This window comes from Cylas formicarius, unplaced genomic scaffold (assembly GCF_029955315.1).
Source record: "Cylas formicarius isolate icCylForm1 unplaced genomic scaffold, icCylForm1.1 PGA_scaffold_3__17_contigs__length_32017465, whole genome shotgun sequence".
In the NCBI taxonomy this organism is placed as follows: Eukaryota; Metazoa; Arthropoda; class Insecta; order Coleoptera; family Brentidae; genus Cylas; species Cylas formicarius.
In genome coordinates this window covers 12,218,302-12,362,480 of record NW_026844326.1, presented here as the reverse complement: position 1 = coordinate 12,362,480, position 144,179 = coordinate 12,218,302, and the positions used below count along the sequence as shown (strand labels likewise).

Here is a 144,179-nt window from a genome sequence, read left to right as displayed (position 1 = left end):
ATTACAGGCGGTGGTCTTGATCCAAAATCGCATCAGGCAACTGCGGCAGCTTTTGGCAAAGCAAATAAACACGCAATTCGTTGGGCAAACACGTCACTACTTTACGAGTTGGCTTCGAAGGAAATATTAAACGCCTTGGGGTGCGCAAACAAGAAAGTTGGTATCAAGTGAACTGTTTTCACAGTCAACCTTTCATTCTTAGGCACACAAGAAGACCAGAAATTTTATCTGAACTAAAAAACATAGACGTATCTGATCTGCTTCCCGCTACCAAATACGCAACAGACTCGAACTGTCGCGACTCGGGGCCATGCGATGCTTCTTCGCCATATAGAACTCAAACCGGATATTGTAACAATCTTGACCAACCTGACTTGGGAACTAGTTTGTCTAATTTTAGACGATTAATGCCGAGTGCTTACGACGACGGTAAGGCTTATAGATATCAATTTTTATTGCCTAACTGAATGATTATTGTTTCATGCAGGCATTTCCGCGCCTAGAATAACCGCAGCAAGTGGAAATCCACTACCAAACCCCGACCTATTTCTACAACTGTCCACCCCGACGTTTCCCATTTGAGTAACAATTATACGATGTTGATTATGCAGTTTGCTCAGTTTTTGGACCACGATATTACCTTAACGCCCCTAAATCAAGGATTTGAGAAATTTATTCCATCCTGTAGACCCTGCGACAGCAAGCAAACCGTGCATCCTGAATGTAACCCGTTTCAAATACCTCCAGATGATGACTTTTTCCATCAATTCAATAGTACCACCGGTGAACAAGCATGCTTCCCGTCTATGAGAACTTTACAGGGGCAAAGTACACTCGGCTCTAGGGAACAAGTCAATCAAAATACTCCGTATTTGGATGGATCAGCGATATACGGCGAGAATAACTGCGTACTTCAAATGGTTAAAGGGGAGAATGGAAGATTAAACGCGTCAGATCTCGGTGATGGATTTAAAGATTATTTACCCAGAACTACCACTAATGTGGAATGCAAATCTGCATCAGGATTATGTTTCTATGGCGGAGATGGTAGGGCTTCGGAACAGGCAGGTTTGTCGATGATGCACACGATTTTCTTGAGAGAACACAATAGAATAAATGATGCCTTGCAAACGTTAAACCCATCCTGGAGCGCAGATAAGCGATTTAATGAAACTAGAAGGATAGTTGTTGCCATCTTACAACACATCACTTATAACGAATTTTTACCGAGGATTCTCGGAGACGGTCAGCTGGACGATTATGGGCTTAGACTATTAGATGACGGATTCAATGTGAATTATGATCAGAATTGCAGTGCGGACACATATACAGAGTTTGCAGCAGCTGCTTATAGAATTGGTCACTCGCTTCTACGGGCTCGAGTTCCAATGTTAGACAATAATTTCACAAATGTGGATCCTCCACTACTATTAAGAGATTCGTTCTTCCAAACCGACCGACTTTCTGCTGTAAGTAGTTTGTTGAAGTTAAATAATTCGTATTGATGTTTGCATTGCTTCTAGCCAAACATCATCGATGACATAGCCCGTGGCATCAGTTCGACGCCAATGGAAGATCTAGATCGATTTGTTACGAACGAAGTTACAAATCATTTGTTTGAAAATACAAGAGTAAACTTCACTGGTGTCGACTTAGTTGCTTTAAATATTCAGAGGGCCAGGGATCACGGTATTCCTCCCTACAACGACTATCGAGCATACTGTCTTAACTCTCGTGCTGACACCTTCGATGATTTATCAGACACAACGGCTGCGGATGCCATAGAACAATTACAACAAGCTTTAGAGAGCGTGGACGACATTGATTTCTTCCCCGGTGGATTGACCGAAAATCAGTTACCTGGTGGCCTGGTGGGGCCCACTTTTGGTTGCATTATTGGTCTGCAGTTTGCTCGCCTAAAACAATGCGATCGATTTTGATATATAGCCGTTAATACAATTATATTTGTAGTTTACGTCAAATGCAAATGTATTTTAGGTACGAAACTCAAGATCGTGTGGTAGGATTTTCAGAGCAACAACTGGCTGAGATAAGAAAAATTACGTTTTCCAAATTGATATGCGATAATATCGACGGTAATAATGACATACACGCCATTGCTTTTAATATACCGTCAGATTCATCAAATCCAAGAGTGCCGTGTGATTCGCTTCCGGCACCGGATCTTTCGGCATGGCAGGAATAGATATTTATTTTACGCCATATTAGTTTTTATTGATTCTTTGAATTAGAAATAAATAGTCATTTATATGTATAATTAATTAATAATCATGCACATACCTATCCGAACTTCCGCTCAACAAAATTTATACTCTGCTTACCAACGGTTTGGTGTCGAAACGCCAACTATATAATTTAAATTATCTTGTCCTGGGTACATATCTTCGTTTCGAACTTTGTTCTTTCGCGTAGTATTATCAGAATTGTTGCATCATAATTACGCAAAATCATTATCGAAAGTATGGTATAAAAATAAAACACTATAAATTGTGTATTGTAATATATATCGGGTTGTCCAAGAAAAAAAAACGCAAAATATATATTAAAATACGTAATATACAAAATTATACAGCTCTAAGAAAGAGTTTTAGTCGAATACATGAGTACGTAACGGAAATCTGCATGGCTTTATTGAAAATACAAAGAAATCAAAGAATAATATAAATAATACAAAGAACACTTATTATTTTAAATTCATTAAGTGTATCTTTTAGGTCAAGTTACTTTTGAACTCATAACCTGAATTTAAAACGAAACTTTAAAAAAGGGTATATTTCAACTCCGCGTTATTAATAGTATATTATGCAACAAGTGCGGTAAACGGCCTTTGACTCACGAGCTTATTTGATATGCGCGGAGCGCACCGGAGCGAGTGTTTAATAAACAAGTGACCTAAAAAATTTACGAGAAGTGTTGCTTACTATACTTTTTCTACCATCGTCAGTTTTTGGATTCATTTTTACAGAACAACTCGAATATATTCGCTGACATGACTGTCAGAATTGACAAACGTCACAATTCAAGGCGTAGGAAATATCTCCGAAAACATCCGATTGCTCCCAAACCCGTGCGAAAAAATCACGGAAATGTCCGAAGTGGCTCAAATCCGTGGGAAACGAAACTGAGGTGGTAAAGTGACGCTTCCCGCACGCTAGATCGGTGTGTAATTAGGTATTTTACAGACGGGAGTAGAAAAAACTGTTACAAAACCTATACGAGCTTTAAAAATATTGCATCTTACAAAGCAAAATACGGCAAAATTAGTAATGACATTTTTTTGGCACATACAACACAAAAACGGTCAATACGAACAACTCCATTCAACGTTCAGAAATACATAGTTTGCCAGAATCGTTCAAAAAGTCAAAGGCTAGGCCCAGTCATGAACACTAATAGAGAAAACAAAATTAAAACTATATATTTTTTTATTTTTGTTCAAGAGTAGGCGAACTTGATTTAATCGCATCCGAAATTAAATATTATGTTTCATACTATTTGATAGAAACACGTAAAACAATAAATAAACATGTACATCGGGATTTTTGGTTAAAAAAGTTAAAGACAGGTTTGGGGATCGAATTAGCGAATTCCTCAAGAAGGAACCTAGAAGCTAGAAGAACCTAGTATTATTTTTGAAACAGTTTTCTAAGGAGCAAACTATTAAACCAGTAGTGCGTCACAGTCAAACGAAAGCGTCCAACTATTTATCCTTTGGTCCGTCAGGAATGACGACGATTTGCCAAAATATTAAAATGGAAATAAATGGCTTACCAAGTAATGTAGAATTTAAAAATTATGTTACGATTACAAAAAGCATATTCCAAATAATTTTTATTTTTTAATAAGTCTTCTTGTCTCCAGCGAAACATGTAATGCCAGGAAAGAAACAGAAATACTTAATATTTGTCAAGACATCATCTTTGCGAGTTCAAATGGAAAAAAGTATACCCCTAAACACTGTTAGCCCATCAGTAGACCAGGTCAAAAAACTCGTTGAAACCATCCACGTTTATAGTCACTCAATATCCATCATGGATACTCTAAGCGTCGCTCAAGAAGAAATCCAACTTTATTTAGAAAGCGATTACGCAATTATCCCAATACAATTGGTATCCGATAGATTTGTAGAGTTTGCTGCAGATACTATAGATATATTAAAAGAAACTTTGGAGAAACACACGAAACACAAATGGTAGCATTTCAATAAATGACACTATACCTGGAAACTCTAAACTTTTGCCATATAATGTAAAATTGACGATTCCTCAGAATAATGAATTCCATTCAAATACAAAAATATTCTATAACAAGTCTAAAAAAGTGGTACAAGCTGAGGAAAATCGAGGCATTTTTATAGAAAAAGATCAAAATCTTAGTTACGACATTACATATCAAAACAGAGCTTGGTGAATAAGCAAGATGAGCGACTCTGATAATGAAGAGATGAGTTTTCCACAATGGTCAAGATTTCATAAATTAATCCCGGACCAGCACTAAATATCTCTAATTTATCAGACACTGAAACAAATTCAGGTTGAATGAAGAGTAAAAAACGTAATATCAATTATCTTAATAAATCAATAACCTATTATTTTCGTCAATATCGGATTGGAATGAGAAGAAGGATTTTTTAGATAAACTTTTTACTTCTACTTAATTTTAGTGTTCTCATCGATATAATTTTTGTTTTTATTCTAGATTCTATGTATTCTTATGTATTATTAGTTTAATATGAACTGTTGCCAATAAAATATAATACTATATTCCTATGTAACAACTAATTAATTAAAAGATTCAACTATGAGGGCAAATACGTGTCATATTTGCCGTGAAAGCGGGTCTACAAGCAAAAACGACCCTAAGCGCACGCCGGAACCGCTAAGTCGTTTATTGCCTGACTTTCCTCGCAAATCTGACCCTTTCTTTGCTAATAAAAAAAGACATCCATGAAAATGGGGTTTTTGAAAAAGTAACGGATTCGTTGATCTTCAATGCATATGGTATATAGAACATACTTTGCTGATAAACCAAGAATTTATTACATGAAAGAATTTTAGTTGTATAGAATAATCGAATAAAATTTGATGTTCGGTTTCGTGATTGTGTTCATCAACTTGTCTTAAGGTTCTTTTACATTCTTTGAGCCTAGTTGTTATTTTTTGTCCGATCTCTCCAATGTGTTCTTTGCGGTATAAAGTCTTGGTATCTCAAACGGAATTTTCTCTTTTACGGATTGAAGATGAAGAATTTTAGGAAAGTGGTAAATCTGTTTTTCAAGTTATGTTTGTTGTAAATGTTATTAGGCTTTATGGTCAAGAATCCTTCCGAGATTTTCTTTGCCAATTTAACTATATACACCCAAACATACGTTTTACCGATACCTCAATGCATTGTCACATCACTAGCCTCAACCAGGCTCAAAGGACATGAAAGAAGCTCAAGATTAAGACAAATAAACGCATTAGCAGTTGCCGAACACAATCACGAAACCGGACATAAAATTTAATTCGATAAAACTAAAATTCTTCAATGTAATAAATTCTTTTACCAACGAAAAACCTTCTATAGAAATGTATAAGCAACCAAACAATCTTAACCGCCACTCAGGTCAGTCAGGACTTTAAGTGCCCCCAAAGAAGAAGTCCATCGGACTTAGGTCTGGTGAGCGAGGCGGCCAAGGTAAAGGCCCGCCGAACCTATCAATTGATGTTAAATATAAATGTAAAATGGGGGGAGCGCCATCTTACATTAACCACATGTTTTGTCTCCGCTCCAAGGGTACCTCTTCCGGCAAAGGTAGTAGTTCCTCCTAAAGAAATTGCAAATACATTTCCCCATTAAGCGATCCTTAAAAAAATAGGTTCCTATAAGATTATTTCCTATAATCTCCGTCCATACATTGAAAGAAAACCGGCACTGATCTTTTCCTTCAATTTTTGCATGTAGGTTTTCAATATTCCATGCATATTCAAACTTCGAAAATTTGCAATGCCATCACGACTGAATGCAGTCTCGTCAGAAAAAAAATGACATTTCCGAATTAAGGGAAATTTTTTAATTTTTCCTAAAATTTAATTGCTCAAAATTACTCTAAATTGCTAAAGCCGTCGCGCTTGATCTGCATTCTCATTTGCTTTTCCGTAGCAAAAACGCATATCCTCGATACTCGTTATTGGAATATTTTTGATATACCAGCTTATTCCGTTGAGAATTAATCACACTGCGTTAAAAATAGAATTTAAAAAAATGAAATTTGACCAGCTATAACCCGGAAAATATTACGATTTCGAATTTTTGTTACATGACTTACTATCATTATTTTATCACGTTGAATCTTTCCTCGAAGTTTCCGAACTCAATTTCCGAACACCCTGTATAGATGGATAACTTGTTGTATATTTATATGGTGAACGGTACCTCGAAGACCCACACAATGATTTTTTAATTTAGAAATATGTCTAGTGAGGCTGCAGTTTCTGGATGTTCAGGTTGGCAGAAACCTGGGACAGCTGCTTTTGCATTGTGATTAGGACTTACTTCTTGTGTTTTTCTTAATGTCCTTAGAACTAGAACTACATATTATGCTAATACTAAGCAATCTCATACGCAATAAGCAAAAAGAGATTTTACCTCATAAAGAAGAATGATTTGACTGATAGCGGGTTTGGCTTTTAGAGAGGACTCTAATGACGCTTTTCGCTCACACTAAATACTTACCTAGACAAGAAGATCAATTTTACTTGAGCAAAGATATAAGCAACTATAACACAAGGATTAGGGATGATGTTAACATTGCTCACATTAAGCTAAAACGATGATAGGTTGTGCCAAAATATCTGAATGAAAAACTGTTCAACCAAATTTCAATAGTTGTTATTTCACTATCAAAGAAAGGAAAAGTGAGAAATTTTCTAACAGAGGGGACTTTCTATTCAATAGAGGAATTTTTCGATATATTAATGATTTGTTTTTATGTTAATCATATGTTCCTTGTATTTTACTTTTAGATTTATTTTAATGAACAGTGAATATCGATAATCGATAATCGGTAATTATAATTTAAATGTTGGTGCTCAATTTTTATTTTGTCTTATCTTACTGTGTATTGATTTGTGTAAACGTTTACGCGTATTAGCATCAATCAATTACTATTATTATTATTAACGTATGTTGCTGTTGCATTGCCTCTGTTACTCAAATAGTTTACACGGATTTAAATTTTTACTTACATTATAATATATAGTGTAGTGATGAATTAAACTCCGTTAATTGATGTACATGTTTTAAGTTTGTTATTCAAAACGATATGAATGTTATCTACAACTGAAGTTTAAAACACGAAAATATATGTGCAGATATATATCTCGCTTTTATATAAAAGCGATTAAAATCAAGCCGGAAAATACAATACTACAAGAACATTAAAAAATATTCTGATTATAATTGATAAACCCATAGGATATTACGTTTTCCATAGTCCAAAATTGATCAAAGAGTATTGTGGTGATATATCTATGATCCGACATAGAGTCCTCCACACAGACACACCACTCAGTTATTTTAGGGAGCAGAGCCCTGGTACAGAGTGTCAAGTCTGAAACCCAGCTCCGACCTGTCGTGAAAAATGTGGGTCTCTGTTGGCCACCTGCAGCCTTGCCGAGGCCATGAACTCCACTAGATCTCCCTTCTACGATTAGTCGCCGCGTTGCCTCCCAAAACGTGGTGAGCATTGCTATCGCAGCCCATCAAAAGAGAAAGATTCGCCTCCTCACAGTAGGAGACCAAGTCCCTGATCTCCACCCAAGGACAGCTGCGGTCGCCTGGAAAATACGCAGAGACGACCACTACTTCACGCCGTCGCGAGTGGGGGATCTGACCAGAAATGGAATCAGATCCCTGGAAGCCTTGTCCCTTAAGAAAAAGGCCTCCAGCCCCATGGTTAGTATGCAGGCCCTGGAATCGCCCCCTGAGGAGTCGACACCCCCTAACCCTTGATTTTACAATCCAGGGCTCTAGAATCAGTACAATGGATGTACCGTCCTCCGAAATTTTCCTGCACCAGTTTAGGTCCCTTGCCGCAGCTTGCGCATAATACTGAACCCCCCTGTCATAGCCATCCGCGACGGCTCGCCTTTCCCGGGCCCAGCATTCACCGGACAACGTGTCGGCCGCCGACCCCCGGCAGGTGCCCGGAACTGTGTCTGGGGCGGTGTGTTTTGACCAGGTGGTCTTCCCGGTTTGTATCGAGCCCTCCACCCCGCTCGCGACCTGGGGATCCTCCTCAGATCGCCCTTATAGGGACCTTCCTGAGAACGCCCCTGTTTGCTAGAGCCCTCCTGGGGCCCGTTCTCTCCTTCTTCCTTCTTTATTTTTTGTTTTTCTGTTTCCATATCGGTCCCACGAGCAGCTAGGGAAAAAACGGTCCGCCTGTGCAGAGCCCCGTATGCAGAAATAAGGCTTTCTTCCCCGAATTGCGCCCGGTGCCTCGAGGTTGGGATCCATAGAGGCTGATCTTCTATCCAGCCATGCATCCCCTAGACCCGACTCCCCACCTTATGATTTAGGATTATTATTGAGGTTTACTCTTTTTGGTCCAAGTGGTTAAGCTCTGACCCCCCGCGTCGCGTTCCTACCCGTACAGCCGGCACCCGACACAGTGAGGGCGCTCTGTTTCCTTTCCAGTATAAACCTGACAGTCGCTCAGAGCATAAGTGACGATCTCCTCAAGGACGCAGTTTCAAAAGTCAAAGATACTCATTTGGAAAGGATGAAAATGCAATATCGCGTTTGGGCAGCAGGTTAGCTACATTTTCTGATGCTCACGAGCATATTTCCGACGGTAAAATTACAGGCGGTGATCTTGACCCAAAATAGCATCAGCAACGGTCGCAGCTTTTGGCAATGCGAATAAGGAAGTATTAAACGTGAGGGGTGAACAAACAAGAGTGTTGGTATGAATTGTTTTGAATTGTTTTCACAAGAAGACCAGAAATTTTATCTGAAATAAAAAATATAGACGTATCTGATCTGCTTCCGGCTACCAAATACGCAATAGACTCAAATTGTAGCGACTCGGGGCCATGCGATGCATCTTTGCCATATTGAACTCAAACCGGATATTGTAACAATCTGGGCCAACCTGACTTGGGAACTAGTTTGCCCACTTTTTGACGATTGATACCGAGTGCTCACGACGACGGTAAGGCTTATAGATATCAATTTTTATTGCTTAACTGAATGATTATTGTTTCATGCAGGCATTTCCGCGCCTAGAATAACTGCAGCTAGTGGAAATCCGCTACCAAATTCCAGATCTATTTCTACGACGATACGATGTTGATTATAGAGTTTGCATAGTTTTTGGATCACGATATTACCTTAACATCCCAAAATCAAAGATTTGATGACTCTATTCCATCTTGCAGACCCTGCGACAGCAAACAAACCGTACACCCCGAATGTAGCCGGTTCCAAATACCTCCAGATCATGACTCTTGTCCCCATTCAATAGTACCACCGGCGAACAAGCATGCTCCCCGTCTATGAGAACTTTGCAGGGACAAAGTACACTTGGCTCCAGGGAACAAGTCAATCATAGGGAGAGAATAACTGCGTACTTCAAATGGTTAAAGGGGAGAATTGAAGATTAAATGCGTCAGATCTCGGAGATGGATCGAATGACTATTTGCCCAGAACTACTACTAATGTGGAATGCAAATCTACATCAAAATTATGATTCTGTGGAACCTGCTTCGGAACAAGCAGGTTTGATGATGATGCACACGATTTTCTTGAGGGGACACAATAGAATAAATGACGTCTTGAAAACTTTCAATCCATCCTGGAGAGCAGATAAGCGATTTAATGAAACTAGAAGGATAGTTGTTGCCATTCTACAGCACATCACTTACAACGAATTTTTACCGGCATGCTGTCTTATACTCTCCTTACCAACCGTTTTTGTTTTTAAAAACTATTCCTTTAGAACATAACACAAATTTAAAACACTACTTTATATAAACTAAAAAATTACAGAATAATAACCAACTCCAAAATCTCAAATCCCAAATCCGTTGTTCCTGCGGCGTGCCAGGTAGCTGGACCGTGGGCGTCGAAGAGTTCTAGAACGTTGAGGAATCACTCGCTTCTTAGTCAGCATTACTCAGCAGACAATGTAATACAATACTAATGACTTTGAGGTTCAATAATAAGGTTAGATTGTTGTAAACAGATTGAATTACTCCATATAACAACTCCCCTTTTCAAAAAAAAATTGTTATTTTAATTTTTAAAACAAAATAATTATACTAAATTTTTGATTGGAGTCAGAGCGATATCTCCTTCATCTTCTTCTATTGCTTCTCCAACTCTAATGCTTGGTCTTCTTTTTACGAGAATTCTTGGTAATCTTCGTAAAATGTTTTCTTCATTCTTTGGAGGTTGTAGTGGCGATGGTTGGTTTAAACTTCCAATAGCTAACTGTCTTTTACGATTTTTACATTTAAAGTAACAAAATAAAATAATTAAGCAAATGATTAATAGAATTGATAAATAAGTAAGCCATGGTGGAAATTTTTCAATATAAGGTTCATTTATTATATGGTCTAGAATTTTCGAATATTGATCAAGTTTATGTTTTGTAATTTCAAATTCATCAAAATTAATGTTACTTAACTTTAAAGGTCGTAAGTTAGGCAATTTTATTTTTTCTGGTAAATCTTTACAACAATCATACGGAATGATTACCGCCTGTGTTTCATAGGATATATTTGACAATTTGATTAAATCTGCTTGTACTTTTGTATTTCCAATAAAAGAACTACAGTAAGGATACAAAGTTAGAATTGTATTTTCTATAATACCTTCAGAACATGGTTCATGATGTGGGCATTTAATAGTAATTGGTAATTGTTCTGATACACTTATTAACTATTTGTTTGTTTTTAATTTTTGAATATTATATAACAAAACAATTTGACAAGTATTTGGAAGAGACAATTTACTTTTAAATGATTGAGTTTCGCATTGGGCATTTGTATCAATTGGATAATGAAATATATTTTGACATAATAATGCGTAATATGCGTTTTTACAATTTTCTATACTTTCAATAGGATTGTACATTTCTGAATCATAACCTTTCGCGATGTATTTTTGTGAAACAGATAAAATGTGATGTAATCCTGTTCGATTATCAAGAACCGGAATTTGAAATATCTTATACAACATATAATGTTCAGGTTCTAATCCATCTTCAGTTTGAAAAGCTTTAAATTCAATAATGCTTAAACAAGAGTTATGTCAAATGGCAAACTATTTCTTCTCAAGTTTTGCAACATGGTTTTTAAAGACATGGTTAAATATTTTGGAGTAATAATTGAAGTATGAATAACCTTTAATTTTGAGAATGTAATTGCGTTTAAAATATCATTCGTTATCTTCAATGAAGAGAAAAGATTCCATTAATTGTTCGCATATGTCTAAAATTTGTACCTTTGATTCGATAAATTTTAAATTATCCGATATATCATAAATTGATTCCTCAATTTCTTCAATATCCTTGGTGAAAGTCTCTTCGTCAATTTGTAATTTTCTTATAGTTTCATTAAAATCCTTAATAACTGATGTCGTTACTGGTATTTATTTTTTCGTTAACTCTTCAAATTGATGTTCATCCTTTTCGATTTTATTAATGCATTCATTATAATATTCTCCATCAGAAGCGTCTAAATTCCCCGTTATAAATTTCCACACAGATCCAAAAGCATTTATTAAACCACGTTTGTTTCTTATATGTGACTCATATCTCATAGAAACATCAAATTCTATTTCTGAAAACCTAGTTTCTAACGTATTTGATTATTGGGTTAGTAATGATAAATGTGTTTGCACTTCATCTTTGAAGGCATACATTCGATTATTTGAAGCTGTTACTAAACTAAGTAAGCTGTTTAATATTTTATTATTATTTTCAAATGAGTTCTTTAATTGTTTAGTATCCTTATATACAAAAAGCGTCCATTTATCGTTGGAAACGATAAGGCGATTAATGGGTTCATAGTAAACTCCTAAGGCATTTTTTATTTGTTGTAATTTATATTGTGCTTCTATTGATGTAATAACGATAAATAATCTGAAAAGAGAGAAAAGTTTCAATCAGTATCAATTTCTTGCATAGAAATATCATATTTATCTTCTTTTTCATAAAAAGATTTTAATCTGTCGAAATTGACTTGTTTTTACACCTGTTATTAAATTAAGAGCAATAGCTGAATTTTCAAAGATTTCTGTTAATTCAAATGGACCATTAAATTTATTAGCATATTTTCCTTTTATTTGCGATTCTTTGATATAAACTTTATCTCCTACTTGAAATTGATGTCGTTTAGAAACATGTCTATTAAATCTTTCCTTTGACCTTTGTTTTTGTTGTTCATTTTTTTCTCTTGCTTTATCATAATAATACTTAATTCGAGTATTTAGATCTCTTACATATTTTGTAACTAATTCTTTTTCATTATAGACTGTCTCCGGTGGTCTATTTGACGTATGGCCAAATATTAATTACCATGGGGTAAAACCATGTGTTTTATTAACAGAATTATTATAGGAAATTACTGCATAAGGTAATACACTAAACGGATGTTCATTTGGATTTTCCATTTTTGAAATTCGAAGCATTTCTAATAAGGTTGCATGAAATCTTCCGAAAGAACCGTTTGATTCTGGATGATCTACAGTTGAAAATATTAGTAAAATAGTACTTGCTATCGATTTTGAACTTTTATCAGATATTGGATAAGCTTGAGTGAATTTTGTTAATTCGTCTCGAATTGTTAAAATTTAATTAAGTAGTTACTAATGGTTCTCTTAAATTTTTGCTATTAATTTTAGTTTTTTGGCACATTTCGCACCCTTCAATAAAGTCTTCAACATCTTTAGTCATTCCTTGCAATGTATATTTTTCTTTATTTCGTCTAATTGTTTCATTTATTCCGCGGTGAAGATTACTTTTTCCACAATGTTTTTGATAAATAATTATTGGTGTCTGATCTTTGTTCTCAATGTCCGTAACTACATTTTGACAAACGATTAGTTTTTAATCTTTATCGGCGAAAATAAAAGATATCATTTCGCGAATAGACAAGTTGATATTGTTTTCGACATAATACGTTTTGTTTTCACTAAGATCAGTGTTACAAAGTATTTTAAATAATTCTGGTACTGCAATTCCCTTATCAAACGAGACAACAATAATATAATAGTCACGTTTTTTTACCGTTTTAGAAGATATATTTATTTTGTTGTGTTAAGTTCACTTTGTTGAAAAATAGTAATAATGTTTTTATGTTCTTTATTTAATAATTGTTCGTTTGAAAATTATATTTTTGAATAATCCATTAGTGATTTTGTTTGATATAATTCGATAAATCTGTCACAATCATTTTGAATTTCATTAGGACTCATTGGACAAGTTGTCTCTTTTTGGATTTCAGTTTTATTTGATAAGTTTCGTTCTTTATCTTTGGATGTACCAGTTTCATTTAATAATTTTTAGTTAAAGTTGTTAATTTTTTGTATTTGGTTTATTTTAATTCATGATAATTCATCGTTTTTAATTATTTTTCCAGGTACTACAGCTGGTAATTCTTTTTCAACTGTTGAATAATTGATTTCGGCTGAGACTAATTTTCTTGAAGCATAAGCTATTGGTAAATCTCTATCTATTTGACCTTGTGCTAATACAGATCCTATAGCATGAACTTGCATTTGTCGTAAGAATAAATGGTTCGTCAAAATTAGAATATTGTAAAATTGGAGGGTTAGTTAAAGCTTTTTTAAAATTGTTAAAAGCTTGATAAAAATTAAATGGTATTTCCTTTTGTCATTAACAATTTAAAGGTTCTGATATTTTTGCAAAATAAGGGATAAATCTTCGATAATATCCTGCCGATCCTAAGAATGATTTTATTTCTTTTGTATTTTTTGGAACTGGAAAGTCAATGACTCCCTGAACTTTATCTGGGTTGGGTTTGTAATTAAGGGACCAAAATATGCAAGTTCCTTTCTCAAAAATTCGCATTTGTTAGGTTTTATTTTGAAATTTGAGTTTCGTAATCGTTTGAAAACTTCTTTAAGACGATAAATGTGTTCGTGTATTGTTGGTGATAATAAAAATAAGTTTAAACTTAAAACTACAACAGCGTCTCGGTGATTGCACTGGAAATCAAACGCACTTATTTTCAAAATGTAAGTTTTTAACATTTGAAGAAAATTATTTTGGTTGAGGTAAAAAGTATATCATTATTTTCTTTTTGCTTCATGGTTGCGTGTCATTCACCCAAACTTAGCTTTAACAATGTTGAAAATTATATGCAATAAAAAAAAGAACAAAATTAAGAACGCTTTGACAAACATGACTGTTTTGAATTGATAACATTCCGAAATATTTCGCACGTTTTGAAGATTACCGCAATAGGATTAGACATACAATATAATCCAAATTTTCTAGCATTTTTAAATTTAGTTGACCGAGGTAATTTTCGAGATATTATGAACAAGTAAGAAATTATTATCTGCACTTGAATGTATATATTCACAAATATTTTGTTCTTCTACAATGTCATTTACTTTCTTGTATTATGTGTAACATAATAATAAATATTTTTGAAGCTAATGGAAAATAAGTGAGAATGTCATCTCCAAATTTTTTCAAACGGAATAAGTATAACGAGAGTCAACGGACATAATATTGAAAGGAGGCCTTATAATTTGTATATATGTAAACTCCTGGATACTTAAGAAAAAGCGTCAATTCGTGTGACGTGTACTTAGTCAAAGGAATATTATAAGCATTTCAATTTTTCTGGGGCACATTTGAATCTTTTGCTATTTGTTACTTATTATTTCACCATAGGTATAGCTGTTTAAAATGATTTTGTTTTGGGCATTTTTAAAGAGGAAAAAATTAATTTAAACTGAACGCAAAATATTATAAAGTTTTAAGGCAATCTTATAGTATATTTAGTAGAGGAACATATGTCTTTGCATAGCAATTTTCACATTTTGCCGCAAGGTATCAACCTCTGAGCACAAGCACCTATCCGTCTGCGAATTATCTGTTGTTTTGATCTATATCCCTATCCATAATCTTGGAGATAGACATAAAGCACAATTTTAAATTAAATTTTTATATATAAATATCCACAAACCTATTTTCCCGTTAAACTTGCTAGATTGAAAGATTCGACTAAACTACTCGAATGCATTCCTAAAAATAAATTGCCGCATCTCATCTATTATGGTATTAAAGATTTTTTCTACTCCCGTCTGTAAAATACCTAATTACCTACCGATCTAGCTTGGTGAATAAGCAAGATGAGCGACTCTGATAATGAAGAGATGAGTTTTTCACAATGGCCAAGATTTCATAAATTAATCCCGGACCAGCACTAAATATCTGTAAATATCTGTAATTTATCAGATACTGAAACAAATTCAGGTTGAATGAAGAGCAAAAAACGTAATGTCAATTATCTTAATAAATCAATAACCTATTATTTTCGCCAATATCGGATTGGAATGAGAATAAGGATTTTTTAGATAAACTTTTTACTTCTACTTAATTTTAGTGTTATGATCGATATAATTTTTGTTTTTATTCTAGATTCTATGTATTCTTATGTATTATTAGTTTAATATGAACTGTTGCCAATAAAATATTTTTCTCTTTTACGGATTGAAGATGAAGAATTTTAGGAAAGTGGTAAATCTGTTTTTCAAGTTATGTTTGTTGTAAATGTTATTAGGCTTTATGGTCAAGAATCCTTCCGAGATTTTCTTTGCCAATTTAACTGTATACACCCAAACATACGTTTTACCGATACCTCAATGCATTGTCACATCACTAGCCTCAACCACGCTCAAAGGACATGAAAGAAGCTTAAGATTAAGACAAATAAACCCATTAGCAGTTGCCGAACACAATCCCGAAACCGGACATAAAATTTAATTCGATAAAACTAAAATTCTTCAATGTAATAAATTCTTTTACCAACGAAAAACCCGAAATTCTATAGAAATGTATAAGCAACCAAACAATCTTAACCGCCACTCAGGTCTTTCACCTTTCACGAGTATGGGAATCAATCATCCGATATCTGTTATAGGTGTTTCATGCACTAAAGACTTTAAGTGCCCGCAAAGAAGAAGTCCATCGGACTTAGGTCTGGTGAGCGAGGCGGCCAAGGTAAAGGCCCGCCGAACCTATTTCCGGCAAAGGTAGTAGTTCCTCCTAAAGAAATTGCAAATACAATTCCCCATTAAGCGATCCTTAAAAAAATAGGTTCCTATAAGATTATTTCCTATAATCTCCGTCCATACATTGAAAGAAAACCGGCACTGATATTTTCCTTCAATTTTTGCATGTAGGTTTTCAATATCACGACTGAATGCAGTCTCGTCAGAAAGAAAATGACATTTCCGAATTAAGGGTAATTTTTTAATTTTTCCTAAAATTTAATTGCTCAAAATTACTCTAAATTGCTAAAGCCGTCGTGCTTGATCTGCATTGACCAGCTTATTCCGTTGAGAATTAATCACACTGCGTTAAAAATAGAATTTAAAAAAATGAAATTTTTGTTACATGACTTACTATCATTATTTCGCCATAAGCAAAAAGAGAGTTTAACCTCACAAAAAAGAATGATTTGACTGATAGCGGGTTTGGCTTTTAGAGAGGACTCTAATGACGCTTTTCGCTCACACTAAATACTTACCTAGACAAGAAGATCAATTTTACTTGAGCAAAGATATAAGCAACTATAACACAAGGATTAGGGATGATGTTAACATTGCTCACATTAAGCTAAAACGATGATAGGTTGTGCCAAAATATCTAAATGAAAAACTGTTCAACCAAATTTCAATAGTTGTTATTTCACTATCAAAGAAAGGAAAAGTGAGAAATTTTATAACAGAGGGGACTTTCTATTCAATAGAGGAATTTTTCGATATATTTATGATTTGTTTGTATGTTAATCCTATGTTCCTTGTATTTTACTTTTAGATTTATTTTAATGAACAGTGAATATCGATAATCGATAATCGGTAATTATAATTTAAATGTTGGTGCTCAATTTTTATTTTGTCTTATCTTAGTGTGTATTGATTTGTGTAAACGTTTACGCGTATTAGCATCAATCAATTACTATTATTATTATTAACGTATGTTGCTGTTGCATTGCCTCTGTTACTCAAATAGTTTACACGGATTTAAATTTTTGCTTACGTTATAATATATAGTGTAGTGATGAATTAAACTCCGTTAATTGATGTACATGTTTTAATCCTGGTACAGTTTCGGACACTTCAAAACGATATGAATGTTATCTACGACTGAAGTTTAAAACACGAAAATATATGTGCAGTTATATATCTCGCTTTTATATAAAAGCGATTAAAATCAAGCCGGAAAATACAATACTACAAGAACATTAAAAAATATTCTGATTATAATTGATAAACCAATAGGACATTACGTTTTCCATAGTCCAAAATCGATTAAAATGCAACCCAAAATACGAAACAAAGCGACCTGTTCTATCACAATCACAAACAATTAATTCCCTCACAAGTGAACAAAAAACAATACATTACAATGTTTTCACCGAAATATGGGAAGATAAGACCATTTATTCAATATAGAGATTTCTTCAGTCACTGCTAAACAGATACGATATGTCTGTTTTCTTAACTCAGATTTAATGGTATGTTATCCAACAATTTTCATAAGTGTCATTTTAGTCTCGGGATCCTGATCTGGATTTATGAAGATGTTACATAAAGTATTTTGGTACCCTGGTGCAGAGCATAAATTGAATCCTCTCTTAAACCCTTGGAAAGATATTAAAATTATAATTGATTTATTTTACTAGTGTATATAGTATATTAATTAATAGTAATCTTTACACTATCGGAAATTAAATTGTTTCCAGAGAGTGTGTGTGTTTTATTTTTGAATAAAAGGGAATAATCGGAAGGAATTAATAATTCATTGGGCATCTACTTGCCAAATACGTGTATAACGACACGTAATGTGAATGCACAAAGTTATGATCAGAAATCCCGGTTCAAACTGGTTGATAGTTGATAGCTGGGATTACACTTGCGCTTACGTTTCTTAGTGGATTTAGCTGAATTAATTATTTTGAACTAAAGTTAAATGTCCTCAATTTAACCCTAACTTGTAAGGAGCACTACGTGCATATCTTGAATCAGTATCAAAGGTTCATTATAAACACCTAAGTTTTTCCGCTTTTGAGATGCTTCAGTTTGTTATTTGCAAAAAATGAAAGATAGGATAATTCTAGACGACGAGACTGTAACCTAAGGCAATTAATTTAAGTCTAAATAAATAAATACATCTAAAAATCCAAATTATATTATTGCAATGCGTGGATACCAAGAAAACGTAGAAGACGAAACGGACCATTAAATACTATACGGACATTCAAACATTCGGTGGCTATAGCTGCATGTTGCTCAAGTTAAACGCACCTAGATACCAACATGACACGCGCCACTTGTGACTATTCAGCTCATTAGAGAGACCGTTTCATTTTTTTTTTGTTTCAATGATTTTATCTGGATGAGATTAGAAATTTGCAATATATAAGGCCAGTTTTCGGCTACCATTTCTAAGTTTAGTCGACGACACATTTGGAGAAATAAAGCAATCATGAGGAGGTAAGAAATTATTAATCAGTATTAATATATTAGGATTCAGAACCTTGTAGGTACTAGTATATTCAAACTGTTTTGTAAAAATCTACTCAGAAGCCACTTATTAAGTGTAGCAAATAAAACTTGTACAATAATTTTCTGTTTTAGTATAGAGGACCGTAATTTTTTTCATAATTATCAAACTCGATGCAATATACAACTATATTCAATTTCCTACACATTTCACTACGCATTTCAAAGTAAATATAGAACAATAATCATACTGCCTACATGTCAATGATCCGTAAAAATACTCCTTAAAGTGAGACACGTTCAATAAATGTGGCGGCAAATGTTAAATGCCCGAAATTAGTGCCACATCATTTTCGAAGTAAAGAAATCGAGTTCACTAGTAATTTGAGCCTAATTTCCACAGGGCACTTTCATTTTTTATGATCAATTTTTTTTTAAAATATTGACAATTTGAAATTGAGACTAAATCTCACCGCAAAGTGCATCACAAAATTATAGATTTTGAATTTTTTGACAGTCTGGATGGCGAAATCTTGCTTCGGTGAGCAAAAACGTAATTATTATTTATAGGTTTAGCGGCCCCTTAGTCTGGGCGCTCAGTATCCTTTCCATTATAAACCTGACCATTGCTCAGGGCAAGAGCAGTCTTATAAGTGACGATCTCCTCAAGGATGCGATTTCCAAAGCCAAAGAAACTCATTTAGAAAGGATGAAAATGCAGTATCGTGTTTGGGCAGCAGGTTAGCAACATTTTTCGGTTCTTACGAAAATATTTTCCTACGATAGAATTACAGGTGGTGGTCTTGATCCAAAATCGCATCAGGCGACGGCCGCAGCTTTTGGAAAAGCGAATAAACACGCAATTCGTTGGGCAAACACGTCGCTACTTTACGAGTTGGCTTCAAAGGAGATATTAAACGCCTTGGGGTGAGCAAACATGAAAGTGGGTATGAACTGAATTGTTTTCACAGCCATCATTTCATTCCTAGGCACACAAAAAGACCGGAAATTTTATCTGAACTAAAAAATATAGACGTGTCTGATCTGCTTCCCGCTACCAAATACGCAACAGACACAAACTGTAGCGACTCAGGGCCATGCGATGCAACTTCGCCATATAGAACCCTCACCGGATACTGTAACAATTTGGCCCAACCTGACTTGGGAACTAGTTTGTCTAACTTTAGACGACTATTATCTAGTGCTTACGACGACGGTAGGGCTAATCGACATCAATTTTTATTGCTTACCTGGACAATTATTGTTTCACGCAGGCATTTCGGCGCCGAGGATAACGGCAGCTAGTGGCAATCCACTACCAAATCCCAGATCAATTTCTACAACTGTCCACCCGGATGTTTCTCATTTGAGTAACAATTATACGATGTTGATTATGCAGTTTGCTCAGTTTTTGGACCACGATATTACCTTAACACCCCTGAATCAAGGATTTCAGGAATCTATCCCATCCTGTAGACCCTGCGACAGTAAGCAAACCGTGCATCCTGAATGTAACCCGTTCCAAATACCTCCAGATGATGACTTTTTCCCTCAATTCAATAGTACCACTGGCGAACAAGCATGCTTTCCGTCTATGAGAACTTTACAGGGGCAAAGTACACTCGGCTCTAGGGAACAAGTCAATCAAAATACTCCGTATTTGGATGGATCAGTGATATACGGCGAGAATAACTGCGTACTTCAAATGGTTAAAGGAGAGAATGGAAGATTAAACGCGTCAGATCTCGGTGATGGATCGAAAGATTATTTGCCCAGAACTACTACTAACGTGGAATGCAAATCTGCATCAGGATTATGTTTCTATGGCGGAGATGGTAGGGCTTCGGAACAGGCAGGTTTGTCGATGATGCACACGATTTTCTTGAGAGAACACAATAGAATAAATGATGCCTTGCAAACGTTAAACCCATCCTGGAGCGCAGATAAGCGATTTAATGAAACCAGAAGGATAGTTGTTGCCATTCTACAGCACATCACTTACAACGAATTTTTACCGAGGATTTTGGGTGACGGTCAGTTGGACGATTATGGACTTAGACTATTAGATGACGGATTCTACGTGAATTATGATCCGAATTGTAGTCCGGACACATATACTGAGTTTGCCGCAGCTGCCTATAGAATTGGTCACTCGCTTCTACGAGCTCGAGTTCCAATGTTAGACAACAATTTCACAAATGTGGATCCTCCACTTTTATTAAGAGATTCGTTCTTCCAAACCGACCGACTGTTCGCTGTAAGTAGTTTGTTGAAGTTAAATTATTCGTATTAATATTGCATTGATTTCAGCCGAATATAATCGATGATATAGCCCGTGGTATCAGTTCGACGCCAATGGAAGATCTAGATCGATTTGTTACGAACGAAGTTACAAATCATTTGTTTGAAAATACAAGAGTAAACTTCACTGGTGTCGACTTAGTTGCTTTAAATATTCAGAGGGCCAGGGATCACGGTATTCCTCCCTACAACGACTATCGCGCATACTGTCTTAACTCTCGTGCGGACACCTTCGATGATTTATCAGACACAACGGCTGCGGATGCCATAGAGCAATTACAACAAGCTTATGAGAGTGTGGACGACATCGATCTCTTCCCTGGTGGATTGACCGAAAATCAGTTACCTGGTGGTCTGGTTGGGCCCACTTTTGGTTGCATTATTGGTCTTCAATTTGCTCGCTTAAAACAATGCGATCGATTTTGGTACGTCACCGTTATTACAAATATATTGATAGTTTAATTCAGATACCAAATATGTATTTTAGGTACGAAACCCAAGATCGTACGGTAGGATTTTCGGAGCAACAACTGGCTGAGATAAGAAAAATTACATTTTCCAAATTGATATGTGATAATATTGATGGTAATAACAACATACACGCCATTGCTTTCAATATACCGTCGGATTCATCAAATCCAAGAGTGCCGTGTGATTCACTTCCAGCACCGGATCTTACGGCTTGGCAAGAATAGTTGCTTGTTTTGTAATTATTGATTTTGCACTGATATTTTTCAATAAACTCTCACACACCGTTATGTAATGTGTATTCATTAACTATTTCGAAATAAGTGGATATTTCAAGCTTCGTAAAATAAAAGTATTATATGAGCGTTTAGCTTAAGGTTGCATTTTTGTATTCCTTGAAATAGATACTAAAGTTTTATATTTGTTGACCGTGTGACTTCTGCAGTGTTACAAACAGCCTCAAAATCTTTTTGTCTTTTATAGTAACAATGTTGCCATTGCTGCAGAAAAGCTGCATTAATTCTAAATTTTCTACAAATCCGCCATCAATTGCTGGTAATTTTTGTATAATAGGTAATATGTAATTATTATATTTTTTTGTTCAAAACATTTTTTAATCTTTAATAACATTAATCTTTATAACGTTAACTATCCCTGGAAGACAATTTAATACGGTATACAAATATATTAAGCATTTCAAAATAAAAGCAGGTTCCTGTAAAGTTGGCATATTTGCCTTAATTTAATAAATTCGATTGCACATTTCGAAAATTTGACAGTTAATGGATTGTTATTAATGCCTGTGTTGTAACTATCCAAACATTTTAGCCAAACAAAGTATTGATGAATTTGTTTCTTTTTCATGAAAAATATGGTTAAATTATAGTGAAACGTCAATTATGTATTAAAATTTAAACCGAAACCAGATTTACTGAAACTTGTAACGTCTGATGGAGACAGGGTAATATATGTCAGAGATCGTAAAATAAATAATAAAAATAGGACGGGGACGGGAGCTGATGGTGAGGGAGGAGACATGGATTTGGACTTTTTGTACATATCTAATCACTTAATTAATTATTAAAGGCAATAGAACGATCCGCGAATAGCAAGATGAACCACCGATGGTAATCAAAAATACACTATATATAAATAGTTACTCAAAATCTGACCTAACCATTGCTTCTATAAAGTCAGACTATCTCGTAGTGTTCTATTCACTTCGGCAAAATACCAAAGTTAGTTCCCACGAGTCCACAATATTACGACTGACAGATCGTTGATTAATATGTCTTAGCATTTCAGCGTGCTCTACATGAGGTTCAACAAATAAAAGCAAGATAACAGATTCTAAAAGAAACTGAATATATATTCTGTAATAATAAACAAAATTAATGAACAAATATTTGCCAACCGACTGAACTGTTAACTATAATTGAATATGATTTCTAACTCCAGCTTTCACACTTGTTTTTAAGCCGAGCCGACAAATCTTATAAGATAGTATTACAATATAATAATATCACTTTCGAAGCAAACACTTTGCTTTTCGATTAATCAGAGCAATTCAAGCTGAAAACTATTCAAAATCCTAAAATACAAAGTAGATCCCTGTATAGTTAAGTTATGATAATCTTTAACTGTATAAATGTGTGCAAAATGAAAAAGAAATATTTATCGAGTTCTAGTGCCGAGAGAGAACGATAGTTGTGGGTATACCCCAGAGTTCAATATTAGTTGTCATTTATATAAATCAACTCCCATTAGTGAACCCGCAATTGCAATTTTTGTGCGGGGACGAAGTAGAGGCGCTTTTTTTCACACAAAATACTCACCTTTCAGTCAGTCTATATCTTTAAGACTCTGCTCTGTATAAAAGCTCAAGAAGATCGATATTGGTTAGAGAGGGAGAAGGGATGGTATACTTATTGTAGGCTAAAGCGATGCCAGGCTATTATCAACGAATAGGTTTAAAAATCGAGTGGAGATTTCTAATATATCCTAATGTATTCTATTCAATAGAGCAATTTTGACCAGCACTATGTAAACAATTTCTCTGGATTTTAGTTTTAGATTTATTTTAATGTTATGTGTCTCTAAACAATGTTCGTGTTAAGGTATGCAGCTGGTTTCAGGAAGAAATGACGTTGCCTCTGTTACTTAAAACGGATATTTAAATTACTTTCAAATTATTTTTCAAATTATTATCTAGGTTTGCACCGATAACACTTTCGTAATATAAATCCATTATTTGGACTACTTAAGTACTTGTGTTATTTTTGTTGTTAGCATAACAAAAAATCAAACGTCAGGTGAACTCTGGGACAATTTAAAACGATATGAATGACTGACGATTAAAATACACGTGTAAAAGAATATGTAAATATATGCAACGGAAAATCTAATATTACAAGGGCGTTCAAAAATTTTGATATTTTATTTGGAACACCCATTGGACATTACGCACTCCACAGTTCAAAAGTGATTAAAATTCAACTCAAAATAAAGTGACCTATTCCGTGACAAGTCACCACAGACAATTCCTTCACAAGTGAACAACAGAAAGTACAATGCAATATTGCACTTGAATATGGCGAGACAGGACTCCTTAATCTCCCCACTTTTACCTCAAGAAAATTAAAATTTTTGATAAATGAAGGTTTTACAAATAATGCCGACTCTAAGATTTTGATCCACCGACGACTTACTTGTTTTCTGGAATTTTCATTATCTCCAGAAGAGAAGGGAGACGTTGTTGATCCTTAATGCATATTTATACTGATTTGTTATTCCATCACATTGGCTTTGAATGATGTAACATTCTGGGAGCGAAACCTTCTGAAATTTAATGCTATTTTCATAAAGGGTTTCCGAAGTTTTAGTGCAGAAAAGTAAGACGTTCTTATATGTCATAGAATGCCCTTGAAAATTGTTTCGGCCTGTGGCATATTGGGAGTCAGTGGGCAAGTGGCAGCTGTGCAGTCCACAACATATCCACCTAGAATTTATTTATTTACCATTATTATAACATAGATTGTCAAAATAGTATTTGCTCTTGGTAACCAGTATTTTGGATTCGTTAATCGGTAATGGGTAAACAATATTTTTAATTTAATTTAAGTGCTGGGTTTAAAGATTTTTATTTTTAAAGCGAGAATTGCCATATCCGATAAAATCATTAGACCTGTTCTGAAAATTGATCAATCTTAAACATTGCCAGATTTTTTCTGCTTGTTGCGTTATATAAATTACAAAAGAGATAGTGCTTAACATTTATTCCCAATACCGATTAAGGTTAGTTATTTCGAAGTAGAGGTTCTGCAATAGAAACAACGAATTTATTTCAGTTTTCATTTCCGTGAATTTACAAAGAATCTTATCTGCATTTAAATTTAAAACATTTATGTTTTCGTTAAATTTATGTTCAATATTTCGTGCCAATCAACTTAGGTCGTTAATATTCCGCAGCGATTTAGGCTGATTCTCCGTCACTAATTGTTTCTAGATTAATATTGTCTAGATTGCCGGTAATAAATTTGTTACCAGTTCCTATGAAGTTGATTAAACCTCGTTTTTTACGATTGACGTTGTATATTTCACAATCATTCAACGTTGCATGCGTTGCACAGGTGTCGCGTAATTGAGGTTGATCAAGAATAAATTATTATTTTGTGAATATACTATAGGACCAACAGTTAAAAAATTACTACACAGCTTAGTCAACGTAAATTGAATATTACCTAAACTGAAGTGAATATATTATGACATATATGTTTATGATAGGGATGGCGTGACGTCTTCTTCATAATATCCATTATCCGGTAGCTTCTTGGAGAGAAGTGCTTGGGTTCGGTTGGTCATGTTGGGCCAAGATCAGGAAGCTAGAAAGAAGGTTTCTTTCTAAGTCGTTTGATTTATCTAGTGCGCACAGTTTGTGCGCTTTAATTCTGGTGATTTTGCAGACACTTCGATGGAAGCGAATTAATTTACTTCTTCGTTTCTCGCTCATTGTCGTTCGTTTAAATAGGGATCGTAGGGTATAGAAAAAGGAGAATAACCGGTTGTGGAACCAATACGCGAAAGTAATTAAATTTTCCGGCGTTTCATCTGTGTGGTTAGAAGGGGTAGTGTGATGAATTTCGAGACAGAATAATTGACAAAATTCTTTGAATAAATTATTTTCAAATTCTGGTCCTTGATCAAAGAGTATTGTGGTGATATATCTATGATCCGACATAGAGTCCTCCACACAGACACACCACTCAGTTATTTTAGGGAGCAGAGCCCTGGTACAGAGTGTCAAGTCTGAAACCCAGCTCCGACCTGTCGTGAAAAATGTGGGTCTCTGTTGGCCACCTGCAGCCCTGCCGAGGCCATGAACTCCACTAGATCTCCCTTCTACGATTGGTCGCCGCGTTGCCTCCCAAAACGTGGTGAGCATTGCTATCGCAGCCCATCAAAAGAGAAAGATTCGCCTCCTCACAGTAGGAGACCAAGTCCCTGATCTCCACCCGAGGACAGCTGCGGTCGCCTGGAAAATACGCAGAGACGACCACTACTTCACGCCGTCGCGAGTGTTGGATCTGACCAGAATTGGAATCAGATCCCTGGAAGCCTTGTCCCTTAAGAAAAAGGCCTCCAGCCCCATGGTTAGTATGCAGGCCCTGGAATCGTCTCCTGAGGAGTCGACACTATGCAGCGTCGACCCTCTCAGAGATAACCCCCTAACCCTTGATTTTACAATCCAGGGCTCTAGGATCAGTACAATGGATGTACCGTCCTCCGAAATTTTCCTGCATAAGCGAGTCCTTGTAGGCCTGCTGTGTTGCAGGTTAATTTGTAGTATCGCCGTGAAGGTGTTGTTATGGGAATACTACTGGTGGACCCTGGTGGGAATCCCGGTCCACCTCCAACCGAGATTCCTCCTCGGTTCTCTCTTCCTCGGAGGGCCCTTCGGAGGTCTCCTCCAAGGAAACCGCGAGCGCTGCCTCCGCGACGGGCCCATCAACCTCCATGGACGAGCACCCGACACAGTGAGGGCGCTCTGTTTCCTTTCCTGTATAAACCTGACAGTCGCTCAGAGCATAAGTGACGATCTCCTCAAGGACGCAGTTTCAAAAGTCAAAGAAACTCATTTGGAAAGGATGAAAATGCAATATCGCGTTTGGGCAGCAGGTTAGCTACATTTTCTGATGCTCACGAGCATATTTCCGACGGTAAAATTACAGGCGGTGATCTTGACCCAAAATAGCATCAGCAACGGTCGCAGCTTTTGGCAATGCGAATAAGGAAGTATTAAACGTGAGGGGTGAACAAACAAGAGTGTTGGTATGAATTGTTTTGAATTGTTTTCACAAGAAGACCAGAAATTTTATCTGAAATAAAAAATATAGACGTATCTGATCTGCTTCCGGCTACCAAATACGCAATAGACTCAAATTGTAGCGACTCGGGGCCATGCGATGCATCTTTGCCATATTGAACTCAAACCGGATATTGTAACAATCTGGGCCAACCTGACTTGGGAACTAGTTTGCCCACTTTTTGACGATTGATACCGAGTGCTCACGACGACGGTAAGGCTTATAGATATCAATTTTTATTGCTTAACTGAATGATTATTGTTTCATGCAGGCATTTCCGCGCCTAGAATAACTGCAGCTAGTGGAAATCCGCTACCAAATTCCAGATCTATTTCTACGACGATACGATGTTGATTATAGAGTTTGCATAGTTTTTGGATCACGATATTACCTTAACATCCCAAAATCAAAGATTTGATGACTCTATTCCATCTTGCAGACCCTGCGACAGCAAACAAACCGTACACCCCGAATGTAGCCGGTTCCAAATACCTCCAGATCATGACTCTTGTCCCCATTCAATAGTACCACCGGCGAACAAGCATGCTCCCCGTCTATGAGAACTTTGCAGGGACAAAGTACACTTGGCTCCAGGGAACAAGTCAATCATAGGGAGAGAATAACTGCGTACTTCAAATGGTTAAAGGGGAGAATTGAAGATTAAATGCGTCAGATCTCGGAGATGGATCGAATGACTATTTGCCCAGAACTACTACTAATGTGGAACGCAAATCTACATCAAAATTATGATTCTGTGGAACCTGCTTCGGAACAAGCAGGTTTGATGATGATGCACACGATTTTCTTGAGGGAACACAATAGAATAAATGACGTCTTGAAAACTTTCAATCCATCCTGGAGAGCAGATAAGCGATTTAATGAAACTAGAAGGATAGTTGTTGCCATTCTACAGCACATCACTTACAACGAATTTTTACCGGCATGCTGTCTTATACTCTCCTTACCAACCGTTTTTGTTTTTAAAAACTATTCCTTTAGAACATAACACAAATTTAAAACACTACTTTATTTAAACTAAAAAATTACAGAATAATAACCAACTCCAAAATCTCAAATCCCAAATCCGTTGTTCCTGCGGCGTGCCAGGTAGCTGGACCGTGGGCGTCGAAGAGTTCTAGAACGTTGAGGAATCACTCGCTTCTTAGTCAGCATTACTCAGCAGACAATGTAATACAATACTAATGACTTTGAGGTTCAATAATAAGGTTAGATTGTTGTAAACAGATTGAATTACTCCATATAACAACTCCCCTTTTCAAAAAAAAATTGTTATTTTAATTTTTAAAACAAAATAATTATACTAAATTTTTGATTGGAGTCAGAGCGATATCTCCTTCATCTTCTTCTATTGCTTCTCCAACTCTAATGCTTGGTCTTCTTTTTACGAGAATTCTTGGTAATCTTCGTAAAATGTTTTCTTCATTCTTTGGAGGTTGTAGTGGCGATGGTTGGTTTAAACTTCCAATAGCTAACTGTCTTTTACGATTTTTACATTTAAAGTAACAAAATAAAATAATTAAGCAAATGATTAATAGAATTGATAAATAAGTAAGCCATGGTGGAAATTTTTCAATATAAGGTTCATTTATTATATGGTCTAGAATTTTCGAATATTGATCAAGTTTATGTTTTGTAATTTCTAATTCATCAAAATTAATGTTACTTAACTTTAAAGGTCGTAAGTTAGGCAATTTTATTTTTTCTGGTAAATCTTTACAACAATCATACGGAATGATTACCGCCTGTGTTTCATAGGATATATTTGACAATTTGATTAAATCTGCTTGTACTTTTGTATTTCCAATAAAAGAACTACAGTAAGGATACAAAGTTAGAATTGTATTTTCTATAATACCTTCAGAACATGGTTCATGATGTGGGCATTTAATAGTAATTGGTAATTGTTCTGATACACTTATTAACTATTTGTTTGTTTTTAATTTTTGAATATTATATAACAAAACAATTTGACAAGTATTTGGAAGAGACAATTTACTTTTAAATGATTGAGTTTCGCATTGGGCATTTGTATCAATTGGATAATGAAATATATTTTGACATAATAATGCGTAATATGCGTTTTTACAATTTTCTATACTTTCAATAGGATTGTACATTTCTGAATCATAACCTTTCGCGATGTATTTTTGTGAAACAGATAAAATGTGATGTAATCCTGTTCGATTATCAAGAACCGGAATTTGAAATATCTTATACAACATATAATGTTCAGGTTCTAATCCATCTTCAGTTTGAAAAGCTTTAAATTCAATAATGCTTAAACAAGAGTTATGTCAAATGGCAAACTATTTCTTCTCAAGTTTTGCAACATGGTTTTTAAAGACATGGTTAAATATTTTGGAGTAATAATTGAAGTATGAATAACCTTAAATTTTGAGAATGTAATTGCGTTTAAAATATCATTCGTTATCTTCAATGAAGAGAAAAGATTCCATTAATTGTTCGCATATGTCTAAAATTTGTACCTTTGATTCGATAAATTTTAAATTATCCGATATATCATAAATTGATTCCTCAATTTCTTCAATATCCTTGGTGAAAGTCTCTTCGTCAATTTGTAATTTTCTTATAGTTTCATTAAAATCCTTAATAACTGATGTCGTTACTGGTATTTATTTTTTCGTTAACTCTTCAAATTGATGTTCATCCTTTTCGATTTTATTAATGCATTCATTATAATATTCTCCATCAGAAGCGTCTAAATTCCCCGTTATAAATTTCCACACAGATCCAAAAGCATTTATTAAACCACGTTTGTTTCTTATATGTGACTCATATCTCATAGAAACATCAAATTCTATTTCTGAAAACCTAGTTTCTAACGTATTTGATTATTGGGTTAGTAATGATAAATGTGTTTGCACTTCATCTTTGAAGGCATACATTCGATTATTTGAAGCTGTTACTAAACTAAGTAAGCTGTTTAATATTTTATTATTATTTTCAAATGAGTTCTTTAATTGTTTAGTATCCTTATATACAAAAAGCGTCCATTTATCGTTGGAAACGATAAGGCGATTAATGGGTTCATAGTAAACTCCTAAGGCATTTTTTATTTGTTGTAATTTATATTGTGCTTCTATTGATGTAATAACGATAAATAATCTGAAAAGAGAGAAAAGTTTCAATCAGTATCAATTTCTTGCATAGAAATATCATATTTATCTTCTTTTTCATAAAAAGATTTTAATCTGTCGAAATTGACTTGTTTTTACACCTGTTATTAAATTAAGAGCAATAGCTGAATTTTCAAAGATTTCTGTTAATTCAAATGGACCATTAAATTTATTAGCATATTTTCCTTTTATTTGCGATTCTTTGATATAAACTTTATCTCCTACTTGAAATTGATGTCGTTTAGAAACATGTCTATTAAATCTTTCCTTTGACCTTTGTTTTTGTTGTTCATTTTTTTCTCTTGCTTTATCATAATAATACTTAATTCGAGTATTTAGATCTCTTACATATTTTGTAACTAATTCTTTTTCATTATAGACTGTCTCCGGTGGTCTATTTGACGTATGGCCAAATATTAATTACCATGGGGTAAAACCATGTGTTTTATTAACAGAATTATTATAGGAAATTACTGCATAAGGTAATACACTAAACGGATGTTCATTTGGATTTTCCATTTTTGAAATTCGAAGCATTTCTAATAAGGTTGCATGAAATCTTCCGAAAGAACCGTTTGATTCTGGATGATCTACAGTTGAAAATATTAGTAAAATAGTACTTGCTATCGATTTTGAACTTTTATCAGATATTGGATAAGCTTGAGTGAATTTTGTTAATTCGTCTCGAATTGTTAAAATTTAATTAAGTAGTTACTAATGGTTCTCTTAAATTTTTGCTATTAATTTTAGTTTTTTGGCAGATTTCGCACCCTTCAATAAAGTCTTCAACATCTTTAGTCATTCCTTGCAATGTATATTTTTCTTTATTTCGTCTAATTGTTTCATTTATTCCGCGGTGAAGATTACTTTTTCCACAATGTTTTTGATAAATAATTATTGGTGTCTGATCTTTGTTCTCAATGTCCGTAACTACATTTTGACAAACGATTAGTTTTTAATCTTTATCGGCGAAAATAAAAGATATCATTTCGCGAATAGACAAGTTGATATTGTTTTCGACATAATACGTTTTGTTTTCACTAAGATCAGTGTTACAAAGTATTTTAAATAATTCTGGTACTGCAATTCCCTTATCAAACGAGACAACAATAATATAATAGTCACGTTTTTTTACCGTTTTAGAAGATATATTTATTTTGTTGTGTTAAGTTCACTTTGTTGAAAAATAGTAATAATGTTTTTATGTTCTTTATTTAATAATTGTTCGTTTGAAAATTATATTTTTGAATAATCCATTAGTGATTTTGTTTGATATAATTCGATAAATCTGTCACAATCATTTTGAATTTCATTAGGACTCATTGGACAAGTTGTCTCTTTTTGGATTTCAGTTTTATTTGATAAGTTTCGTTCTTTATCTTTGGATGTACCAGTTTCATTTAATAATTTTTAGTTAAAGTTGTTAATTTTTTGTATTTGGTTTATTTTAATTCATGATAATTCATCGTTTTTAATTATTTTTCCAGGTACTACAGCTGGTAATTCTTTTTCAACTGTTGAATAATTGATTTCGGCTGAGACTAATTTTCTTGAAGCATAAGCTATTGGTAAATCTCTATCTATTTGACCTTGTGCTAATACAGATCCTATAGCATGAACTTGCATTTGTCGTAAGAATAAATGGTTCGTCAAAATTAGAATATTGTAAAATTGGAGGGTTAGTTAAAGCTTTTTTAAAATTGTTAAAAGCTTGATAAAAATTAAATGGTATTTCCTTTTGTCATTAACAATTTAAAGGTTCTGATATTTTTGCAAAATAAGGGATAAATCTTCGATAATATCCTGCCGATCCTAAGAATGATTTTATTTCTTTTGTATTTTTTGGAACTGGAAAGTCAATGACTCCCTGAACTTTATCTGGGTTGGGTTTGTAATTAAGGGACCAAAATATGCAAGTTCCTTTCTCAAAAATTCGCATTTGTTAGGTTTTATTTTGAAATTTGAGTTTCGTAATCGTTGAAAACTTCTTTAAGACGATAAATGTGTTCGTGTATTGTTGGTGATAATAAAAATAAGTTTAAACTTAAAACTACAACAGCGTCTCGGTGATTGCACTGGAAATCAAACGCACTTATTTTCAAAATGTAAGTTTTTAACATTTGAAGAAAATTATTTTGGTTGAGGTAAAAAGTATATCATTATTTTCTTTTTGCTTCATGGTTGCGTGTCATTCACCCAAACTTAGCTTTAACAATGTTGAAAATTATATGCAATAAAAAAAAGAACAAAATTAAGAACGCTTTGACAAACATGACTGTTTTGAATTGATAACATTCCGAAATATTTCGCACGTTTTGAAGATTACCGCAATAGGATTAGACATACAATATAATCCAAATTTTCTAGCATTTTTAAATTTAGTTGACCGAGGTAATTTTCGAGATATTATGAACAAGTAAGAAATTATTATCTGCACTTGAATGTATATATTCACAAATATTTAGTTCTTCTACAATGTCATTTACTTTCTTGTATTATGTGTAACATAATAATAAATATTTTTGAAGCTAATGGAAAATAAGTGAGAATGTCATCTCCAAATTTTTTCAAACGGAATAAGTATAACGAGAGTCGACCGACATAATATTGAAAGGAGGCCTTATAATTTGTATGTATGTAAACTCCTGGATACTTAAGAAAAAGCGTCAATTCGTGTGACGTGTACTTAGTCAAAGGAATATTATAAGCATTTCAATTTTTCTGGGGCACATTTGAATCTTTTGCTATTTGTTACTTATTATTTCACCATAGGTATAGCTGTTTAAAATGATTTTGTTTTGGGCATTTTTAAAGAGGAAAAAATTAATTTAAACTGAACGCAAAATATTATAAAGTTTTAAGGCAATCTTATAGTATATTTAGTAGAGGAACATATGTCTTTGCATAGCAATTTTCACATTTTGCCGCAAGGTATCAACCTCTGAGCACAAGCACCTATCCGTCTGCGAATTATCTGTTATTTTGATCTATATCCCTATCCATAATCTTGGAGATAGACATAAAGCACAATTTTAAATTAAATTTTTATATATAAATATCCACAAACCTATTTTCCCGTTAAACTTGCTAGATTGAAAGATTCGACTAAACTACTCGAATGCATTCCTAAAAATAAATTGCCGCATCTCATCTATTATGGTATTAAAGATTTTTTCTACTCCCGTCTGTAAAATACCTAATTACCTACCGATCTAGCTTGGTGAATAAGCAAGATGAGCGACTCTGATAATGAAGAGATGAGTTTTTCACAATGGCCAAGATTTCATAAATTAATCCCGGACCAGCACTAAATATCTGTAAATATCTGTAATTTATCAGATACTGAAACAAATTCAGGTTGAATGAAGAGCAAAAAACGTAATGTCAATTATCTTAATAAATCAATAACCTATTATTTTCGCCAATATCGGATTGGAATGAGAATAAGGATTTTTTAGATAAACTTTTTACTTCTACTTAATTTTAGTGTTATGATCGATATAATTTTTGTTTTTATTCTAGATTCTATGTATTCTTATGTATTATTAGTTTAATATGAACTGTTGCCAATAAAATATTTTTCTCTTTTACGGATTGAAGATGAAGAATTTTAGGAAAGTGGTAAATCTGTTTTTCAAGTTATGTTTGTTGTAAATGTTATTAGGCTTTATGGTCAAGAATCCTTCCGAGATTTTCTTTGCCAATTTAACTGTATACACCCAAACATACGTTTTACCGATACCTCAATGCATTGTCACATCACTAGCCTCAACCACGCTCAAAGGACATGAAAGAAGCTTAAGATTAAGACAAATAAACCCATTAGCAGTTGCCGAACACAATCCCGAAACCGGACATAAAATTTAATTCGATAAAACTAAAATTCTTCAATGTAATAAATTCTTTTACCAACGAAAAACCCGAAATTCTATAGAAATGTATAAGCAACCAAACAATCTTAACCGCCACTCAGGTCTTTCACCTTTCACGAGTATGGGAATCAATCATCCGATATCTGTTATAGGTGTTTCATGCACTAAAGACTTTAAGTGCCCGCAAAGAAGAAGTCCATCGGACTTAGGTCTGGTGAGCGAGGCGGCCAAGGTAAAGGCCCGCCGAACCTATTTCCGGCAAAGGTAGTAGTTCCTCCTAAAGAAATTGCAAATACAATTCCCCATTAAGCGATCCTTAAAAAAATAGGTTCCTATAAGATTATTTCCTATAATCTCCGTCCATACATTGAAAGAAAACCGGCACTGATATTTTCCTTCAATTTTTGCATGTAGGTTTTCAATATCACGACTGAATGCAGTCTCGTCAGAAAGAAAATGACATTTCCGAATTAAGGGTAATTTTTTAATTTTTCCTAAAATTTAATTGCTCAAAATTACTCTAAATTGCTAAAGCCTTCGTGCTTGATCTGCATTGACCAGCTTATTCCGTTAAGAATTAATCACACTGCGTTAAAAATAGAATTTAAAAAAATGAAATTTTTGTTACATGACTTACTATCATTATTTCGCCATAAGCAAAAAGAGATTTTACCTCACAAAGAAGAATGATTTGACTGATAGCGGGTTTGGCTTTTAGAGAGGACTCTAATGACGCTTTTCGCTCACACTAAATACTTACCTAGACAAGAAGATCAATTTTACTTGAGCAAAGATATAAGCAACTATAACATAAGGATTAGGGATGATGTTAACATTGCTCACATTAAGCTAAAACGATGATAGGTTGTGCCAAAATATCTAAATGAAAAACTGTTCAACCAAATTTCAATAGTTGTTATTTCACTATCAAAGAAAGGAAAAGTGAGAAATTTTATAACAGAGGGGACTTTCTATTCAATAGAGGAATTTTTCGATATATTTATGATTTGTTTGTATGTTAATCCTATGTTCCTTGTATTTTACTTTTAGATTTATTTTAATGAACAGTGAATATCGATAATCGATAATCGGTAGTTATAATTTAAATGTTGGTGCTCAATTTTTATTTTGTCTTATCTTAGTGTGTATTGATTTGTGTAAACGTTTACGCGTATTAGCATCAATCAATTACTATTATTATTATTAACGTATGTTGCTGTTGCATTGCCTCTGTTACTCAAATAGTTTACACGGATTTAAATTTTTACTTACGTTATAATATATAGTGTAGTGATGAATTAAACTCCGTTAATTGATGTACATGTTTTAAGCCTGGTACAGTTTCGGACACTTCAAAACGATATGAATGTTATCTACGACTGAAGTTTAAAACACGAAAATATATGTGCAGTTATATATCTCGCTTTTATATAAAAGCGATTAAAATCAAGCCGGAAAATACAATACTACAAGAACATTAAAAAATATTCTGATTATAATTGATAAACCAATAGGACATTACGTTTTCCATAGTCCAAAATCGATTAAAATGCAACCCAAAATACGAAACAAAGCGACCTGTTCTATCACAATCACAAACAATTAATTCCCTCACAAGTGAACAAAAAACAATACATTACAATGTTTTCACCGAAATATGGGAAGATAAGACCATTTATTCAATATAGAGATTTCTTCAGTCACTGCTAAACAGATACGATATGTCTGTTTTCTTAACTCAGATTTAATGGTATGTTATCCAACAATTTTCATAAGTGTCATTTTAGTCTCGGGATCCTGATCTGGATTTATGAAGATGTTACATAAAGTATTTTGGTACCCTGGTGCAGAGCATAAATTGAATCCTCTCTTAAACCCTTGGAAAGATATTAAAATTATAATTGATTTATTTTACTAGTGTATATAGTATATTAATTAATAGTAATCTTTACACTATCGGAAATTAAATTGTTTCCAGAGAGTGTGTGTGTTTTATTTTTGAATAAAAGGGAATAATCGGAAGGAATTAATAATTCATTGGGCATCTACTTGCCAAATACGTGTATAACGACACGTAATGTGAATGCACAAAGTTATGATCAGAAATCCCGGTTCAAACTGGTTGATAGTTGATAGCTGGGATTACACTTGCGCTTACGTTTCTTAGTGGATTTAGCTGAATTAATTATTTTGAACTAAAGTTAAATGTCCTCAATTTAACCCTAACTTGTAAGCAGCACTACGTGCATATCTTGAATCAGTATCAAAGGTTCATTATAAACACCTAAGTTTTTCCGCTTTTGAGATGCTTCAGTTTGTTATTTGCAAAAAATGAAAGATAGGATATTTCTAGACGACGAGACTGTAACCTAAGGCAATTAATTTAAGTCTAAATAAATAAATACATCTAAAAATCCAAATTATATTATTGCAATGCGTGGATACCAAGAAAACGTAGAAGACGAAACGGACCATTAAATACTATACGGACATTCAAACATTCGGTGGCTATAGCTGCATGTTGCTCAAGTTAAACGCACCTAGATACCAACATGACACGCGCCACTTGTGACTATTCAGCTCATTAGAGAGACCGTTTCATTTTTTTTTTTTGTTTCAATGATTTTATCTGGATGAGATTAGAAATTTGCAATATATAAGGCCAGTTTTCGGCTACCATTTCTAAGTTTAGTCGACGACACATTTGGAGAAATAAAGCAATCATGAGGAGGTAAGAAATTATTAATCAGTATTAATATATTAGGATTCAGAACCTTGTAGGTACTAGTATATTCAAACTGTTTTGTAAAAATCTACTCAGAAGCCACTTATTAAGTGTAGCAAATAAAACTTGTACAATAATTTTCTGTTTTAGTATAGAGGACCGTAATTTTTTTCATAATTATCAAACTCGATGCAATATACAACTATATTCAATTTCCTACACATTTCACTACGCATTTCAAAATAAATATAGAACAATAATCATACTGCCTACATGTCAATGATCCGTAAAAATACTCCTTAAAGTGAGACACGTTCAATAAATGTGGCGGCAAATGTTAAATGCCCGAAATTAGTGCCACATCATTTTCGAAGTAAAGAAATCGAGTTCACTAGTAATTTGAGCCTAATTTCCACAGGGCACTTTCATTTTTTATGATCAATTTTTTTTTAAAATATTGACAATTTGAAATTGAGACTAAATCTCACCGCAAAGTGCATCACAAAATTATAGATTTTGAATTTTTTGACAGTCTGGATGGCGAAATCTTGCTTCGGTGAGCAAAAACGTAATTATTATTTATAGGTTTAGCGGCCCCTTAGTCTGGGCGCTCAGTATCCTTTCCATTATAAACCTGACCATTGCTCAGGGCAAGAGCAGTCTTATAAGTGACGATCTCCTCAAGGATGCGATTTCCAAAGCCAAAGAAACTCATTTAGAAAGGATGAAAATGCAGTATCGTGTTTGGGCAGCAGGTTAGCAACATTTTTCGGTTCTTACGAAAATATTTTCCTACGATAGTATTACAGGTGGTGGTCTTGATCCAAAATCGCATCAGGCGACGGCCGCAGCTTTTGGAAAAGCGAATAAACACGCAATTCGTTGGGCAAACACGTCGCTACTTTACGAGTTGGCTTCAAAGGAGATATTAAACGCCTTGGGGTGAGCAAACATGAAAGTGGGTATGAACTGAATTGTTTTCACAGCCATCATTTCATTCCTAGGCACACAAAAAGACCGGAAATTTTATCTGAACTAAAAAATATAGACGTGTCTGATCTGCTTCCCGCTACCAAATACGCAACAGACACAAACTGTAGCGACTCAGGGCCATGCGATGCAACTTCGCCATATAGAACCCTCACCGGATACTGTAACAATTTGGCCCAACCTGACTTGGGAACTAGTTTGTCTAACTTTAGACGACTATTATCTAGTGCTTACGACGACGGTAGGGCTAATCGACATCAATTTTTATTGCTTACCTGGACAATTATTGTTTCACGCAGGCATTTCGGCGCCGAGGATAACGGCAGCTAGTGGCAATCCACTACCAAATCCCAGATCAATTTCTACAACTGTCCACCCGGATGTTTCTCATTTGAGTAACAATTATACGATGTTGATTATGCAGTTTGCTCAGTTTTTGGACCACGATATTACCTTAACACCCCTGAATCAAGGATTTCAGGAATCTATCCCATCCTGTAGACCCTGCGACAGTAAGCAAACCGTGCATCCTGAATGTAACCCGTTCCAAATACCTCCAGATGATGACTTTTTCCCTCAATTCAATAGTACCACTGGCGAACAAGCATGCTTTCCGTCTATGAGAACTTTACAGGGGCAAAGTACACTCGGCTCTAGGGAACAAGTCAATCAAAATACTCCGTATTTGGATGGATCAGTGATATACGGCGAGAATAACTGCGTACTTCAAATGGTTAAAGGAGAGAATGGAAGATTAAACGCGTCAGATCTCGGTGATGGATCGAAAGATTATTTGCCCAGAACTACTACTAACGTGGAATGCAAATCTGCATCAGGATTATGTTTCTATGGCGGAGATGGTAGGGCTTCGGAACAGGCAGGTTTGTCGATGATGCACACGATTTTCTTGAGAGAACACAATAGAATAAATGATGCCTTGCAAACGTTAAACCCATCCTGGAGCGCAGATAAGCGATTTAATGAAACCAGAAGGATAGTTGTTGCCATTCTACAGCACATCACTTACAACGAATTTTTACCGAGGATTTTGGGTGACGGTCAGTTGGACGATTATGGGCTTAGACTATTAGATGACGGATTCTACGTGAATTATGATCCGAATTGTAGTCCGGACACATATACTGAGTTTGCCGCAGCTGCCTATAGAATTGGTCACTCGCTTCTACGAGCTCGAGTTCCAATGTTAGACAACAATTTCACAAATGTGGATCCTCCACTTTTATTAAGAGATTCGTTCTTCCAAACCGACCGACTGTTCGCTGTAAGTAGTTTGTTGAAGTTAAATTATTCGTATTAATATTGCATTGATTTCAGCCGAATATAATCGATGATATAGCCCGTGGTATCAGTTCGACGCCAATGGAAGATCTAGATCGATTTGTTACGAACGAAGTTACAAATCATTTGTTTGAAAATACAAGAGTAAACTTCACTGGTGTCGACTTAGTTGCTTTAAATATTCAGAGGGCCAGGGATCACGGTATTCCTCCCTACAACGACTATCGCGCATACTGTCTTAACTCTCGTGCGGACACCTTCGATGATTTATCAGACACAACGGCTGCGGATGCCATAGAGCAATTACAACAAGCTTATGAGAGTGTGGACGACATCGATCTCTTCCCTGGTGGATTGACCGAAAATCAGTTACCTGGTGGTCTGGTTGGGCCCACTTTTGGTTGCATTATTGGTCTTCAATTTGCTCGCTTAAAACAATGCGATCGATTTTGGTACGTCACCGTTATTACAAATATATTGATAGTTTAATTCAGATACCAAATATGTATTTTAGGTACGAAACCCAAGATCGTACGGTAGGATTTTCGGAGCAACAACTGGCTGAGATAAGAAAAATTACATTTTCCAAATTGATATGTGATAATATTGATGGTAATAACAACATACACGCCATTGCTTTCAATATACCGTCGGATTCATCAAATCCAAGAGTGCCGTGTGATTCACTTCCAGCACCGGATCTTACGGCTTGGCAAGAATAGTTGCTTGTTTTGTAATTATTGATTTTGCACTGATATTTTTCAATAAACTCTCACACACCGTTATGTGTATTAACTATTTCGAAATAAGTGGATATTTCAAGCTTCGTAAAATAAAAGTATTATATGAGCGTTTAGCTTAAGGTTGCATTTTTGTATTCCTTGAAATAGATACTAAAGTTTTATATTTGTTGACCGTGTGACTTCTGCAGTGTTACAAACAGCCTCAAAATCTTTTTGTCTTTTATAGTAACAATGTTGCCATTCTACAAATCCGCCATCAATTGCTGGTAATTTTTGTATAATAGGTAATATGTAATTATTATATTTTTTTGTTCAAAACATTTTTTAATCTTTAATAACATTAATCTTTATAACGTTAACTATCCCTGGAAGACAATTTAATACGGTATACAAATATATTAAGCATTTCAAAATAAAAGCAGGTTCCTGTAAAGTTGGCATATTTGCCTTAATTTAATAAATTCGATTGCACATTTCGAAAATTTGACAGTTAATGGATTGTTATTAATGCCTGTGTTGTAACTATCCAAACATTTTAGCCAAACAAAGTATTGATGAATTTGTTTCTTTTTCATGAAAAATATGGTTAAATTATAGTGAAACGTCAATTATGTATTAAAATTTAAACCGAAACCAGATTTACTGAAACTTGTAACGTCTGATGGAGACAGGGTAATATATGTCAGAGATCGTAAAATAAATAATAAAAATAGGACGGGGACGGGAGCTGATGGTGAGGGAGGAGACATGGATTTGGACTTTTTGTACATATCTAATCACTTAATTGATTATTAAAGGCAATAGAACGATCCGCGAATAGCAAGATGAACCACCGATGGTAATCAAAAATACACTATATATAAATAGTTACTCAAAATCTGACCTAACCATTGCTTCTATAAAGTCAGACTATCTCGTAGTGTTCTATTCACTTCGGCAAAATACCAAAGTTAGTTCCCACGAGTCCACAATATTACGACTGACAGATCGTTGATTAATATGTCTTAGCATTTCAGCGTGCTCTACATGAGGTTCAACAAATAAAAGCAAGATAACAGATTCTAAAAGAAACTGAATATATATTCTGTAATAATAAACAAAATTAATGAACAAATATTTGCCAACCGACTGAACTGTTAACTATAATTGAATATGATTTCTAACTCCAGCTTTCACACTTGTTTTTAAGCCGAGCCGACAAATCTTATAAGATAGTATTACAATATAATAATATCACTTTCGAAGCAAACACTTTGCTTTTCGATTAATCAGAGCAATTCAAGCTGAAAACTATTCAAAATCCTAAAATACAAAGTAGATCCCTGTATAGTTAAGTTATGATAATCTTTAACTGTATAAATGTGTGCAAAATGAAAAAGAAATATTTATCGAGTTCTAGTGCCGAGAGAGAACGATAGTTGTGGGTATACCCCAGAGTTCAATATTAGTTGTCATTTATATAAATCAACTCCCATTAGTGAACCCGCAATTGCAATTTTTGTGCGGGGACGAAGTAGAGGCGCTTTTTTTCACACAAAATACTCACCTTTCAGTCAGTCTATATCTTTAAGACTCTGCTCTGTATAAAAGCTCAAGAAGATCGATATTGGTTAGAGAGGGAGAAGGGATGGTATACTTATTGTAGGCTAAAGCGATGCCAGGCTATTATCAACGAATAGGTTTAAAAATCGAGTGGAGATTTCTAATATATCCTAATGTATTCTATTCAATAGAGCAATTTTGACCAGCACTATGTAAACAATTTCTCTGGATTTTAGTTTTAGATTTATTTTAATGTTATGTGTCTCTAAACAATGTTCGTGTTAAGGTATGCAGCTGGTTTCAGGAAGAAATGACGTTGCCTCTGTTACTTAAAACGGATATTTAAATTACTTTCAAATTATTTTTCAAATTATTATCTAGGTTTGCACCGATAACACTTTCGTAATATAAATCCATTATTTGGACTACTAAAGTACTTGTGTTATTTTTGTTGTTAGCATAACAAAAAATCAAACGTCAGGTGAACTCTGGGACAATTTAAAACGATATGAATGACTGACGATTAAAATACACGTGTAAAAGAATATGTAAATATATGCAACGGAAAATCTAATATTACAAGGGCGTTCAAAAATTTGGATATTTTATTTGGAACACCCATTGGACATTACGCACTCCACAGTTCAAAAGTGATTAAAATTCAACTCAAAATAAAGTGACCTATTCCGTGACAAGTCACCACAGACAATTCCTTCACAAGTGAACAACAGAAAGTACAATGCAATATTGCACTTGAATATGGCGAGACAGGACTCCTTAATCTCCCCACTTTTACCTCAAGAAAATTAAAATTTTTGATAAATGAAGGTTTTACAAATAATGCCGACTCTAAGATTTTGATCCACCGACGACTTACTTTTTTTCTGGAATTTTCATTATCACCAGAAGAGAAGGAAGACGTTGTTGATCCTTAATGCATATTTATAGTGATTTGTTATTCCATCACATTGGCTTTGAATGATGTAACATTCTGGGAGCGAAACCTTCTGAAATTTAATGCTATTTTCATAAAGGGTTTCCGAAGTTTTAGTGCAGAAAAGTAAGACGTTCTTATATGTCATAGAATGCCCTTGAAAGCTGTTTCGGGCTGTGGCATATTGGGAGTCAGTGGGCAAGTGGCAGCTGTGCAGTCCACAACATATCCACCTAGAATTTATTTATTTACCATTATTATAACATAGATTGTCAAAATAGTATTTGCTCTTGGTAACCAGTATTTTGGATTCGTTAATCGGTAATGGGTAAACAATATTTTTAATTTAATTTAAGTGCTGGGTTTAAAGATTTTTATTTTTAAAGCGAGAATTGCCATATCCGATAAAATCATAAGACCTGTTCTGAAAATTGATCAATCTTAAACATTGCCAGATTTTTTCTGCTTGTTGCGTTATATAAATTACAAAAGAGATAGTGCTTAACATTTATTCCCAATACCGATTAAGGTTAGTTATTTCGAAATAGAGGTTCTGCAATAGAAACAACGAATTTATTTCAGTTTTCATTTCCGTGAATTTACAAAGAATCTTATCTGCATTTAAATTTAAAACATTTATGTTTTCGTTAAATTTATGTTCAATATTTCCTGCCAATCAACTTAGGTCGTTAATATTCCGCAGCGATTTAGGCTGATTCTCCGTCACTAATTGTTTCTAGATTAATATTGTCTAGATTGCCGGTAATAAATTTGTTACCAGTTCCTATGAAGTTGATTAAACCTCGTTTTTTACGATTGACGTTGTATATTTCACAATCATTCAACGTTGCATGCGTTGCACAGGTGTCGCGTAATTGAGGTTGATCAAGAATAAATTATTATTTTGTGAATATACTATAGGACCAACAGTTAAAAAATTACTACACAGCTTAGTCAACGTAAATTGAATATTACCTAAACTGAAGTGAATATATTATGACATATATGTTTATGATAGGGATGGCGTGACGTCTTCTTCATAATATCCATTATCCGGTAGCTTCTTGGAGAGAAGTGCTTGGGTTCGGTTGGTCATGTTGGGCCAAGATCAGGAAGCTAGAAAGAAGGTTTCTTTCTAAGTCGTTTGATTTATCTAGTGCGCACAGTTTGTGCGCTTTAATTCTGGTGATTTTGCAGACACTTCGATGGAAGCGAATTAATTTACTTCTTCGTTTCTCGCTCATTGTCGTTCGTTTAAATAGGGATCGTAGGGTATAGAAAAAGGAGAATAACCGGTTGTGGAACCAATACGCGAAAGTAATTAAATTTTCCGGCGTTTCATCTGTGTGGTTAGAAGGGGTAGTGTGATGAATTTCGAGACAGAATAATTGACAAAATTCTTTGAATAAATTATTTTCAAATTCTGGTCCTTGATCAAAGAGTATTGTGGTGATATATCTATGATCCGACATAGAGTCCTCCACACAGACACACCACTCAGTTATTTTAGGGAGCAGAGCCCTGGTACAGAGTGTCAAGTCTGAAACCCAGCTCCGACCTGTCGTGAAAAATGTGGGTCTCTGTTGGCCACCTGCAGCCCTGCCGAGGCCATGAACTCCACTAGATCTCCCTTCTACGATTGGTCGCCGCGTTGCCTCCCAAAACGTGGTGAGCATTGCTATCGCAGCCCATCAAAAGAGAAAGATTCGCCTCCTCACAGTAGGAGACCAAGTCCCTGATCTCCACCCGAGGACAGCTGCGGTCGCCTGGAAAATACGCAGAGACGACCACTACTTCACGCCGTCGCGAGTGTTGGATCTGACCAGAATTGGAATCAGATCCCTGGAAGCCTTGTCCCTTAAGAAAAAGGCCTCCAGCCCCATGGTTAGTATGCAGGCCCTGGAATCGTCTCCTGAGGAGTCGACACTATGCAGCGTCGACCCTCTCAGAGATAACCCCCTAACCCTTGATTTTACAATCCAGGGCTCTAGGATCAGTACAATGGATGTACCGTCCTCCGAAATTTTCCTGCATAAGCGAGTCCTTGTAGGCCTGCTGTGTTGCAGGTTAATTTGTAGTATCGCCGTGAAGGTGTTGTTATGGGAATACTACTGGTGGACCCTGGTGGGAATCCCGGTCCACCTCCAACCGAGATTCCTCCTCGGTTCTCTCTTCCTCGGAGGGCCCTTCGGAGGTCTCCTCCAAGGAAACCGCGAGCGCTGCCTCCGCGACGGGCCCATCAACCTCCATGGACGAGCACCCGACACAGTGAGGGCGCTCTGTTTCCTTTCCTGTGTAAACCTGACAGTCGCTCAGAGCATAAGTGACGATCTCCTCAAGGACGCAGTTTCAAAAGTCAAAGAAACTCATTTGGAAAGGATGAAAATGCAATATCGCGTTTGGGCAGCAGGTTAGCTACATTTTCTGATGCTCACGAGCATATTTCCGACGGTAAAATTACAGGCGGTGATCTTGACCCAAAATAGCATCAGCAACGGTCGCAGCTTTTGGCAATGCGAATAAGGAAGTATTAAACGTGAGGGGTGAACAAACAAGAGTGTTGGTATGAATTGTTTTGAATTGTTTTCACAAGAAGACCAGAAATTTTATCTGAAATAAAAAATATAGACGTATCTGATCTGCTTCCGGCTACCAAATACGCAATAGACTCAAATTGTAGCGACTCGGGGCCATGCGATGCATCTTTGCCATATTGAACTCAAACCGGATATTGTAACAATCTGGGCCAACCTGACTTGGGAACTAGTTTGCCCACTTTTTGACGATTGATACCGAGTGCTCACGACGACGGTAAGGCTTATAGATATCAATTTTTATTGCTTAACTGAATGATTATTGTTTCATGCAGGCATTTCCGCGCCTAGAATAACTGCAGCTAGTGGAAATCCGCTACCAAATTCCAGATCTATTTCTACGACGATACGATGTTGATTATAGAGTTTGCATAGTTTTTGGATCACGATATTACCTTAACATCCCAAAATCAAAGATTTGATGACTCTATTCCATCTTGCAGACCCTGCGACAGCAAACAAACCGTACACCCCGAATGTAGCCGGTTCCAAATACCTCCAGATCATGACTCTTGTCCCCATTCAATAGTACCACCGGCGAACAAGCATGCTCCCCGTCTATGAGAACTTTGCAGGGACAAAGTACACTTGGCTCCAGGGAACAAGTCAATCATAGGGAGAGAATAACTGCGTACTTCAAATGGTTAAAGGGGAGAATTGAAGATTAAATGCGTCAGATCTCGGAGATGGATCGAATGACTATTTGCCCAGAACTACTACTAATGTGGAACGCAAATCTACATCAAAATTATGATTCTGTGGAACCTGCTTCGGAACAAGCAGGTTTGATGATGATGCACACGATTTTCTTGAGGGAACACAATAGAATAAATGACGTCTTGAAAACTTTCAATCCATCCTGGAGAGCAGATAAGCGATTTAATGAAACTAGAAGGATAGTTGTTGCCATTCTACAGCACATCACTTACAACGAATTTTTACCGGCATGCTGTCTTATACTCTCCTTACCAACCGTTTTTGTTTTTAAAAACTATTCCTTTAGAACATAACACAAATTTAAAACACTACTTTATTTAAACTAAAAAATTACAGAATAATAACCAACTCCAAAATCTCAAATCCCAAATCCGTTGTTCCTGCGGCGTGCCAGGTAGCTGGACCGTGGGCGTCGAAGAGTTCTAGAACGTTGAGGAATCACTCGCTTCTTAGTCAGCATTACTCAGCAGACAATGTAATACAATACTAATGACTTTGAGGTTCAATAATAAGGTTAGATTGTTGTAAACAGATTGAATTACTCCATATAACAACTCCCCTTTTCAAAAAAAAATTGTTATTTTAATTTTTAAAACAAAATAATTATACTAAATTTTTGATTGGAGTCAGAGCGATATCTCCTTCATCTTCTTCTATTGCTTCTCCAACTCTAATGCTTGGTCTTCTTTTTACGAGAATTCTTGGTAATCTTCGTAAAATGTTTTCTTCATTCTTTGGAGGTTGTAGTGGCGATGGTTGGTTTAAACTTCCAATAGCTAACTGTCTTTTACGATTTTTACATTTAAAGTAACAAAATAAAATAATTAAGCAAATGATTAATAGAATTGATAAATAAGTAAGCCATGGTGGAAATTTTTCAATATAAGGTTCATTTATTATATGGTCTAGAATTTTCGAATATTGATCAAGTTTATGTTTTGTAATTTCTAATTCATCAAAATTAATGTTACTTAACTTTAAAGGTCGTAAGTTAGGCAATTTTATTTTTTCTGGTAAATCTTTACAACAATCATACGGAATGATTACCGCCTGTGTTTCATAGGATATATTTGACAATTTGATTAAATCTGCTTGTACTTTTGTATTTCCAATAAAAGAACTACAGTAAGGATACAAAGTTAGAATTGTATTTTCTATAATACCTTCAGAACATGGTTCATGATGTGGGCATTTAATAGTAATTGGTAATTGTTCTGATACACTTATTAACTATTTGTTTGTTTTTAATTTTTGAATATTATATAACAAAACAATTTGACAAGTATTTGGAAGAGACAATTTACTTTTAAATGATTGAGTTTCGCATTGGGCATTTGTATCAATTGGATAATGAAATATATTTTGACATAATAATGCGTAATATGCGTTTTTACAATTTTCTATACTTTCAATAGGATTGTACATTTCTGAATCATAACCTTTCGCGATGTATTTTTGTGAAACAGATAAAATGTGATGTAATCCTGTTCGATTATCAAGAACCGGAATTTGAAATATCTTATACAACATATAATGTTCAGGTTCTAATCCATCTTCAGTTTGAAAAGCTTTAAATTCAATAATGCTTAAACAAGAGTTATGTCAAATGGCAAACTATTTCTTCTCAAGTTTTGCAACATGGTTTTTAAAGACATGGTTAAATATTTTGGAGTAATAATTGAAGTATGAATAACCTTAAATTTTGAGAATGTAATTGCGTTTAAAATATCATTCGTTATCTTCAATGAAGAGAAAAGATTCCATTAATTGTTCGCATATGTCTAAAATTTGTACCTTTGATTCGATAAATTTTAAATTATCCGATATATCATAAATTGATTCCTCAATTTCTTCAATATCCTTGGTGAAAGTCTCTTCGTCAATTTGTAATTTTCTTATAGTTTCATTAAAATCCTTAATAACTGATGTCGTTACTGGTATTTATTTTTTCGTTAACTCTTCAAATTGATGTTCATCCTTTTCGATTTTATTAATGCATTCATTATAATATTCTCCATCAGAAGCGTCTAAATTCCCCGTTATAAATTTCCACACAGATCCAAAAGCATTTATTAAACCACGTTTGTTTCTTATATGTGACTCATATCTCATAGAAACATCAAATTCTATTTCTGAAAACCTAGTTTCTAACGTATTTGATTATTGGGTTAGTAATGATAAATGTGTTTGCACTTCATCTTTGAAGGCATACATTCGATTATTTGAAGCTGTTACTAAACTAAGTAAGCTGTTTAATATTTTATTATTATTTTCAAATGAGTTCTTTAATTGTTTAGTATCCTTATATACAAAAAGCGTCCATTTATCGTTGGAAACGATAAGGCGATTAATGGGTTCATAGTAAACTCCTAAGGCATTTTTTATTTGTTGTAATTTATATTGTGCTTCTATTGATGTAATAACGATAAATAATCTGAAAAGAGAGAAAAGTTTCAATCAGTATCAATTTCTTGCATAGAAATATCATATTTATCTTCTTTTTCATAAAAAGATTTTAATCTGTCGAAATTGACTTGTTTTTACACCTGTTATTAAATTAAGAGCAATAGCTGAATTTTCAAAGATTTCTGTTAATTCAAATGGACCATTAAATTTATTAGCATATTTTCCTTTTATTTGCGATTCTTTGATATAAACTTTATCTCCTACTTGAAATTGATGTCGTTTAGAAACATGTCTATTAAATCTTTCCTTTGACCTTTGTTTTTGTTGTTCATTTTTTTCTCTTGCTTTATCATAATAATACTTAATTCGAGTATTTAGATCTCTTACATATTTTGTAACTAATTCTTTTTCATTATAGACTGTCTCCGGTGGTCTATTTGACGTATGGCCAAATATTAATTACCATGGGGTAAAACCATGTGTTTTATTAACAGAATTATTATAGGAAATTACTGCATAAGGTAATACACTAAACGGATGTTCATTTGGATTTTCCATTTTTGAAATTCGAAGCATTTCTAATAAGGTTGCATGAAATCTTCCGAAAGAACCGTTTGATTCTGGATGATCTACAGTTGAAAATATTAGTAAAATAGTACTTGCTATCGATTTTGAACTTTTATCAGATATTGGATAAGCTTGAGTGAATTTTGTTAATTCGTCTCGAATTGTTAAAATTTAATTAAGTAGTTACTAATGGTTCTCTTAAATTTTTGCTATTAATTTTAGTTTTTTGGCAGATTTCGCACCCTTCAATAAAGTCTTCAACATCTTTAGTCATTCCTTGCAATGTATATTTTTCTTTATTTCGTCTAATTGTTTCATTTATTCCGCGGTGAAGATTACTTTTTCCACAATGTTTTTGATAAATAATTATTGGTGTCTGATCTTTGTTCTCAATGTCCGTAACTACATTTTGACAAACGATTAGTTTTTAATCTTTATCGGCGAAAATAAAAGATATCATTTCGCGAATAGACAAGTTGATATTGTTTTCGACATAATACGTTTTGTTTTCACTAAGATCAGTGTTACAAAGTATTTTAAATAATTCTGGTACTGCAATTCCCTTATCAAACGAGACAACAATAATATAATAGTCACGTTTTTTTACCGTTTTAGAAGATATATTTATTTTGTTGTGTTAAGTTCACTTTGTTGAAAAATAGTAATAATGTTTTTATGTTCTTTATTTAATAATTGTTCGTTTGAAAATTATATTTTTGAATAATCCATTAGTGATTTTGTTTGATATAATTCGATAAATCTGTCACAATCATTTTGAATTTCATTAGGACTCATTGGACAAGTTGTCTCTTTTTGGATTTCAGTTTTATTTGATAAGTTTCGTTCTTTATCTTTGGATGTACCAGTTTCATTTAATAATTTTTAGTTAAAGTTGTTAATTTTTTGTATTTGGTTTATTTTAATTCATGATAATTCATCGTTTTTAATTATTTTTCCAGGTACTACAGCTGGTAATTCTTTTTCAACTGTTGAATAATTGATTTCGGCTGAGACTAATTTTCTTGAAGCATAAGCTATTGGTAAATCTCTATCTATTTGACCTTGTGCTAATACAGATCCTATAGCATGAACTTGCATTTGTCGTAAGAATAAATGGTTCGTCAAAATTAGAATATTGTAAAATTGGAGGGTTAGTTAAAGCTTTTTTAAAATTGTTAAAAGCTTGATAAAAATTAAATGGTATTTCCTTTTGTCATTAACAATTTAAAGGTTCTGATATTTTTGCAAAATAAGGGATAAATCTTCGATAATATCCTGCCGATCCTAAGAATGATTTTATTTCTTTTGTATTTTTTGGAACTGGAAAGTCAATGACTCCCTGAACTTTATCTGGGTTGGGTTTGTAATTAAGGGACCAAAATATGCAAGTTCCTTTCTCAAAAATTCGCATTTGTTAGGTTTTATTTTGAAATTTGAGTTTCGTAATCGTTGAAAACTTCTTTAAGACGATAAATGTGTTCGTGTATTGTTGGTGATAATAAAAATAAGTTTAAACTTAAAACTACAACAGCGTCTCGGTGATTGCACTGGAAATCAAACGCACTTATTTTCAAAATGTAAGTTTTTAACATTTGAAGAAAATTATTTTGGTTGAGGTAAAAAGTATATCATTATTTTCTTTTTGCTTCATGGTTGCGTGTCATTCACCCAAACTTAGCTTTAACAATGTTGAAAATTATATGCAATAAAAAAAAGAACAAAATTAAGAACGCTTTGACAAACATGACTGTTTTGAATTGATAACATTCCGAAATATTTCGCACGTTTTGAAGATTACCGCAATAGGATTAGACATACAATATAATCCAAATTTTCTAGCATTTTTAAATTTAGTTGACCGAGGTAATTTTCGAGATATTATGAACAAGTAAGAAATTATTATCTGCACTTGAATGTATATATTCACAAATATTTAGTTCTTCTACAATGTCATTTACTTTCTTGTATTATGTGTAACATAATAATAAATATTTTTGAAGCTAATGGAAAATAAGTGAGAATGTCATCTCCAAATTTTTTCAAACGGAATAAGTATAACGAGAGTCGACCGACATAACATTGAAAGGAGGCCTTATAATTTGTATGTATGTAAACTCCTGGATACTTAAGAAAAAGCGTCAATTCGTGTGACGTGTACTTAGTCAAAGGAATATTATAAGCATTTCAATTTTTCTGGGGCACATTTGAATCTTTTGCTATTTGTTACTTATTATTTCACCATAGGTATAGCTGTTTAAAATGATTTTGTTTTGGGCATTTTTAAAGAGGAAAAAATTAATTTAAACTGAACGCAAAATATTATAAAGTTTTAAGGCAATCTTATAGTATATTTAGTAGAGGAACATATGTCTTTGCATAGCAATTTTCACATTTTGCCGCAAGGTATCAACCTCTGAGCACAAGCACCTATCCGTCTGCGAATTATCTGTTATTTTGATCTATATCCCTATCCATAATCTTGGAGATAGACATAAAGCACAATTTTAAATTAAATTTTTATATATAAATATCCACAAACCTATTTTCCCGTTAAACTTGCTAGATTGAAAGATTCGACTAAACTACTCGAATGCATTCCTAAAAATAAATTGCCGCATCTCATCTATTATGGTATTAAAGATTTTTTCTACTCCCGTCTGTAAAATACCTAATTACCTACCGATCTAGCTTGGTGAATAAGCAAGATGAGCGACTCTGATAATGAAGAGATGAGTTTTTCACAATGGCCAAGATTTCATAAATTAATCCCGGACCAGCACTAAATATCTGTAAATATCTGTAATTTATCAGATACTGAAACAAATTCAGGTTGAATGAAGAGCAAAAAACGTAATGTCAATTATCTTAATAAATCAATAACCTATTATTTTCGCCAATATCGGATTGGAATGAGAATAAGGATTTTTTAGATAAACTTTTTACTTCTACTTAATTTTAGTGTTATGATCGATATAATTTTTGTTTTTATTCTAGATTCTATGTATTCTTATGTATTATTAGTTTAATATGAACTGTTGCCAATAAAATATTTTTCTCTTTTACGGATTGAAGATGAAGAATTTTAGGAAAGTGGTAAATCTGTTTTTCAAGTTATGTTTGTTGTAAATGTTATTAGGCTTTATGGTCAAGAATCCTTCCGAGATTTTCTTTGCCAATTTAACTGTATACACCCAAACATACGTTTTACCGATACCTCAATGCATTGTCACATCACTAGCCTCAACCACGCTCAAAGGACATGAAAGAAGCTTAAGATTAAGACAAATAAACCCATTAGCAGTTGCCGAACACAATCCCGAAACCGGACATAAAATTTAATTCGATAAAACTAAAATTCTTCAATGTAATAAATTCTTTTACCAACGAAAAACCCGAAATTCTATAGAAATGTATAAGCAACCAAACAATCTTAACCGCCACTCAGGTCTTTCACCTTTCACGAGTATGGGAATCAATCATCCGATATCTGTTATAGGTGTTTCATGCACTAAAGACTTTAAGTGCCCGCAAAGAAGAAGTCCATCGGACTTAGGTCTGGTGAGCGAGGCGGCCAAGGTAAAGGCCCGCCGAACCTATTTCCGGCAAAGGTAGTAGTTCCTCCTAAAGAAATTGCAAATACAATTCCCCATTAAGCGATCCTTAAAAAAATAGGTTCCTATAAGATTATTTCCTATAATCTCCGTCCATACATTGAAAGAAAACCGGCACTGATATTTTCCTTCAATTTTTGCATGTAGGTTTTCAATATCACGACTGAATGCAGTCTCGTCAGAAAGAAAATGACATTTCCGAATTAAGGGTAATTTTTTAATTTTTCCTAAAATTTAATTGCTCAAAATTACTCTAAATTGCTAAAGCCTTCGTGCTTGATCTGCATTGACCAGCTTATTCCGTTGAGAATTAATCACACTGCGTTAAAAATAGAATTTAAAAAAATGAAATTTTTGTTACATGACTTACTATCATTATTTCGCCATAAGCAAAAAGAGATTTTACCTCACAAAGAAGAATGATTTGACTGATAGCGGGTTTGGCTTTTAGAGAGGACTGTAATGACGCTTTTCGCTCACACTAAATACTTACCTAGACAAGAAGATCAATTTTACTTGAGCAAAGATATAAGCAACTATAACACAAGGATTAGGGATGATGTTAACATTGCTCACATTAAGCTAAAACGATGATAGGTTGTGCCAAAATATCTAAATGAAAAACTGTTCAACCAAATTTCAATAGTTGTTATTTCACTATCAAAGAAAGGAAAAGTGAGAAATTTTATAACAGAGGGGACTTTCTATTCAATAGAGGAATTTTTCGATATATTTATGATTTGTTTGTATGTTAATCCTATGTTCCTTGTATTTTACTTTTAGATTTATTTTAATGAACAGTGAATATCGATAATCGATAATCGGTAGTTATAATTTAAATGTTGGTGCTCAATTTTTATTTTGTCTTATCTTAGTGTGTATTGATTTGTGTAAACGTTTACGCGTATTAGCATCAATCAATTACTATTATTATTATTAACGTATGTTGCTGTTGCATTGCCTCTGTTACTCAAATAGTTTACACGGATTTAAATTTTTACTTACGTTATAATATATAGTGTAGTGATGAATTAAACTCCGTTAATTGATGTACATGTTTTAAGCCTGGTACAGTTTCGGACACTTCAAAACGATATGAATGTTATCTACGACTGAAGTTTAAAACACGAAAATATATGTGCAGTTATATATCTCGCTTTTATATAAAAGCGATTAAAATCAAGCCGGAAAATACAATACTACAAGAACATTAAAAAATATTCTGATTATAATTGATAAACCAATAGGACATTACGTTTTCCATAGTCCAAAATCGATTAAAATGCAACCCAAAATACGAAACAAAGCGACCTGTTCTATCACAATCACAAACAATTAATTCCCTCACAAGTGAACAAAAAACAATACATTACAATGTTTTCACCGAAATATGGGAAGATAAGACCATTTATTCAATATAGAGATTTCTTCAGTCACTGCTAAACAGATACGATATGTCTGTTTTCTTAACTCAGATTTAATGGTATGTTATCCAACAATTTTCATAAGTGTCATTTTAGTCTCGGGATCCTGATCTGGATTTATGAAGATGTTACATAAAGTATTTTGGTACCCTGGTGCAGAGCATAAATTGAATCCTCTCTTAAACCCTTGGAAAGATATTAAAATTATAATTGATTTATTTTACTAGTGTATATAGTATATTAATTAATAGTAATCTTTACACTATCGGAAATTAAATTGTTTCCAGAGAGTGTGTGTGTTTTATTTTTGAATAAAAGGGAATAATCGGAAGGAATTAATAATTCATTGGGCATCTACTTGCCAAATACGTGTATAACGACACGTAATGTGAATGCACAAAGTTATGATCAGAAATCCCGGTTCAAACTGGTTGATAGTTGATAGCTGGGATTACACTTGCGCTTACGTTTCTTAGTGGATTTAGCTGAATTAATTATTTTGAACTAAAGTTAAATGTCCTCAATTTAACCCTAACTTGTAAGCAGCACTACGTGCATATCTTGAATCAGTATCAAAGGTTCATTATAAACACCTAAGTTTTTCCGCTTTTGAGATGCTTCAGTTTGTTATTTGCAAAAAATGAAAGATAGGATATTTCTAGACGACGAGACTGTAACCTAAGGCAATTAATTTAAGTCTAAATAAATAAATACATCTAAAAATCCAAATTATATTATTGCAATGCGTGGATACCAAGAAAACGTAGAAGACGAAACGGACCATTAAATACTATACGGACATTCAAACATTCGGTGGCTATAGCTGCATGTTGCTCAAGTTAAACGCACCTAGATACCAACATGACACGCGCCACTTGTGACTATTCAGCTCATTAGAGAGACCGTTTCATTTTTTTTTTTTGTTTCAATGATTTTATCTGGATGAGATTAGAAATTTGCAATATATAAGGCCAGTTTTCGGCTACCATTTCTAAGTTTAGTCGACGACACATTTGGAGAAATAAAGCAATCATGAGGAGGTAAGAAATTATTAATCAGTATTAATATATTAGGATTCAGAACCTTGTAGGTACTAGTATATTCAAACTGTTTTGTAAAAATCTACTCAGAAGCCACTTATTAAGTGTAGCAAATAAAACTTGTACAATAATTTTCTGTTTTAGTATAGAGGACCGTAATTTTTTTCATAATTATCAAACTCGATGCAATATACAACTATATTCAATTTCCTACACATTTCACTACGCATTTCAAAATAAATATAGAACAATAATCATACTGCCTACATGTCAATGATCCGTAAAAATACTCCTTAAAGTGAGACACGTTCAATAAATGTGGCGGCAAATGTTAAATGCCCGAAATTAGTGCCACATCATTTTCGAAGTAAAGAAATCGAGTTCACTAGTAATTTGAGCCTAATTTCCACAGGGCACTTTCATTTTTTATGATCAATTTTTTTTTAAAATATTGACAATTTGAAATTGAGACTAAATCTCACCGCAAAGTGCATCACAAAATTATAGATTTTGAATTTTTTGACAGTCTGGATGGCGAAATCTTGCTTCGGTGAGCAAAAACGTAATTATTATTTATAGGTTTAGCGGCCCCTTAGTCTGGGCGCTCAGTATCCTTTCCATTATAAACCTGACCATTGCTCAGGGCAAGAGCAGTCTTATAAGTGACGATCTCCTCAAGGATGCGATTTCCAAAGCCAAAGAAACTCATTTAGAAAGGATGAAAATGCAGTATCGTGTTTGGGCAGCAGGTTAGCAACATTTTTCGGTTCTTACGAAAATATTTTCCTACGATAGTATTACAGGTGGTGGTCTTGATCCAAAATCGCATCAGGCGACGGCCGCAGCTTTTGGAAAAGCGAATAAACACGCAATTCGTTGGGCAAACACGTCGCTACTTTACGAGTTGGCTTCAAAGGAGATATTAAACGCCTTGGGGTGAGCAAACATGAAAGTGGGTATGAACTGAATTGTTTTCACAGCCATCATTTCATTCCTAGGCACACAAAAAGACCGGAAATTTTATCTGAACTAAAAAATATAGACGTGTCTGATCTGCTTCCCGCTACCAAATACGCAACAGACACAAACTGTAGCGACTCAGGGCCATGCGATGCAACTTCGCCATATAGAACCCTCACCGGATACTGTAACAATTTGGCCCAACCTGACTTGGGAACTAGTTTGTCTAACTTTAGACGACTATTATCTAGTGCTTACGACGACGGTAGGGCTAATCGACATCAATTTTTATTGCTTACCTGGACAATTATTGTTTCACGCAGGCATTTCGGCGCCGAGGATAACGGCAGCTAGTGGCAATCCACTACCAAATCCCAGATCAATTTCTACAACTGTCCACCCGGATGTTTCTCATTTGAGTAACAATTATACGATGTTGATTATGCAGTTTGCTCAGTTTTTGGACCACGATATTACCTTAACACCCCTGAATCAAGGATTTCAGGAATCTATCCCATCCTGTAGACCCTGCGACAGTAAGCAAACCGTGCATCCTGAATGTAACCCGTTCCAAATACCTCCAGATGATGACTTTTTCCCTCAATTCAATAGTACCACTGGCGAACAAGCATGCTTTCCGTCTATGAGAACTTTACAGGGGCAAAGTACACTCGGCTCTAGGGAACAAGTCAATCAAAATACTCCGTATTTGGATGGATCAGTGATATACGGCGAGAATAACTGCGTACTTCAAATGGTTAAAGGAGAGAATGGAAGATTAAACGCGTCAGATCTCGGTGATGGATCGAAAGATTATTTGCCCAGAACTACTACTAACGTGGAATGCAAATCTGCATCAGGATTATGTTTCTATGGCGGAGATGGTAGGGCTTCGGAACAGGCAGGTTTGTCGATGATGCACACGATTTTCTTGAGAGAACACAATAGAATAAATGATGCCTTGCAAACGTTAAACCCATCCTGGAGCGCAGATAAGCGATTTAATGAAACCAGAAGGATAGTTGTTGCCATTCTACAGCACATCACTTACAACGAATTTTTACCGAGGATTTTGGGTGACGGTCAGTTGGACGATTATGGGCTTAGACTATTAGATGACGGATTCTACGTGAATTATGATCCGAATTGTAGTCCGGACACATATACTGAGTTTGCCGCAGCTGCCTATAGAATTGGTCACTCGCTTCTACGAGCTCGAGTTCCAATGTTAGACAACAATTTCACAAATGTGGATCCTCCACTTTTATTAAGAGATTCGTTCTTCCAAACCGACCGACTGTTCGCTGTAAGTAGTTTGTTGAAGTTAAATTATTCGTATTAATATTGCATTGATTTCAGCCGAATATAATCGATGATATAGCCCGTGGTATCAGTTCGACGCCAATGGAAGATCTAGATCGATTTGTTACGAACGAAGTTACAAATCATTTGTTTGAAAATACAAGAGTAAACTTCACTGGTGTCGACTTAGTTGCTTTAAATATTCAGAGGGCCAGGGATCACGGTATTCCTCCCTACAACGACTATCGCGCATACTGTCTTAACTCTCGTGCGGACACCTTCGATGATTTATCAGACACAACGGCTGCGGATGCCATAGAGCAATTACAACAAGCTTATGAGAGTGTGGACGACATCGATCTCTTCCCTGGTGGATTGACCGAAAATCAGTTACCTGGTGGTCTGGTTGGGCCCACTTTTGGTTGCATTATTGGTCTTCAATTTGCTCGCTTAAAACAATGCGATCGATTTTGGTACGTCACCGTTATTACAAATATATTGATAGTTTAATTCAGATACCAAATATGTATTTTAGGTACGAAACCCAAGATCGTACGGTAGGATTTTCGGAGCAACAACTGGCTGAGATAAGAAAAATTACATTTTCCAAATTGATATGTGATAATATTGATGGTAATAACAACATACACGCCATTGCTTTCAATATACCGTCGGATTCATCAAATCCAAGAGTGCCGTGTGATTCACTTCCAGCACCGGATCTTACGGCTTGGCAAGAATAGTTGCTTGTTTTGTAATTATTGATTTTGCACTGATATTTTTCAATAAACTCTCACACACCGTTATGTAGTGTGTATTCATTAACTATTTCGAAATAAGTGGATATTTCAAGCTTCGTAAAATAAAAGTATTATATGAGCGTTTAGCTTAAGGTTGCATTTTTGTATTCCTTAAAATAGATACTAAAGTTTTATATTTGTTGACCGTGTGACTTCTGCAGTGTTACAAACAGCCTCAAAATCTTTTTGTCTTTTATAGTAACAATGTTGCCATTGCTGCAGAAAAGCTGCATTAATTCTAAATTTTCTACAAATCCGCCATCAATTGCAATTATTATATTTTTTTGTTCAAAACATTTTTTAATCTTTAATAACATTAATCTTTATAACGTTAACTATCCCTGGAAGACAATTTAATACGGTATACCAATATATTAAGCATTTCAAAATAAAAGCAGGTTCCTGTAAAGTTGGCATATTTGCCTTAATTTAATAAATTCGATTGCACATTTGGAAAATTTGACAGTTAATGGATTGTTATTAATGCCTGTGTTGTAAATATCCAAACATTTTAGCCAAACAAAGTATTGATGAATTTGTTTCTTTTCCATGAAAAATATGGTTAAATTATAGTGAAACGTCAATTATGTATTAAAATTTAAACCGAAACCAGATTTCCTGAAACTTGTAACGTCTGATGGAGACAGGGTAATATATGTCAGAGATCGTAAAATAAATAATAAAAATAGGACGGGGACGGGAGCTGATGGTGAGGGAGGAGACATGGATTTGGACTTTTTGTACATATCTAATCACTTAATTGATTATTAAAGGCAATAGAACGATCCGCGAATAGCAAGATGAACCACCGATGGTAATCAAAAATACACTATATATAAATAGTTACTCAAAATCTGACCTAACCATTGCTTCTATAAAGTCAGACTATCTCGTAGTGTTCTATTCACTTCGGCAAAATACCAAAGTTAGTTCCCACGAGTCCACAATATTACGACTGACAGATCGTTGATTAATATGTCTTAGCATTTCAGCGTGCTCTACATGAGTTTCAACAAATAGAAGCAAGATAACAGATTCTAAAAGAAATCGACTGAACTGTTAACTATAACTGAATATGATTTCTAACTCCAGCTTTCACACTTGTTTTTAAGCCGAGCCGACAAATCTTATAAGATAGTATTACAATATAATAATTTCACTTTCGAAGCAAACACTTTGCTTTTTTGGAAAAGAAATTTTTATCGAGTTCTAGTGCCGAGAGAGAACGATAGTGGTGGGTATACCCCAGAGTTCAATATTAGTTGTCATTTATATAAATCAACTCCCATTAGTGAACCCGCAATTGCAATTTTTGTGCGGGGACGAAGTAGAGGCGCTTTTTTTCACACAAAATACTTACCTTTCAGTCAGTCTATATCTTTAAGACTCTGCTCTGTATAAAAGCTCCAGAAGATCGATATTGGTTAGAGAGGGAGAAGGGATGGTATACTTATTGTAGGCTAAAGCGATGCCAGGCTATTATCAACGAATAGGTTTAAAAATCGAGTGGAGATTTTTGACCAGCACTATGTAAACAATTTCTCTGGATTTTAGTTTTAGACTTATTTTAATGTTATGTGTCTCTAAACAATGTTCGTGTTAAGGTATGCAGCTGGTTTCAGGAAGAAGTGAGGTTGCCTGTGTTACTAAAAACGGATATTTAAATTACTTTCAAATTATTTTTCAAATTATTATCTAGGTTTGCACCGATAACACTTTCGTAATATAAATCCATTTTTTGGACTACTTAAGTACTTGTTTTATTTTTGTTGTTAGCATAACAAAAAATCAAACGTCAGGTGAACTCTGGGACAGTTTAAAACGATATGAATGACTGACGATTAAAATACACGTGTAAAAGAATATGTAAATATATGCAACGGAAAATCTAATATTACAAGGGCGTTCAAAAATTTGGATATTTTATTTGGAACGCCCATTGGACATTACGCTCTCCACAGTTCAAAAGTGATTAAAATTCAACTCAAAATAAAGTGACCTATTCCGTGACAAGTCACCACAGACAATTCCTTCACAAGTGAACAACAGAAAGTACAATGCAATACTTGAATATGGCGAGACAGGACTCCTTAACCTCCCCACTTTTACCTCAAGAAAATTAAAATTTTTGATAAATGAAGGTTTTACAAATAATGCCGACTCTAAGATTTTGATCCACCGACGACTTACTTGTTTTTTGGAATTTTCATTATCTCCAGAAGAGAAGGGAGACGTTCTTGACCCTTAATGCATATTTATACTGATTTGTTATTCCATCACATTGAATCATGTTTGAATGATGTAACATTCTGGGAGGGAAACCTTCTGAAATTTAATGCTATTTTCATAAAGGGTTTCCGAAGTTTTAGTGCAGAAAAGTAAGACGTTCTTATATGTCATAGAATGCCCTTGAAAGCTGTTTCGGGCTGTGGCATATTGGGAGTCAGTTGGCAAGTGCCAGCTGTGTAGTCCACAACATATCCACCTAGAATTTATTTCTTTACCATTATTATAACATAGATTGTCAAAATAGTATTTGCTCTTGGTTACCAGTATTTTGGATTCGTTAATCGGTATTGGGTTTAAAGATTTTTATTTTTAAAGCGAGAATTGCCATATCCGATAAAATCATAAGACCTGTTAATTCTGAAAATTGATCAATCTTAAACATTGCCAGATTTTTTCTGCTTGTTGCGTTCTATATGTCTCAAGACGTAAATTACAAAAGAGTGCTTAACATTTATTCCCGATACCGATTAAGGTTAGTTATTTCGAAATAGAGGTTCTGCAATAGAAACATCGAATTTATTTCAGTTTTCATTTCCGTGAATTTAGAAAGAATCTTATCTGCATTTAAATTTAAAACATTTATGTTTTCGTTAAATTTATGTTCAATATTTCCTGCCAATGAACTTAGGTCGTTAATATTCCGCAGCGATTTAGGCTGATTCTCCGTCAGTTGTTTCTAAATTAATGTTGTCTAGATTGCCGGTAATAAATTTGTTACCAGTTCCTATGAAGTTGATTAAACCTCGTTTTTTACGATTGACGTTGCATATTTCACTATCATTCAACGTTGCATGCGTTGCATAGGTGTCGCGTGATTGAGGTTGATCAAGAATAAATTATTATTTTGTGAATATAGTATAGTACCAATAATTAAAAGATTACTACACAGCTTAGTCAATGTTAATTGAATATTACCTAAACTGAAGTGAATATATTATGACATATATGTTTATGATAGGGATGGCGTGACGTCTTCTTCATAATATCCATTATCCGGTAGCTTCTTGGCGAGAAGTGCTTGGGTTCGGTTGGTCATGTTGGGCCAAGATCAGGAAGCTAGAAAGAAGGTTTCTTTCTAAGTCGTTTGATTTATCGAGTGTGCACAGTTTGTGCGCTTTAATTCTGTTTTTGGTAGGTGATGTTGCAGACACTTCGATGGAAGCGAATTAATTTACTTCTTCGTTTCTCGCTCATTGTCGTTCGTTTAAATAGGGATCGTAGGGCGAAAGTAATTAATTAAATTTTCCGGCGCTTCATCTGTGTGGTTAGAAGGGGTAGTGTGATGAATTTCGAGACAGAATAATTGACAAAATTCTTTGAATAAATTATTTTCAAATTCTGGTCCTTGATCAAAGAGTATTGTGGTGATATATCTATGATCGACATAGAGTCCTCCACACAGACACACCACTCAGTTATTTTAGGGAGCAGAGCCCTGGTACAGAGTGTCAAGTCTGAAACCCAGCTCCGACCTGTCGTGAAAAATGTGGGTCTCTGTTGGCCACCTGCAGCCTTGCCGAGGCCATGAACTCCATTAGATCTCCCTTCTACGATTAGTCACCGCGTTGCCTCCCAAAACGTGGTGAGCATTGCTATCGCAGCCCATCAAAAGAGAAAGATTCGCCTCCTCACAGTAGGAGACCAAGTCCCTGATCTCCACCCGAGGACAGCTGCGGTCGCCTGGAAAATACGCAGAGACGACCACTACTTCACGCCGTCGCGAGTGGGGGATCTGACCAGAATTGGAATCAGATCCCTGGAAGCCTTGTCCCTTAAGAAAAAGGCCTCCAGCCCCATGGTTAGTATGCAGGCCCTGGAATCGCCCCCTGAGGAGTCGACACTATGCAGCGTCGACCCTCTGAGAGATAACCCCCTAACCCTTAATTTTACAATCCAGGGCTCTAGAATCAGTACAGTGGATGTACCGTCCTCCGAAATTTTCCTGCACCAGTTTAGGTCCCTTGCCGCAGCTTGCGCATAATACTGAACCCCCCTGTCATAGCCATCCGCGACGGCTCGCCTTTCCCGGGCCCAGCATTCGCCGGACCACGTGTCGGCCGCCGACCCCCGGCAGGTGCCCGGAACTGTGTCTGGGGCGGTGTGTTTTGACGAGGTGGTCTTCCCGGTTTGTATCGAGCCCTCCACCCCGCTCGCGACCTGGGGATCCTCCTCAGATCGCCCTTATAGGGACCTTCCTGAGAACGCCCCTGTTTGCTAGAGCCCTCCTGGGGCCCGTTCTCTCCTTCTTCCTTCTTTATTTTTTGTTTTTCTGTTTCCATATCGGTCCCACGAGCAGCTAGGGAAAAAACGGTCCGCCTGTGCAGAGCCCCGTATGCAGAAATAAGGCTTTCTTCCCCGAATTGCGCCCGGTGCCTCGAGGTTGGAATCGATAGAGGCTGATCTTCTATCCAGCCATGCATCCCTTAGACCCGACTCCCCACCTTATGATTTAGGATTATTATTGAGGTTTACTCTTTTTGGTCCAAGTGGTTAAGCTCAGACCCCCCGCGTCGCGTTCCTACCCGTACAGCCGGAACCCGACACAGTGAGGGCGCTCTGTTTCCTTTCCAGTATATACCTGACAGTCGCTCAGAGCATAAGTGACGATCTCCTCAAGGACGCAGTTTCAAAAGTCAAAGAAACTCATTTGGAAAGGATGAAAATGCACTATCGTGTTTGGGCAGAAGGTTAGCTGTTTGAATTCCCCAAACGAGTCAATCGGTGGTTCTGTTATAGATGGAGGGCTTGATCCAAAATCGCATCAGGCAACGGCAGCCGCAATTGGTAAAGCAAATAAATACGCAATTCGTTTGTCGAACACGTCAATACTGTGAGTTAACGGGATAAATATCCACCTATACTTTAAACAATACTCTACACAGGCATAAAAGAAAACGACACATTACACTTGATCTAAAGAATATAGACATATCTGATCTGTTTTCCGCTACGAGCTCTGCAACAGACTCCAACTGTAGCGACTCTGGACCATGCGACTTATATTCTCCTTATAGAACTATTACGGGATACTGCAACAATTTAAAACAACCTAACTTAGGAACTACTTTGTCTAATTTTAATCGGTTACTGCCCAGTGCTTACGAAGACGGTGAGTTATATGCATGCACAGGATGTACTATTTAATACCTGATCTCTATTTAATACAAAAATCGTTAGATTTTGACATTCACCTTTTTATTTTTAATATGACACGTTATATATTATTAAAATCATTACATTTTAAAAGACGATCTCAATGGTATTCAGGGTAAAAATATAAAATATATAAATAAAAAAAAAATAGTTGTTTCTTATTTTTAAAAAATCTCTTCTACATTTTGCTTTCAAACTGTAATAAGAGCATAAAAAAAACAAAGATATCATTTTTGTTTAGAATTAATAAGGATTTATAAATTTATTAACAACGTTGCAAACTAACGAATAGCGTACCGATTTTTTATTATTAAAATTAATTAAAACGGTCTAACGAATGCGAAAATAGTATATTATGCAACAAGTGCAGTAAACGGTATTTGACTCACGAGTTTATTTGACATGAGCGGAGCGAGTTTTTAATAACCGAGTACATTTTCGCAAAACACGAATACATTCACTGACATGACCGTCAGAATTGACAAACATCAAAATTCAAAGCGTGGGAAATATTTCCGAAAACATCTGATTGCTCCCAAATCCGTGCGGCAAAATCTCGGAAATATCCGAAGTGGCTCGGATTCATGGGAAACGAAACTGACGTGGTGAAGTGACGCTTCCCGCACCCTAGATCGGTGGGTAATTAGGTATTTTACAGACGGCAGTAGAGAAATAAGTTTATTTATACTATAATTTTTTTTTAAGTCGCAATAATACCTACCAAGTTACTTTTTAAAAATTTTTTCGCAATAATTCAACACCCTGTATCTTCTAAATGGAAGATTTTAGGACATAAGTTTATATGAACTTTTTTTTGCTTATTTCTATCAACTGAATACGCTGTTAAAGTTTCTTTATTATAATTTGGACCACAGTATCTGCACCTGAATATTTGGGATTTTTTGAAGTTTTTCTTCAAATTTGACTTTGACTGATGTTTTCGGGAGTAGGAAGTATTGCATGCATTATTATAAAAAGCTTTATCGAGCAATCGTTTACCCGTTTACACTTATCAAATTTGTTGTGTCATATACTATTTGCGTATTACTGTTTGCCTCGAAGAATATACGAAAACCTTTCTTAAAAGTTTTTGAAATATCAATTATTTACAAATGTTGCATTATTTAGATAATGATCAAGATTATCTAAAAGTGCATATACTACTGTATATAACAAGAATTTTCTCAGCAATTTACGTCAACATGGATCTGAGATTCACCGTTTGACATTTTATTAATTAATTTCATCAAATTAATCGCGATAGTTTTTTGAATGGCAATTTAATGTGCAAAATTGCCGAAGGAATTCTCTATTCTAGAATCCATTCAAACAGACGAAAATTTGCATTTGTTTTTTTGTATTGAATTACAGGAAGCTATGTTTGAAAAAATACTGTTTTAAAAAATACTTTTCATGAGTCCGAAACGGTGATACCGAGATATACGTACATCGTTCAAATCTTAACTCTCTTTAAAAAATAAGATATTTAATACGGTGGGTCTAAGGATGTGGAGTTGGACCAACGCTTTCGTATTTTGTTTCTAGCAGCAAAATTAAAAGAAAAATGCGAATTTATTTTAACTTAAATAGTAAACAACTGAAGAAAAAGGCTAACAAATCGGAAACCTTGTGCGATCCACTTACTATATATCGTCTTTAAACCCGCTATCAAAATTCATATTCGTATAAATGAGAAAGTTAATGTCAGCAGACATCACTTTGAAATAATATATAATAAATCTTTGATTTTTTTTTTAATTTTAATGATTTTTAAAATAGATCCTCAATAAAATGCCCACCCTGTACGTTGTTTATGAAATCGATTGCTCTTTCTCCGCAGGAATTTCGGAGCCAAGGATAACAGCAGTTAGTGGAGATCCATTACCAAATCCAAGAACAATTTCTACAACTGTCCATCCAGATGTCACTCATTTAAGTACCAGATATACTTTGTTGGTTATGCAATTTGCTCAATTTTTGGACCATGAAATCACGTTTACACCTCTTAATCAAGGATTTCAGGAATCTATCCCATCGTGTAGACCCTGCGACAGCAAACAAACCGTACACCCCGAATGTAACCCTTTCCAAATCCCACCAGATGATTATTTTTTCCCTCAATTCAATAGTACTACCGGCAAACAAGCCTGTTTTCCGTCTATGAGGACTTTAGCGGGGCAAACTTATCTAGGTTCCAGGGAACAAGTTAATCAAAATACTCCTTATTTGGATGGATCTGTGGTAGGTGATTTTTGTAAAAACTCGTGCTCGGTAAAGTTGTTGTTCGTTTTGTTTTAGATATACGGCGAGAATAACTGCGTATTTCAAATGGTTAAGGGAGAGAATGGAAGATTAAACTCGTCAGACCTGGGAGATGGATCTAAAGAATTGCTCCCACGGACCGCAACTCACCCAAAATGCAAATCGCCCTCAGGGTTATGTTTTTACGCCGGAGATGGTAGGGCATCGGAACAAGCAGGACTGACCATGATTCATACGATTTTCTTGAGAGTACACAACAGTATAAATGATGCCTTCCAAGTTTTAAATCCATCCTGGAGCGCCCATAAACGATTTAACGAAGCAAGAAGGCTAGTTGTTGCCATCTTCCAACACATCATTTACAACGAATTTCTACCGCGGATATTGGGTGAAGATGCTTTGGAAAATTTTGGACTTAGGCTACTATACGACGGATTCTACGACAAATATGACCCAACCTGCAGTCCGGACACCCTTACAGAATTTGGGGCAGCCGCATACAGAATTGGTCACTCACTTCTACGGGCTGAAATTCCAATGTTAGACAATAATTTCAAGCCCGTTTGTCCTCCGCTTCTACTAAGAGATTCCTTCTTTGATACCGACATACTTTTCACGGTAAATACTTTGTAGAAGCTAATTTACTTGCATTAACGGTAAACTGCTTTCAGCCGAATATCATCGACCACATAGCGCGTGGTATTAGTGCTACACCAATGGAAGATCTAGATCGATTTATTACTGAGGAAGTTACCAACCACTTGTTTGAAAATACAAAAATACCCTTCACCGGGGTGGATTTAATCTCCTTAAACGTTCAGCGAGCGAGGGATCACGGTATTCCCCCTTTCAACGACTATCGCGAATATTGTAATTTAAACCGAGCTGACACTTTTGATGATTTAGCAGACACAACCCCTGCGGATGCCATAAAACAATTGAAACAAATTTATCAGAGCGTGGACGATATCGATCTATTTCCCGGTGGATTGACCGAATCTCGGTTACCAGGTGGTCTGGTTGGGCCCACCTTCGGATGCATTATTGGGATTCAATTTAGCCGCCTAAGACAATGCGATCGATTTTGGTTAGTCTACTTGTCTACGTTAGTAAAGTCTGAGGTATAATTCAAATGCATTTTAGGTACGAAACCTCAGATCACGTGGTAGGATTTACGAAGAAACAATTAGCCGAAATCAGAAAAATAACTCTTTCTAAAATTATATGCGATAATATTGACGGTAATAATGACATACACGCGAGTGCGTTTGATATACCGTCAGATTCAACAAATCCAAGAGTGGCATGTGATTCGCTTCCCGCACTGGATCTTTCTCCTTGGAAAGAAAAAAAAAATAAGTATACTGGATAACTTCTTATTGCAAACCGAAGTGTTAAATACATAGTCAAACATCACATTCATTTAATCCATCTGAAAATTCAATATTAAAACCCAAGCATCCGTTTTATGGACAATATCGTGGTCTCTCCCTGTTGTTTTAATTAGATATAAAATAAACAATATAGATCAAAAAATTATTTGGTCAGTTTTCTTAGCAAAAACTTTTTTTTTAATTTCGATATTAAGTGGATTTACGAAGTAACAACTAGCTGATATAGGGAAAATAACTTTTTCTATATATAATATATTACTCTTTCTATATGTGATATTATTCACGATAATAATGACATGACACTTGAGTGCGTTTGATATACCGACAAATTTAACAAATCCGAAGTGGCATGTGATTCACTTCCAGCAGTGGATCTTTGGCCATGGAAAGAAAAAAGTTTTTTAAGAAATAAGTATACTGGATAACTTTTTATTGTACACCCAACTGCCAAATAAATAGTCAAAAACCACATCTGAGGCTCCGATAACCAACCGCTCGGATTAGTTAGTTATATGGAAAATCTTGTGAACTCTTAGTGTTGTTTCAATTAGATTTAAAAGAGGCAATATAGATAAAAAAACCATTTCGACAGGTTTCTTAATAAGACCTTTTTTTTAATGAAGAAGGTAGAATATTAAAAGATACAAAATATGGTGATTAATATACAACTTCAGAATATAAATCTATAACAAAAAGGTTTATAGCTGTCACATTAATTTTATAAAGGGCAAATGAAAAAAAAAGTAATAACAAATTTTTGTAAACCAAATATACTGAAATCAATCAATTTGCTTCGACTCAATAACTAGCATAGGTCGAAAATACACGGTGTACCAAATATAATGGACGCTATTGGTATTTTTCTTTATTATTGGAAACGTGAAGTTGCCTAAATTAGTAAAGCCTAAATTTTTGATGCTGACCAGGATGGCGAACGTATGGAAACAATTAAATATCTCATTTCTGAAGGCCCAAGTAACACCTATATTTATGTTGTCCACATTTTTGTTCCTTAATTTAAAAAAATTATATCTCTGTGAGGATGGGTTCTACAAGGTCGATATCCCCATATAGTCAGGATATATATACAACCATGGTAGACGGGATACAAGCAGATTCGGTTTATAAAGATTTCAGAAAAACTTTTGCTCGCAATCGGATCTGAGAATAGTAGACACCTAAAAAAAGTTTATACTGTTACTTTTGTTAAATAATTCAAATGATCCAAATTAAATTACTTTCATTACAAAGAAAGACTTAGAAGTTTTCTATTCTCAAAGTATTTCGTTTATGCATATTTATATTGGCAAATCTAAACTAACTCCAACCAAAACTAACTCCACAAGTGATGTGTTTCATTATTGGTTATTGAAGTTTTTCAATGATTCCATATATACATTCATCCTTTGGTTCTGGGGGTATGCCTGACTAGATATAATTATTGATATCTTGAAAAAAGATAAACTTCTTCAAGCTGTAAAAGGATTGCTTCATTAAAAAATCTTCGACTAAGATTTTGAACCTTTTTATTGGGAGTTGTTTGGTCTCGGGATTAAGTTTATTAAAAAAATGGACGCAGTAGTAATTGAACCTAGCCTACTCGCATTAGGACAGAAGAAATCAGGTCTGAGGTTGTCCATATTCCATGTTTTGTAGAGGTAAAAGCGTAAACTAAATATATAAGCGTTTGGCAGTGTAAGAATTTTAAGCTCCGAAAAGTTAGATATAACATCCTCTCTGTATTTGAGGTTTATGATTGTTATAATTACCATACGATGTAAAATAAAGACTCTTGCTGCACAGGGAGGCTGGCCCCAGTTTATAAGACCATAAAGCCACTGGAAGCCAATTAGAGCATAATATCACATCAATAATATGTTACAATCTGTAGGGTCCCTTAGGCTAAGTATTAGAAAAATGATTTTTGAGATTTTTTTAGCCACTTGGCCTGTGAGGTGACACCAATGTAGTTTAGAGTCTAAATGAATTCCCAAGAATTTTGCACTTCACTTCGTTGATGTGCCTTTGAAAGAAGGTTAAAGAAACTGTTTTCTATTTTTTGACGGTTAAGCTATTTTTTGGAAACCAGTCCATTACCCTTAGTGATTCAGAGTTAGTTTCAGCAAGTGCTTCAGATTTTTTTTATTTATTAAGAATGTAATGTCGTCCGCAAACAACGCCACCGAACTATTCAAAAGAGCTTCAGGAAGGTAATTGATATATATGCAGGTTTGTTTATCATTAATCTAAGGGGATGAGGAAATAAATACGGTCCGAGGTTGTGGCAAATTAAACAAAAGTATATTTTCTCTTATTTACACTGCACCTCGTACAACGACTTCGTCGACACTTGCTATATTTGTAAATAATGTAATAATTTGTCTATGGCCCGTCTTTCTAGACTAAGCGGCGTGGCTTTCCGCGTTACCCACGTCTTTTACGCCTTTTTCATTTAACCGTCTAATACCTAATGCCGGTGGTCAAGCGTCCTGACCTACTTTTAACCTTTCGTCGGTACGCATCATAAACTAGTCCCGAACTCCAGGCGTCACGGCACAGCGGCCTCCTAATAATATAAACAATTTTTTTACTCCGCGTCTGGTCTGGCTGGCTCCAAGTGGAGGTAGTCCTCTGCTGACAACGTTTCGGCAAGATCTCACTTGCCATTTTCAAGTCGGGTTCACTGCTTTATATGCCGACTGGTTTGTGCTGAATCTGTCAAAGGAAGAGTCCAATGCACTAACGGGAACTACAGAAAAACAAAAATATAATAGTACTACCACCAGACAAAGGCAACGCAACAGTAGTCATGGATATAGAAGAATATGACCAAAAAATCCGTACGCTATTAGACGATCCAGCTTACGAACAAATATCCACCGATCCAACTACATATTTGGAAAAAACAACGAAGGCCAAAATCAATTCTTCAAAAATCAGCAAGGACCAACAGATACATCTCATCCCAAGAGAAAAATCATCACGATGTCCAAAACCTTATGGTTTGCCAAAAGTCCATAAGCCAGGACTACCACTAAGACCAATAGTCAGCTCAATAGGGTCACCGTTACAGCAATTAGCGAGGTTTTTAGCGAAGCAACTACAACCATACTCAGAGGAAGCGGAATCTTATGTCAAGAACGCGAGCCACTTCATCGAACGTATACAAAACGTAGATGTTAGACCCGGAGACCTTCTAGTTAGTTTCGACGTCGTTTCCTTATTTACCAACATACCAGTGGACGAAGCATTTCCAGCAGTTCAAGCCGAGTTCAGACGAGAAGCAGAACGACCCGACTTGAAAATGGCAAGTGAGATCTTGCCGAAACGTGAACTCGGCTTGAACTGGTGCTCGGCTGGTTTGTCGCATCTTTATATGCCGACTGGTTATATATATATATATATATATATATATATATATATATATATATATATATATATATATATATATATATATATATATATATATATATATATATATATATATATATATATATATATATATATATACATATATATATATATATATATATATATATATATATATATATATATATATATATATATATATATATATATATATATATATATATATATATATATATATATATATATATATATATATATATATATATATATACAATATATATATATATATATATATATATATATATATATATATATATATATATATATATATATATATATATATATATATATATATATATATATATATATATATATATATATATATATATATATATATATATATATATATTACAATTTTTATCATATTTATGAAAATCATTGCAAATAATATATATATATATATATATATATATATTATTTGCAATGATTTTCATAAATATGATAAAAATTGTAATATCATACATGTATATCAAGCACCTGTCGCCATAGCAACACCCAACAAATTTCAAATGTATCCTAGGGGACCGAGCTATAACTAAAACGACACCTCGCTTATATAGACAGTAAAATGTCGCAAAATGTTATCAACTACTATGACCCACGAATTTTATCATCTAAACCGTGGTTGCCTGCGGGCGAAGAAACTTCGACTTCTCTAACCAACGATAAGATTAAGCAGAACAACAAATATCCTGAGTTATTTGCGCACAAATCATGGACAAAAGGGGTTCCAGAGAAAGACACACAAAAGTATTTCAGTCCTTCCGAAACAATAGGTGAGCATTTCAGCTTCGATTCCACTTAACAATCCATATGGGATACATACAATAATTTGCTATTAACAAATGGACGTTTACGAGACGGGAAGTACAATATACGAACCATATATATTATCACTCAAAAGGTAAAATAGAAATTAGTTTACAAATAACAAATTGTTGGCTGCTTTCTTCTTCGCTTTTATAGAAAAAACTTATAATATCCCATTTATTTCACAACTAACCAAAATTACCCTGTTTCTGATATTAAGGTCGCTCTTACCAATGCAGCTTATATATTAAGTACTGTCATATCTTTGAAAAGGTAATTTCAAGTACTTTTCAATAATTTAAAAATATGCAGGATGTTCCATATAAAAAATGTTTTCGGTTGGTAAATAATGAACTACTAATTTTAAAAATATTGTATTAGGACTTGAAATTAATTCGTAGCTTTTTCTTTAGTTGAAAAAAATATTTATTAAAAATTAATATCAAAACATACACTGGTTAAAATATTGTCCACCGCTTTCCACCACGTTTTCCTACTTTTGCGGAAAGAGACGGATCCCACGTTGGAAAAACTGTTGTTCTTTAAATGCGATCCATGCATCCACCCATTTTTCACATTCTTCATAATAATAAATGGTAATCGCTCGGTGCAACATCTGGAGAGTACGGGCTGGTTTTGAGACATGCGGACTAACATTGTCATGTAGTAAAATGTGATGTCGTTTTGTCATATTCAGGTCAGCTCAGGCGCATCAATTGTAGTCGATAATGTGCTCCCAGTTGATCCAACCAAATGCATATCAGGAGCTTAGATCAAGATAGCAAGAGCAAGACTTTCTTTGTTTAAGATTGTAGTAATAGATGCACTCTTCGTCTCCTTTAGACGTTCTCTGACTGTCGAATGTTAAAATTCTTGAAGAGTTTGGCGTGAATCTTTATAAAGCAATTTTTCTAATTCATCTTCTAATTTTTTGGGCTGTCCAGGTCGTTCTCGGTCTTCTTTTAAAACTCGTAGATCATTTTCTACACGTTTGCTCGGCTACCAAAATACGATGACTTTCCGCAGCACTTCTATCAACTTAAAATAATAGAGCAAGATTCCTCCCAAAAACACTTTATTAGTTACATATTCCGACAAAAAAATTGCAAAATGTTGTTGTTTATGACTTGAAAACAATTATATATAGAAAATGACGTCAAATAACAGCTGTTTGAAGTAAAAGTTGGTAAAAAAAAATCCAATTATTTCACCGTAAAATTATAATCATTAAATTCTGAGTAAAAAGTTGCTTTAACAATGTTTTCATTGACACACAATATTCTCCATAACAAATAGTTACAGCGATTTTTTAGAAATGCACATTTTCCACCCTACACTCTGTTTTGTGATATTTGTATTGGTTTTTGTCTATCTCCTATAGAAAGGCGGGTTTCCCAATTTAGCATAAAACGTTCGGGAAATTTTAGGATCAGCGTTTACACCAGCTGCCCAACACTTGCGAATTCGAGATTTGCCAAGGAAACGAAAAATTACCAAAGTTTCACCATTGGGTGCCGACGGTAACCGTATTAGCGCGGAAACTAAGTGTCCTCGACGTGGTTACTTTCCTTTTCAGGAAAATTGCGCTATCCGCCAAAAAAAAACCGAAAAGAAACAGAAATAGAAACGCGACTGACCCAAGAGAAACGACGGATTAAAAAGGTTCCTGGTATAATTGACGCGGAGTATCTGCTATCCGGTCAGTACCACAAAGACAGAAATGCGTTGAGGGAGAGAAGAGAAAAGGAAAAGGCTATGCGAAAGAAGGTGGAATTGATGAAATGGGAGGGGTTTCCTAACGAAAAGGGGTAACCCAAAGATAATCTCACTCGAGAACCGATTCTATGTCTTTATTTCAGAAAGCTGGCGTTGCTTGAGGCGATCCTACCCCAGGACCCGGACGTACAAAAGTCTTATCTCCTCAAGCAGGTTCAAACGGAAATGAGCAAAACTCTGAACGAAACGGACATCGAAAGGATCGTTTATTACATAACAGATGTCAGAGAACCCATCAAAGGATTTCAACTCGCCTGTAGTTTTTCATTTTTGTAGGGAATAGCGCCCAAAGATGTCCCTCCGTATAATAAGCAACTCCTCGCGAAATCTAGAAAACTGTTAGATGAAAAATATAAACGTTTGAAATGCTACGAGTCTATGTTGTCGGCCCACGAAACGGAAATACTCAAACTCTACTGCATGTACATGAGAATTAGCGTGCTGGTCTATATTCTTCACGATCCTGCCGAGTGGAAGAGGCTTGGTTTGGAAAGTTTTCCAAAGTTTTTTCCGGCCATGGTAATACGGGCGCCAGTGCCGTGGCATACTCGCTACAGTATCAGTACGCAGTATTTGGAACGCCACTATTACCAGGGCAACGTAATTGTTCGAAAAATTACCGAAGTCTGGTTTCAAAGGTTAGTGTATCAATTCCACTTATTAATTAAATTTACTAAATTATAGGGTAAAAATGATGGGTATGTCTCTGAGTATATCAGTTGAGTTGTTGAACTTCGAAAATGCAGAAAGAATTTTTGTTTTGTTCACTTACACTCTAAATAGAGCGTGTAGTCATATCCTTAAGTATTTTCCATACTTCTTATTATTATTAATAATAGATCTCGAAACTGTTGAATCCAGAGCATCCTCCCAGTTTTTTCTTAGTCGATAACGACTTCTATTCAATCGGTCTTCATTCAGTCTTATTACGTGCGCACTCCAGTCTGCTCTCTTCCTTTCGTCCCACGAACTTTCTGGTCCCTGCACACATCCCTGATATCTTCAGTGCTAATTATGTTCATCCTTGTCTTACTCACGATTCCAGCTAATATTTTCATTTTGCAGAACTTAACCATATCGGATGTTTTTGTGATGTCAGCTTTTATTTAGAGGGAGTGTATCAATATTGATAGCACCGCGCCCTTATGGATGCAGACTTTTATTCTGTTCGACCACACCGTAATCGTTTGAAGTCTGACTTTTTCGTTGATATTCTTGGGACTTGTTGTTAGTAATCAACAGCTGGAGCTTGCAATTTTGCGTAGTAAAAAATGAAATGGTACTAGAAACGTATAAGTTCAATGGTAGGAACAAGTAACACAAGATATTTCTGTAAGTGATGGGAAATAGTAAACACATTTTTTTAAAACTATCTGTTACTTAATGAATAGTTACATTTTCTTAGTGAGTTGTATCTAAACATTTTCGTCTCCTGATTCTATTGTGAATTATTAATAGAACGTCCTGTATAACAACAGGAGAATAGGGATGACTGGAAATTTTTCATACAAAATAATCAGATTGTACCTTAACAATGCAAATTTTTCAGCTAAAAGTAGCAGTCTGCACCACCATGCTATTTATAACATCCTGAATAAGTGTTTGCCCTTTCTGACAAGGGAAAATATAGTGTCTTGAGGACTGAGAATTTGTATTGGCATACCATTTTCCATTACCATAATTAATTGCCTCCTTTTGAACAATACAGCTATTGTTTAACTCACCTCCTGTCGATATATTAATTTAGATACGTTGATATGGTTATTCTTCCCGTGAACCGCCTTACCGAAGGCAAGCAGTTCCCTTTAAGCCCCTCCGAATTTGAAGAACGGGTAGATACGATCTGCAATACATCGAGACAAATACTCCTCAAGGAGTGGTTACCGGCTTGTGCGGATATATTTTTGGATTGCCGAGAACATTGGAGGCAATACGTCCCGACTAAAATTAGCGGTTCGGTAGATATGGTAGAACACTTTTTCAGCTGCGTAAATATTCTTCTGAGCACGCATTTAAGAACGTTGGTGATTCGAAGCTTGATGCAATTCAAAGATCTCGTGGTCAAGTTCAAGGTACGAAACATTCGTGCTACAAGAAATTGCGCTCTAAAAGTGCGTTTTATTCAAGGACGGCAATGATTTTGGAGAAGAATATCGCGATTTGGCTCTAATAGATCTGCCGATATTAGTTATAAGAGTCGATCGTATATTAGTTGACAATCAACTTACACTGGTCCCGAATTTGACGGAAGTAAAAGAAATGCTGTTTAGATGCTTGAGAAAAATTTTAAAGATCAACGAAAAAATACCAAAAATACAGAACTTGATGTTTAAAGGTATGTCATATTCTAAAAACTTTCTGATAAGTCATTATTTTCGGTAATTTTCTTCTGAGACATATGTCACTGAAAAATGTTATTTAGCAAGCAGCCTGGAGGACTTAGTAAAGACTCTAACAAGATCAAGCACACATCTATTGGCTTGCTGTAGATAGGGGTAGCTAGAGGCTGTGCAACTGAAGCAAAGGTAGAATCGTATTTTTAAAAATAGGTTCCAAGTTAAAATGAAATTCATTGGGAGCTTTTTATGCGTTCAAGATCTTAAAATAGGATAGGTAGGCATTACGGTTGGTCACTTGCTATTTGGCTACTGAGGCAGTTGAAGAATCGAAGTTGTTCAAAGATAGTAGTGCTACAAACAGACAAGTTTACACACCCTGTTACTCAATTAGTGATTTAAATATTAATGAACAACAGGACGATAGGGCAGACAGGATATCGTATTGAAAAAAGGTTGATAATTTATTGGTTTTTCGTGTTCCTTTTAGTTTCTTTTTTTATCATTACATTGTTAAGGTTATTAAACTAAAAGTCATGGTTATCCACCTTCTTTCCAAATTTCTAGATTTGGAACCAATTCCAAAAACATGGAAAGGAGTTTGAATTACACTCATCCATAAAAGGAGCAAAAGATATTTGCAACAGTCATAGATGCATCTCAGTAAAGCGCACTTTTTGTAGAGTATACTCCTCCAAAAGTAGATCAGGGTTCAGTATTTTCAATTTGTTTAGCTCAAATTTAAATTTTCCATTCATTCGTAATTCCAACAGGTTATATGTTGGCTGTCAGTTTTTAGATATTTAACAAATTTGTCTAGTCTGTTTCGAATACGATTCTTTCATTCATAATTTGTTTATTTCACATTTGCGTTGAAATTTAAATATTGCAGAGCTCGCTCATCAAGAATCTTACTTGCATGCAGTGTGGGAACACGAAATACCGGTTAGAGACATTTTTAAAGAGGTTTCCGATTCATTCGACAGCAACACAACCGGCCCGGCAAAGTACTTGGTAACTTACGAAAATTACTTTTACATCTTGGACGGAACCGCTGAACGGGATTTGCAGGACTTTTTTGCTATGCCTCCGTTTCCATACTTAAAGGTGACTAATTCACTTTAATCGTTTCCTATTGAAAAAATCGTTTTTAGGACTTTTCTAGGAGAATACGAAAATACGAAAGTCTCAAAAAAGAGATTGTCGATTTGCGCCGGTCAATTCCGCTAAATTTATTAAACCTAGATTGTAGCGAGCTAAATGAGGAACTTTACAACAAAATTAACGAGTTAAGAATGTACATAGTAAATTATTTTATAGAAGAAAATCACTACCACAACAAAAGGTATGTACTCAACGCACAATCAAGCAGTTTAAATTTTCAGGGGTTTACGGGTTATCTCTAATAATCACTTTGGTTTACATTTTCAGTAACTCTGAAGCCCAAATTACACAAATTTCAAATGGACAGTTTTCCACTTTAGTGATTGAAAAAGAACGTTAATTAATGAATGACTAATATGACCGATAAAGTCCCAGAGTTTTATTGTCGATGCTGTGCAAAATGAAAAACTCATTCTTAAATTTGCGACAAATAATATTAACAGAAAGATCAATAAAATTTTAAGAAAATCGGCATAGGAGCATTTAAAATGTGGTTGAGAAACTTTAACTTAATCATTGAAATAAAACGCCTGAATTATCTTATTATATTATTATAAAGTTCGCCTAACTATATACGTTTTTAAGACACAATCTGGTATTTAACTTTGGTAAATTTTTATGAAGGTCTAACTGCAGGCCTAGCTCGCCTGGCTTTCTCTCTGTAATCCTTACTGGATAGATTCGCAATTCCACAATGACGTTCTAGAAACGTACTTTGGTACTTCATGCATACAAATGCTGAAAGCTGATGGATTTGGGTAGAGTTTCATCAGTGATATTCCTCGATTATTATTAAGCCATGCAGTGAAAATTGCACTGCTTATTATAACTATAAATGAAGGAGTAAATTTAGCTATAAAACAAAAAAAGTTATTCTACAATAATTAATTAATTAATTCTGGCACTAGCCGACTTCTGCAAAGATTTTCTCCTTCGATAACATGTTCTACACATTTTTTCGAATTAGAAGCAGATAATTTTTCAAAGAAACTCCCACAGGCTAATACTTTTTATAAGACTTCTTTATTCCTCCTGCGTCGGTTTTTGATTACTGGAACTAGCTAACGTTTCGCCAATCATCCTGTTGGCTTCTTCAGAGCTTGGCTGAAACTGGTCCGCATTTTATTCTGTACCTGCTTTTATATCGTTTGAGGGGGGCGGAGCTAAATGAGGGGTATAAACACCGTCTCGGATAATGATGACAACGAAACATCCGAGAGTCTATCTAACCTAACAATCTTAACCGCGACTCAGGTCTCTACCTGTCACCAATTTGGGAATCAGTCATCCGAGAGGGTGTTAATACCCCTCATTAGCGCCTCCCTCAAACAATATATAAGCAGGTACAGAGTAAAATGCGAGCTCTGAAAAAACCAACAGGATGATTGGCGAAACGTTGGCTAATGTAATGTAAAAGTATAGAAGCAGATATTTTTCTAATTCACTTCTCATTAATTCTATTGCCCAGAGCTAAATTTCGGCGAGGTGTTGTTCCTTCTTAATCTGGGTTTTAGCTGTCCCCATCTCAGTTCTATCGGATTAAAATTGCAGTGATATGGTGGAAGACGGACAACTTTGAATCCCCCTCCCATGTCCCGTCTTAAGAACTTCCAATAACTGCTTTTTTGTGAAGGAATTTTCAAAATACATATCATTTTGAAGCATCAATCCATTCTTTCTTGACGGTATCCTGGGTATCAAACCAGATCTCATCTAAATATATGATGAAATTCCTCTTGATTCCATCAAAACTGGTCTCTTATTGATGGTTTTGTAATAAAAAAATCTAATGTTCAAAACACTACGCAACTGTTCATATAAAGTTTTAATTGTTAAAAGGATGTTCTTCTGATACGCATCATTTACCGACCGTCTCACTATTGGCGCATGTCAAGTAGAGTTTTTGGGAGCCCACAATCTTTTCGCGTTTTTTTTTCTTGGACACTATTTACATTTATGTCAAGTACTTTAATTTTATAGCTCCACTTTTCCCAGATGTCGATTTCACAAACAGTAACACATTTAAAATTATAATTTTGGCAGCAATCGGCAGGTGTGTCCGAGTCTTTGGTCCATTTGAATTTGACGGGTCTCAACTTCTTCGAAGCTGGACATCACAAGTGACTAACAAAATTGAATAATGTTAGTATTTAGTAAGAAAAACCCCTCAATAAAAATGGCACACTGAGTCTTGAGAAACAATCGAATAACAGTAATTGGTAATTATAATAATGGAAATAACTCCGAAGCTTAGACGGCTAATAAAATACTGTTTATTTTTTCAAAGAAACTTCCACAGGCTACTGTAATACTTTTTACACAACTCTAGATTCATCCTGCGTCGGTTTTTGCTGAGTCGAAATTGCTGATGTTTCGCCAATCATCCTGTTTGCCAATCGTCAGCAATTTCGACTCAGCAAAAACCGACGCAGGATGAATCCAGAAGTTGTGTAAAAAGTAAAATACTGTTTCATTAAACTGATATCATACTCCGATTTCACCAACCAATAGCAAAATGAGAAAATATTCATTAAAAATCAATTATCTACAAAAGATTTTGTATTGTAAATATTTCAGAGTCATTATGTTAAATCCTTAAATTGGAAATCAGTTTAAACTATCTAATGTATTTTCAATATAGGTGATTCACCTATCTAATGGGCAAATTCAACTTGAAATCGAGCTACTTCCAGTAGGGAGTGTTTTAGGAAGATGCACACTAATATGAATTAATATAACATTTTAATCGAAGAAAATTTCCCTACTCTTAAAATACAACAGTCCGCAGACTTAAGTACGGCCCGGGCTTGTACAAGTGCCGAAAAGAATAGTAGCTTCCGCTTTACAACAGGCGGGTCTTAAACTCATTCCATCAAGTCCCATAAAAGGTTGTAAAAACGGTATATCGTTCGGTGAACTATAATAATAATTTTAAACAATTTAACAGAGCCCAAAAATTATGCAAGAATTGCATTAGAGAAAATAAATAGAAAATAAGATATGAGAACATAGATTTCAAAAGATCTGTGTTTATGGTCGTTTTCAAAGTGACGTTCAAATTTCAAACTCATCAGTAGGCAGAGGTAGATCGTTCCGAGAATATTCACCTCATAATGTCTTCTTCATTAAACTTTGTCGTGAGTCAATCCGAGCGTTTCCTGTACTTTGGTATAATGTTTTCGCTGGAAATTTAGAAAACTGATAGTATTTTGCATGTGTACTTCGCCTTCAAAGGCAATGATCGAAAAAGTATAGTGTGCAAAAGATTGATAAACTTCTTTAGTTATTCGTATGTTACGCTCATGATTAAAACAGAGTCTATCAAACTGGTGATACGCTATTAATACATAAAATGATATAATAATAAATCATAATTATATTATTATTAATTCATATGTTATATTCTACTATTAATATTATATATCCAACATAAAATTAATTTGTAGCAATATTATATCCGAACTCTTGGATATTATGTTGTACTGAAAAACGCTTGACTCTATGCTTAAATGAGTATTAAAAATATTTTTAATCGGACAGGATATGCGCAACGTTCGACGAAATGTCCCAAAAAGTCAGCGCAACTCCAGACACCGTTCTGGAATTGGTGGAGCTGCAAAATTACGTCAACGAATGCAGAGATGTCACCATGTACAATTTGCGCGAACAGATACGAAAAACCGCGGAATACGTCAGTTTTTTGATGGACCACGCCCACCTTTCGGGTACCGTTTGTGCGAAGTAATATTAAACCGTTGTCTAGCATTGTTTCTTTTTTCAGTCGAAGACATTAACTTAAACTGCAGAGTGTTCTTATGGCCCAAGGATATGGAAGCGATGATCGATCTGGCCAATCAAAGATTGAACCTAAAGAGAGACCAAGCGGAAACGTCGTTGAAAAATTGGAGGGCTAATTTCGATGCCAAGTTGACCCGACACGAAAAAATGCTGAACAACTTCAAAAAGAAGGATCCTCCGATCTTGACGATGGACGAAATGCAAGAGAGCGTTTCCCAAATAGAGACTATTGTCGGCATGCTTCAGGTAACAATGTCAATTTCAGTAAATAAAAAATCAAAATAAGGTCACTGCTAAGTTTTAAAAATGAAGGTGTGAATTTACAAACACTTTTAGCTTGGAATTTGGAATATATATAAAATATTGACATAAAATTTCGGAAGTCTCCATAGAACTAAAATTCATTTTAAAGTCAGTGTTAACGGTGTAAATCTGTATATAGTTACCTGCTGCCTCTTACACACTTCTGAATTAGCCAAGCACACCTGTTATTCTCATCAATGCGCCGATGATATGCAAGTATACCTGTCATGTAAACATGAAAGTGTAACCCCGTCTTGCCATAAAATAAATAAGGAGATCAAAGTAATTTCTAAAATAACCAAAGCACACCGTTGAATTTTAAATCAATCCAAGACGCACGTTGTTCTTGGTAATAAAACAGAAGAGGTTGTCGAACATTATTGATTGTCAATTATCCTTAATTGGAACTCGCCTTGGTTTTGTTGACAAATTTTAGTGTTTATTGATGGCAAGCTCCTTTTTGATGCTCATTTATCATATCGACTTCAAAAGGCGTACAGTAAACTTAAGTCGTTCTACATAATTATTATTATTGTTGAAATCAATTGAAAAGCAGTCAAGCAACTAGCTGCAGTCACGCAATTAGCTTATATAGGTTAATTTGCTGATCAAATCTTTTTTTCAATCTCATTAATAGAGATTGGTGAAATAGTTCCCTCACTAAAATCGTTCCAAATAGTTTAGAAAGCTTTCTGTTATGACCCCTGAGCTGATTGCTTTTAGAAAACTCTCAAAATTGGATTTATAATGACCACTAATATTACACTAATATTAAATCTCCACGAGTCGCCTTTAGAGGACAAGTTTAATTTTTGAACCCTGGTTTGGTATTGGTATTTAAGGGGGCGCCTCCCGCGCGCGCCCAAGCACTTATGCCACCAGATGGGCCCGTTGTGCTGCAGACCGCGCTAGAGGGCGTCCAAAATGCCGTCCCTCCTATAGAAGGTCAGCAACTCCTTTAGCCCAATACCGTGCACTGAGTTTTACAGGGCAAGTCTTTTAACGATGGTGGTTGTTAATTGACTTTTCTCTCTGCACCCTTTCCAATGCTTCATTGTATGAACTCTAGATACTTTGAACATATTCCAGCTTAGGTCCACTATAGGTCTATGATTTTTTTTGTTCCTTGTTTCTTCCTTTCGTTGTTGTTCTTCTACGCGAAAACCCGTAAAGAAGCAATTGTGGAGTATTTCCTCCCAGGTTGAATAGTCGAGTGTCAATGTAGTGTTGGAGGTCATCATAGTGGTGTTATCTGTGACTATAACAGCATCATCCTCAAATGAAGTTCTAGTTCTCTTGATGGTTAAGTTTACTGGATAATCGCAGATGTAACGAATAAAGAGTAGTGGACCCAACAAAGAACCTTGTAACTTCAAACAAGCTAGATTTGGTTAATCCTAATCTGAGATAAAAGTTTCGTTCCTATATGAAGTCCATTACAATGAACTGAAAAGGAATAAAGATAAAAATATTATTTATTGATCTTATACTCTAATTGTTGGGATATTCACGCGTTCTTTTATTATCGGGTTTAAAATGGAAAAACAAATGCAATTTGCAGAAGTTGCATATTTCCTGCCTGAGGTACGAAAATTTGATAATATAACGAGAGCTTTGCAGAACCCCAAGTTGCTCAGTTTGTGTCAAAGGTATTTTGTGCGTTTGTATACTTTGCAGCCTGAATATTTGTACCAAAGAGCATTTGTACCAAAGAGCAAAAAAGTTAGAAATTGGTGAGATTGGGGGACGCTGAAGTGTTTCCTTTTTCTCCTTCATTATAATATTTCTTTTTAATTGCTGATATATCATAATATTATATTGAAATTGTGGTTAGGTGAAGTAGCGCTGTTAGGCTTCTCCACCTGTATTATTTGTACTATATGCTGTTTATTTTATTATTATTATTGTTTTTATTATAGGATAGTTTTTTATTGCACACTAGAAATCAATATTTTTTTGAAAATATTTTAAGTGATTGGCAAAGCGTTGTTACAGGAAGATAAAATCGAAGCTGATAACATAAACGAGGAGGAACAACTGCTAGACATAGATCCGTCACCTTTTATGAACCTATACAAGATGCTCACCACCGCAGATCCATTTGATAAGCTGTGGCATTCGGTATTAGATTTTCACCAAAAATACGACCTATGGTAAAGCATCGCGACATGTCCCATACATTATGTCGAGCTTAAACATACATTTAAGGTATTATGGACCTTTTGCCGAACTCGATGCCGATGAAATTACTGAATACATAGAAAACATGTGGCGGGTTTTGTACAAATTGGCGAAAACACTTAGCGACAATCCGGGAGCGAAAAGGATCGCTGAGATCGTTAGAGGAAAGGTGGAGAAGTTCAGACAGTTTCTGCCGGTTTTGCAGACCATCTGCAACAAGGGTCTTCAAAAGCGTCACTGGGACAAAGTAGAGTAAATGTCGGTTCACGAATCCCAATATAAGCAGGGTAATTTATTGTAGATTAGCGAAATTGTGGGGGTTCAGCTAAAAATCACCTTGGACTCGACCCTACACGAAATGATAGAAGCCGGCTTGCCGAAGTACTCTCAGCAACTAGAAGAAGTAGGTGCGGCTGCCACTAAAGAATATACATTGGAGAAAAACCTCGCTAAAATGAAAGAGGAATGGCGTGACATTCGCTTTGAATGTGTGCCATATAGGTAGCTTTTCAATGATATATTATTCAAAGGAGAACAGAAAATCGATGTCTAAAACCCGCTAACCGATATCAAAACACGACAAAATCTCGCCATTGCAACAAATATGAATGCATTAATCTCTTAAATACGAGCCGTAACAACTAATTGTTCGGACGATGTACGAAATAATAAGAAAACATATTTATACTTATTTTAAATTGATGAAATCTCGCGCTTATTTTAAAACCAAAAAGTGCTATCGTAATGAATTAGTTTTTTATTTCACATAAATTACATAACAAAATATCAAAAACATACCGAATTTGCTGACAAATAAATCGAACATTAATAAGAAGCAACATCACCTTTCGCGGCAATAACAGCTTTTATGCGTTTTGGCATGGAATCTACCAAAGTCTTGCAATATTCAGGGGTGAAAGTGTTTCAAATTTCGGTGATTTTTGCTTTGCCTTTACGCCGAGGATTGTTACGCAAAGTTTCTTTCATCCGATGCCATAAAGTTTCAATAATATTCAAGTATTGATGGCCACAATAAAACTTTCATATTATGGTTCCCAAACCACTTTTTTGTTGTTTTCGCAGTATGGCAGGACTTGTTGAAATATAAAATTTTCATTTTCTATTGATGGAATCAAACTTCTTGATAAAATTTTTTGGTATTTTTCTGCATTTACAGTATTTCCCCATATCATGGGGAAATTTTATCGCGCTTTAGACAACCTTTGTGATTTTGTGCGAGTCACCCTTTTTCGAAAATCGCCTACGCACACATCAAATTTTGATTCGTCGCTGAAGATAACGTTACTCCACGTTTCCGTTGTCCAGGATATTTTAGATTTTGCCCAATCCAAACGTTTTTTCTTCTGAATAGACGTCAATAATGGTTTTCCTTTGCCTTTAACAAAAGTAACTAACTAACCTAAACTAACCAAAACTCAAACCAGACTTATGCGTCCAAGCAGACATTTAAGTTTGCCTCGTGATTCCATTGGGCTTGAGTTTGTCGTAAGACGCTTCGTCTGCTAGTTTTACAAATCTTGACCAGAATACGACCATCTCTTTTAGTGATTTTACCGGGTCGACCTGAACTTTCACCACGAACGCTAACACTAGCTGCCTCTCCATACTTTTTTATAATATGTTGTTGATTTTGCAATACTCAAGTCATTTGAAATTTTTTGCATTGATTTACCTCTGCAGTACTGAGATATGATAATTCCTCGCACTTTTTTTCTTTTTTGTTTGTTGCAACACCACGCGTCATTTTCTTATCAACTATTATACAAACTTGAAAGATACAACCCGAACTGACATCTCATTTATCTAAGCACACTACAATTTACCATCAATGCATGGGTAGCATTGATTTCTTGGTCAATAAACATTCGCGTCCGAATATTTATTTGTCAGCAAATTTGGTATGTTTCCGTTATTTTGCTACGTAATTCATGCGAAATAAAAAAATAATTTATGAGTCTGTGCGTAAATTGATTATTCAATCGACAAAGCAAATAAAAATTTTAAGTAGATATAAAAATGCCTTTTTTATTATTTTTTACATCGTCAGAATATTTAGTTGTTAGGGCTCCTACGTATTTTGCATTTTAAAAATGTGTAAACTCCCTACTGAAACATTTATTATGGGATGACAACACGTTTCTCAGAATCTGCAAAAATATCAAAAAAAGTTAAACACAAAAGTTTTTCGAATTTACTTATACATTAAAAATATTATATCGTTAGATATACAGGATGTTTGTATATTCGTGTCCAACTAACTTACAAGCTATACATAAAATATCCTATTCCTAAGTTCTGCAGGTCTAAATATATCTCGAGTTCTCGGACTGAAAACCCGTATTATACATCTGGAATGAAATTCTTAATAGAATCTAAATAGTATACTATGCAACAAGTGCTGTAAACGGCATTCGACTCACGAGTTTATTTAACACGAGCGGAGCGAGCTTGTAATAAACGAGTATGGTAATTAACTTTTTATGTCACTCGTTTATTAAATACTCGCTCCGCTCGTGTTAATTAAACTCGTGCAGTTTACTGCACTTGTTGCATAATATACTATTACCGAACGTGTTGCTTGCATACTACACTTTTTCTACGACCGTTAGTTTTTAGGTACTTTTTCGGGTAGTGATACAACTGTCCGAAACGTTGTGTAAGTTAAAAATAAGTTCGACATCCTTTTAGCATTTCCCGTGCGGTAATATCCCGGAAATGTCCGAATTGGCTCGGATCCGTGAAAAACGAAACTGACATGGTAAAGTGATGCTTAGGTATTTTACAGACGGGAGTAGAAAAAATAAAAATCCTGCGTATCAAATTTTATTTTGTTGCTTACAATCGACTACTAGAGAAAAGTCACTATTTTAACTTCCTATGCGTTGAGAATCAATGTTCGAGAATTTTATGCAACCGAACTCACTCAGTTGTTATTGTTCTTCTTATTTCAGTAAAAAAAGATCTCGTGCCTATAGAAAATAGCAATTTGTATTATTCGTTTAACAAAGGTGTCTTGTCGGTTTTTTCTATCTGGATATTTTGAAATTACTTCCATTCTTAGAAATTAAATAAATTTAAGTACATTTTGTGTGAAAACAATTTATAAAATTTATAAAAAAATGATAGTAAACTGTAAGTGCCATTTTTGTAGAGGCCAATTCTTATTTTTTCTGAGACGTTTGGCTTTCATCTTCTTAGTCAGTATTCGCGACACATCAGCAAGTTAACTAAAAAAATTATTGGTGGACTCAAGAAAGTCAACCAAATTCACTATTGATGTTAAATTCAAAATAGAAGTTCGATTATAGTAGATATTTCCTTTCTAAAAACAAAAAGTTGAAAGGTTCAAAAACGAGTTTCTCCGAAGTACACTTGTTTTGTCTATAAGGTCCCAATTCTGAACTACTCCTACCAACATTGAAACTTAACATTGAACACCTTGTATTTGGGCCAATATTAGATTCCTTATAAAAAACTAAACAAATTTTATAATTAGTACTTCCCATCTTTTGTTACAAGTTTTCAAGAAACAAAAATTGAAAATCAGGATCTTCTCCGTTTTAGGTTTAAGATGAGAGCAAAGTATTCAAGTTATTTAAAAATTCTATTAAGAATATCCATTTATCAGCAATCGACTTAGAATAACCGAAAAATCAATTAAACTGTAACAAAAAACTTTATTTAAAACCTACGATTAATTTAATTTTGAGAACTTCAGTGCCATGCATCTTTTTTAGTTCAAAAAATGGATATATGAAATATATCTAGCAAATTCTAGAATGCCATATGAAGTTCTATTTAAAATAAGAAAGTTGTAGTTTGGGTACATATTAAATTATAATTATATATATCATTACATCAATGTTTTAAAAGTATAAGCGAAACCATCAAACTTCTATCATAAAGCTTTTTTACATTTTTTACAGGTTCTGAAAGATAAGATGTTATAATTATTACCTGGAGCTAAGTGTTAGATTGAGAAGGGTAATGAACACGATTGCGATATTTGCTGTACAACTATTCCTTCGGTATTTCTCAAAATTTAAATGATGTGGTCATTTCAGAGAAACCGGAGTTTATGTCTTGTCCGCCGTGGATGATATACAAGTGATGATGGACGACCATATTTTAAAAGCTCAAACTATGAGGGGATCGCCGTACGTAAAAGCTTTCGAAGCTGAAATGCAAGCCTGGGAAGAGAAGCTCTTGTCAATGCAAGATATTTTGGAGCAATGGCTGCTCGTGAGCTAATTTGAAGCAGCTGAGGCGCTTAACAACTTATCATTCGCTTCATTCTTATAGTGCCAATCCACCTGGATGTATTTGGAGCCCATTTTCAGTTCCGAAGATATTATGAGACAAATGCCGACCGAAGCGAGGCACTTCAAATCGGTGGATAGAGTGTGGAGGTCGATTCAAGCGAATACCATGAAAAATACCCGCGTTCTCGTCGCGACTGAATACAAGAATATGTTGAACCTGTTAAAAGAAAATAATAGACTCTTGGACGAAATACAAAAGGGCTTGAACGATTACTTAGAGAAAAAGAGACTCTTCTTTCCGAGGTGAACCTTACGTTTGAGTTTGCTGGTAGCGCGGATACCGTCATCTTGCGTTGACGTTTCAGGTTTTTCTTTCTATCCAACGACGAGCTATTAGAAATTCTGTCTGAAACTAAGGATCCCCTGCGCGTGCAACCGCATCTGAAAAAATGTTTCGAGGGCATCTATTCCCTCGATTTCACCAAAGAAGAAGAGGTGATCGGCATGGTGAGCGCGGAAAAAGAGAAAGTCGCTCTCAGCAGTAAGATCGTACCCGCAGACGCAAAGGTACTATGTGTCTTGTCTTGTCTATATAGCCACTCAAGTCTTGATTATTTTTAATTACCAAAAATTATGAAAATATTAAAGGGTATGGTTGAAAAATGGCTGGTACAAGTGGAAAGCGTGATGGTTCAGTCCTTGAAAGATGTAATGAAGAAAGCTTTGGACCATTACCCTACTGTTGAGCGCCCAACTTGGATATTAAAATGGCCCGGACAGATAGTCCAATGCGTGGACTGTATTGAATGGACCAGTGAAGTTACAAGCGCCATTTCGAGCGGCAATCTGGCTGAGCAGGAGGAACTCTGCACGGAACAAATCGAACAAAGCGTTAAGATGGTACAGGGCACTCTTAAACCTAATAATCAGGTCACAGTGGAGGCTTTAATCGTCATTGATGTTCATTGTAAGTGAATTTCGGTCTTATTTCTGCGTCGTAACATTATTTTTTGATTGTCAGGTAGGGACACCGTTACTAAATTAAAGCAATTGAATGTAACATCTGTTGCCGATTTTAACTGGATCTCCCAACTGAGGTATTACTGGAAAAATAGCCTTGTTACGGTCAGTATGGTGACGACCGACGTCATGTACGGATTTGAATATTTAGGCAACACTGGTAGATTGGTGATGACGCCTTTAACTGACCGATGCTACAGGTAAATGCTAAACGGCGCTAACATGACAGACGATCTGAAGGGCGGTTTTTGTAGGACCCTAATGGGGGCTCTCAAATTAAACTTAGGAGGTGCCCCCGAAGGCCCTGCGGGTACAGGAAAAACCGAAACTTGTAAAGATTTGGCAAAAGCGGTAGCTAAGAAGTGCGTGGTGTTCAATTGCTCCGAAGGACTAGATTATAAAGCGTTGGGGAAGTTTTTTAAAGTGAGAGAGATATTTATAGGTTTTGTAGCAAGGGTCGAGCTGTAGAGATTTCGTAGGGTTTGGCACAGGCAGGAGCGTGGTCTTGTTTCGACGAGTTCAACAGGATTGAACTGGAAGTCCTTTCTGTAGTGGCTCAACAGATATTAAGCATCCAAATGGCGGTAGCCGCTAAATTGAAGAAATTTGTTTTCGAGGGCACTGAAATCACCCTTGACCCAACCTGTACCGTGTTCATTACCATGAATCCCGGGTAAGAAACAAAATTAATGGTTTTTACTTGAAAACTCGAATTGCTCTATGTAACAGATTTTAAGCTTTCGACATTTAAAATTTGGATTTTTTAAATTTTGCTTTGTATTTTATTAAGCCGTTTTTAAAAGATTAAAATTTTAATTTTAATTAATTTTAAAATTAGAAAAGGAGGCTTTTGATGGAGGTATGTAGACAATTTTTAAATTAAATTCAATTATTAATTAAATTTTGATATTTAAATAAGAAAAAAATATGAACTTTTCTATTTAAAAATTTATATATTTATCTACCAGTACTAACGATATGTAGGTGCATTCCAAATTGTAAAGAATAACCTTTCGTGTATGAACATAATAGTTGGAAACATTTAAATTCTTTAAATAAAACTTCCTGCTTAAAATTTAATAACTTCTTTGCACATTTAAAATGGACTAATAAAACATTCATATATGTCAACAAGTGTTATAATAAATATTATCAACAACGGCCCCTCCTATGCTGGTACACTTTTGAAGAACCGATGACCTGTGTTTTCAAACCAACCAATAGACCAATAAGATCTTGACGCGTGTGTAGTCCGCGTTTAGAAACAAAATGGCGTAAAGTGTATTGTGTTGTGTTAGGCGGAAAATCATTCCCTTTTCTAAGAAAATATCATTGCCGACTGAAGTACATCGATTTTTACAATTCATATTATCTAATAAGTATATGGAAAAAGCCTAAAGGCATTTGCAGAATATGTATTTTTAATTTTGATATTTTCAGAAAAAATAATTTTATTTTGAAAGAAATAACTTGTGTTTTGGTTTAATTGCAGGATGATTTTGGTCAACATAGACACAATAATGGTTATTTTATTTTAAACAATTGACGATGTACCATGTCCTCGTTTAAAAATGTATCAAATATCAAAATACTTTTCCAACTAATGTCAAAAAATTGTCTATATCTGCTTATATTTATATTGCGAATGGTCCTTCTCTAACAAATTTCAATAAATATTGTATGCAAAAGTTGCAGAATGCTAGGGTTGGATATGTAAAGAAGAATGTAGTTCGCATGTAAGTCATCGTATTATGAAAATTTTTGTGTTCTTATGGAGTGTCAATTTCAAAAAATTTTAAAATAAAAAAAATCCAGTTACTAGGCAGAACCAAATTTTCAAAGAAGTGATCTACACCAGGTGAACTTCGTTTGAATAATGCCATATCGACATCACAGCACCAAACAGAGTTTTTTAAATATTATTTTTGATATCCCTCTGCCCTAATTTAGAACTCGTTCTTATAAAAATTATAGTCTAGAAATATCGACAATCGTCTGAAAAGTTTTGTGTCCGATTGATCATTGACTAGTATCTAGTGATATGTATAATTTATGCACCATTTTTTGTATCTGTTTGCAAAGACTTTTAAAGTTATGCTATTGAGACGTGTTTAATTTAAATGCGGTTAGCGCCTACCTTTCCAAGTAATATTTTCCTTGTAATAGTATTATTTATCATGCAATAAAGATTTTTTTAAATTTAAGCTATGCTGGAAGGCAAGAACTACCAGACAATTTAAAGGTGTTATTCAGAACGGTCGCAATGATGGTACCCGACTACGCAATGATCGGGGCAATATCTTTATATTCGTACGGATTCGTACATGCACAAAGGTGAAACCTTTAGATCGACAAACTGAAGTTATTAACTCAAAGTCTTTTAGTTTGGCCGAGAAGATAGTACACACTTACAAGCTTTGCTCGGAACAACTGTCGTCTCAAAACCATTACGATTACGGCATGAGGGCGGTTAAGTCAGTTCTTCTAGCTGCCGGGGCATTGCGCAGGTCCCACCCGGACACACCAGAGGAACAGCTGGTGTTGCGCGCTATCATCGATGTGAATTTGCCGAAATTTTTGGCGCAGGTGGGTGCGTTCTTTGAAGTTTAGGACCGCTGGTCATGGCCTTGTTATTTTAGGACGTGCCCTTATTCATCGGCATTTACCAGGATCTGTTCCCCGGCACGGAAGATCCGGCCTTTGAAAGATCCGAACTCATCGAATGCCTGGTAGAAATTATAAAGAAAAAGAATTTGCAGCCCACACCTTGGTTCGTAGGAAAGTGCATGCAGATCTACGAAATGATACTGGTGCGGCACGGAATGATGATTGTCGGCAAACCAATGGGAGGCAAGACTTGCGCGTACCAAGTAATGACAATAGCGTATCGTTTAGAACGGTGTGCCAATATCAATCCTCTCGCAGAGTTTGGCAGACGGTCTTGGTGTGCTGTCCGGCAAGCAAGACGCAAAGATGATTGAACATAGCGTTATATACAGAATAATCAATCCGAAAGCAATAACGATCGGACAGCTTTACGGACAATTCGATCCGGCATCACACGAGTGGACGGACGGAGTCCTGGCTACGACCTTTAGGGAATTCGCGAATAGCCCCACGCCTGAAAGGAAATGGATCCTATTCGACGGTCCCGTGGATGCGGTCTGGATCGAAAATATGAACACAGCGCTTGACGACAACAAAAAGCTCTGTCTTATGTCTGGAGAGATAATTCAAGTTCGTATCGATCAATGACAGTTGTCAGTTACCGAATGCTAACGAGTTGGGAGAAGTCATTGATAAAAGATGCGACCACAATAAACAAAATTCTTATGTGCTTGTGAAAGGAAAACCGCTCGCCTCTGCTTCTCCGTTGCGTCAATGCGTTCGTATACAATTATGAAACAATCAGAAAATGAGATAATTCAAATTTATTTAAGAAAATATTGATTCAGACTAGATAATTATATTTGAATATGGAGATTGAATAATTCTGATATTCCTGCGTGATGAAATTTTAAAAGAGATCGTTCTTTTTCTATCTTATTAACTTAAACAATTTTCCTGATGAAAAATATTCATTCCCTTACACTCGCGGAAGAGACAAGCTATAGGGCGAAATTAAATAACAGAAAACTTTTTTTTCTACCTTAATCGAATTTTTCACACATTTTTTTATTAAAAAAACGTGTGTCTAGGGTAAGGGTAACTTTCGATTTAAAAAAAATATTGACTCGCACTCTAATTAAACTTACCAAAACAAATTTTGCCTACCTTAAACTCATTTTTTAAACACTTTTCTTTCTTAATAAAAAGACAATTTTCATATTTAGCAAAATTCTCAGTTCACTAACGGAGGAGGAGGGTTGCTGCTTTACGGCGAAACTATGAAACAAAACATACAAAAACTTTTGCTGGAAACGAAAGGTGTCCTCTACGCACACACTTTTGTTAATAAAAAAATGTGTAAATTCGCACATTTGAACATTATATATATAATATCTACCGCATATAATATGACTTTCCAAACATTCATTCGGCTGTTTCTGCAAATATCACTGAAAACTGTAAACTACCAAATTCACATCGGTACATACTACAGTTTAAAAAAATTTTCGGTTTTATAAAAGCGCACAACTATATAACCTTTCAGCTTTCTCATAAATTCAAATAGGTTAAACCCCGTCCCATAAAAAATGATGTAGATATAAGTAAATACGCTTGCATGTTTACACTTCTTATTGTTCTTATAGTTTCCGTTATTTCCATTATTAAGTATTCTACAATCTTTACTTCATCTACTTTGGACCATCTTGTTGTCTACATCCACAACATTCTGATCATAAGGCTAAGGCAAAATATCTCAAAAGCCGCAAAGTGTCAACACAGATGCTTGGGTTAATTTCAAATACTAGAGCCTGGACAAGTGAAAACACGCAACATCTGAATGCTTCTTTAATGTTTAACCTTCACGCAGGTTGTTTAATGGAATGTGACTCTGTATGGCAGGATAAGTGTGGCTTGTCTGGCCTTCTTTAAAAACAAAATTTCTAGGTCTTGGGAATTCCCAGCGAAATTTATCATAATAGTGAAAAATTACTTAGCCAGCGCATAATTATAAAGAGTGGCTTTCTGTGGCGAACTCACTAAGTAACATCTCACATGAAATAAAGAATCCATTCTTGGGTAAACAAAAACATAAAAATACATCGTACATGGTAAAATACCAGTGACAATTATTGCTGACAATGCTAACTGACATCATCTTCGTTACTGAACTCACACCTCACCATTCTACTGAACATGAAAATCATTATATTTAAGAAAAACCTACCTCAATCTACTGCTTATTGCAGTAGGGCGGGGTCACCTTTTTAACGGGAAAAACCCAAAACCCTCTAGAAAGTCACATAGCCTGCAATCGACAACAAGTTTTTTGTAGGAATGGAGTGATGATAAATAATGTTATTCTAGATGTCGAACCAAATGAATTTGATTTACGAGCCTGCGGATTTAGATCACGCGTCTCCTGCCACTGTTTCAAGGTGCGGCATGATTTACATGGAGCCGGCTCTGCTCGGCTGGAAACCTTTAATGGATTCATATTTGGCAAGCCTCGAAAACGTTCTACTGGCTGAACAAATAGAAATACTCACCGAATGTATCGAATGGCTAGTACCGCCGTGCCTGGACTTTATCACTAATAAGTGCAGGAAATTCGTCGAAACGTCGGACATTCATATGTTTTTTGTAGGAATTTGATATGCCGTCAAGTTTGTAAAATATACAAGCCATTTTTCAGTCTTTCACCCGTTTATTCACGTGTCTCCTCGTCGAGGAAAGTCAAGTCAGTACGATATGGATGCAGTGCGTGCTCCTGTTTTGTATTGCATGGGGTGTGGGTTCCACTTTGACCCATCAGAGCAGGAAGTCGTTTGATATATTTTACAGAAAGCTATTGTTGGGCGACAACAAAAGTCACCCCAAACCAAAGTCTTTTAAACTGGTAAAGAATCAGATATTTCCAGACAGGCACGAGATTTTCGAATGGGTTTACGACAAAAAGAATAACGGCACTTGGATAACGTGGGGCGACACGGTCGACAAGGTTCAACAGATACCGCCAAACATCAAAGTATGTACAGATTTCTACCATTCTATTGATTGTATTGGAAATTCTTGCAGGCTAGTGATCTTATTATCCAAACCAACGCCTCGTGTTGCCAGCGTTACTTTTTAAAACTGTGTTTGACCAACAGTCTCCCGATACTTTTCGTGGGACCCACGGGAACTGGGAAGACTGTGGTGACTATAGATCATTTGCTGAGTCTACCCAAAGAGAAAACGTTGCCAAATGTCATCAATTTTAGCGCTCGAACTACATCGATGATGGTAAAAGCTTCCGCATAATTTTTCCTGCGTCGTTCGTAGACTGCTTTAACTTGAAACATGTGTAGAATACAGGGCGCGGAAAAATGATAGGTACTATTTGGGATGTTAATAAAAACCAAACTACATAAAATAAAACTTTTTTTTTTAATTATTTTTGAAATGTACATTTTATGCCATTATTTTTTAAAAATGATGTCTTTTAAATGACGGCCATTATTGTCGATTCACTCTTGTAGGTTCTCGCGGAAGCGCGTCATTACCCGATGGATCATTTCTTGGGGAATTGAGGCAATTTCTTGTCTTATGGCTGCCATTAATTCTTCCAAAGTCCGCGGACGATGTGTGAAAACTCTCACTTTCAGGTACCCCCAAACAAAAAAGTCGCAAGGCGACAAATCAGGCGAACGTGGCGACCGGCCAAGATCACCCCGTAAAGACACCACTTTGTTTAGGAACATTTCTTGAAGAAGATTTAGTGAACGACGTGTTGTGACCGATGTAGCACCATCCTGTTGGTTCGTTGTTCAACCGGTTCTCTTTTGAACTCAGGAAATTGTTAAACACATCAAAATATCGACCTCCGTTGACTGTTACCGTTATTCCATCTTCTTCGAAAAAGTAAGGACCCCCACACGCCGAACTCCGAGATTGCACACCAGACGGTGACTTTTGGACTGTGAAGAGGTCGCTCATGAAGTTCCCGTGGACGATTTGATGACCAATAACAGAAATTTTGCTTATTAACGGTACCCGAGAGTTGAAAGTGAGCTTCATCGCTAGACATGAATACAGCGTCTCTGGAAAAGTTTTGAAGAATATCCCGGCATAAATTTGTACGGGTTTCAAAATCTCTTGCGCTTAATTCCTGCACTACGATCATTTTGTACGGATGCGTTTGGAGTGAGTTGTGTAAAATTCTTCGAACACTTCTATCGGGAATTCCCAAAGCAGCTGCATGCTTCCGAACTGAACGCCTTGGAGACTGTTGTACGGGAACTCTTACTGCATTCACATTTCCGGTGTTCTTACTGTTCTTCTTCGGCCAGTTGATTTTCGGTTAAGCGCAGAACCTGTTTCCCTGAAGTGTAAAACCCACCGACGAATTGTTCTTCCATCCGGAACCGCGCCATGCCGACCAACATCAAACTGAATACGAAAGGCGCGCTGCGTCGCTATTACAGATTCCCCATTTCTAATAAACTCCTCGACAACGAAAGCACGATGCACTCAATTGCATACTTTTGTCTGCCTAACGCGAGTGCGTACACAGTGTTGGCGGTTTTACATACCGAACAACCACTATTTGAAATCCTGCCTAACTTTTTGTCGCACCCTGTATTTGTTGTTTGATTTAGTGAAAAAAGGTATTATATAAAAAATGTGTTTGAACAAAAAGTATCTCAAATATGCGTTGCTTTTCATTTTGATTTCGGGTTGATTCAGACTCAGGAAATGATAATGGCCAAACTCGATAAGCGCAGAAGAGGGGTGTACGGACCGTCTATGGGAAAAAAGTGTATCTTGTTCGTCGACGACGTTGGAATGCCTCAAAAAGAAGTATGGGGCGCCCAACCGCCGGTCGAGCTGTTAAGACAATGGTTAGATCACGGTCACTGGTTCGCCAAGGATACGTCTACACTCCAATTGGTTGATGTGGTAGGTAAAATGGTTTGAGAAATTTCCCGATATTTTTTGATGCCTTTAATATATAATAAATCATAAAATTTTAATGTACAGGAAATAAATGATTCAGGTACGGACTTGGCTTGCCATTAATATTTAAATAATGCAATTACAAAGTGTTGATAAGATAAAAAACAAAACATTCTTAAAGATTTTTGCCCGTAGAATGCAGTGGCGTCGAATATTTGTAGCCTATTTTTTAAGTTTTAAACCAAGCTTCGGATTTTGACAGAGTGTTTTTTTTTAATTTGCGAAGCATAAAATTTGTCTGTTTTTAACTTATTCAAATACATGTAAGTTATACCACTTTTTCAGAAATCAACGAATCAGTTCTAATTTTGTAAAATTAAAATCATAATTTAATTATAGAAATTTCTAAATATAAAAAATTGCTAAAATTTCTAAAATAAAGCGCCTACTGTATTATCTTTGAAACCGTTAACAGAAGACAAATTTTACATGATTCAGGTATAATTTAAAAATGGTAAATATCTGCCAATGTATTCGACGGAAAATAGTCTATAAGGTATTTTTTGGAATATGTACTACTCGAAATATCAATTAGTAAATGTTAGCTTACATATATTTTAGCTATTCGTTGGTGCCATGGGAGTACCGGGTGGCGGCAGAAACGAAATATCTGATAGATTTCTAAGGCACACCCAATTAATAGGCATAGATTCGTTTGACGATGCTACTTTAACGAAGATTTTCTCCACGATTATAGAGTCGCACTTCACGAAATCATACGTGGAAATTGTTCATAGAATGGCAAAAGTAATAATTTTGCAGCAGATTCTGTAGTTATGTCAATTCGATCTTTGTTACAGTTTTCTGTAGGTGCGACGAACGAAGTGTTCAAGGAAGCTACCATCAAGTTTCTACCGACCCCCGCGAAATCTCACTACACATTTTCGTTGCGAGATTTTTCCAGAGTAATTAACGGTTTATTGGTTACGCCGCCGTCGAAAATGGACGAACAAGATAAATTCATAAGGCTGTGGATTCATGAAACATACAGGGTGTTTTATGATAGGCTGATTGATGATGCGGACAGAAACACGTTGTTCGACATAGTGAAAAAGGCGTGCTATCAGCATTTTAGACAGCACATGGATAAAGTCTGTGCGCTACTGGTACAAGAGGACGAGACTCTGGCGCCCCAACACATTCGAAACCTCTTTTTCGGAAACTATATTCTACCTGATGCAGAACCTAAAATTTATGACGAAGTACGCCATTAATTAGTATAGTTAATATTAAGTATTTTTGTGACTTTTAAACAATAGTATATTATACAACAAATTTTGAAAAAGACACTCTCGTCATGAACGAGTGTTCAAAAAGCGTTCAAAAGTGTCTAAAAAGAATTGAAATAAACATGTTGTATATTATACTTTTTTTTTGAGTGACCTGATGAATGTAGAATGTAGAACCATTAGAATGGACAAAAGTCAAAATGTTCATTTCTACCGAAAATATCCTATCGTTCCCAACCCGTAAAGAAAGTACCGCAAATGTTGGAATTGGGGAGCGACAGACTTCAATGGAGCTAACTGTTTAAAATGGCCCCTTGCATAATTTTGGGAATTTTAAATTAGGACATACAAAAACATAATTAGACCCTGTTCTGTTGAGCATCAACTGGGTGAAAATACTAATGTCTACCGGGTGTTCTAAAACTGATTCACAAGAGAGGAACAATAAAAGATCGAGACAAAAGCTAATTTTTGTTCTTCTTCAAGTATGTTAGATTTGCTAACATCGTAGCAATACTAACCTCTTAAACTCCTTCTCTGAAAAAATCTGCAGAAGATATGTTAATCCATCCTCACAGATTTACTTCTTCTCCCACACAATCTTCCCCTGAATTATCAAGTGAAGTATATTATGTGCCCCAGATAGATGATCTTTCTTCTCTTCGCCTCCTTTAGTACCTCTGGCTCTTTGTTAATTCTGATACGCATATTGGTAGTGTGCTCTACCCACCATATTCTGAGCATCCTTCTATTTTCCTTTCATACATTTTGTTCAACAGTTCTTGTAGGTCATACAAGTTATTAATTGCGTTTTGATACCTGTGACACCTTCCGAATCTATAGAGGCAGTCGGCGCTTCTTGTGCTCGTACTGTTGCTTTTGGTCAAAATAAAGGTTGACAATGATCTTGGTGTCTCGCAAGCACTGGTTTACCACTTCTATTAGTTGGTTATGCCTCACTCTATCAAACGCCTTAATGTAAAGCAAATAAGTACTACTTCCCAAGTACTCTATCCGTTTGTAAAACTGAACTGGGCATCCGAGATATTATTTTCCAGTTTCTGAAATACTCTGAGGTGTATAAACGACAAGAACACTTTCAGTGTGTTACTCATCAAGCTACGATATTCATCGCATTTCCTAGCCTTTTTCTTTTTGGGTATTGTAACAAAATCAATTTCAGCACTTCCACAGGTACCTAGAGTTTTTCCGCTTTTTCTTGTTTCTATTTCTGGCTTTACATCTTGTATTAATTTCTGGAAATGTTTCACTTTCTATGTTGGTGTGTCTTATTCACTTTTTTTATTGATAGTATCAAGCAGTGCTCTATGACGAACACTTTATCAGAATATATTGATTAAGGTTTATTGTAAAATAGAAAATATAAATCTGATTGAAAATTAAAGGATAATGGTTAATACTACGATAAGATCTAACAAAATGTTTTTTTTTTATTTGTAGAAAAGAGTGTGATGTCTGTAAACTGTTTCAGCTAAAAATACATTTGCTCTTTGACTAAAATAACATAAGCTTTGTTCGTTGCACTATCGCTATTTTATAATATATTTTCAAAAAGTTCAAATATTTACACCAATCGTCAACAATTTGTAACTGGATGATAATTTGAAAAACAAATACGATTTCTTACTGAAACTAACACGCAGGTCCAATAGAAGCCGTTTTCCCTTGTATAATAGGAAATTTTGTATAAAAAAATATCCGTTTTGTTACTTTCTATACATCTATATATCTATCTATGTATATTGTATATATCATATACAATATACCATACTGAGATTTTTGTTGCAGATTACTGACATGGACGATTTGGTCGAGAAAATGGAGTACTATCTGGAAGAATACAACGTGATGTCAAAAGCGCCGATGAATTTAGTGATGTTTCAGTTCGCGATCGAGCATATATCGCGAATTTCCAGAGTCCTCAATCAACCTAACGGTAACGTGCTGCTGGTTGGAATCGGTGGATCTGGAAGGCACAGTGCGGCCAAATTGGCAAGCGCCATGGCCGAATACGTCGTTTTCGAGGCAAGATAATTTTTTGTACAACTACATTTCTAGTCTACTACAGTTCCATTGTGAGTATGTGATATCTCCAATAGTTTAAAAAAGTATATCATTTTTAGGAACTCGTGGTATATTATAACATTCACTTTGGGGGCTGATGTATGCTATTAGTATTAATCGTGAGTGAAGTATAGTTCGACTTTACATATTGATAGTTAAATAAGCTCCGTTTATTATTATTTAATTTTATTATTCTTCTTCAAGCGTCGTCTTCGTTGCAAAGGTTGGCAACTATTTCGCGACACCGCTGGCCGAAATAGCCAGTCACGTAGATTTCTCATCCATGAGTGGCGTCTTCTTCTTACACTCCTTTTTTCATGAAGTTTCCCTTGCAGTATCAATTGTGGTAGATGGTATTTCTCTCCCCTCAGGACATATCCTAGGTATTGCAGTTTGTTTTTTTATTGTAATAATAGCTTTTTCCTCTTTTCTTATTCTTCTCATGATTTCCTTGTTCGTCACTCTATCTATCTATCATTTCGCCATCAGCATTCTGCGATATGTCTGCGATATAATACAGCACCGAGAACACATAGCATCTCACCAGCCTCATTTTTAAATCCGAGCTGAGGTCGCTACAACAAAATAGTCTTTTCATTTTCATAAACGTTGTTCTGGTGCCTAAGTATTTATAACTGTCAACTCCATATATTCGCTATATTCAGCAGTATCTGTAAATCGTTTGAATTGTTTTATTTTATTAATAGTTAAAGTGTTTTTTGTACTTTCCTAGATTGAATTGTCGAGAAACTACGGCATACCCGACTGGCGGGAAGACTTGAAAAAACTTCTGTTAAAAGCTGGTTGCGAAGGCAAACCTATAGTATTTTTGTTCGGCGACACTCAAGTAGCCGACGAAATGTTCATCGAAGACATTAGTACCGTTTTAAATACTGCCGACGTAGCCAACCTATACGCCGCAGATGAGAAGGCAGAAATTTTGGAAAAGATGCAGTCTGTGGCGAAAGAATCCGTAAAGCGCGCCACCTCATCCTACAATTTCGTTATTGATGGTAGATATTTGTAGGGCAAAAAAATCGAACCGACACCTTTGGCATTGTACAACTTCTTTATCGAACGTGTGCGTAGCAATTTGCACGTAGCACTCTGCATGTCGCCCATAGGAGACTCGTTCCGTGTAAGATGTCGAATGTTCCCTTCGCTAATCAACTGTTGCACCATCGATTGGTTCCAAAGTTGGCCGGACGATGCCCTAGAAAGGGTCGGCGATATGTTTTTGTCCCGAGCCCACATCCAGAGCGATATGATAGCCAAATGCGTGACGATGTGTAAAGAATTTCACGTGACAGTTCAAGAACTGTCGTCCAGATTCTACAGGGAACAGAAACGGCGGACTTATATCACGCCCACGTCATACATTGAACTCATTCAGACGTTTATCGCGTTGCACGCGAAGAAAGTGGAGCAAATTAAATTGCTGACCAACCGATACGAGACGGGATTGGAAAAGCTGGGATTCGCTGCCGGCCAAGTGGGTGTCATGCAGGACGAATTGCACGACCTGCAACCGAAACTGATCGTCGCGTCGGAAAAGACCGAAAAACTTATGATTAAAATCGAACAGGACACCGTTATTGTGGAAAAGCAGAAGGAGGTAATGTTGGGAAACAATTTATTATCCCTAATAAAATATAATGATGACGAAATTTTATATACATTACATATATGGCCATTAAAAATTTCTTGAACTTGAAAAATAACATTCGTCGCACTATACGAATCGTTGATTCGTATTTATTGCAAATACCAGTGGCAAAACTGAATAGTATTTGTATTTTTAAATTCTTTGGGCAGTCAATTTTGGTTGCTTTGTTTCTCTTTGCTTCCTATTCTTCTTCAAATAATTTTTATTACGTTGTTGAATAAAGGATCCGTGCCTACCTAGATTTATTTTCAGACGAGCAAATACATCTGAAAATGGTTGTCATCTCTCTAGATATAAAATATAAAAAAAAAAACACATCAGTATAAAAATTATACTGATTATATCCATTTACAATTACCTGAGGTAATATAATTCCGAAACTCTCTGGACGTCTTTTGCCATTATTATACAAAAATAATTAAAATTAAAAAAACACTGCCAGAAGAAATGCATAGGTAATAAAAATATAATTAAAAACTGACAGTCTGTTTTTTGTTTTTAATAAATAAGTCATAGCCAACTATCTATTTAACATTATAGTAACATAATATTTATCACATGAATAAGATATTAATTTTTTCAAAAATATCTCTCCTGTTCTTTCGAAATTAAGTAAAAATAACTGCTTAGATGTATCTTATTTTTAGTTGATTTAGTTGGTTTACCATGCCCTACTGCTACAAATAAAGTAAAAAATGAAAAATTAATTTTGAGCTTAATTTTCGAAACAGCTCTATACTGATATGCATTTTGGAAAAGCTTGAATGATTAATTAATGTAAAAAATAATATATAGGGTGTTCGATTTAAAAAATATATGATTGCTTCATAACTAAAAAATGGTTAGAGCACTACAAACTACGCCACTGGTTTCTACGGAAAAAATCCTATATGAACGTTTTTACACTTTTCAATAGCTTATAAGACAACGAAGATACGGGGGTGGTTCCAAAAGATACTAAGAGACACCCCGTAAAAGTGTCCAACATGGGATACTCTGTACTTATAGATTAAACAAAGTTAAATTTCAGATTCGAAAACTTATATAACACAATTTTTGAGACGGCTCTAACGTTTTAATTTAGTTACTTCATTGACGTGATATATTGTTGTGGGGAAACTCTTCAGAGACAGATAGAATTTATGAAATTTAAAAAAAGTAAGGATCACTCTAAGCCAATGTTTAAAAAAATGAAAATACTAAAACTACTAAAAACTTTATTGTTATTAAATTGTATAATAAAATACCCCCAACTTTTTCGGGATTGAATTTAAAAAATTATTAAAAATATTTTATTAGAAGAATTTTTTTATAACCTTAAAGATTTTTTTGTTTTTTTTTTTAAATTTTAGATTGTTTGTGTGTGCGGAAACTATGATATACGTTGTTTGTTTCCTTCTCGCTAACCCATATTGACAAGTTTAAATGTATTGTTTGGGTAATAAATTATTTTGCACATGTTCTGTTATTGGAATTCTTAATGGAACAATTGGACAGGTTGTAGCTGCCGACGAAGCCTTAGCGAACGAAGCAGCAGCCGCTGCCCAGGCGATTAAGGATGACTGCGAATCGGATTTATCAGAGGCGATTCCGGCTTTGGAAGCGGCCATACAAGCGTTGGATACGTTAAAACCGAGCGACATCACGCTGGTCAAATCCATGAAGAATCCCCCGTCTGGAGTCAAACTCGTTATGGAAGCGGTAAGTCTACTTTATCAGTTCGGTTATAAATTTACTTCCCGTAAAGATTTGTGTCATGCGCCAAGTGAAGCCGGAGCGTAGGCCAGACCTAACGACGGGAAGGGTGATTGAAGATTACTGGGGTCCATCGGTGAAGCTTCTGGGCGACATGAAATTTCTGGAACACCTGAAGAATTACGACAAGGACAACATACCACCGGCAGTTATGAAAAAAATAAGAGAACGGTAACCTATTAGGCGACAACATCTCAAAGGAATGACAATGTAAAATATGTTCAGGTACATGCCGGATCGCGAATTTAATCCAGAACGCGTCAAAACCGTGTCGACCGCTTGCGAAGGTTTGTGCAAATGGGTGAGAGCCATGGAGGTATACGACAGGGTGATAAAAATCGTGGCGCCTAAAAAAGCACGCCTCGCAGAAGCCGAAGCTGAACTAGCGATACAAATGGACACGCTCAACGAAAAAAGGGCGAAACTACAAGAGGTGCCGTGTTTAGGAGATTCCCGTCTCGGTTAATGAGTTTACGCTCCCGTTTTTTAGGTTTCGGATAAACTTCAGGCGCTCAACGACGAATTTGCGGCGGAAACGAAAAAGAAAAAAGACCTGGAAGATCAAATCCACATATGCTCGCAGAAATTGAACAGAGCGGAAAAACTCATCGGCGGTTTAGGCGGGGAGAAAGATCGATGGCAGGAAACCGCACAAGAATTACACGCACAGCTCGGCAACGTAATTGGTGACGTTCTACTATCCGCCGGGACTATAGCGTATCTGGGCCCATTTACCATCGACTACAGGTGGATTTCCTTTCCAGCATAATACAGGAATTAACCAATGATCGCGGTCTTAACTGTGCATGTTTTAGTCATCAACTAGGGAACTAAAATACATACCTCGAGATTCCGTTTTGGGTTCACTATTGTTTGTAGTACAGAGTGTGTCCAACTATAGAACTGTACATCTTTGTAAAATTTTTGTTAATAGTTCGATTTTGAGAAAAAATTTTTATTGGATAGGTCTCTGAAAGATGCACTAAAACATTGTTTTACTTATTGCTTCAACTAAAAGTAATGGCCAACTAAGACTGTTTAACAAAAGAGAGAAAAGAGGGAAGTACTATTAGGGATTTTTTTAAAAATAAATTTGCAAGGATTCTTATTCAGGAGTACTTAGAACCCACCTATACCAATTTTTATAATGTTTCAATACAGGGTGTTTGAAATGTCTTTTGCGCCCAGCTGTACACCGTTGTAAAATTTTTGATTACCGTTTGATTTTGATAACTTTTTTTTTGTAGAATACATTTCTCAAAAATACACAATGAGCTTATGTTTCTCATTATATCAACAGGAAATCATGGCTAACCTGGACTAATTTTTTATGTCAAATAACGAGAAGGACTATTAATGGGTTTCTTTAACGAATTCTTTTTTAGGATTACATAAAACCTAACTATACTAATTTCCATGAAGTTCGCTTAAGCATTACTCCTGTAGAATGTTTATAATTTTGATAATTCTTTTTTTTTTGGATGGATCGTAATAAAGAAAAAAGGAACGTTTTTTTCGTATAGCATCGACCACAGTCATAGCCAATCGACGCAGGTTTTTGAAGCGGAAAATCGAGAAAGATTTAAAGATTTTTTCAAATTGAAGATGACTACAGATTCGTAACTAAAAGTAACAATCTTTTTTAATTAAAAAAATTAATAAATTAAAAAAATTCAGCGTTGTAGTTAGTTCGTATCTAATCCTCTCCAATTATATTTAATTTTAAGAAACTTGTTATTGTCTTTCAAATCTATCAAAAAAAAAAATTAACAAAATTGAGCCATAAACAATTCAAACTTCATATGAATTAGTAGAGTTGGTTTTATGTAGTCCAAAATAAGAATTCGTTGACACTTTATATGTAAAAAAAATCCTAAAAGCCCTTCTCGACGTTTGACATCAAAAATTAGTCCCAGTTGGCCATGACTTCGGGTTGATGTAAAACGAAACATTAGATTTTAGTGCGTTTTTGAGAGATCTATATAACAAAAAAAAAAACAAACAAAATCAATCCATAATCGAAAAATTTACGACGACGTGCAGCCTTAAGCGGGGCCCAAAAGATGTTTCAAATACCCTGTATTGAAGCATTATAAAAATTGGTATAGTTAGATTACCGTGGCCATTGTAGACTCCTTTTTCTGAGACACAGGATTATATATTTGCAGTTTATTTTTATTTATTTTCCCTTAATTAAAATTCATTACAAAAGGACACACTTACTATACACAAATAAAAATCACTCTTATAATTTTATGGACCATAATTCTTTGACTTACACTTTCTTTAATAGACTATCTATCACATCTATTAACATCCCCTTAATAAAAAATTTAAAAGAGCAATAGGAGATTATCTGCTTGCTCATTGTTTTTATTCAGTTCAGAAATACCGGAGAGTAATTTTGTTTCCGATAAAAAAAGTAATAAATAGACCGATTTTTTTTTTCTTTACATTGAGTATTTCAATATTTCTGTAGTGGTCTCTGTAAATTAAAATAGCTAAATAAAACTGCCTTTATTTTAAGTTCCTCGAAGATCAGCTGAGCTGTTAACTTAACCGAGCATGTAACAAGACAAACAACTTAATTTAGTATACCAATTTTATATTACAAAAATATATACATACAAAGATATGAATGTTTGATGAAATGAAATTTAAAATCACAAAGAGGCTGTGATTGGCTAATCTGAGAATATTTATTAAGCAGTCTAATAGATGTACATAAGAAGCAGCTTTTAGTCATACTGAAAATTAAAACTAGTTCCACGGAAATGAATGCAATTTCTTCAAGTCATTTTTTCCAATGTATTTGTATTACGTGATCTCTTCGTTTAAGGTTATAAATAAATCGAATACAGGAATTGTATATTTTTTGTAATTTATTTTTTGTTCAAACATCCAAGCAGGATCCATAGACAAAATTACAGCAATTTAGATAACTCACAACCAGAGTTTCACAGATAATTTTTTTTAAACTTAAAGATTATACCCAACTACTTATTACTATTTATAAATACATCCAAGTTTAGAGCGGCACAGTATTTCCCTGGCTCAAAGAATATTAATAAATTTGTATTACATTTATATTCTTTCCACTTGTTATAACGTACCTTGTACAGTCCATAGATTTATTCTATTCTATTCTATTCAAGACGGCACTTGATCAAAATGTGGAACGACCATTCCATTGCTCTGGGAATCCCATGTTCTGTGAATTTTTCGCTGGCCACCACCATGGGCGAACCAGTAATTATCCGCTCATGGAATATTGCTGGGTTGCCTGTCGATAATTATAGCGTCGAAAATGGTATCATATCGACTACGGCTAGAAGATACCCTTTGATGATCGATCCGCAAGGTAGGTGAAGTTTAAATACAATTTTAATTTTAGTGAATAATAAAAATACGGGTTTGGTTAATTTAGTTAGATTCATACCAAAACGAAATTGTTTTTATGGCCATATTAAACCATGCTATCTACCTAACCATTAATTACCATTTTATTGCGGAAGAACTGAAATGTGACATAAAAAGCTTCATTGCTAATCACTGCTTTTAATTCATGCGAAATGTTTTCCCTTTTAATATTCCTTTGTAATTGAAATCTGAACAAAACGTGTGCAATATGGTGTACTTCAAAACTCAGTTCTAGATCCTATAATTTGTTTATTCTATGTAAATCATATGGGTTTGGGGAGCATCATCGAGCTACGTCTGTTACTTTTTGCATCGGATACCTACCACTCTCAGTAACAGGAAAAACCTAAACTTGGTTAGTTGCTGCAAGTTCGACTCAGCAAAAATCGACGCAGGAGGAATCCAGAAGTTTTTTATCAAGTATTACAGTAGCCTGTAGAAGTTTCTTGGAAAAAAAACTAAACTCGGTTTATCCACTTTTTTTTGACGTTCACAATACTTGATAACAAAATTTCGAGCACTTGAGCTTTACCAAAAAACATGAGAGTCCCCAAAAGACAAACTTACTACCAGTAAAAGTAAGATCTATATGCCAAATTATTCCATTGTTTATATAGGATCATCTTCCACATAGCAAATGCCTTTAATATCAGATACACATAGTTAATACACGAGTAACATAAAATATAAGATTACCCTTTACAAGGCTAGAGCATAGTAGATAAAGTTAAAACAACTACGTCCAAATTTGTTATTATGATGGAATAGGGAAATAAAATATTTACATTTAACAGAATTTGAAACAAAAATAAATTTTTACTTTTCTGAAAATGTACTCTACAACATAATAGTATCATATTCTTGATTGAAACTGCAAATTTTTACCTTCCTATTCGTAAAACGAGTAGTTGGTTTTTTTGTTGTAAAAGTTTCTCGGAAATATTTTCCACATCGCATCAAGATGAAAAATGTTCTTAGGTGCAGTTATTGGTAGACAGAAAGACATTTTATTGGTCTCAAACATACAGTGAACAAAAAAAAACCATTAACAAAAATATAGAATACATTTACTAAACTAAGGACAAATATCCAATAACTAAAATTTAATAAGGACGTTCATTCGTTCAGTGTCTATTAATTAGGATGCTCCATATTATTTGCTATTTTAGGCCAGGCTTGTTTAACACAAACACACACAAACATTTTGAACTGAGTTGGCCTTTACTTGATGAAAATCCATTTAACAAAATTTAATTAGAACAAAAAAAATTTTTACAGTTACTTATTGATACTAATAGCTATTTGATAAAGGCGAAACAGCCGTCATATATCAAGTAACTATGAAAATCTGAACATTTTTTGTTCGAATTTAATTGTAAACATCACCTATCGAAAATAGTAAATTAATCTTACCTTGCCTTATGAACGATCAGATTGGGCACTTAAAAAGTCGATGTGAGAAAATCACGTTTTGAGTTAAGTTATAGATTGTGATCGTTAAGATTCCAGCAATAAGACAAGTCACGATAAGTAAAATTAATAAAGTGCTTGCCACATAGTTGTTCAAGTGTTCTAGTAACATTTATCGGTAAGTTAAGTTGTAAAACTAATGCGCGTGAGTTTGATAGACCCAAAAAAGAATAAAGGATTAAAAAGTTTGAAGTAGAAGCTCTTAAAAAAAGGCTAATCATTTTCTTCTTATTCTGAATTAAAAAAGTAAACAAACAGAGGTCAACTATCGGGGCAACCCAGTTATACCGTGACACAGCGTTGTTTGCAAGTTGGACCTGTCTTAAAATACATTTTTAATAATTCAATTAGTTGTTTGCGTACATATGTATTTAAAAGGATTGGAGACTACCATTTTATTACTCTATATAAATCTGTCATAGGCTTCAACCATTAAAACAATAAAAAAGCAGTGGCCAGTAGCCAGTAGGGGTTTTTTGCGGATAAGGTTATTAGGTGAATTTTAAAGAAATCATAGTATTAAAGAATTTTTAAGCACATAAACTTGTCTTCAAAGGTGGGTGCCAGAATAGTTTTATACTACAGTCAGAGTAGTTGTGCAGTTACGTCACTTATAGCTACCATTTTTAGAAGCGATCCGATTTTAACTAATTTATTAGTTTAAAGTTCGAATATACAATCCTAAAATCTAAATTAAAGTTTTATTTTGCAATTCATTGTTGCAATTGCAGCACCTACTAGAAATACGGTCATAAAACGGTCATTCATTCATACTTAGGTACATATTATTATTTTTCAGTTACTTATTTATATGAATGTGCAAATTAAAATGTATCAAATATATGGGAGCTTTTTTTATAGACTCCCCATTCTTCCACAACAAAAACAACGAAAACCCTACTTCCTCCGAGTCTGATTCATGCATGTCCATAACAACTGGGAGAATATTAGATGCATCGATCAACTTTTCCCTTTTCCAAGCCTTACTAATCAGGAGGCCTGTGTTCCTACAATAGTTCTTCCAATTTTCAGGTGAAACCTAAAACAAAGTGTTACGAATACTCCATCAGAAGTATTATTATTATTATTTTACTTGAGCAAGTAGTTCACTCCACAAACGCAGTAGAGCATCAGATGTTAGATAATTTATCAAACCTATTTTTGCATTATAATACCGTTTACAATCTGACCCAAAGATTATATTTTGAAATAATTTCATATTCAAAGAAAAATATTTAGGAACTACCTACATAGTTTTTCTGGTAAGTGTCGCTTCACTAAGGTCCATGGCTGGTCTTTCTTTCTTTCTTGGGAAATATTAGGTATTATCTCAGCAAGTCCACAGTGACACAATGCATTGTCCATTACTATTAATTAACGTTCACTAAGATTGGGCAACAGCTGTTGACTGAACCAGCCATTTTTATGGCCAGCATGTTAAATTATATAACGAACTTCTTCACCATATTTTTTCCAAACTGTTTGTAGAGAATCGTTTTGCCAGCTTTTTCTAGACGCTACTAAATATCCAAGTCTCGTTCAAAAATACTGGATTGAATGAAAAGGTATCATTCTGGTTTTTCATGTATTCCCGCAAAAATATCACTCGTTTATGAGATTGTTCGATCAGATATGACTGATCAACGTTTTTAATTCATCAATTAATGAACTATGTGAAATATGTGAAATATCCAAATTTTTCCGCAGCAATTCTACCGTGACATGTTCTCCTATCCACTTATATAGATTTTTGACTTTACTGACAAAGAAGCAGTACCACAATTTATACTGATTCATTTGGAAAAAAGGAAACTTTCAATTTTTTTTCATACCTGCTGCGTACATAGCATAAATTCGTGTCCGTCTGTTATGTTCGTGAACTTTAAGGTATTCAGAGTGCTGCAATATGACGGGTCTGAATTTTAATTTTATGTTCATGGTCGATTTTGATGCCAAAAGAAACAAGATTGCTTTCGAAAAAATGTCGGTGTTCGTTCGTAGCGCGTAGCGCGAAGCAGCTTTTTATTTTAAAAAGAAGGCGCTTCTCGGTTTCTTGTCCTAGAGGGACGTATTGTTTTTCTATCGTGCTCCTGCGGACCACCATGGAACGTTCGCAAAATCGATGTAATTTGATTGTGCATGAACCCGGTATAAAGTGTCTTCCACATCTCACCGAACTTCGAAGTCACGGCACACTTTGGTAGATACAAAATTAATTATTTCAACTGATATTTTTTCAAATATCTTGCGCACCCTGTGTAATAGACGAAACCTGAAATCTAACGACACAATTTACGAAACTGTTTGGACCAAATTATCAAATGTCTTATAGTTTTTCGTTTACGGGTAATAATTTACTAACGAAAACAGCAATTTTCAGGATATTTTATATTTTTTGCCCATTACCGACACACCCTATACATAATTGAATAACTGACAGAAGTTGTGAACCTATGCAGTACGCCGTAATCGTAAATGACGTGATCACATCTAGATTGAGTGCGAGAAATAGCGATTTTCATTTGAATTTTTTCAAATATCTCGAGCAGTGTACGTTATAGACAAAAATCGTAAATACGGCCATATTTTTTACGAATTTTGATTTAAAGCAATAATGTGCTCTGGAAAAGACCAATTTTCAGGATCTTTTTGATTTTTGTTTATAATTGAAAAACCCTATACATAATCGAAAAAATGCTTGAAGTAGAAGTTATAGTATCGGATCTCTTCCGCGTCCCCTGGTAAAATAATTTTGCCGATCAAGCCAACAGTTTTTCAGAAAAAATATATTTTTTTAAAAACCAAAATAACCCAAAAAAAAATATATATTTTTTTTTAAATACTTTACGGTGTTTGATTGCGCCCAACTTTCAGAATGTAAGTGTGGGTCGGGACTTCTACCGCTCTGTCAAATCTGAAGTCGGCAGCTGCAAATTTGAAACACCTATTACATGTTTTAATATTCATAGCACCCTGTACAATATGCTAAAAGCGTCACAAAAGTTTTAGCTGTCTATACGGGCTATATGCTCATGTAATAGAAATTACGATTATTAGGGGCCATCAATTTTCAGATTTTCGCACATACCGGCCGCACCCTGTACATTTTTGAAAATTATGAAGAATAAGGATTTATAGAATTTGATGTCACGGGTCTTCTCGTTCATAAATTTTTTCGATTGCATAAACAGGTTTCGAGAATTGTTTTTTTTTTGGATCCCTGCAAACGGGATTTTTAATTAAAAAAAAAAAGAATATAAGCTCTATACGTACGCCAAATTTCAATTCGATGGATTTAAATTTCATAGCGATGTCGGCCATTTTTCATGGGTTTATGTGTCTCGTAGGCTGTTTAAAAAGGGCCAAATCTGAACGCCGTAGCTCAAACGGTCAGATAGTTATAGCGATTTAATGCCCCGTCGACAGAGAAACAGAACGGAGAACAGATTTTTTTTTCGACGCTTATCATTTCCGTACCACTGGGGGTCCCCTAGGACCAGCCGTGGCCGAGACATAAGTTTCGTTGCCAATCGTACATATATACTATACTTTCGAAAAATTCGATTTTATTTTTATTTTTTGAAAGTAACCAGCTAATGTAGCAATTCGCAACAGGCTACCATAAGACATAGTAAGTACCTGCTTAATGAATAATTTTCAGAAATTTAAATAATTAGATTGTGGAAAGCGTTTAAGTGTAAAACCAGTTTCCCCGCATTGGTTTCTCGAGTGTAATATTCCACAAGTTTTGAAATAAGATTTGCTTTTTTTACTAAATCGATGGGTCATTTTAAAACGATTTAATTATCCGATAAGTTTAAAAATTTTGATCTTGACTCGACGATAAAGACGTCATGCTATGACGTAACTGCACAACTGCTATGACTGTACTTTACCTCTTCCTAAACAGCAAAGTCCAATAACTCTTGTGAATCGCTATGTTTCTTTCTCTATAAGGGCAAGCTAACAAATGGATCAAGAACATGGAAAAAAACAACAGGCTCCAAGTAATTAAACTGACGGATGCGAATTATGTCCGCGTTTTGGAAAACGCCATAACCTTCGGCACGCCGGTATTGTTAGAGAATATCGGGGAAGAACTGGACGCTCTGCTGGATCCAATTTTGGCGAGGAACGTGTTCAAACAACAAGGCGTTTGGTACCTGAAACTAGCCGATCACGTCTTAGAGTATTCGTTTGATTTCCGATTCTTTTTAACCACCCGCCTAAGAAATCCTCATTACTTGCCCGAGTTGGCGGTGAAAGTGAGTCTACTGAATTTCATGATCACGCCAGGCGGATTGGAAGATCAGCTATTGGGCATCGTGGTGGCCAGGGAACGACCCGAATTGGAAGAAATTAAAAACGCGATGATCGTCGAAACGGCGAATAATAAAAAGATGCTCAAAGAGATCGAAGATAAGATTTTGGAGGTGCTGTCGACTTCAAGAGGTAACATATTGGAGGACGAGACGGCCATTAAAATTTTGTCGTCGAGCAAATTGTTGTCGCAAGAGATTCAAGAAAAACAGAAACAAGCTGCCGTAACGGAGAAGGAAATCGACCTCGCGAGGAATGAATACGTGCCTGTTTCCAAACACTCGTCGGTACTTTTCTTCTGCATATCCGATTTGGGGAATATCGATCCGATGTATCAATACTCATTGGTGTGGTTTATTAACCTCTACAACCAAGCAATCAGCCACGGTACCAGATCGAACGTTCTGGAAGAAAGATTGGGATACCTCAACAGCTACTTCACCAAAAGCATTTACAGGAACGTTTGTAGGTCGCTGTTCGAAAAAGATAAGTTAATATTTTCTTTCGTCTTGACCGTCGGAATTTTGAGATCAAACGTAAGGAAATTGTAAAGCGTATCTGCGAACTGCGAAAGCATACCAAATTTTAGGGCGAAATTGATGAAGACGTGTGGAACTTTCTGATAACCGGCGGTGTCGCATTGGATACTCCATTTCCCAATCCGGCGTCAGATTGGTTGTCTGATAAAAGTTGGTCGGAAATTGTCAGGGCGAGTCAACTAAACGGGTAATTTCCCAATTTAATTCATATCTCGTAAAAAGTGAACACGCGTTCGCCTAGAACTTTCGCAGCATTCACTTTTTTTAATTGCTTTTTTCCAAAATGCGGACCCATACTATACCTAAACGTATACAGTGATGTAGATCCGGTTTCCACTATTGCAGATATTATTGGCCTGTATAATTACAAAACCATTGAACTCTTTTTATTATAAGTTTTTGTATTACTTTGCCGGTGAGTGTTATTTTTTGTTTTATTATTTGAGTATTTCTTTCTTCACTCCTAACAAATAATAACCAAGTTGTGATGCTTTGGGCGAGACATCTATTAGTATTTGAAATTTGAAAAAGTTTTTTTTAACTTCCACTGTCGGTAATTTGTTTGGCGATTACAATACTTTCATGTTGACCAATTTATTAGGACGACTTACTCAACGGAATAAAACGAGGAAGTTGATTTCTTGGAGTGGACGTCATGGTATAATTTGAACCACACTATACCCGCCGTTATGTGTTCTTTTTAAGCATGGAGCGTATTTATATAATAGGAAAAACAAAGCGAGATCGCGTTAAACAAAAATAAAAAATTACTGTCCATTACTATCTTCAGGATCAGAACTAAATTCTCCATAGTCATTGTTGTCGTCTTCGTCGGTACTAATTACAAGTGGCGCACCCTCTCCTCTTGTCTTCCAAGCTTCTTGTGTGGTTGACATAATTTTTCCTGTGCTTTGAAGATACTTCACTAATCGCTTTTTCAAGACTACGTGTTTCGTCTTACACTCAGGCTATACCATTTCAATAGTATCAGCTGTGATGGCTGATTATATCTTAGCGGAATCTTGCAAAAGTTTATAAAGACTCACAACAAATGAATGTCAGTTTTGACGAATATATTCTGAAAGACACGTAACCAAAACCGGCAGTGACTGTCATAGAGAAACGACATTGATTTTTGCCTTCTGGTAAGCAAATATTTAACAGCATTGCTCTTGGGGCCAATTACTTGCATATACGTCGTAAAACTGTCGGATACAGTACCGGTTCGCCCATAACATGGGATGACACCGAAGACATATCCAAAGAATACAATGCACCCAAAAAATTAGAAACAGACAATCAACATAAACAAACATTTATGAATAATCTGATTGCCGTACTTGTGACGATAGAACGCTTTTTTCCATAATTCGGTTCAGACAATCACATTATACGCTTGCAAAAGTCTAAGTTTTCAGTTTGTGCTATACAGTGGTAACCGAAACTGAAATCTATTTTAAATAACCATTTATTTAGTATTTAGGAACAAAACGCGGAAATCACAAAAATCACAAAATCACACAAGCAAACATATTGAAAACTTAAAAGTCTCAAATTTTTGGGTATAATATCTTTCAATGGATGTCAAAAAAAAATTGAGCAAAAAAATGTTTGGATTCACATATGCTTTTTTTCTACTCCCCTCTGTAAAATACCTAATTACATACCGATGTAGCGTCACTTTACCACGTCAGTTTCGTTTCCCACGGATCCGAGTCACTTCTGACGATCATGTCACTGGATATATTCGTGTTGTTTTGCGGAAATGTACCCAAAAACTAACGGTCGTAGAAAAAGTATAGTACGCAACACGTTCGGTAAACTTTTTAAGTCACTCGTTTATTAAACACTCGCTCTGCTTGTTGCATAATATACTATCAATGTATTATATTATTTTATATACATTTTTGTGGAGAACTAATAACTTAAATTTAAATATAAGAGCCTGTATATTAAGGCCGTTTTGAATGCCTCGAAATGTGATGTTTGCAGATCTTAATATATCTATGCATTTCTCTGAGAATCTTCTGGGATTTACACACAGATGAGGTCTACTTTAGTAGTTTATGTTGATATTTTAAGAACAGATGAAAGCGGGATAATCAAAAACTTATTTTCGAATAGAAACACCTAATTTTTATAAATTTATCGTATTTGGAATTTAAAATGTTTTTTCCGTGTAAATTGCTATAAGTCAGACAAGAAAATAAAGGCGAAACATGGCAGAAAAAATAATAACAGAACACAGTATTATTTACTGTGGTAATACAATGTATTCATATATCCATTAAGTTATGAAAACAAAAGTTATCAAATTGTTTCTAATTTCCTAGAATGGAACAAATTTTTAAAAAAATATTTTTGCTTAAAAGTATCCGTTTAGACCAAAAAAACAGTATTAAACAAAAAATGCAAAAATTTATAAATTTGTATCTAATTACCAGTCGAAATTTAGTAACACAAAAGGATTGTTTTTCATTCCAGAATATTACCAATGTAATTAAATTATTTTATTTGAACGATTTCCTGTATCTCTTTGTAGCAATTAACTGATGGTAACTGCAACTAGTTATCGGGTTTTAAGCCTATAAGTTGAACACATAAATTTCTTGATATACTATTACCATTTTGACAATTTTTTTTTACGTTGGATATACACTAAGTCATTTTTTTTAAATTGGCCAAGCAGAAAACTGTCAAACATTGATTTCCTCTACCTAATTTTACGAAAAACATTTTGATCCTGTTCTTAAATATTAAACACGATAAAATTATAAACGTGAGGTGTTTCGATTTGAAAAAAAAACGATTTTTTTCTTTAAATTTTTAATGTTAATTTTTTTTCATCCTGTATTAAAAACCGCCATAAAGAAATCTTCCAAAAATATACACAAACTTCTCCAGTCGGAGATATTGAATAAAGCTCTAGCAGCTCTTAACAATTTACTATGACTCCGTAATCTACCTTGAAAATGAGAGCTCAAAACTCCTTTGAAAACAAAGTTTTAAGAATCTGTGGACCCGGTGGATAAAACACACACCCGGTAAGATCAGAGAGATGACCAACCAACCCTGGATTACAAGCACAATAAGAGCCAGACAGGGGCAGTAGTTAGAGCAAACGCAAGAAGACCCCCAGGACAAACCCGACAAAGATAGAAAGACAAATCAGAGAGATACCTAAAAATGATGGATATTGAGAACTAGGAACAAGTAGAGAGATTGTAGTGAATGAGGCCATCTTAAGTAGTCGTAGTATATGAATTATGTCTAGAACGAACTCAAAAATACCTTATATTCGATTCCATTATATTTAAATTCATGAATTTGTTACTTACTTTCTGTGAAAAGCCGACTTAAATGCCAACCGCATGTACATTTAGAATGTCCTTTTATGTTGTCTATTGCAAGGGGTATAAGTTCAAAACTTGATATTATCCCCCAGCTTGAGAGGTTTAAAAGATTCGGTGAAAACAAATTCTACAGCGTGGAAGCAGTTTTACGACGCATCGCGTCCGGAGGAAGTACCTTATCCAAAACCATTCCACGAGTTGCGAGGGTTACTGAAACTGGTGGTTCTGCGATGCGTTCGACCCGACAAACTTGTATATGCTGTCCAGGTATTATTTCTAATAGTATTTATGAATTATTCGCGTAATACAATTGGTTGCTAGGCGTATATTGTTGAAGAAATGGGACCATCGTATTTGGAACCGCCTCAATTCAATCTAGAAGATTCATATAATGACAGTCATTGTTGTTCGCCTCTCATTTTTATTTTATCCCCTGGTGCGGATCCCATGGCTGGACTCATTAAATTCGCTACCGATATGGGGATCGCCAAGACGAGTCTAATGACCATCTCCCTAGGCCAAGGACAGGTACATCGACAACAGAGGTCACATAATTTTAAGTTCTGAGAAATTAGCATATAGCTACTAGAGATAGAGGTCAGGGATATGCTGATGATAAAGGAAATTATGAAGCAACTATGAAAAAAATTTGAAAACATACGCATGCGCGAAATTTAAAATCTCGTTTTTAGCCAATGACCTTGCGGCATTGAACCGCTGACCGATAGTCTTATCTAGATCTCATTAAATGTTCTGTGGGCTTCTTTAGAGCTTAACTAAAAATTGGCCGCAATATACTCTGTACTGTACTGTATATTGTTTAAGGCGGGCGGAGCTAAATGACATGAACACTGAAGAGAGATGTCAGATCATAAAGTTGATTTTGCATTTTTGGATTTTCCAGAATATTCTAGACATATCGATGTGCAATTTTCCATTCTTAAAGTTTGCATAAAAATTTTCAATTTAATGAAAAATCCGTTTATAACATGTTTATTAAAAAAATATCGACAACTCTAACTACTCTACTCCTAATTTTACAAAGACGCTTCCACAAGCTGTGGAGCTTATCAAGAGAGATATCTGATCATAAATAATTGATTTAATGTAACAAATTTTGTATTTTACATTCTTCCGAAGAAGTGTATCTACACACTCTACTGTTGAATCCAGCAAAAGACAAGAAACGTTAACACTAATCAGAAGCTGCAATAATATTCAGGGCGTTACTTTAAAATAATTATATATGTCTGATATCTCTCAAATAGGAGTGAGTGTCAACAAAATGAGACAAAATTAATTACGTAGATTTTAACGAAATTTGTTTCCTAAAAATGCTTCTGCAATTTCTTTTGAGCCCATAATCATTTCCTAACAGGTCACTTTTTTTTATTTATGCTCACGCCAGTATGTTTTAGTTCAAAAATTCAAAAATATTACACCTCTATAGTTAAACCCCTAATTTTTTGAAATAACATAAATTTGTTAAGTATCGTACACATCACATTATATCTAATAGGGACCCATCGCAGCCAACATGATCAAAACTGGTCTGGAGACGGGCCAATGGGCCATTTTGCAAAACTGCCATTTAGCAGCCAGTTGGATGCAGGAACTAGATAGAATTTGCGATGAAGTAATCATTCCGGAGGCAACTAACCCCGAATTTCGTCTATGGTTGACCAGCTACCCCAGCAAATCATTTCCAGTTGCCATTCTACAAAATGGTAAGTACAGTTTTAGAAGTTTATAATCACATATATCATATATATGTACAAAGTAAGACTATTAAAGTGGTTTTGGTACATATATCCAATGAGGGAATTAAACTTTCAGTCAATTAGGAAGAATCAAAAACTAAGATGAAAAGACAAATAAAGTTATCAAATTCCAATGGCGACTTTTTGATTTTTCATCTGGTTCATTTAGTTCTCAGTCTGATGTTTCGACGTAACGTTAAGTAAGATTTTAGCTCATTTTAGGCGATGCCCCATCAAATCGTAACCTCGAACGTACATAGAATAAATTTTGCTTTTGTCATTTGGAGCCCCAAATTTGAACATGACATTTCTTCACTTTCATGTAAATGGTTTCTATCCTGCTAAGGGACTGCCACAGAGTGATCTATTACTAATGTTTAAGGTTACCTCATTGTTGAATCGTAGGAGGTACCTTTCATTTCAGTTTTTATATGAACTTTTCAATTTATTACTGGATTGCCTTGAGTTGCTAAGCCCGATTAACTTTCATGTTCCTTCATGGACTGTAAGGGCATCAATTATATTTCACCTAGTAACTCCAAGAACCAATTTTTGATCAAAAGTGCTCACAAATCTTTTGGATTAATACCTATCACTTAATTTGAAATATTCGGTCTTCACTTTAGTTTTCCTATAGTTATTTAGTTGCCTAATCATTATTTTAATTTTTTATATTGCACTTCAACTCATCATCATGTGTTCCTAAAAACATACAAATAAAATAAATACTCACCGTTCTCTTAAGTTGGAGATTTTGTTATATTTTTATCATTATTATGATAAACAGTTCATGAATGTTAAAAAGGTGATACCACGCAGCGTTGTCTAACGCCTCGTTTCGATCTAAATTATTTTGAGAACGTTGGATCCAGAGAGGATTGTTGATACGTGAGATTCATAGCGACTAGTTTATCAGAACGTTTCAAACTTTGCAGCAGCTGACACAGTCCAACACTTTGTGATAGTGCTCTAGCATTTTTGATGAGTTGCCAACACAACCCATTGTTGCTGGCACTGACATACAAAGCAAACGCACATTAGCTAAGAACCTATTAGCACCTATTACCATCTCTAATTACCAATCGCTAATACTTTAGCAAATAATAGCATATAGGTTATTTCAGGTGTGAAGATGACAAACGAAGCTCCTAAAGGTTTGCGACAGAATCTGTTGAGGTCCTACCAGACGGATCCTATATCCAACACAGAATTTTACACCTCTTGCAGCAACGTCAGACCTTTTCAGCGTCTGTTGTTCGCCTTATGTTTTTTTCACGCGCTAGTTCAGGAACGGCGAAAGTATGGACCTCTCGGGTGGAACATTCCGTATGAGTTTAACGAATCGGATTTGAGGATAAGCGTGATGCAATTGCAGGTGAGGCCGGATCATTCTTGAAATCGGCTTTCAGGTTCGAAGTATACTCATCATATTATCATAAAGTAAACTATCAGGTGTGAATAATAAGTAATTTCTGAGCCCATTTTAAGAGAAAACTTCAAACGAGCGTATGTCCTAAACGTCTTAACTTACTGAAATACAAGAGGGCGCTATTTTTACCTGAATCAGACGTCTGCGAACTTATTTGCCTAATGTACATTTCTCTTATCAATTTGTAAAAAAATCTGTTTTTTATGATTTTTGAATAATTGATTGAATCTGTTACTTGGAGAAGGTTACACCTACTTAACACCCACTTTTACAGTAGGAAGGAAAAACCTTTTCAAATCAAATTGCTTTCATATGTAGATAGTTGCGGGCATATTTTTTATGTTAATTGGTATGGGAAAAAGCTTATTATAAAAAGTTTGATACATTTTTAAATAGTTCATGTCATAATGCGGCCATGTGAAATAATACAGAATTTTAACAAACATTTATGATGCTTATAACAAAAATTTGGGGTCTGGATTAATTCGAACTATATCGTTATTATATGGATTGTTTCTATCTGTTTGACCATAAAATGCATAAACTTACAACGTTTTTGGCTCCTGCTCGATAATGAACGTGTTAAAAACCTACCTTAGACAAAAAAATGATGTTGAGTAGTAAAACAGCCTTAGTGCAATCTCTCATTAATACGACTTAGGGTATTAAAGTTGAGTTTTTGTTGTTTTTTTACAGCCCATGCTGGTTCTAAGATACCGGGACATGAAAAAATATGTACTTATAACAACGATAACATTAACAATAATGTTACATATTTAAATCAACTAAAATCGTCCGTCAAACGGTCCATTTAAACAAGTCACTTTGCGTAAAACTTAATGGAAATTTATTTCATAGAAAATAACAATTAAAGTCGTCAACTATTTACACACTACTAATAATTTATACAAGATCATTTTTTTAAATATATTTTCATCATTTTTATTTCTTGCCCTGTATGTCTTCGTTTTACTTATTAATTGCCTCTATGGAACAGTGATTGATTGGTTTTATAGATCGCGTTGGGCGTCGAATATTCTAGTGATATCTCGAGAACCGGCTCTGGGTGTAATAGTCCGATTGTTCTCGCGTTTCCATGTTTCTTGGAAAGCAGACAGATCCGGGCCCAGTCCATTCGACTTGCCTGTCAGAATATCGTTTTAAAATAAAACAACTTTTTTTTCATATAACTTATAGCAATTTCCGTTCTAGGCAAGCAAACCGTTATTTTTCGTTTGTACAATTACCAACTGTTTTCGACAAATTGCGAAATAAATACACCTCAGCACTGCTGGTTGAAATGGTTTTCAACTGCCCTCAAAGCTCAAATTTCGATCCTCTGATTTGACACTATTATTTCTGCCATAGCTAGTGACATTTCTATTCTCTCCATTTTTTAAGATTAATTTTATTTTTTATAAGTATATGAGAAATTAAAAAATAATTATGATGAACTAATAACACACCACTATATATTCAAGATGTTTTTAAACGATTACGTGGAAGTTCCCTATGACGCTTTGACATATTTAACGGGGGAATGCAATTACGGAGGCAGAGTGACCGACGATAAGGACAGGCGATTGCTAAACTCGTTACTGTCTCTATTTTACACGCCGGACGTGGTGAAAAAGGCATTGTAAGACAAAAAAATTACCGTAAATACCTGAATGCTAGATCGGACGCGTAATTTTAGTTACGCCTTTTCACCCAGTGGACTTTACTACGTCCCGGTGGACACTTCTTACGACGACATACTGACGTACATCAGAAGCATGCCGATCACACCTCAGCCGGAAGCTTTTGGGTTGCACGAAAACGCGGACATTACCAAGGACAACCAGGAAACTCAAGCAGTGAGTATTCGAATTTTAAACTTCGTACATTGGTTTTTCGCCGACAATTCCGCAACAAGAAACAAAGTCCGGTACCTACTTCAAAAAAGAAATATTCCTGTGCGTTAAATTTTGGTGAGTATAGTCTGTTCTTATGATTTTATTGTTTTTCAAAATATTCACTAATCAATCATCAAAGCACTTTTTCCACATCGAGTCGGGCACCTCCAAAACAGGCTTTTTAAAAGCATCAGCCGCTTCTTCTGGTGTCAAAAATCGTTGCCCACGTAATTTATTCTTAATGTATGGGAACAAAAATTAGTCCTTAGGTGTTAAATCAGGACTATATGGTGGATGACCCATCAAATCAAGGTTTTTAATGCTCAAAAAGTTCTTTGTTTGCACTGATCGGTGAAAGCTAGCATTGTTATCGTGGAGAGTGATTCGTCTTCGGCAGTTGGTTTTTCTAATTTCTTCGAAGACTTTCGGCACACAAATGGTTGTGTACCATTCAGAATTGACTGTTTTACCTTTCACCAAAGGAACAGTTGCAACGTGGCCAATTTTTCAGAAAAAACAGGCTACCATTTATTTCGAGATACCTCAATCTCATGGTAAGTCAAATGACGATCATCAATGTTTTCTTGGACAACCACCGACTTTGGACGACCATCACGAAATTCATGCTTATGAAAACTACGACCACAACCGACCAGCGATAAACAGTCCTAGATGGCGCTTTAACTCCAAAAGTCGAATTAAGTTCATCGATGCATTGTTGTTGAGTTAGTCCATGTTGTAAAAAATTATTGCACGAAAATGCTCCCGTCATGTTTAACCGTCACTTTTTTTTCATTCATCACAAAAACACAAACAACACTCTTTCGCTAAAACCTAACTGAGTAAACCTAATCTCAAAATGTCAAACTTCCCTATAAAAACGTTAGTCGCCAGATGGCAGGACTAGTTTAAGAAAATCTCGAAATACAAAAAACAGCCCTCGTAAAGTAAGTATGAGTTTTAATGTGAAAATGGAAATATTTCTCACTTTTACTGCGAAATTTTGTGTGCAAATTTTCTGTTAATATTTACATAGACTTTAATGAATAATAAAATGGGAGGCACAGGACTTTTTTTCTCTCGCTTGACTGAAGCTGGTGCTACCAATATGACCTTTATTTACTTTCAAGCTTCTTGATGGCGTTTTATTGACTCAAACTCAAGTAATCAGCGAAAGTGCAGGCGGCGAGAGCCAAGAAGTGGTGATAGGTTTGGCCACCGATATTTTAATGAAAATTCCAAACGAGTTCGACATCGACGACGTTGGAAAAAAATATCCCGTCATTTACGAAAACTCGATGAATACCGTCTTAAGACAGGTCGGTGGATAATGGTATAGCGAAGGGACGTGATTATACAATTTCAATTTCCTTCAGGAGTTGATACGGTTCAACCGATTAACAATAGTTATAAAAAATACGTTGCGCGAAATGGTCATGGCAGTTAAAGGCTTGGTAGTGATGTCGCCAGAGTTGGAAGCGATGTGCAACGCGCTGATGGTAGGAAAGATACCGGACGCGTGGGCCTCGAAGAGTTACCCGAGCCTAAAACCGTTGGGATCTTACGTGGCAGACCTAATAGCGAGGTAAGAACAATTAAAATAGTGTCTAGTAGAGTGTCTGAAATGCTAGAAAGGAATAGGGTTCAATTTACATCCGTGTGTTGCTCCCATTGACATAAACTTAAGTAATTTGAATAATTTATGCACGGTGTTATTAAAAACAAATTGCACAATTTAATAGCGGCATCCGCATAGTTCCCGGATCTCGGATCAGTATTTTGTTCGGTCTAATTCGGATTCTACAAAGATTATTTTACCATTATCACACCGAGCAGGGCAACAGACTGCTACTCAAACTCAATATACATCTATTGCCCAAAGTTGGAACAATGAAAGCATTATTTACCAGTTAAATTTAGTGGTTTTTAATTTTTGGGTTGAATTAACGGTGTCCTTTTTAGAATTATTCAATTAAATTCTTTTTTTTTATGACTTTATGACTAGTAACGATAGTCGCATTCAGCGGGCGTAGCAAAGCGGCTGGCAACGTGTATGTATGTAGAGGTTATGCTTATACTTCTTTCAATGGCATTTCGTAAGAGGTTAATTTCTTGTACTTGAGCTCCCTCGATACTTGTCAGCTTTCTTCGTAGATAAAACATTAAACTCTTTGACTTCCCAGCCTTGCTAATTTTAAAATGAAAACATGTTATAAGCCTTTAATTAATTTTACTATATCAATAAAAAAATTGATGAAACAACCTACGGGGGTGATACACATGTTACTCTGATTGGAGTGGCTCCCATCTGAGAAGTCACTGGGATGGCGTCTGGGTCCTTCTTATTTTTGGCAAGGGGCTTTTTTCATTATGTCAGGAACCGTTGTAGAGGTATTAGGTGTTTTGTCCTCCCTATGTATTTCATCAATCTGGTGATAATATTCCTAGTAAATTCTACCCCTTCCAGTTTTCCCTATATTGTCTTTGATGCCTGTGTAGTTTTTTTCAGGTTTCTCCATATCCTGTCCAATATTTCTTCGGTTTAGCGAAAATGCATTCTGCAAATAGCTTAAAATTGCATCTCTATTTCATGTCACGTGTAATTTTCGTTTAAAAAAAGATTACCGTTTGTTTGAAAAAAACATACCTTCAAACGATGTTCGAAAATTCGTGGGGTTTTCGAGAAAACTTTCCCGTTGGGACCTTGAAAAAAAATTTTGTTGTAAATTTTGTAAATATGAATAATAACAAATAACATAAACTTATTATGTTGGAATTTTGTACTCACCACCACTGTCCAACACACCCTGACCAAAATTCTCTTTCGAGACCAAATTCTGCCAATACCAATCGCTTCGCTAACGCTACCTAGCAAAAATAAACTCGCTACTAAAAATGGCGTCCACCCCACAACATGTTGGATTTGTAGTGCATGATGCACCGGACGTTTCCGCCACAGCTGTATAAATCGGGACTTTGTTACGTCCGCTGAATGCGACCAATATCTCTGTTCTGATATAACAAGATCGCCTCCGGCAAACGGAGGTTCAAGAACGGCCGTATTCCTACTACGTTTGGCATTATTTTTATATTGCAGACTCAAATTTTTCCAAGACTGGATTAACAACGGTGTGCCAAACGTTTTCTGGATATCCGGATTTTATTTCACTCAATCGTTTTTAACCGGAGTTCTGCAAAACTACGCCCGGCAGAAGAAACTGCCAATAGATTGGATTCACTTTGAATTTTATGTCACGGAATACGAACTGGACATGGAAAAATCTGCCGTAGTAGGAGTATATTGTAAGGTACAGATTTTGAATGAAGAAAATTTTTCGTTTTCACAATACATTCATTATTTTCTTTTAATTATCAAATTTATTACCTCCATATATTTCTAACTGGTCACAAAAAATATCTATCGTTGTAAATGGACGCAGCAAATGAAGGATATCCAAGAGTTCACCGTTCTTATCGATGTAAGTGTGACCGCTATATTCAAATATTCAGAAAATTTATTTCCACTGCGTTTTACGCTAATTTTTGATGACAGGGATTATTTTTGGAAGCGGCCAGATGGGATCGACGTCGCAACGTACTAGCGGAATCTTTTCCGAAAATTTTATTCGAAATAGTGCCAATCATGTGGCTGAGGCCGGCCAAAAAAGCGGATTTTGTACCGTCGCCCTGCTATCACTGCCCCGTCTACAAGACTAGTGCCAGGAGGGGTGTATTATCCACGACAGGTCACTCAACAAATTTCGTCATGTATACTGCTTTCAATAGCGACATGGATGAGAAACACTGGATTAACAGAGGCGTGGCGGCTTTATGTCAACTTGATGATTAATAGAGTTTTTATCAAATAAATTACATATTTATTTATGATCAATATATAGCAATAAAAAAATATAACACAGCCGTTTTGAATGCCAGATCGAGGCAACAAACGCTGCGATGTCCCTACGGAAAGTCAGTGAACACTTCATAAAATACTGTTAGTTACAATTGACACAAGGCAAGTTTGGCTTACTTCTTAAATTTGTCAGCGCGTTAAATTCCGTGCAAATCATCCGCAGCTGTACCTAAAAATTTTGCTTGAAGGAAAGATGTTCCTTAGAGTACCACCACAGCTTAACCTAACACATAGCTCGGACACTTTACTGATGGAAACGGTTCGCGCTGACCATTAAGCGCATTGCCTTAGGCCCGCTTTTCCAGAAGAGAATCAGTGTGCACAGTGGCTCGACTTCAATTCAATTAACAACTAGTGAAAGTCAGGTCATATTTATGCTATTCGAAGCTGCATTTTTAAACATCCATCCCAATATTTTCAAAAATTATTTTGAGATTGCATTTAAGAGTATGCATATATTTAAAAGTATTTTGAGATTATATTTAAGAGTAAGCAAATATTTTACCCTAAAAAACTACAATTTTAAAGTTATTAACAAAATTAATTACGTATATCGCGAAAAAAATAAAATGCCTATGAAATATGTTTTTTTTACTAATAAACCTTTGTAGAGTTCTCCAAATGATATACCGTTTTTAGAACATTTTATGGATTTGACTTCGGGATGAGTTTAAGACCCGCCTGCTGTAAAGCGGAAGGGACCATTATTTTCAGCACGTGCACCGCAAGCCAGGGCCGTATTTAAGGTGTTAGCCGACAAGAACTGTGCCGTGCGGACTGTTGTATTTCAAGAGTAGTGAAATTTTCTTTTATTAAACTGTTATATGAATTCATATTAGTGTGCTTTTTATAAATCTTTGTAAAACAATCCCTACTTAAGGTAGCTCGATTTCAAGTTGATTAGGTTGATCTCCTATATTACAAACACATTAGAAAGCTTAAACTGATTTCCAATTTAAGAGTTTCACATAATGACTCTAAAATATTTATTTATTTATAATGGATGTTTTCCCAGTTTGATATTGGTTGTTTTGTGGGAGTATGCCGTCAGTTTTATGAAACAGTATTTTCTTAGCCGTCGAAGCTTTGGAGTTATTTCAATTCCGTCTTGTATTTGTAATTAGTAATTACCAACTTACTGCTATTCAATTGTTTTTCAAGACTTAGTGTTTCATTTTTATTGAGGTACTATATATATGTTATTGCAATTTATTTCTTACAAAATACTAACATTTTTCAATTTTGTTGGCCACTTTCGATGTCCAGCGACGAAAAAGTTGAGATTGTGGTCGATTACGTAATTATCGTTGATGATGAACATCCGTCAAATTCAAATGGATCAAAGACTCGAACGCATTTGCCGGTTGCTGCCAAAATTATAATTTTAAATGTGTTTCTGTTTCTGAAATCAACATCTTTGAAAAGTGGAGCCATAAAATTAACGCCTGAGATAACTAAAACACCGTATTCCACAGTACGTGACATAGTTGTGAATAGTGTCCAAGAAAAAAAAACGCGGAAAGATTACGGGGTCCCAAAAAGTCTACCTAAGATGCACCACTCAGGAATAGTAAGACGGTTGATGATATATAACGCGTATCAGAAGAATATTGTTTTAACAATTAAAACTTTACATGAAGAGTTGCGTAGTGTCTTGAATATGGACTGTTGCCAAGAGACTCTGCGTGCAATCGTACGAAGAATTGGTTTTTAAACCATCAATAAGAGACAAGTTTTGATATTTGAGAGAAATCCAAGAAATTCGTGCTAACAACGCCGCCATCATATATTTAGATGAGACCTTCTCTGAAAAATTACCCCAATATTCCACCAAACAGTGTTGTCGTGATGTCGTGATGGACAACGCCAGCTACCATTCTGCACAAGCAGGAAAAATGCCGAATTCATCATCGACTAAACAAGTCATTTAAAATTGTTTGCTTGAAAATGATATGTGCTTTAAAAATTCCTACACAAAGAAACAATTATTGGAAGTACTTAAATATAATGTTTACAAGTTGGCCATGCAACGGGGATTCAAAGTTGTCCGTCTTCCACCATAGAACTGATACAGGAACAGCTGAAACCCAGTTTAAGAAGAAACAACACCTCGCCGAAACTTGGTTCCGGGGAAATAGAATTTATTAGAAGTGAAGTAGAAAAAATATATGCTTCTAGTTGGAAAAAATGTGTATAACATGTCATCGAAGAACAAAATGTTTACAGAAGTCGACTAGTGCCAAAATTAATTATTAATATGGGCGACGAGTCCAGTGACGATAGTGATTATTTTGATGTAGAATAACTTTTTTTTATAAATATTCTAACATTGTTTTATAGCGAAATTTGCTCCTTCATTTATATTTATAATAAACATTTTAAAGTAAGAATGGATTTTGCACTGAATGGACGAGGAATCCCACAAATAAAACTCTGCACAAATCCGTCAGGTTCCAGCATTTGTATACACGAAGTACCGAAGTACAAAGAGAAACCCAAGCAAGGTAGGCCTGCGGTTAGACCTCCATAAAAATTCACCAAAGTTAAATACCGGATTATGTCGTAAAAATATTACTATAAAAATGTTGTTAATTATTACTGTAACATGAATAACTTTCCTATATACCACTTTCATTTGTGAAACAGTTACCGCAGCTCTTTATTCATCGTTGTTTTTTATTAATGTGCTTATCTGGATCCATTAAAAGAAACGTATTCTTAAGACCACTATAGTTAAAAATAACGACTTACATTTAGTGGATTTCAGATAGACAAACTAATTTTCTTGGTACCATTTCTTACCCCCTAAATACGACTATCCAAAACATTTTTATATATTTTGAAGTATAAACGAAAAATAATGGATATACGGCATTCCGCTTACTTAAAATCAATATCAATAAAAATATAATTCCCTCCCTGACTCCCCCCTCCCTGACGGACTGGGAAAGACAACCAGTAACTAGTGAATCCTAGAAATACAAGCGCTCGAACTATGTGTGTTAGGTTCAGCCATGCTACCACTGTTACGAACCTGTTTTTTTTTTAAGATCTGGTCTCCTCAATTGAGGATCAACCGCTTCAGCTTGATTTAATTTGTATTGCCACTCTAACAAAAAAGCAAAAAAAAAATCAACAACGCTAGCAGGTTTGAAAAAAACTTACGACCATTTGTGAGCAAAGAAATGCGGTTAATCCAAAACTCTTTATCTTTTGCAGACCAAATTAGCATGTTCCTACATTGGGCGACGATTTCTTTCTGGGCTTGAGCTTTGGCCCTCACATAGTACACTTTGGAGCTACGATTTGGAAAAAAAAGTTAAGTAAAAAAATAATAAAATCAACCATACCATAGTCCAATAAGAATCAACGCAATAACGCCAGGTTTGGTAAAATACAAAATAATATTCCAAATGGTACTATTTTCCTTCAGTTTGAGAACGCCCAATGTAACAATTTCGTACATATACTGGTAGTTGGTAAATGGGCCGCAGTTTGGTGAAACTTTAATCCTAAAATTAGTCAATCAAGATCAAGAAAAATATTAAATGTGCTGGAACCTTACGACGATATTATAAATCCAATTAAGGATCCGACGAATAGCAAACTCAAAAACGTCATAACGAGGAACCAAGTCGAGGTCTGTGCGGCCCTCCACGACTTCGAGGAAGCTTTGCACAAGAACAACACAACCGACACTCTAATATACCAAGTCAAGAACAATTTTATCACTACCACAACGGGCAACAATGGTGAGAATAAAAGTCCCACCCAGAAAAGAGTTTGGTTGTAGATTATCTGCATAGTGTTTCTGGCTATGTCAAATTCTAAATAATGCGAGCGAGTTAATCTAAAAATAATTAACACTGATAGATTAATTTCTGAGAGGGTAAATGTCACTAAAGTGATTTTAATTCCTAAAATTGGGTATGCCGCCTATGAAATAACATCATATAATTTAATGAATACATCAAGGCCCCCAGCCTGATACAATATGAATATTTTATTCTCTGAGCTTAAGAAAAGGTCAACCATTATAACGAGTATTTTTACCAAAGACTCCTTGTCACTAAAATTCATTCTTTAAAGTATATAATGTCATTTCAATAACACCACATATACTAATATAGTGTAAGGGCCAATGGTTGAAAATCAATTTCCGCTCGTCTTCCGAGAAGGGTCCTATAAATATCAGGGGTAGATACCATATTACATGATTTTTCAATGTATTTGGATTGGCTAATTGAGACTTAAATTAAATAACCAAAAAAAAAGTTAAATCATAGAAATAGTTGCAAAAGATTAATCAACAGACAATAATATAGTTAGGACCAAATTTTATAATGTTTTCTATCTACATAAAAGAAATTAAAGTATTAAACTATATTTGAGATGTCTTCCATATTTACTCGGTATAGTTTTGGTTGTTTTTTTTTAAATCTTCTAATTTTAGCTCCTACATTAATAAATTAGTTAATTTAGGGCCTGGCACATACAGATTTTTTTAAAGCTAGGCCAAGTAGACACTGTAATGTTGTAATTTATGCCTTGGAAACAAATTGACGCGGCAAAAAAATATAGTTATTTTCGTGTATCGAGTCCCAACAAGAAATTCAATAAACAAAATTAAAATACTAAAGTAAATTATGAAACTCAGAAAACTGGGCCATTCCCTACACAAAATGTTCGATAAACTGATGATAGATAGAAAAAATGATTATAGTTCTTAGAAAGCGTAATGAATAAAAAGTTATATTTTTTTGCCATGATATTTGCAATCTAGGGGATTAAACTGTCGCGATTTAGGCAATATTACTCACTTATATATTCCAAATAACAAGATGTCAAAAAGGGCGGCGCATACTACAGACACAATGAAATCAAATATAATTATTCTATAAATCTCTTCACCCAGGGAGGTCTCCCAACATTCCTGCAGAAAATTCTGTAAATTCAAACTTTATTGTGAACGCATTAACTTACATTTAAAGGTTTTTGAAGCCAAAAGCTGACTAATACGCCAACCATTACTGCAGCTAATATAAACGTTCTAGTTAATGTTAAATTTAACATTATCTTGGGGCTTTTGTAACCTTCATATCTATAAACAGCAGTAAATAGATGTGAAATGTGAAAATGTGAAACACGCACCTTACAATCACGCTAAAGACCATAGGCAAGAACGTCATTACAAGATTCACAAAAATCGGGATAATGATAACAATGAGCTGTTTTTCATCATCAGATACCTTTTCTAGCAACATCCAAGTGAAATATCCGAATGCGCCTAACAATCCAATTACCAAAATATGCGAAAAAAATTGAGTGGTTCGCGTTAAGAACCTTGAGTAGCAAGATTCCTTGTTCCTAGTGAAAGCAAACTCGGACAAGAGTTCCTAGAAAAAAGAGCAAATCCGGTCGTTGTATCAGTTCTCGGTTCACTTGATTACCCGTAATTCGTTAAAAATTGCCCGCGATTTCAATTTTGCTGCATCAGCCGTCGCAATATTGTAATCCCAACCGCAGAAAATTTTATTTGCGTAAACGTTTTTTAAACCTCCTTCGGTTTCAATAAAACTTCTCCTATACGCTTTTGCCGCGCTAAAAGAAAAACCAATTTTCCGATATTATTGAAGATAAAGCAACATTATGATAGAAAACTACAAATCAATTGCTACTACCAAACAACTGAACATTAATAGTAACAAAAAAGAACTCCCTGAGTTTATTAATTTAATCAATAATTTAATTACTCTCTGGTTTGTTCAAATAGGGCAATGTATTAAAGTTCCTAAAACATCAGTGCTAATAATAAATAAATAATGCTTCAGGAATATATTATAATATAAAATCAGTTTAAGTCATGAAAATAAAACCCATCAGTGGTTTCTTCCCTTTGACGTTATTATGACTAACAAATTTCATTGCAAAATATATGCGCAATATCAGGGTGTTATTAAATAAATGTCCAATATTTCTCAAGAAGATTTCTCAACTGTTTTTTAATCTAAGGTTGCTTACTATAAACGTGTCGTCTAAAACGCTTCAATTTTGAGATACAGGGTGGCAAACTTTCACTTTTATCTTTTCTCATATAAAAAAAGCTGCAGGTTTCAATTTATGTTCACAAATCGGCATTATTTCCTAAACTGCACAGAAAAAACAAAAATACAAATAAAGCTTCTAATAACTTTTTACCATTTCTACTAAGATTTAATGTTTTTATATAATTTTTGCAATGCTTGATTTTATTAATTTCATTATTAATAAATTTAATTTATTAGGTACATATTAATTAAGTTCATTGGTCTTGATTTTTTTTTCCATTTGACATTATCATGAATAAATTTCCTTGTAAAATACATGCGCCATATACAGAGTATTATTAAATAAATGTCCAAAATTTCACACAAACATTTTTCAACTGTTCAGATATTTATGAAATAACATCCTGTAGAAAAAATAAGAAATAATATTCGAACGCAACATTGTTCTGGGCTCAAATTTGCATATTTATAGCTACCCAGTAACTGTAAAATCTGTTTTTACTCTTTCTGAAAATTGAATATGTGATACACATTACAGGCTTTACTATGTTCTCAAAGAGTTCAGAAAAGTGGAGACGAAGATTGGTAATGCTTCCCCTGTCGACAAAGGCTGTCTCTTCTCATTTAACTAATGTCTAGCAGGTTAGTCACATAACCAATCACCAATATCAGAATAAATTGAGGTAACTAGTTGTTGATGATATTGTGTTAGTAATGTTTTGTCAAGGTGTAAAGCTGAGAAAAAAAATAAAGAAAATGAAACAAACCTAACACCAAAAAAGACAAATGAAATCAAATAAATCACCGCCATAGTAAAAAAATATGCATGGCTCATGCTGTAGGTCAATGTTGAAAACGTGGGTATTCTTTCGTTTGTGTAAAAACCATAATACAGAATTGTATTGCGCAAGTATCCCTAAAAACAAAACGAAAATATGATAGCATGCACTTTCGATCCCCGCAAACAAATCAGAAGCGGATCTCACTGATATTACCTGACCAGTAAATACATCTTCCAAATTGGACCAGGTGAATTTTTCAGGGTTGCTCACTCCAGTAAATACTTTTGGGGCTACAATGAATGTCAAAGAAATAAGAGCAATTACAAAATTCACCAAAAACAACACTCTTAATATTTTAAAAAATGAGGCCACCCCGGTTCCAAAGTTTCCTTCAATTCGTTTCAGCAATCCATACCAAAGCTCAAAGGAATGCATTAAATCTTTGATATTTGATTTAAACTAAAATCAAGATAGGAGTAGCATATACTAAAACAAATATCTAGGTATACCTTTTCAAAACCCATGCCCCAGCGATATTTCAACATTTTGTAACAACCCAATGGTTTTCTCTTTGATTTTTGGCTAACAGAAATGGATAATTTCACTTTCACACTTCTCTTGATGGTAAGACTTTGGGGCATGTCTCTTAGAGCAATTCTATAAACAATACAAAAAAATTGTCATTCGATTTTGAAGACAAATTTGCAAAATGAAAGAGTTGTGCAATGGAGACTAACCTTCTGAGTTGTTCAGAGGTCGGAGAGTCTTCCATTAGAGCTTCATCCTGTTCCATTTTGGAAACAATTAAATCTGCATGTCTTTCCAACATTAAGCCTAACAATAACATATTTAAAAATTAAAATATAAAGTTACAAACTAAATACCTGATTGGTTGTTTTGATGAGTGCTAGTTCTAGCTGCTCCGCCAGTTCTAGCTTCATAAAGTTGCTTCAATTTACTACCAGGTTGGTCCAGAGTTTTCAGTCTATGAATTGAATGAATCCTTGTTGAATATTCTAAAAGAAAAATGTAGCTTGCTTCAACTATCATCCTACTGGTTAAATCTACAATTGAATGATCTCCATCCTATTTTTAATGGGATTTGAACCTACGAGTGCCATTATCCTCAGACAGTTCATAAGAATCATTTCTAAAACCTTCAGAAGTCGAGGGTTGTAGCTGCTCTTCAATTTTATAATGCTGCTCACTATTGCCATTACTGTGATTATTACTTTGTATGGAAATTTCTGGTCCTATTATTGTGGGAGTTCGCCTTTCAAATGCAGCTTTTAATCCGCCGATTGGTTTGGGAATACTTTGGTCACGAAAGCTATCTGTAGGAATTGGGGGTCTTCTTCGATACCTACAAAAAATGGAATTCCATTCCAAATATTTTTCTAATTACAAATCAGAAAAATACCCCGACATTGTGATCACTTCTCAAGTGAAAGCAAATAGCACAAAGACGAGATTTTTGTCTGATAGCGTATCCGTTTCAAATTATATGGAAGTTTTTATCTAAATAATTATATCTTGATTATTGATAATAGACTCATAATTCTTGGGGTTTGGTTATAAACACTGAACAAAAGGATATAATATCTTCTTCTATTTTAAACAATCGCAATTAATTGAATACCAAATAGCCATTTGGCCATAACCGGCATCGTTACTAAATAACCATGTGACATCAATATAATAGGATGTTTACAGAAAAAGTTCATAATAAACTAACATTCTTAATTAATTATTTATCACTTATAATTGGTAAGTTTGGTCATATAATTCGTGCTTCGAATAGTTACTGAACCAGCCGATTATGTTCTCCACCAATCTGTAACTGCAACTCCAAGGAGAAGAAAACATTGGCCACGTGTGGTGACTATGGTTTTTTTTTTAATGAAATGGTATAAAAGATACGTATTTTATGCTTAATTATGAGGAAAACAATTTGTTTTAATGAGTGATCAAAATCCCTTATGAACCAGAAAATTCGCTAGTGCATTATTGGTTGCATACACCAAATGTACAATGTTTAGTAAAGTAGTCACACATATACAATATATTTTTAGTGAAAAAATAAATTGCTTTTTGAGAAAAACCGCGTTAGTAATGTGGAAGAAATTATGTTTGCCTCATGCTAGTAATATGTTATTGTCACTTGTCCGATTGCGACAGTCTTTGCGCCTGAGAAAATACATGATGGTGTCCGACTTGTACAAAAAACATATACTTTTTTATACTTGTGTATTCGCTAAATTAAATATATGATGACAATTATTATTTTTGTTGTGGATAATTATGATATCCAAAGTTCTCCAATTTGTGTTTTTAATTTTAGCTCGTTCAAATTCAAGTATGATCAAATTTCCGATCTAAGGGCCACTTTTTCGTTCTCTGTCTTACTCTTCACATTTCCCGAACCACTTCTGTAAACTCTTACTAAATGTACTAATTAATTGCTTTTTAAAAACTGACCCTGAAAACCATCCAAATATAATTTTAAGTTCAATTTGTTTTATCGTTTGTTCTGGACTGTCAGTGCTTCTTGTTCAGTGGTTATCGGCCGACTCGTCTCACGTGTTTATCAACAATTTGGGGTACCGACTGAGTTGTTATGAAATCGAGCAAGCAAAATACATACATCGCAGCAGCGCAGGTGACTCCCACGTTTTAGAGAATTTTGTAGGTAAACAGTGCGGTAGTGTCGGTGCGTGATTCGCGAAATTTGCGTGTGGTGGCAATTGAAGCGCAATGTCGGTGCAATCGGCAAGGACTTCCGAAAGCGATGCATGGGCCCTTTTAGCTCTTAAATCGGCTCCTACGAGTCCATCTAAAGTACAGTGGAGCCCTGATGAAAAGGGCGATGTCATTGCGCGTATTGAAGGTAGAGATTTCGAATATTTAGTTCGACAAAACCGCATAGTTATCGGCAGAAACAGTTCACGTGGTGATGTTGATGTAAATATGGGACATTCGAGTTTTATTTCTCGTAGACATTTAGAGGTTTTTTACGATTATCCATATTTTTATATGACTTGTAACGGAAAGAATGGAGTTTTTGTGGACGGTGTATTTCAGCGCAAAGGAGCTCCGCCAATTAGGTTACCCAAAGAGTAAGTTTGGTTTATGTTATGTAAACAAATGTGTTGGATATTTTATTTCTTTGGCTCATTAATGTTTTTTCGCAGTAGGCCTTGAGAGGTTAATTTACACATGTTCTTAATCACGTGTTGTTCAGATCAAATTCCTTTTCCTTTTGATTTTCAAACTATATAATTTTTTTACCGAACGCAACGTAAACATACTCTCGTAAATCCGTAGTATATTTTGAACTATTTATTGAGCCTCTGACGTCATCCGGTGTCTGAGTTGATTTTGGCTCTTAAATGTCATGTTCACTAGGATCATATTTCGTTCCCTTACTGGCCAATACAAATAACCAGTTTATCGATGTCTAGCACCAGTGGCTAAAAATTCCTTAATACAATTACATGCGACCACGTGGTGCTTTGTTATTTAGGTCCAAATTCATGTCTTTTTCTTGTTTTACTTAAAGTTAGAATTATCTGAACCTGCAAATTTGTTTAAAATAGTTTTTCGAATAAAAGCTAATTTCTTTGTAAGATCGAAATAATCAGTTCTAGGTATAGGTGGTACCTGTTTAAATTTATTTAAGCCTTAAATGACAGCCGTATATTGCCTGAAATGAGATAAGATTAGAAATAAATCGTTAAATGCGTTATACGCATCATTTTACAAAATTAGTGTGCACTCTAAGCCCAAGTAAATATTTTGTCACATGGGCTCTGTAAGAATAAAAAAAAGTTGCGCCGGCGCATTCACCAAATTGTTACAGTCCCTTTCAAATTATTAGATAAATAAATATGCTTCTTTTTCGAGTGTAATTTTTGTTGCTCAATAATTTGGTGCTAATATGTAATTTAACATCAAATTTGATAGTGTAAAATTACGCTTTGGTTGTGACCCTCGTTAACGCACTTTTATCTTTGCTTATTGATTTCATTCATGATGCAAATTTAGTATGGGTTGTTTCTTATGTGAATATTTCTACGTTACTGCTTATTTATAAATATTGTTTATAAACTCTGCGTAAATAATGATAAAAAATATTAAAGGTCGTTGCTTAATGACAAGCTGGTAAGCAGCGCAATGTTTGAGTATACTTATGTTACTGACATGGTATTGGAAAAATCCGCATGTGTACCTCGCTGTGTACCTATTTTATGATCAGCGGGTCTAGTCCGAAAATAAATTCTTAGGCACCTATTTATTCTAATCATTAATACACCGTGTCGCCGAAACCATTTCGTTCTATTTCGCCTTTTAGCAATATAAATAGGCTATTTTATCCTATAAAAGAACGTCGTGAACATTGATTTTAGAGACCGTGGCCATGAACTCCGGTCAAAAGTTCAGGCGCTACACGCGGGCCCATCAAAGATCGCCGGTAATCTTTCTATTCTTTTGCTACCTATTTTTTCAATTCAGTGTTGTCTCCGAATGGCACTCGATCTTTTTTTGTATCGATTTAACGTTATGTAACGCCTACCGGGTGTTTTATTGACACGAAAGCGTGCTGTTAAAGAATTGTTGTTAGTACTATTGGTCATTGGCGTCTGTGATATAGCAATTCCAAACGTGTATTATATTTTATTTTAAATGATTTACGTTTAGGAGTGGCATTGTATTTTTTCTTAAATCTGCAGATGCACTTTCCGATTCCCTAGCACCAATATTCGATTGTCGTTTCAATCCTTGGTCGATGACGGAGGAGATGTAGCTCCTACAGTACGCGAGGTGTCGCCTGTACGCATGCGCGATAGAAGCGGGGGAGGAAACAGTTCAGCACTCCACCCTTTGCGCATTAATATTCCGGAAGGCGAATTTGGGAGCCCCTTTCCATCTCCTACGGGGACAATCAGTGCGGCTAATAGCTGTCCCGCTAGTCCTAGAGGTAGGTACCTCTAAGGCGCCCGCTACCTCTATGAACTACAGGAATTTCAATAGTTAAAAAAACATATTTTGCATGGTCTTGCAGTTTGAAATTAACTAGGATTTGCAAGTTCGGTTTAGTCTTTTTTTAATTCTAAACAATGTAATTCGAGATACTGCACTTTTTTGTCCACGCAGCTGGTCAACATGGCATAAGCCATGGTAAGCGGAATGTTCAGGCTGATCTGCAAATGGTCGCGGCATATGCGGCGGCGCAGGTTTCCCACAGGGATGAAGGCCAGCACATTCAACCGAGTCATAGCCCTGAATATAGACATTCTACTTCCAATGGAGGTTCAGTAAGTAAAGTCTCATAAATTCAATACCCTTTGTTACAAGTGTAATAACCCTTTTTTATATTTGTACGAAATTTTCGCACATGAATCTTTATGAAGCATAAAGATACTACTTTAACTAATACTTGATAATACTTTCAAAAATCGAACCTGGTCAATATTACATTTTAGAGGCCACAAATTATCATTAGTGTCAATAGAGTACTGGATTTAAAAATCCAGAATAATTTTATGTAATTTTTATATCAGAGATTTATTCAATAATTGTTATTGTTATTTAAAAATAATGATTTGGACATTAGGCATATACTTAGATAATTGAGGTCTGCTGGAGACTAGATATTATTACAAAGAAGGCAGAACTATATTGGTAAATATAAATATGTTTTCGATGAAAAACTATTAGATGCAACTACGATTTACCTAGAATATTTAATTATTTTGTCACACTGTGAGAATTTTGTATCTCTATTATTAGAGAGAAATTTCGGTGGTGCTCTTACATGGTACCGAAGTATGAATTTCCGAATGCAAATTCTTTTCCGTAATCGTAGTAAAATTTTCCAGGCACCATCAGTGTTAATAAATGATGGCGGCTACGTCACAAGCAATGCTAACAAGGACGATTCAAAACCGCCATTTTCCTACGCCCAGTTAATAGTACAAGCAATAGCGAGCGCTCCCGACAAGCAACTGACGCTCTCGGGAATCTATAGTTACATTACTAAAAATTACCCTTATTATCGTACAGCCGACAAGGGTTGGCAGAACTCAATCAGGCACAACCTAAGTCTCAACAGGTACTTTATCAAGGTGAGTGGTTTCATGATTTCAGCGGTACCGGGTTTTTGTAACCATTTTTCAACAGGTTCCTAGAAGCCAAGAGGAACCCGGGAAGGGCTCTTTTTGGAGAATCGATCCCCAATCTGAAACGAAACTGATTGAACAAGCATTTAGGCGCAGGCGGCAGAGAGGGGTGTCATGTTTCAGAGCACCCTTTGGTTTAAGTTCTAGGTATGGGACATTAGCAGCTTAGTGGAGCGGTATCCTAATATAACGCTTTATTTGAAAATTTTAAAACAAGTCTCACGTTTAGATTGACGTTTGTAATCTGTCGTTCCAATTACAATTGTAACATGAATGTCTTCAAAAAAATTAATGAAAATTTAAAGATACCATTTAATGATAAAAATTATTCGCAATTGCATTTAGCATTTGAACCATTAATGATTCAAATTCGTCAAGTTTTTAATTTTTTTTTTTTTGAATTATGTAGGTATGTATCCCACCAACGATTCTAGAGGTCCACGTTCCCATATTAGTTACTAAATTTATATTAGTACAATACAGGAAATTTTGAAGCCAACATGAAAAAATGTCGAGAAAGGCAAATGCGCGGTCTTTTTAAATCGCGGTTTCAACCAATAAGGCCCAGCGACGACATTCAACATTCTTCAATTTTCGTTAGTTTTGGTTAGGACGATTTCATTCTAGAACAATGAGTTAAGTGTGTGGAGATCTCTGTTCAGCAAGAACATGGCGCACAATGCAGGATCGTGTGTTCAATTCATCCCTTCTCTCCAAAAATGTCATTGCCTCCTGAGGCGCGTCAATTTTTACAGTTCTTAAGGCCACAGTATTATCTAATATAGTCATTCTTCCTAAGTCACTCTAGGCTAATTTGGGTGCCTGATTTTGGTCAACTAACACATGACTTAATAAATCCAGCAAAGAATCGTTTATCAGAGAACCACTTTAATGAAATGGACAATTTGCGAGGTGTAAGTCGTATGAGCTTTGTAACCCTAGAGCATTGAGGTTCCTAACCCATATTGTATTATAAATTTTGTGATAATTTTTCTGCTATTGCTCTACAATAAGAACGCAAACGGAAAAACGAGAGAGTGACGCAGTTTTAGTCACATTCCAGCCAGGAGAACTCAAAAATATGGATAAGGCAACAAACTGAAGCTTAGATGTTCCCTAGCCCCTAGCCCCTAAAAAGTATTGTAGAGGTAGATTGGTGCGAATGATCGAATTTCATTTATATTTACAATAATTAATCATAATGTTTTCTGCCTTGTTTTTTCAATTTCCATTAAACACACTTTTTAAAAGTACGCGCATTATTTGTGAGTAGCTTAATGATTAAAAAAAAACAACCACACTCTAGAAAAAACACTTGCAGGAGTGCGCCCGCCTCTCCCTCGCATATTAGCATGTCAGACATGATGACGCCCGAATCGTTGTCGAGGGAGGGTTCGCCGACCATGGAACACGTGGTCGATGTCAGCCAATCGGCTCCAGGCAGTCCGGGTAACCCGACATCGACTGTTTTTGCCGGTTCTGGTAGCATGATCGGTCATCAGCAGATGTCCGCGCTAGTAGGGGCCACCAAAGCCCGTCTCTTGCTGCCACAGCATCATACCGTAGAGCAAGGGATAGTTGAACAAATTGAGAGACCTTCCTCCAACGGGCAACACGAATTTAAAGAAGGTTAGTTTGTTTTTTAATTTTCTATTTATTTATTTATTCATTCAAAGCGCACACTACATTTAATGAGAGGTTGAATTAAAGCAAATATGTACACTTAACCATACCTATGGGATTTATTTTCTGGCATTGGTAAAGTGAAGAAAAATAAATGTTTATGTCTCTTGTTCCTTGACTGGTGAAGGAGTAGTTGTTGTTTGTTTATTTTTTAATTTTCCATTTATTTATGTACCCATTTAAAACACACACTTCATTTAATGACAGGTTGAATTAAGGCAAATATGTACACTAAACTATAATTAGGAAATTTATTTTCTAGCCTTTATCAAGGAATGCAAAACAAGTCTTCATAACTGAAGTGTCTATTGTTCCTTGACTAGTGAAGGAGTAGTTGTTGTTTTGTTCTCAAATAAAAATTGTTTTATAATAATAATAATAATAATAATAGTCTATTATGCAAAAAGTGTGGTAAACGGCATTTGAAAAAGTTTACCGAACGTGTTGCACTTTTTCTACGACCGTTAGTTTTTGGTTACATTTTCGCAAAACAACCCGAATACATTCACTGGCATGCCCGTCAGAATTGACAAACGTCACAATTGAAAGCGTGGGAAATATCTCCGAAAATATCTGATTGCTCCCAAATCGGATCGGATCAGTGGAAAACGAACTGACGTGGAAAAGTGACGCTTCCCGCACGCTATATGGATGTGTAATTAAGTATTTTATAGACAGGAGTAGAAAAATACATTTATTTCTGTGCCAAAAGGTCTACTAAAACTTAAGATATCCAGCAAAGTCAGACACTGTTCAAGCCTCAATTTGATGTAAATCAAATTACCCTAAGAACAAGAAGAAAAAAGTATCAAATAAACAAAATTAAATCTGTTACGCAGAGTTTATAATGCTAATATATAATAATCATTAAATATAGTTTTCAATAAAGAGATAAGTTGTAGGAGAAAGGAGGGAGTAAGGGTAAACCGCACAGTGGTGTTCCGATACAGAAGTTATTGAGTTCGAAGAAGATATTTTTTATACCGGTTTTTAACAGTTGTGGTTGATATTGTTAAATCGAAATGACTTAAATTATTTATTGTATTAGCAATGCCATAAGAAAATGATCTTTTAAACATTTCTTTTCGATGTTGTGGTATACTCAATACAATTTTTTTCTTAGATTAAAGTCATGAACATCTCTACAAAAAGTGATTTTGTTAAAAACATATTCAGGAGATTCATACTTAATTAATTTAAAATAGAATGTAGCATGGTGTAAGCTAAACATATTGCACTTGTTAAGCCAACCCGAAACAGTCAAGTATGGACAAATATGATCCTGTTGGCGAACTCAATAAACAAGCCGCAAACATGAATTTTGTATTTTCTGGATACCATACTGGTCAGCAGCATTGAGGCAGGTTGCGTACACACCACAGCAATGGTTGAACTGTGACAGAACGATGGACGTAACAGTTGGACTATGACTATATTAACTTTAAATTCCCATATGCCACTCTCAATTTGTTTGTAATGTGATCGATCCTTGAACCGCATTTTAGAATCCAAGATCAAACCTAAAATTTTCGAAGTATTCAAGTATGGGATAGGAGTGTCACTAATTTTTATGATCATTTTATTTTGAGATTATGTACCTACAACGACGACTTAGTTGGATTTAGCTGCAGTAGATGATCGGATTCAATTTTATGAAAGTTCTTTAAATCTTCTTCTTCTTTAAATTAAAAGTTCATGATATTGAAAAGGAAAGTATTTTGCGTGTCGTCAGCATATAGGTGATAATTACAATAATTTAAAGCCTTTACAAAGTTAAATGTATAGATTGCATACAACAAGGGACCCAATATGCTACCTTGTGGTACACCTAATTCAACGGAGAATTACTCTGTCTAAATCAACCTACATGTTAAGGCTAGTGTGTCGCTTATATCTTCTTCTATATTTGGTCGCTACCCGTGGTATTGGTGCATAGCATGTGTCTGCAAATCTTTGAACGTAAGGAAAATAATTTTTTACAGAAAAATTTCATGTCGGGTCGATTGAAGAGCGCTCTATGTCGCCGGCAGCATTCTCACCGCAGCCAGTTATTGTGCAAACGGCAAATTATTCTCCATATGGGTAAGTCGTTTCATATGGGAACTATCTTTTCTTTATGCCTATAAGTGAATGTCGACTGACCAGCTAAGCTTTCAGAGTCAAAATAAATGTAAGCGTAACTCCACGCCCCTAAAACTCATTCTTACGTGGAGACGATGAAAGTGGTACTACATAATGTATTTCTTTATGTCGTAAACAAATCACACGACAAAACTAACCAAAACGCAAGATAGGATAAAAATTAGGTGGTCGTTTAAAAAATAATTTATTTAGTTTTTGTTCAATAACGTGGCAATTAGATGAACCAAATACAGAATATATCGTTGAGTATTAGAAATTGAAATTGTTACTTATTTTTTAATTTTATTCTTGTACCCGGCTAATAGTCTCAAGGAGCAATGAATTAGTTAAATCAACACTGATAATTTTATACACTGATATTTTTGAGATATTATCTATAGTTGAAGTGATTTTAATCATATTAACTTCAACCGGCTATGATAAAATTTTTATTACGCTATATATAAAATCAAAATAATTAATCAAAAGTATTTTCTTAACTGACTATTATCCGACAGTATCGAAATTTTGTCTGAAACTGCAAACCATTTCGTTAACTAATGACAAAAATATTATTTTAAATATACCTGTTTTGTTAGTGCTTTGTTCAGCGAATAATTAGCAAATAAAATAGCTCCAGGACAGTTTTTTTTAAAGGAACCCGACTATCAAAATAAGTTATTTTTGTTGAAATTTTTATTGTTTATAATAAAAGGATTAAACGCAGTTAAAAAAATCTTAGTGCAATTTATTAAAATGAAATTAGTGAAAATTGAAATACGGTAAAATAAATGCGGATCAACGAAACAACGCAGTTGCTTCGTTGAGAGCAACAAACTACCTACAAACGGTCCTAAAAAGTGCATCGTAGACCCATGCGGCCGATAGTTCTCAGAAGTATCAATAAATGAAAAATTCATAAAAGTAACAGCAATACTTAAATAGCAAAATGTCTAATAGATATAGTTGTTAAATGACCATTCACAATTAATACAATTTATTAGTCATCATAAATTTAAAAAAATTGTTATATTGGATTTATCAATAAAATTTGAAGGCTGCCGTTAAACATGAGTTTTTCTACCTGTTCCAAAATTTTTGGGTGTATTTTTAAAACGGTCGTCACTCGTTTTTTCAGAGGTAATGCTTATTGTAATCCAACCATAGAACTAAAAAGGCAGATGGAGGATCACAGCATAGAAAGTCCTTCGAGCGCCGGCGAAGTGGATGATCCGGATATTAAACGTCGCCGTATTGAACAGCTGAAATATGAAACCGAATAGAATATCGTAAGTTCGTGGTACTTTTTCTCTCAGCGGAGCCACCGTTGTTGAATGGACAATTAAGTTTTGGCTGAGTTTGTGGCCGGTGTGTGAAATCGTAGTGTTAGGATAACCCGTTTTAGAATTAAGGTGCTGTCAAGCCTCGGTAATAGTTTCTACCCGTTTTCAGAATTCAAATTCCAAATGCTAAACAATAATTTAGTCCCGGAAATGCTCAAGTCAGATCTCTATCCCCACAATTTTAGCATTCGCTTGTTGTTACTATGGCATTAGATAATAAGCGCACTTGCCGTATTCAGACTTCTTCCTTGCTCAATGATTATTACCATTTTATTGGAAAAAAAATCATTAAATTAAGACCGGATTCTGAGTTATTGTTGTGGCAAAATGTAATAAATATTTCTGTTTGTTCACTATTTTTCTTTGAAATTTGGGTTTTGATCGACTCCACAGTGGTCCAATTATAAACTGAGTGGCAGGTAATATTGAACTTCAATTCATTGAAGTTTTCATTATTATGGGCGGCTCAAATTCCAGGTCGCATCATTTTAATACCAAAAACCACAAACGATCTGAAAGTCTGAGAGAGAAGTTAATAAAATTTTGTTTATTTCTTTTTAATTTTGCATTTTTTGAAAAAGAATAAAAAATTTATAGAAATGCGTCATCAACCAACAGAAACATTTTTTTTTCATTTTAATAAATAGCAATAGAACAGTTATAAATGAATCGACTGAGTGATCCAAAATGATCCAAATTAAAATACAAATTTACGAAAAAACAAGCTGAAACGTTAGTTAAAGACAATATGCGCAGGGTTTTCTGCAATACTATTTTTTCACGCTATTTGCAAGGTGAGAACAACAAGCGGTAGAAGTGGATCATGGATCTTGGCCAAAATTTTCATAAATTTTTAACAAATATCAAATTTTGACAGTGATTCGTTGTTTATATATTTATAGATGCATTTTTTGTCATCCATTAGATTTAGAAAAATACGAGCCTAAAATTGAGAGATAGTAAATTCTTTTTATATGTAATATGTTACATGCAAAAAATTACCTAGCGCGGGGTAAAAAAATGCAGCTGAGATTTTTTAAAAAATTTAAGGTACAGGACTTGAAATTTTCACATTTTTACTTTTTTTCTGTCAGGGAGAATCAAAAATTGGAAGTTGAGTAATTATGGCCTTATTTTTACTCACTGTATCTAACTAGGAATTATGTTTGCCTCTTTGTCTACCTAACCGTTTGACATTTTCATATCTTCTTACCTAACCTCGCCAACTGAACTTCCTTGAAACATGCCTCAATACAGATGTTTAGTCTCTTTTTGTCCTTCGTATAATTTTTTTCGGTGTTAGAGATTACGCGACTTTTGCGAACATTTTTTGAATTGTTTTATTGTTGGTGTATGACGATGCATGTGTAAGATTATAGTATATATATTTGACACCTCTGTGGAGAGAAATTTTATTGAGTCTAAGTCTAGATAACCGCTTTCGTTACTCTTATGGCTTTCAAGATTGCAATGATGCTGTGAGCTGAGACACCCGTTTTAAAATAAAAATAAATTAACCGATTATTAACCATAACGATCGAAATTTTGAGTAAATATGTGGCAAACTGGAGACTTCCTTCGCTACTGACTATTTTAAATGTATGTGTTTTCAGCTTTGATACTGTCGTGTTCATATATTTAGTAAGCTAATAAAATACCCCAGACTTCAGGACAGGACAGTTTTTTTAAATCGAATCTTACATACACATTTTAAATTTCAATCTGGTTGCCGTTAGTGAAAAACTTTGAAATAAATATTTTCTAAGGAATTTTATGACTAATGACTGACTA

At 35.0% G+C, this 144,179-nt stretch overlaps 8 protein-coding genes and 2 long non-coding RNA genes across 17 annotated transcripts in view; 9 read left to right on the top strand and 1 right to left on the bottom strand.

Moving 5' to 3' along the window:
* LOC132699217 (chorion peroxidase-like) overlaps positions 1–7,929 on the top strand; it is a 17,701-nt gene extending 9,772 nt beyond the window's left edge. The window contains exons 2-7 of one of the 5 annotated variants that reach the window (XM_060665812.1): positions 8–140; positions 203–429; positions 488–1,469; positions 1,524–3,180; positions 7,586–7,740; positions 7,799–7,929. In XM_060665812.1, the coding sequence (XP_060521795.1) occupies positions 597–1,469; positions 1,524–1,940 (1,290 nt within the window). In that variant the 5' untranslated portion in view covers positions 8–140; positions 203–429; positions 488–596 and the 3' untranslated portion in view covers positions 1,941–3,180; positions 7,586–7,740; positions 7,799–7,929. Of the gene's footprint in view, positions 1–7; positions 141–202; positions 430–487; positions 1,470–1,523; positions 3,245–7,585; positions 7,744–7,795 lie in introns of those variants that run through there. The other 4 variants (XM_060665810.1, XM_060665811.1, XM_060665813.1 and 1 more) reach the window with 4 other exon arrangements.
* A 6,482-nt stretch (positions 7,930–14,411) lies between these two features.
* On the top strand, positions 14,412–21,826 carry LOC132699433 (chorion peroxidase-like). 2 transcript variants are annotated; one of them, XM_060666134.1, is made up of 7 exons: positions 14,412–14,582; positions 19,348–19,517; positions 19,572–19,704; positions 19,767–19,993; positions 20,052–21,034; positions 21,088–21,503; positions 21,566–21,826. In XM_060666134.1, the coding sequence occupies exons 1-7, from the start codon at positions 14,575–14,577 to the stop codon at positions 21,771–21,773; spliced, it is 2,145 nt and encodes a 714-aa protein (XP_060522117.1). In that variant the 5' UTR covers positions 14,412–14,574; the 3' UTR covers positions 21,774–21,826. The 2 variants fall into 2 exon arrangements, with proteins under 2 accessions (XP_060522117.1, XP_060522118.1); XM_060666135.1 differs by lacking the exon at positions 14,412–14,582 and adding an exon at positions 18,403–18,768.
* Positions 21,827–26,581: 4,755 nt separating this feature from the next.
* On the top strand, positions 26,582–29,062 carry LOC132699630 (uncharacterized). Its single transcript, XR_009618527.1, has 3 exons — positions 26,582–26,721; positions 26,775–27,122; positions 27,181–29,062. It is a non-coding gene; the product is annotated as an uncharacterized LOC132699630 (long non-coding RNA).
* Positions 29,063–32,299: 3,237 nt separating this feature from the next.
* Positions 32,300–39,729, top strand: LOC132699432 (chorion peroxidase-like). Of its 2 annotated transcripts, none has more exons than XM_060666132.1 (7): positions 32,300–32,483; positions 37,250–37,419; positions 37,474–37,606; positions 37,669–37,895; positions 37,954–38,936; positions 38,990–39,405; positions 39,468–39,729. In XM_060666132.1, the coding sequence occupies exons 1-7, from the start codon at positions 32,476–32,478 to the stop codon at positions 39,673–39,675; spliced, it is 2,145 nt and encodes a 714-aa protein (XP_060522115.1). In that variant the 5' UTR covers positions 32,300–32,475; the 3' UTR covers positions 39,676–39,729. The 2 variants fall into 2 exon arrangements, with proteins under 2 accessions (XP_060522115.1, XP_060522116.1); XM_060666133.1 differs by lacking the exon at positions 32,300–32,483 and adding an exon at positions 36,642–36,670.
* Positions 39,730–44,505: 4,776 nt separating this feature from the next.
* On the top strand, positions 44,506–46,923 carry LOC132699634 (uncharacterized). Its single transcript, XR_009618528.1, has 3 exons — positions 44,506–44,582; positions 44,636–44,983; positions 45,042–46,923. It is a non-coding gene; the product is annotated as an uncharacterized LOC132699634 (long non-coding RNA).
* A 3,237-nt stretch (positions 46,924–50,160) lies between these two features.
* LOC132699260 (chorion peroxidase-like) lies at positions 50,161–57,589 on the top strand. 2 transcript variants are annotated; one of them, XM_060665892.1, is made up of 7 exons: positions 50,161–50,344; positions 55,111–55,280; positions 55,335–55,467; positions 55,530–55,756; positions 55,815–56,797; positions 56,851–57,266; positions 57,329–57,589. In XM_060665892.1, the coding sequence occupies exons 1-7, from the start codon at positions 50,337–50,339 to the stop codon at positions 57,534–57,536; spliced, it is 2,145 nt and encodes a 714-aa protein (XP_060521875.1). In that variant the 5' UTR covers positions 50,161–50,336; the 3' UTR covers positions 57,537–57,589. The 2 variants fall into 2 exon arrangements, with proteins under 2 accessions (XP_060521875.1, XP_060521876.1); XM_060665893.1 differs by lacking the exon at positions 50,161–50,344 and adding an exon at positions 54,503–54,531.
* A 5,029-nt stretch (positions 57,590–62,618) lies between these two features.
* Positions 62,619–66,669, top strand: LOC132699679 (chorion peroxidase-like). The gene is made up of 6 exons (XM_060666527.1): positions 62,619–62,666; positions 62,802–62,991; positions 64,876–65,276; positions 65,334–65,915; positions 65,969–66,384; positions 66,441–66,669. The coding sequence occupies exons 1-6, from the start codon at positions 62,619–62,621 to the stop codon at positions 66,667–66,669; spliced, it is 1,866 nt and encodes a 621-aa protein (XP_060522510.1).
* Positions 66,670–69,500: 2,831 nt separating this feature from the next.
* Positions 69,501–124,184, top strand: LOC132699678 (dynein axonemal heavy chain 3). The gene is made up of 52 exons (XM_060666526.1): positions 69,501–70,050; positions 70,681–70,896; positions 72,358–72,450; positions 72,507–72,738; positions 72,790–72,928; positions 72,983–73,344; positions 74,454–74,778; positions 74,834–75,041; positions 75,935–76,149; positions 76,197–76,387; positions 79,747–79,931; positions 79,988–80,250; positions 82,303–82,460; positions 82,516–82,735; positions 82,790–82,989; positions 86,574–86,751; positions 86,812–87,074; positions 87,137–87,338; positions 87,420–87,738; positions 87,793–87,991; positions 88,046–88,214; positions 88,271–88,464; positions 89,997–90,125; positions 90,176–90,377; positions 90,431–90,661; positions 90,717–91,028; positions 92,766–93,041; positions 93,094–93,426; positions 93,477–93,683; positions 95,127–95,339; positions 95,958–96,143; positions 96,197–96,598; positions 98,435–98,671; positions 99,444–99,683; positions 99,738–100,325; positions 101,874–102,077; positions 102,124–102,302; positions 102,357–102,564; positions 102,622–102,878; positions 105,287–105,492; positions 110,979–111,877; positions 111,931–112,067; positions 115,326–115,500; positions 115,555–115,761; positions 116,753–116,960; positions 118,118–118,368; positions 119,904–120,061; positions 120,119–120,278; positions 121,448–121,636; positions 121,694–121,902; positions 123,415–123,625; positions 123,871–124,184. The coding sequence occupies exons 1-52, from the start codon at positions 69,501–69,503 to the stop codon at positions 124,165–124,167; spliced, it is 12,792 nt and encodes a 4,263-aa protein (XP_060522509.1). The 3' UTR covers positions 124,168–124,184.
* A 40-nt stretch (positions 124,185–124,224) lies between these two features.
* LOC132699406 (transmembrane channel-like protein 7) lies at positions 124,225–132,636 on the bottom strand. The gene is made up of 16 exons (XM_060666084.1): positions 132,483–132,636; positions 132,175–132,425; positions 131,947–132,078; positions 131,800–131,896; positions 131,572–131,719; positions 131,276–131,521; positions 131,048–131,196; positions 129,684–129,834; positions 129,385–129,629; positions 129,217–129,334; positions 129,054–129,166; positions 127,799–128,083; positions 127,584–127,745; positions 127,399–127,532; positions 127,268–127,342; positions 124,225–124,402 (listed from the first exon to the last, which is right to left on the bottom strand). Exons 1-16 carry the CDS (start codon positions 132,488–132,490, stop codon positions 124,371–124,373), a joined length of 2,346 nt encoding a protein of 781 aa, XP_060522067.1. The 5' UTR covers positions 132,491–132,636; the 3' UTR covers positions 124,225–124,370.
* Positions 132,637–133,450: 814 nt separating this feature from the next.
* On the top strand, positions 133,451–143,846 carry LOC132699623 (forkhead box protein K1). The gene is made up of 8 exons (XM_060666443.1): positions 133,451–134,178; positions 135,793–136,040; positions 136,217–136,377; positions 136,942–137,187; positions 137,243–137,388; positions 138,563–138,870; positions 140,907–141,006; positions 142,184–143,846. The coding sequence occupies exons 1-8, from the start codon at positions 133,817–133,819 to the stop codon at positions 142,326–142,328; spliced, it is 1,716 nt and encodes a 571-aa protein (XP_060522426.1). The 5' UTR covers positions 133,451–133,816; the 3' UTR covers positions 142,329–143,846.
* Positions 143,847–144,179: the final 333 nt, after the last annotated feature.

Excerpts from the sequence above, each read along its gene's own strand:
- LOC132699678 (XM_060666526.1), top strand. The coding sequence starts at position 69,501 with ATGGATATAGAAGAATATGACCAAAAAATCCGTACGCTATTAGACGAT. Across the intron at positions 88,215-88,270 it reads CGTTGGGGAAGTTTTTTAAA|GGTTTGGCACAGGCAGGAGC; the intron begins GTGAGAGAGATA and ends GAGATTTCGTAG. Across the intron at positions 123,626-123,870 it reads TAGTAGGAGTATATTGTAAG|GGATTATTTTTGGAAGCGGC; the intron begins GTACAGATTTTG and ends TTTTGATGACAG.
- LOC132699623 (XM_060666443.1), top strand. The coding sequence starts at position 133,817 with ATGTCGGTGCAATCGGCAAGGACTTCCGAAAGCGATGCATGGGCCCTT. Across the intron at positions 136,378-136,941 it reads CTACTTCCAATGGAGGTTCA|GCACCATCAGTGTTAATAAA; the intron begins GTAAGTAAAGTC and ends AAAATTTTCCAG. Across the intron at positions 138,871-140,906 it reads GCAACACGAATTTAAAGAAG|AAAAATTTCATGTCGGGTCG; the intron begins GTTAGTTTGTTT and ends AATTTTTTACAG.
- LOC132699260 (XM_060665892.1), top strand. Across the intron at positions 55,281-55,334 it reads GTATCGTGTTTGGGCAGCAG|GTGGTGGTCTTGATCCAAAA; the intron begins GTTAGCAACATT and ends ATAGTATTACAG. Across the intron at positions 56,798-56,850 it reads AAACCGACCGACTGTTCGCT|CCGAATATAATCGATGATAT; the intron begins GTAAGTAGTTTG and ends CATTGATTTCAG.
- LOC132699432 (XM_060666132.1), top strand. Across the intron at positions 37,420-37,473 it reads GTATCGTGTTTGGGCAGCAG|GTGGTGGTCTTGATCCAAAA; the intron begins GTTAGCAACATT and ends ATAGTATTACAG. Across the intron at positions 39,406-39,467 it reads AAACAATGCGATCGATTTTG|GTACGAAACCCAAGATCGTA; the intron begins GTACGTCACCGT and ends TATGTATTTTAG.
- LOC132699406 (XM_060666084.1), bottom strand. Across the intron at positions 131,720-131,799 it reads ACCTCTGAACAACTCAGAAG|AATTGCTCTAAGAGACATGC; the intron begins GTTAGTCTCCAT and ends TATTGTTTATAG. Across the intron at positions 131,197-131,275 it reads AAGATGTATTTACTGGTCAG|GGATACTTGCGCAATACAAT; the intron begins GTAATATCAGTG and ends TTTTGTTTTTAG.
- LOC132699679 (XM_060666527.1), top strand. The coding sequence starts at position 62,619 with ATGGAGGGCTTGATCCAAAATCGCATCAGGCAACGGCAGCCGCAATTG. Across the intron at positions 65,277-65,333 it reads CTTATTTGGATGGATCTGTG|ATATACGGCGAGAATAACTG; the intron begins GTAGGTGATTTT and ends GTTTTGTTTTAG. Across the intron at positions 66,385-66,440 it reads AGACAATGCGATCGATTTTG|GTACGAAACCTCAGATCACG; the intron begins GTTAGTCTACTT and ends AATGCATTTTAG.
- LOC132699433 (XM_060666134.1), top strand. Across the intron at positions 19,518-19,571 it reads GTATCGTGTTTGGGCAGCAG|GTGGTGGTCTTGATCCAAAA; the intron begins GTTAGCAACATT and ends ATAGAATTACAG. Across the intron at positions 19,705-19,766 it reads GAGATATTAAACGCCTTGGG|GCACACAAAAAGACCGGAAA; the intron begins GTGAGCAAACAT and ends TTTCATTCCTAG.